Here is a 144,179-nt window from a genome sequence, read left to right on the forward strand (position 1 = left end):
AGTAAACACAACATAAATGCACGAGAACAAGCTAATTAAGTCGCATGAATATGCTCCTATCAAAAAACAGCTAGGAAAGTGGAGGGATGCACGGCATGGATGTTTTGGTGCATGTGTTGGCTGATTTGGTTGTTCGGAAAAACATGTGTTTGCATGTGAATGTTGTGAATGGCAGCTAGGGGGGGAACATATGCATGTTGGAGCATGAATTATATAATGAAAAGTGAATGATTAGTGCTCTAGTGTTAGGACAAAGGTGCAGCTGAAATGAAAAAGGAAATGCAAAGGGAGTTTGAAGGGAAGGCACGGCATGGATGTGTTTTGGGTGTGTGTGTGTGAATGTGTGGCTTAATGATTAAGTGAATGAGTATGTGGATGCATGTGGATTAAAGGGGTGTGAATGGTGGTGTAATGATGAAATGAAATGGCTAGAAAGTGGCAAGGGAAGGCACGACACAATGTTGTTTTGGTTCTTGAAATGCAAGTGAATGCATGTGAGTGCAATATGAAAAGAATGACTAATTAATGTATGTAGGGTGCAGCTAGGTTGGAAAGGTGTGGATTGTGGCTGCAATTTAGGGAAAGGAAATAGGTTTAATGCATAAATAAAAGGGCAAAGTGGCTGCAATGATGAAGACAAGCTGGAATTGATGTGGAAGGCACGGCAAAGGATGGTTTCTTGATGGTTTTGGGTTTGTGATGCATTGTTTGATTGGGCTAGAGGTTTTGCATGGCTCAAAGGTTTGTTTGATTGGGCTAGGCCCTTTGTTTTATGTCCCAAAGAGCATACAAGGCCTTCAAATTCGTCCATCATCTTAGCTCCATGGATAAGCTATCCAATCCATGCCCAAAAATGCTCCAAATAGCCTCAAAATGCACTTTCTTTCTCCCTAAGCCCTTAGAACCTGAAAACACACAAAAGAAGCATAAAGAACTAAAATAACTAGAGAAACATAACGTAAATGCATGAGAACAAGCCATTTAAGTCGCATGAATATGCTCCTATCAAACACCAAAACACACCAAAAGACTCAAAACAGCAAACAAACACTCAAAACTGCCTTAAAAACACTTTCTGGGCAGTTTTGAACACTATACTCAAATCTGGACGAAATTAAGTTATCACTTGACTCCAAACACTTAAAAACATCAACTAAATTGATTTCTAACTAATCTAACACTTTAAATTAATGGGGGAATTGGTTTTGACGAAAATGAAGTAAATTAAGACAAGGACAAAGAAAACAGATTCTTTAGACTAAATTAGGTGAATTGATGAATGATGGGCTAACTAGAGGGTTCTTCTCCACACATGACACACTTGCATTCAAATTGATTTCCAATTGCTTCTTTCAATTAATCATGAAACTCAATACTCCAAGTTAACCGTGAACAACACTTTTTTAACTTTCAAGTTTTCCTTAAGTTATTGAATTAGATGGGCATGCGCATACAACAACTCAAAACATTCTCTAAAAGTCCCTTACGTGAAAAGCACAATAAAGGTACAATCAAAGATCATTAAGTTTCATGAAAACTATAAGTATTGACGAGGCAATTGTTACTATGAAAAGCATGAAACTTTTGCCAAGAATTCACTTAACGCGATCGTCGATAAACGACCTCCACTACTAACTAATATAAGGTGATAACTATTAGGTGAAATTCCCTTATATTTTAGCTTCAAATCCCTGCATGAAAAACTAAGTGGCCACCTTAATCAACACACAAGAATGAGTTATCAATCAAACAGTTAAGCAAATTCAATTCACAACTTATGAAATAACAATTGGATGTAATCAATTCATCTTGCAAGCATAATCATGGTATTAAATAGCCCCCTAGCCAAAAGGTTTAGTTCCTCATGTTCACAAAACAAAGGAAAACAGATTTATACATTGTAAATATAAGAAAGAGAACACCTAAATACTCCAACGATCCAATGTTGAATAGCTAGAATCTTCAAGCAATCTTCTTCCTCTCCTTTGCAACGGCACAAGAGGTTTTGGTGAGTTTAGGGGGTTATGGATGATGTAGAATGATGGATTTAGGTTTGGGATGGATGTAGGGGACGACAAGGGTTGGTTTTGGGCAGAAAATACGGAGAATGGTGAAGTATGGATGTGTTAGAGGGATGGGATGATTTTCTGGCGTGAATGGTGAATGAATCCCACTTTGTGGCTGCAACAAGGATGTTTATTTATAGGATTTCAGGAATTAAAACCCTAGGTTATTTAGGTAAACAGAAATTAAGTCAAAAGCTTCTAGAAATAGGAAATCAAATCAGAAAATTAAAGGAAACTAATTAAAAGTTGCAGCAATGGTATAAAACACAAAAGGAATGTGTTTTAATGCAAGGAAATAGGAAAGAACCATCTCCCTTGCACGGCAAGGAAGAGGAAAGGTCAAGGGAGGTACGGATGTGATATAGGAAAGGTTTAAATGTCCTAAAACTAAAGGAAACAAGGTTCCCTTGCACGGCAAGGGTTTGTAAGAAAAGAAATGCTTTTCATTTCTGAAATTAGGCAAGAATTTTGGAATAGAAAAGGGTATGTGAGTTATGGCTTAGCTTGGTATGAAAAAGGAATGTGTTTAAATGGTTTAAAACAGGAAACAAGGCCCTTCCTTGCACGGCAAGGAAGGGAAACACAAAGGGGACACACGGCAATGACTTTAGGTTTGCAAGGGACATTGTTTTGTGACCTAGAATAGGTAGGAGCCTTCGATATTGCTGAAATATGGAGTCCTTAAAGATTAGGAAAGATTAAACCAAAATAGGAAACCTTGGCTTAACTTTCCTACTTCAAGTAGGAAACCTTCTTTGACTAGGATTCCTCATTTGATTAGGAATCCTCTTGTGATTAGGAATCCTAACTCAATTTGGTCTTCCATTTCGTCCATTTCTTTTGCTCCAAACATAAGCTATCCATTCCAAGTCCAATTTTGCTCCAAAATGCACCATTTTGCTTCCTTAGCCATATGAACCTAAAAACACACAAAAGAAGCATAAAGGACTAAAATAACTAAGGAAACACAACGTAAATGCACGAGAACAAGCCAATTAAGTCGCATAAATATGCTCCTATCAACTCAAAACACTTAAAAACACAACTTGGACAGATTCTAACTAATTTGACACAAAAAAGTAATGGGGGATTGGATTTTGGATGAGATTAAGGTAAAAACAAACAGATTATAAAGACTCGAAACAACTTGGACGAAATTAGGGGAAACTATGGGTGATAAGCTAGCTAGAGGGTCCTTCTCCACACATGACACATATGCATATAAATCAATTTCCTGTTATTATTCCTTTAGACTATGAATGACAACGCCCCAAGTTAATTGCATCGCACAACTAACCATCAGATTTTCCTTATCTCATTGAATTAGATGGAATACGCATCTAAACCAAATTATCTTTCTCAAGTTCCCTATATGAAACGCATGATAGAGATACATGTCGAAAGTCATTAAGTTTTATGAAAATCATAAGCATTGACAAGGCATTCATCACTATGAAACGCATGAGACTCTTACCAAAGATTTACTTAACACGATTGTGACTAGCAACCTCCACTACTTGTGAATATAAGTGAACAACTCTTACGTGAAACCCCCTTATACTCTATCATCAAATTCATGCATGCAAATTAAGTGTCGACCCCCAACCCACATACATAAACAAGTTTTAATAACTTAGATAAGCAAATCACATTCATGCCTTGAGAAACAATAATTGGACGTAATCAATTCATATAAAACATATAATCATGGCTTCGAATTCACCTCTAACTAAAAAGAAGTTAGTTCCACATGTTCGCAAAACAAAGATAATTAAACTTATACATTAAAAACAAAGATAGAATACACCTAGAAACACTCCAGGTGGCTCCTCATTCCTTCCTTGCTGCCAACAATGGGGATTTGTGTGAATTTAGGCTCTTGAGGTGTGGTGGATGGTGTGGTGTGAATTTGTGGTAGAAGGTGGTGGTTTTTTAGTGTTGTGGCATCATGTATTTACAGGGTGAAGGGGAGGAACGAAATTGGGCTGAAAAGGAGAGGAATTAGGACTCCAAATCACCAAAGAACAAGGATACTTTCAATCAGATTCCAAGGAGGACAAGGAATGGTCCTTGTGGCAGATTCTAGAACTTCTAGAAGGGTTACATGTGGCATAAACTTAATGCACGAAAATAAGGCTTCTAGAACTTGATATTTAGGTGATTTAATGTGAAAATGAGTCATCTTTGAAGTTGGAATTAAGGTAGGAAAAGATTAGGATAGGATAAGATAAGATAAGGTTGGATAAGGTTTGGATAAGATAAGGAAATTTGGATAAGGTTCCTTATTTCTTGCTCTTTCCTTATCTTCTTTGCATTTGGACTTCTTTCTCCAAATTTTTAGCCTTTCCTAGCTTCTCTTGACTTCAATTTCGTCCATCCACATTGCTCCATAGTTAAGCTATCCAATCCATTCCCAAAACTGCTCTGAATAGCCTCAAAATGCACTTTCTTGCTCCTTTTGCCATTAGGACCTAAAAACATACGAAAATAGCTTAAAAGACTAAAATAGATAGTAATTAAGTAACTAAATGCAAGGAAACAACATAACTAAGTAGCATAGATATGCTCCTATCAGCCAAAAGGGGATTAGTTCCTCATACTCGCAAAGCAAAGATTGTTGAAATTAAACATTGAAAAACACAAGAATGATTACACCTAGAAAGCTCCAGCAACTCCAAGTCGAATGGCATGCACGTCTAGGGCTCTCCTCCTTCTTCCTTGCTGCGGCACAAGGTGTGGGTGGTGGTTTTGGGGGTGATGAATGGTGTATTCTTGCTTAGGATGATGAATGATGGCTGATTAGGGTGGAAGGGTGAGGCAGATTGTGTATGGAGGTATGGGGGTTGAATGGATGATGGAGAATGGAGGCTAGGGCTTGCGGCAAGGATGCAAGTAGGGATCGTTCTGGACCGGGGATTAGGAGGGCTTGCTAAAACCTCTAAACTGACTCAAAAACATAAAAACAAAGTTGAAAACGTTCACAAAGACTCAAAGGACTTGAAACAAGTTCAAAAGACTCAAAACTGCCTAAAAACACTAACTAGGCAGTTTCTGACTCTAAGCACAATTTTGGACGAATTTAAGATTATGGTTTGATTCAAAACACTTTAAAACACAAACTAAACAGATTCTAAACACTATAAAACAAGAAAGTAAAGGAGGGGGTTTTGATTTGACGAAAATTGAAATAACAAAACAAGTTATAAAACTAGGCAGATTGTAAACGAATTTTTGGAAACAAGATGATGGATGGATTAGTTAGAGGTCCATTCTCCACACATGACACATTTGTATATGAATCGATTTTCCAATTGCTTTTCACTAACTATGATGCTCAACACCCCAAGTGAACCGTGATGCACTAATTAACCCTCAGATTTCCTTATGTCATTGAATTGGATGATGCATGCAAGAATTCAAATTATTCTCCAACGGTCCTCAACATGAATGCATAGAAGAGATACAGTGAGAGATCATTATGCTCTATGAAAATCATAAGTGTTGACGAGGCAATTGTAACTATGAATGCATGATACTCTTGCCAAGAATTCAATTAACGCGGTTGTGACTAGCAACCTTCACTACTCATGTTTATAAACTTGTGACGATTAGGTGAAACTCATTTATAAACTAGCATCAAGTTCATGCATGAAAACTAAGTATGCATCCTTAATCAACATACAAGAACAAGTTTTGAATAAAACAGATAATTGAATTGCAATCACAACTTAACAAATCACAATTGGAAGAAATCAATTCATATCTCAAACATGTTCATGGCTTCAAACTTTCCCCTAACTAATTAGGGGTTTAGCCACTCATGATTACAGCAAACTCAGAAAGTAATAACAAAGTAAACATTGAAAACAAGAACGAAGTGTACCTAAGAACGCCCCAATCTGCAAGCATGAAACGTTCAAGGCCTCCTTCCTCTCCTAATTGCTGCGACACAAGGGTCTAAGGATGTGTATAGATGAGTGGTGGTGCGGCAAGGGGTTGTGAAAGGTCAGAAATTGTCAAGGGTTTAGAAGGAAGCTGCGGCAAGGTATAGAATTGTGTCCAAGGGATGTCGAATGGTCAATCTCCCCTAATCTGACCCTCAAACCCTTTATTAAGGCACGGCAAGGCTTGCATAGGAAATAAGTAAGTGTTTAATTCCCCCAAATCAATTCTAAGAATCAGGAATTAAGTTAAATCCCTCTAGAATAGGTAATTGAAATCAGGAATTAAGGAAAAAGGCTAAGTCTTGCGGCCAAGGGAGGAAAAGAAGGGGAAAGTGCAATTAAACTTGCAGATTTTTTAGTGAAAGGGAATGTATAGGTGCGGCTAAGACTTTTAAGAAAGGGATCGTGACATAATCTTGCAGATTTTGGGAGAGAAAAGGAATTAAACTCACGGCAAGAAAGGGAAAAAGAAATCAGGAAAGTGCCTTTGACCAAGAATTAAAGGAAACAAGATTTGTGACTGATTTTGGGAAGAATGAGAAAGAATCTCACGACAAGGAAAAGGGAAAGGATTTTAAAGCCAGAAATTTGGAGAGAAAAGGAAGGTAAGGTGCGGCACAATTTAGGACATGTCTAGGGCTTCTACAACATGTGATTTAGGCAACCAACATTATTTGGAAACTTCAAAAATGGACACCTTCACAAATGGAAACTCCCAATAATGGAAACTGGTTTCCAATTCTTGATTCCTCCTTCCTTCGATTCTAGGCTCACTTGGTCTTCAATTTCGTCCAACACTTTGGCTCCAAGCAGAAGCTATCCATCTTTAGCCCAAAAGTGCTCCAAAAGACTCCAAAATGCACTTCTTTGCTCCTTTAGCCCTTAGAACTTGAAAACATACGAAAATGGCTTAAAAGACTTAAAGAACTAAGAAATAACAACGTAAATGCACAAGAACAAGCCAACTAAGTCGCCTAAATATGCTCCTATCATAGGTTTAAGCCTTTTGAGCCTTATTTAGCCTATTTTCTTGGTTAACCACATTATCCTCACCTAGCCTAGATTAGGACTATCCATGGATAATGATCAAAAATTTCAATTACTAACTTCTATGGCGCAGGGAATGCAAAATAGGGGCAAAAGGGATAATGAATTAGAGAAGCAAGTAGGGCAGATTGCAGAGTTCATGGCCAAATTCAGAGAACAAGGCAAGTTGCCTAGTTCAACCGTTGTCAACCCAAAAGGAAGATTCGAATCTGCCAAAGCAATCATGCTGTGAAGTGGAAAACAAGTTGGAACGGCCTCACTACCATTTAAAACAACCCCAATTGAGGACGAAAAGTTGCAATTCGAGGAGAAGGAATAAGAGCAAGCCACGGCAAGGGTAACACTACCCATGCCGCAGCTACCCAAACAACCCCATTCGGCTTCCAAAGGTAAGGAGGTTCCAAATTCGATTAGTTCTAATGTTATTCCTCCAAATGTACCATTTCCTCGTAGATTCATGCAATCGAAGAAGGAGGAGGCTGGAAAGGATATTTTGGAGACATTTAGAAAAGTACAAGTCAATATACCACTTTTGGATGCAACTAAGCAAGTTCCAAGGTATGCTAAGTTTTTAAAAGAACTTTGCACTACTAGGAAGAGAATTTCGAGCAAAGAGGTTGTAAAGGTAAGTGAAAATGTCTCAGCCATCTTACAACATAAAATGCTCCCTAAATGCAAAGATTCGGGTAGTTTTACAATTCCTTGTGTTATTGGCAATAATTGTTTTGAACATGCCATGCTAGACTTAGGTGCATCTATTAATGTCATGCCTTACTCAATTTATGCATCTATGAACCTAGGTGAGTTAAAAAATGATGGTGTGATTATTCAATTGGCCGATAGATCTAATGCCTATCCAAATGGTGTTTTGGAAGATGTTTTAGTGCAGGTCAATCATTTAATCTTTTCGGCTGATTTTTATGTGCTTGAAATGGAAGACTCGGTTCATTCTCCACCCTTGCCCATCCTACTTGGAAGACCATTCATGAAAACAGCTCAAACAAAGATTGATGTGGCCAAGGGCGTATTAACAATGGAGTTTGGTGGTGATATAATTAAATTCAATGTTTATGAATCTATTAAGAAGCTTAATGATGTTCGTTCTTGTTTTGCCATTGATGTGCATAAGGATATAGGGCAGGAACAATCCACACCTATCAAGAATGATGCATCAAGAACCACCATTGAAGAGGGAATTGGAGTGGTTGCCCTAAAACCACCCAATCTGGCCGAGAGTAGCCATAGTGACATTGTTGATAGGGCTGCCACTTTTGAGCTTCCATCACAATATGTTTGTAAGTCTCCAATCTCAATTCCAATTCCCATTTCAACTAATAGGTTGTTACCTTCTTTGGTGCAGGTACCCAATTGATTTCAAGGTGGTGGGAGCATTTACATGGACTTTAGGAACCAAAACACCACAATCAGGGAGGATCACTATCCCCTTCCATTCATAGAGCCATACTATGAGAATTTCAAGGAGCATGTTGTGGATGATGTACCCCTTCATGCCGTGGGCTCCAATGAAGCATAAAATGAGGTATCGTCTGGTTGGAAGACGTTAAAGCAAGCGGTTCTTGGGAGGCAACCCATGCATTCAACAAGGAGAAGATGGAACTTCCACTCCAAACCCAGATTTGCGTTTCTAAACCCTTCTCTTTGCTGCTTTATTTTATCATGCTTAGTTGTTTGTTATTTGTTTGCTTTTCTGTGAGTCGTTGTGTGAAGCATTGAGGACAATGTTTGATTTAAGTGTTGGGGGGTAAACAAGTGTTTTTATGCAAATTTGTGGGATTCTATCACCTCTCACTTCTAATGTTGTTTCTCACTGTTTTTAAGTGTTTTTAGTGCATTTTGAGCTGTTTTAGTGTGTTTTGAAGTAAAAATCCGAAAATTTGAAAAAAAAAATTTGAAAAAGTGTTTTGAAAAAGCCAAAAAGAGTTGTTTTTGGGTGTTTGTTTGTGTCTTAGGGTACCTTCCAACACAATGATGAGGATTTCATTTTTAATGCATGATTGTTAAAGAGAGTTACAAACAATGTTGGAAGTTTGATTTGCTCTTTGGTTTATGCTTGGTTCTAGTTATAGTTTACGAATTCACATGTAATCACAAAAGATAAAATCAGTTTTTGTAACATGCTTGAAGGAAGGAACTCAAACAAACGCTACATCCCTGAGAGACTTCAGCCTAAACATTTATTTGGAGAGTTAGTAATCTGTGCATTCTTATTTTCTAAAGTCGTTGCATGATCTCATTATTATTTGCTTGGTTGCTACTTAGAATGTGTTTCATCATTATAGATCCAAATACTAGAACTCATACCCGTTTCATTCAAAGCATGAAATTGATTAGCATAACAAATAACAAGATGAAGTTGTTTAGTTTAAGCTCAGAGCCAAAAAGCCTAACCCCTTTGCATATGTATTGTAGGATCAGCCCCTTTGAGCCTTATGTAGCCTATTTTCTTTGTTAACCACATCCCCCTTACCTAGCCTAGAATAGGACTTTCCATACCCTTGTTCTTGAAGTATAGTGGAGCATGACTTAGAAGGAATTCTTTTTTAGCGACATTATTGCAGAAAACAAGTGTGGGGGAAGGGATTTTTGTGTGTATGTGTGTGCCAAAGTCTTAAAGGAGGCATGGGAAAAAAAGGAAAAAAAATAAAAATAAAAAAAAATAAAAAAATGTGAAAAAGAAGAAAAAGAAGAAGAAAAGAAAGAAAAGGAGTTGAAAATAAGTGAGAATGAACTCACAAGTGTTGATTGTTGAAGAAAGGGTCCAAAAAGTTTGAATATTGCCCTAAGTTTTGTGCGAATTCCCCTTGGGTGTTCAAAGTTGATTTTTGCATTCTAAAGTGAATTCTAAGTGCCTACTTCATTACTTTGCTCACTATTGCTTTAAGAACGTTTGTTTATCCTTTACCTTTCGTTGATAGCCAACACCTTAGCCCCGTTACAACCCTTAGACTTCTATCTTGAATGTTATGTATTTCAATATGTGGAGTTTAAAATTGGTTTGGGCATATGGTATCCCTGGTTCTCGCGTCTAAGTAGTAGCATTCCATTCATGAGATCATATACATGTCATTGTCATAATTCTAGAAAATGCTTTCCTTGTTATAACATATGTGAGTGTTCGTCTACATGTTTACATCAATCTTCTCACATATACCTAGTGTAGGCAGTGTAGTCAAAAAATCTGTGTGAAAATTGAGAGTACATCTAGTAAGGAATTGAGGGAATTCTCTAAGGCGTGTTACTTGATAGGAGCATATTTACGTGACTTAGTTTGCTTGTTTTCGTACATTTATGTTATTAGTTCTTTAAGCTTCTTTTGTGTGTTTTCAGGTTCATAAGACGTATTTGGCGAAAGGATGCATTTTGGAACCTTTTGGAGCACTTTTTGGCACAAATTGGATAGCTTATGCTTGGAGCAAAAGGAATGGACAAAATTGAAGAGTTGATGTCGCAAGGATTCCTACTACGACGAGGATTCCAATTACGAGAAGGTTTCCTTATTGAAGGAGGTTTCCCACTCACATGAGGATTCCTAGTTGGATGAGGATTCCTAATCACACAAGGATTCCTACTTGAAGTAGGAAAGTTAAGTCAAAGTTTCCTATTTTGGTTGACCTTTCCTAAATCAAGAACGCTCTAAGTTTTAGCACTTAAGATGGCTCCCGAGCACCCTTGTTCAACAAACAAAGGTTTTTTGCAAATTTTCCCTTCCTTGCCGTGCAAAGAAGGTGGTTTCCCTTTCTTTGTGCAAACTTCCCTATTTTTCATATGTGTTAGGACCTTTCCCTTATTCTAACAAACTCTTATTTCCTAGTTTAATTCACTTTCCTAGTTCTAAAACCTTCCCTAAAGTCCTAATTTCTGATTTCTTGCAAGAAATTGACTTTTCCTTCCTTCTTTTGCACCAATTTCGTTTCTTACCTTAAATCCCCTTTCCTTGCTGTGCAAGGGGTTTAATTTCTGATTCCTTGCAAAGCAAGGACATTCCTTATTTGTTTAAATTCGTGCATCCCCTTTTTCTGATTTTATTTGGACTTTATTCACTTACCTTTTCTATTTAGACTAGGAAATCTGAATCAAAACTTAATTAGGTATGTTATTAACTTCCTAAAACACATATAATCAGCCTTTGGCCGAACCCTAGAGTAGGATTCACACAGAAATTCGTCCATGCACTCACACACACATTCATTCATCCCAAAACACCAATCTGCACTCCAGAAACACAACCAGCCGCACCACCTTCTTCCACCCTCTTTGCCGAGTTCTCCACCACCTTCCAACCATCAAACACTCATCCACACCCAACCTACACCCCTTGCCGTGCCTCTACACCCCCCAAAATCCATTCTACATCATCAAAACAGCCCAGAAACCATCACAACCCAATCTGCCGCAAGCAAGGGAAAGGAGACAGATTCACTCAATTGTTTAGCTCTTCATTCTGAGTTGTTGAACAATTTTAGGTGTATTCTATCTTATATTTCAATGTCTAATTCATGTAATCTTTGTTTTTCTTTGAGAATGATTGGCTAAATTCGTTTTGGCTAAGGGTGTATTCGAAACCATGATTATATATGTGAAATAAGTTGATTACTTCCAGTTATCGTTGCATAAGTCGTGAATACAATTTGCTTAACCGTTTGATTTAGAACTTATTCTTGTATGTTGATTGAGAGTGCACGCTTAATTTGCATGCTTGGATTTGGTGCTAGGATATAAGTTTGTTTCACCTAATCGTTATGAATTTATATTCACAAGTAGTGAAGGTCACTAGTCACGATTATGTTACGTAGATTCCTGGCAAGAGTATCATGCTTTTCATAGTTACAAATGCCTTGTCGATGCTTATGATTTCCAAAGAACGTAATGATTCTAACTTGTGTCTTTATCATGCTGTTCATATAGAGAACTTGTTAGGAATAATTTGTTTGCGATGCATATTCATCCAATTCAATGATTCTAGGGAAATCTGAAGGTTAATTTAAGCGGACCTATTTAACTTGGAGTGTCGAGGTTCATAACTTATTGAATTGATAACTGGAAATTGATTTACATTGCATATATTTCATGTGTGGAGAAGAACCCCTTAGCTATTCCATCATCCATTGATTCATCACAATTTGTTTTACAATCTGTTTTCTTTACAATCTGTCCATTTAATTTAATTTCGTCCAAACACAATCCCCCCATATTTTGTTAAGTCTTAGTCATTACAATCTGTCTTATTTTGTGTTTTTAAGTATTTGGAGTCACAAACACCTTCAAATTCGTCCAAATCTGCCTAGTTTACATTCTTGTTTTGTTTGTTTGATTTTCGTCCAAAACCAAATCCCCAATTGTCTTAGAGTGTCTAATTGGTTCAATTATGTTTTAGATTGTGTTTTTAAGAGTTTTGAGTCAAGTTAGAACCAATTTTCATCCAAGTTAGTGTTTAGGCTCAAAACTGCCCAGTTTGTGTTTTTAGGCAGTTTTGAGTGTTTTTAGCTTATTTTGAGTCTTGTGAACCTGTTTTGAGTTTTTTTTAAGTGAGTTAAGTGTTTTAAAGGTTAGTTTTATTTATTTGAGTCAGTTTAAAGTGTTTAGCACCCCTAGTTAATCCCCGATTAGAACGATCCCTACTTACATCATTACTACAATTGTCACAAATAGGGTTTAATTTGTGTGTCACATTCGTAACGCATCATTACTACATTCAAACTGTTGTTTTAATTGATTAAATGTGAGCTATTGAATGGTGACTATGATTAAGTATGCTCGAGGGTAAGGATTGCTTAAATTTATGTGAGTATCTTTGACATGTCATGTTTCATTGGAAATCCCTGAGGCAAACGTTGGAAGGTTTAGATTATATGTTTTGTTTCTTTTGTTTGTTTGTTTTGCTTGAGGACTAGCAAAAGCTAAGTGTGGGGGAATTTGATAGGAGCATATTTAGGCAACTTGGCTAGCTTATTCTTGTGCATTTGTTTTATTATTTCTTAGTTAATGTAGTATTTCAACTCATTTTCGTGTGTTTGTAGGTCCAAAGGGTTAAAGTACCAAGAATGAGTAGTTTTGGGCACTAAATGGATAGCTTGTGAATGGGCCAACATGGATGGACGAATTTGGAGTTCAAAAGGCTAGAAATCTGATAAGAAGATGAAGAAATTACACTCAAGACAAAGTGGATAAGGAATTAGCTCAAAAGAGGAAACATTATCCAAAACCTTATCTTATCTTATCCTATCCTAACCTAATCTTGTTCCACCTTAATCCTAGCTGCAAGTGGACCTACAAAACATGATTTCTAGAAGCCTTATCTAACCCTAAAAGGGTGCTGCACCCTTCCCCCTTTTATCTCTTCTAGAAAACCCAAAATCAGCCACAAAACACCTAGTTTCTAGAAGGCCCAATTTTGGACGAAGTTCCTAAACCTTTTTCCTTTTGGATTCTAATTAATAGGGCCTCATTCCTTGTGGATTTGGGTTACACAAATCCTTTTATGAAACTAATTGTGCCAAACCCTCTCCTAAGTGGATTTAACTCACTTGTGCCGAACCCTAGGGCCCTAATCCAATAAATTTGCTAAGTGTAACCCTAATCTAATTAACCCCAGGACTATATAAACATATTTTCAGCCACAAATTCGTTTGAACCCTTTATGCCATTCAGAAACTCCTTGCCGCAAGCCCTAGCCTCCATTCTCTATCATCCCAACAATCCCAACACCTCCATACACAATGTGCCGCACCCTACCACCATAATCAGCCATCATTCATCATCCCAAGCAAGAATACATCGTTCATAACCCCCAAAACCATCACCCACATCTTGTGCCGCAGCAAGGAAGAAGCAGGAGAACCCTAGACGTGCATGCCATTCGACTTGGAGTTGCTGGAACATTTTAGGTGTAATCTTTCTTGTGTTTCAATGTTTAAATTCAATAATCTTTGTTTTGCGAGTATGAGGAACTAATCCCCTTTTGGCTAGGGAGAATTTCGAAACCATGGCTATATTTGCATTATGATTTGATTACTTCCAGTTGTGATTTCACGAATTGTGAATTCAATTTACTTATCTATTTGAATTAAAGCTTGTTTGTGTATGTGGGTTAAGAGTGCACACATAATTTGCATGCATAAATCTGATGCTAGGATATAAGGAAACTTCACCTAATCGTTCGGAACTTATATTCATAAATAGTAAAGGTTGTTAGTCACAATCATGTTAAGTAAATTCTTGGCATAAGTATCATGCACTTTCATAGTTACGAATGCCTTGTCAACACTTATGATTTTCATAGAATTTAATGATCTTTGATTGTTTCTCGATTATGCGCTTTCATGTAGAGAACTTTTGAGGAATAATTTGATTGCAATGCGTTAATTCCATTCAATTCAATGACCTAAGGAAAATCTGAGAGTTAATTTAAGTGTACCTAATTAACGTGGGGTGTTGAGGTTCATGATTCATAGAATAAGCAACTGGAGATTGTTTTGTATGCAAGTATGTCATGTGTGGAGAAAGACCTCCTAGCTAGCCCATCATCCATTTATTTCCACCAAATTCGTGTAAATCTGCCTAGTTCTAATTTCTGTTTTGTTTACTTTATTTTCGTCCAAAACCAAATCCCCATTTATTTTAGAGCGTCTAATTAGTTAAAATTTGTTTTAAATTGTGCTTTCAAGTGTTTTGAGTCAAGTTAGAATCAAAATTCGTCCAAAATTGTGTTTAGAGTCAAATCTGCCCAATTTGTGTTTTTAGGCAGTTTTGAGTGTTTTTAGCTTATTTTGAGTCTTGTGAACTTGTTTTGAGTCCTTTAAGTTGAGTTAAGTGTTTTAAAGGTTAGTTTTATCTACTTGAGTCAATTTAAAGTGTTTAGCAATCCCTCCTAATCCCCGGTTTAAGAACGATCCTTACTTATATATATACTACAATTGTCGAAAGAGGGTTAATTTGTGTGTTAAGTTAATTTTCGCATCATGCATCAATCCTTCACCATAACACACCACAACCCAACTTCACACCCTTACACCCTTGTGCCGTAGCCTAGCAAGGAAGAAGGAAAGGAAAGGCAGCCTTGGACGTTTTTGGCTATTCAAGTTGGATTGTTGGAACGTTTTTAGGTGTAATCTATCTTTTGTTTTCAATGTTTAATTTAAATTCTCTTTGTTTTTCTGTGAACATGAGAGGCTAAACTTATTTGAGCTAGAGGACACTTTGAAACCATGATTATATTTGCGATATGAATTGATTAATTCCAGTTGTGATTTCATAAATTCTGAATGCAATTTACTTAACCGTTTGATTAAGGACCTATTCTTGTATGTTGATTAAGGAGGCCTACTTAGTTTGCATGCTTGAATTTGATGCTAAAATATAAGGGAGTTTCACATAATCGTTACAAACTTATATTCACAAGTAGTAAAGGTTGCTGGTCACAATCATAGTTACGAATGCCTTGTCAATGCTTATGATTTTGATCTGAAATATTCTAACACTAAAATTAAAACCCTATGATCGTAGTATGTGTAAGTAAGGATTGTTCTAGGCGGGGGATTAGAAAGGATGCTAATCTACTCTAAACTGACTTAAAAAGGCAAAACTAAACTTAAAAACACTTAACTAGACTTATATGACTCAAAACAAACTAAAAAGACTCAAAACAGCACAAAACAATCAAATAGACTCAAACTAGACTCTAAGGTAAAAAATAAGTAGATTGTAAACTTAAACTAAGTTGCACGAAATTGGGTGAAATGTGGGCGAATGGCTAGCTAGAGGTTTGTAGGGATCGTTCTAGACCGGGGATTAACTAGGTATGCTAATCAACACAAATAAGACTCAAAATCACTAAACTACACTCTATAAACTCAAAACTAACTTAAAACACTTAAAACAGCAACAAACAATCAAAAAGACTCAATTCTAGACCTAACAAGTGATTTTGACGAAAATAGAACTTAACTTGACTCAAAAGACTAAAAGAAAACAGATTTTGACTCAAATAACAAGACTAAATGAAAGGGGGATTTTTTTTTTTTTGACGAATTTAAGACTTAAAGCAGAAACTTTGTATAAAACACTTTGCAAAAACGAATTTGGGTGAATTAAATGGGTGAAAGGCTAGTTAGAGGGCCCTTCTCCACACATGATATATGCATATGAACCAATTTCCAGTTATTATTCCTTTAGACTATGAATGACAATGCCCCAAGTTAGTTGCATCGCACAACTAACCATCAAATTTTTCTTATTCCATTGAATTGAATGAATACGCATTACAATCAAATTATCTTTCTCAAGTCCTTTATATGAAATGCATAATAAAGATACATATCAAAAGTCATTAAGTTTTGTAAAAATCATAAGCATTGACAAGGCATTCATCACTATGAAACGCATGAGACTCATACCAAGGATTTACTTAACACGATTGTGACTAGCAACCTCCACTACTTGTGAATATAAGTGAATAACTATTACGTGAGACTCCCTTATACTCTAGCATCAAATTCATGCATTCAAATTAAGTGTCTACCCTCAACCAACACACATAACAAGTTTTAATAACTTAGATAAGCAAATCACATTCATGCCTTAAGAAATAATAACTGGACGTAATCAATTCATATAAAACAGATAATCATGGCTTCGAATTCACCTCTAACTAAAATTAAGTTAGTTCCACATGTTCATCATAATTGAAAACCAAATTAATATAAACATCAAACTAAAACTAAGGATAGAAAGAACCAAGAAACGCTCCACACTCCAATGGCATGCACGGTACTCCCATGGATGGCAGATTGCACAAGTCTTCTTCTCCTTCCTTCCTTGCTTGTGGCACTAGGGTGGTGTGATGTAAATTGTAGTGTTTGATGGCTGAATGTATGAATGAATGAATGAGTGAATGGATCCATTGAATGGTGCGGCAAAGGCTTCTATTTATAGGCTAAGTTATGCACAATTTTTGAAGGAAAAGGATTGCACAATCCAATGGAAAAAGGGTTAAGTCTTGGCAGAAACCAAAAGGGAATGGGATAGGGGATACATGGTGATCTGATAAATAATAGCACTCAAATTAAACCCTAATTTTGACAATTGTAGTAAAGATGTAAGTAGGGATCGTTCTAGGCCGGGGATTAGGAGGGATTGCTAATCTACTCTAAACTGACTCAAAAACATAAAACTAACTTAAAAACATTTAAATAGACTCAAAGACTCTTAATTAGACTTATAAAACTCAAAACAAACTAAAAAGACTCAAAACAACACAATACTAGCAAATAGACTCAAACTAGACTCTAAAGGTTTATTTGGATGAATTCTAACTCTAACTTGACTCAAAACACTTAAAAACACAACTTGGACAGATTCTAACTACTTTGACACAACAAAGTGAAGGGGGAATTGGTTTTGACAAATTTAAAGTGAAAACAAATAGATTTAAAGACTTAAACAAAGTTTGGACGAATTTGGGGAAACTATAGATGATAAGCTAGCTAGAGAGTGATGCGAAAATTAACTTAACGCACAAATTAACCCTCCTTTGACAATTGTAGCATATAAGTAAGTAGGGATCCTTCCTAAACCGCGGATTAGGAGGGATTGCTAAACACTTTAAACTGACTCAAATAAATAAAACAAAGCTTTTAAACACTTAACTCAACTCAAAAGACTCAAAACAAGTTCACAAGACTCACAATGAGCTGAAAACACTCAAAACTACCTAAAAAACACAAACTGGGCAGATTTGACTCTAAACACAAAATTGGACGAAATTTGGTTCTAACTTGACTCAAAACTCTTGAAAACACAATCTAACACATATTCTAACTAGTTAGACACTCTAGAATAAATGGGGATTTGGTTTTGGACGAAAATAAAATAAACAAAACAAGGCTTTAAACTAGGCAGATTTGGACAAATTTGATAGAATTAAGTGGATGGTAGGCTAGCTAGGAGGTCTTTCTCCACACATGGCATACTTGCATACAAAACAATCTCCAGTTGCTTATTCAATGAATCATGAACCTCAAAACCCCAAGTTAATTAGGTACGCTTAAATTAACTCTCAGATTTTCCTTAGGTCATTGAATTGAATGGAATTAGCGCATTGCAATCAAATTATTCCTCAAAAGTTCTCTACATGAAAGCGCATAATAGAGAAACAATCAAAGATCATTAAATTCTATGAAAATCATAAGTGTTGACGAGGCATTCGTAACTATGAAAGCGCATGATACTTATGGCAAGTATTTACTTAACATGATTGTGACTAACAACCTTAACTACTCATGAATATAAGTTCCCAACGATTAGGTGAAGTTTCCTTATACCTTAGCATCAGATTTATGCATACAAATTAAGTGTGCACTCTCAATTCATATACATAAACAAGTTTTAATTCAAATAGATAAGTAAATTGAATTCACCATTCATGAAATCACAAATGGAAGTAATCAAATCATAATGCAAATATAGCCATGGTTTCGAAATTCCCCCTAGCCACAAGGGGATTAGTTCCTCATACTCGAAAAGCAAAGATTCTTGAAATTAAACATTGAAAACACAAGAAAGATTACACCTAAACATTTCAGCAATTCCAGGTTGAATGGCATGCACGGCTAGGCTTCCCTTCTTCTTCCTTGCTGCGGCACAAGTTGTGGGTGGTGGTTTTGGGGGTTTTGAATGGTGTATTCTTGTTTAGGATGATGAATAAGGGCTGATTTTGGTGGTAGAGTGCGGCAGGTTGTGTATGGAGGTGTATGGAGTGGATGAAGGATGAAGAATGGGGAATAGGGGTTGCGGCAACAAGCTTTCTGAATAGCATAAGGGGTGGTGCAAAATTGTGGCTGAAATTATGTTTATATAGTCCTAGGGTTAATTAGATTAGGGTTACACTTAGCAGATTTAGTGGATTAGGGCCCCAGGGTTCGACAATAGGTGATTGAATCCACTTAGGAGTGGGTTTAGCCCACTTAGTTTCATAAAAGGATTTGTGTAACCCAAATCCATAAGGAATGAGGCAATAAAAATAAGATTCAATCAGGGATAGGGCCTAGAGGGTGCGGCACATATTGGAGGGAAGGAGGGAATGGCTTGCAAGGCAAGGCAAGGCCTTCTAGAAGGGAATATGCGCCACCTTTGTAGGGTTTCTAGAAAGAATGAGCTTTGTGGCTGATTTGGGGGCTTCTAGAAGAGAATGCTTCTAGAATTAGGTTCTAGAAATATCTATTTAGGTCCCCTTGCAACTAGAAGGGAATATGCGCCACCTTTCTAGCCTCTTGAACTCCAAATTCGTCCATCCATGTTGGTCCATATACAAGCTATCCACATAGTGCCCAAAACTACTCCAAAATGCACCAAAATGCACTTTCTTGGTACTTTAACCCTTTGGTCCTACAAACACACGAAAATGAGTTGAAATACGACATTAACTAAGAAATAATAGCACAAATGCACAAGAATAAGCTAGCTAAGTTGCCTAAATATGCTCCTATTAAAGAGTCCTTCTCCACACATGACACACTTGCATACAAATTGATTTCCATTTGCTTTTCCAATAAACCATGAACCTCAGCATCCCAGATTAACCGTGACATCACTAATGAACCCTCAGATTTTCCGTTTGTTATTGGATTGGATGACATCATTCGACAAACCAAAGCATTCTTCAAAAGTTCCCTACATGACATCATAATAGAGATACAAATAAAGATCATTACGTTCTGTGAAAATCATAAGCATTGACAAGACATTCGTAACTATGACATCATGATACTCATGCCAGGAATTCACTTAACATAATTGTGACCAGCAACCTTTACTACTTGTGAATATAAGTTTGTAACGATTATGTGAAACTCGCTTATATTCTAGCATCAAATTCATGCATGCAAACTAAGTATGCATCCTTAATCAACACACAAGAATAAGTTCTTAATCAAACAATTAAGTAAATTGCATTCACGATTTATGAAATCACAACTGAAAGTAATCAATTCATATTGTAAATATAATCATGGTTTCAAAGTCTCCTCTAGCCAAAACAAAATTAGTTCCTCATGTTCACAATTAAACAAAGAAAACTTAAATTAAACATTGAAAACAAAGATTGAATACACCTAGAAACGCTCCAACAATCCAAGCTTGAATGGCCAAAACGTCCAAGGCTTCTCCTTTCTTCTTTCTCCTTCTTTGCTGCAGCACAAGGGTGTTTGGGTATGAATTACGGTGATTGATGTGATATATAATAGAACTCAAATTAAACCCTCTTTTTGACAATTGTAGTATAGATATAAGTAGGGATCGTTCTAGGCGGGGATTAGGAGGGATTGCCAATCTAATGAAAACTGACTCAAAGATACAAAAATATGCTTAAAAACACTTAAATAAACTCAAAGACTCTTAACTAAACTTATATGACTCAAAACAAACTCAAAAGACTCAAAACAACACAAAACAACCAAATAGACTCAAACTAGACTCTAAGACTCAACTTGGACGAAAATAGGTTTGGTTTTGACTCAAAATACTCAAAAACACTAATTAGGACAGATTTGACACAACTAAATAAAGGGGATTGGGTTTTTGACGAATTTAAGATAAAAACAAGTAACTAAAAGACTTAAATAGGATTTGGACGAATTTGGGAAAAACAATAGATGGGTGATTAGCTAGCTAGAGGGTCCTTCTCCACACATGACACACATGCATACAAATTGATTTCCAGTTGCTTTTCGATAAACCATGAACCTCAACACCCCAGATTAACCGTGACATCACTAATTAACCCTCAGATTTTCCTTTAGTTATTGGATTGGATGACATCATACGACAACCCAAAGCATTCTTCAAAAGTTCCCTACATGACATCATAATAGAGATACAATCAAAGATCATTACGTTCTACGAAAATCATAAGTATTGACAAAGCACTTGTAACTATGACATCATGATACTCATGCTAGGAATTTACTTAACATGATTGTGAAAACAACCTTAACTACTTGTGAATATAAGTTTGTAACGATTATGTGAAACTCCCTTATATTCTAGCACTAAATTCAAGCATGCAAATTAAGTGTGCACCCTTAATCAACAAACAAGAATAAGTTTTCCATCAAACGGTTAAGTAAATTGCATTCACAATTTATGAAATCACAACTAAAATTAATCAATTCATATTGCAAATATAATCATGGTTTCAAAGTCTCCCCTAGCTAAAACAAGTTTAGCTCCTCATGTTTACAACAAAACAAAGAGAATATAAATTAAATATTGAAAACAAAGATTGAATACACCTAGAAACGCTCCAACAATCCAAGCTTGAATGGCCAAAACGTCCAAGGCTTCTCCTCTCTACTTTCTCCTTCTTTGTTGCGGCACAAGGGTGTTTGGGTATGAATTATGGTGATGGATGGATAGGTTGGATGGTGGTAGGGGATGGATGATGGCTGAATGAATGAAGAGAATGAGAGAAAATTCGTATGGATGTGTATGGATGTCTAGAATCTCCCATAAGTGCGGCAGATTATGTATATATAGAGGGAAAAGGTTAAGGCAATAAGTAATTAATTTGGGAAGGTTTTTAGCTCCAAATCCTCAAGGAAAAAGGGTAACAAATCAGAATTCTAAGAGGAAAAGGAAAGGAAAGTTGCGGCATTGACTAGAATAAAAGGGAAAAGAAGATATATGGTAGATTTTGGAAAAGAAGATATATGGCAGATTCCTTCTTTGATTAGGAATCCTTCTTTGATTAGGAATCCTAACACCTTTAGGTCTTCAATTTCGTCCATTCCTTTTGCTCCAAGCATAAGCTATCCATTCCAAGCCCAATTTTGCTCCAAAATGCTCCAAAATGCACCTTTTTGCTTCCTTAGCCATATGAACCTAAAAACACACGAAAATGGCTTAAACTACTAAAATAACTATGAACTAACAACATAAATGTACGAAAACAAGCTAACTAAGTCGCCTAAATATGCTCATATCAGTGATGGAAGTAAAGATGTAAGTAGGGATTGTTCTAGGCCGGGGATTAGGAGGGATTGCTAATCTAATAAAAACTGACTCAAGAATACAAAAACACTTAAATAAACTCAAAGACTCTTAACTAAACTTATATGACTCAAAACAAACAAAAGAGACTCAAAACAACACAAAACAATCAAATAGACTCAAACTAGACTCTAGGACTTAATTTGGATGAAAATAGAATTGGTTTTGACTCAAAACATTCAAAAACACAATTTGGACAGATTCTAGCTATTTAGACACAACAAATTAAAGGGGATTGGGTTTTTGGACGAATTTAAAGTAAAACAAGTAACTTAAAGACTTGAACAAAATTTGGATGAATTTGGGGAAAAACTATGGATAATTAACTAGCTAGAGGATTCTTTTCCACACATGATACATTTGAACACAAATTGATTTCCAGGTGTTTTCTCCATAAACATGAACCTCAAAACCCTAGATTAACCGTGACATCACTAATTAACCCGCAGATTCTTCTTTAGTTATTGGATTAGATGACATCATTTGACAACCCAAATCATTCTTCAAAAGTTCCCTACATGACATCATAATAGAGATACAATCAAAGATCATTACGTTCTATGAAAATCATAAGCATTGGCAAAGCATTCGTAACTATGACATTATGATACTCATGCTAGGAAGTTAACTTAACATGATTGTGATAACAATCTTAACTACTTGTGAATATAAGTTTGTAACGATTATGTGAAACTCCCTTATATTCTAGCATCAAATTCAAGCATGCAAACTAAGGCCTCCCTAATCAACATACAAGAATAAGTTCTCAATCAAACGGTTAAGTAAATTGCATTCACAATTTATGAAATCACAACTGGAATTAATCAATTCATATCACAAACATAATCATGGTTTCAAAGCCTCCCCTAGCTAAAATGGGTTTAGCCTCTCATGTTCACAACAAAACAAAGAAAACTTGAATTAAATGATGCAAATTTTTACTTAACACACAAATTAACCCTCTTTTGACAAATGTAGTATATAAGTAAGTAGGGATCGTTCTTCAACCGGGGATTAGGAGGGATTGCTAAACACTTTTAACTGACTCATATAACTAAAATTAAACTTTAAAACACTTAACTCAACTTAAAAGACTCAAAACAAGTTCACAAGACTCAATATAAGCTGAAAACACTCAAAATAGCCTAAAAACACAAACTTGGACGAAATTTGGTTCTAACTTGACTCAAAACTCTTAAAAACACAATCTAAAACATATTTGAACTAATTAGACACTCTAAAACAAATGGGGATTTGGTTTTGGACGAAAATCAAACAAACAAAACAAGAAATTAAACTATGCAAATTTGGACGAAATTGGTGGAATTAAGTGGATGGTGGGATAGCTAGGAGGTTTTTCTCCACACATGGCATACTTGCATAAAAATGATGCGAAATATATAAGCACACAAATTAAACCCTCTTTTCGACAATTGTAGTATAGATATAAGTAGGGATCGTTCTAGGCCGGGGATTAGGAGGGATTGCTAATCTAATGAAAATTGACTCAAAGATGTGAAAATATGTTTTAAAACACTTTAAATAGACTCACAAGACTCTTACTAACTTATATGACTCAAAACAAACTTTAAAGACTCAAAACAACCAAAAACAACCAAAAAGACTCAATTTAAACTCTATGACTTAATTTGGACGAAAATACACTTGGTTTTGACTCTAAAGACTCAAAAAGACTCTTTTGGACAGATTTGGAACAAATAAGAAAGGGGGTTTTGATTTTGGACGAATTTAAAAGAAAACAAGTGACTTAAAACTTTAAAACAGATTTTGGACGAAAATAAGAAAAACTAATGGATGATGGGATAGCCAAGGGATACTTCTCCACACATGATACTTTCTAACATAAATTGATTTCCAGTTGCTTTTCCAATAAACCATGAACCTCAACACCCCAGATTAACCGTGACATCACTAATTAACCCTCAAATTTCCCTTAAGTTAGTGGATTGGATGACATCATACGACAACCCAAAGCATTCTTCAAAAAGTCCCCTACATGACATCATAATAGAGATACGGTTAAAGATCATTACGTTCAATGGAAACCATAAGTATTGACAAAGCACTTGTAACTATGACATCATGATACGCATGCTAGGAATTTACTTAACATGATTGTGAAAACAACCTTAACTACTTATGAATATAAGTTTGTGACGATTATGTGAAACACCCTTATATTCTAGCCCCAAATTCAAGCATGCAAATTAAGTAGGCCTCCCTAATAAACATACAAGAATAAGTTATCCATCAAACGGTTAAGTAAATTGCATTCACAATTTATGAAATCACAACTGGAATTAATCAACTCATATTATAAATGTAATCATGGTTTCAAAGCATCCCTAGGCTAAAACGAGTTTAGCCTCTCATGTTCATGACAAAACAAAGCAATATAGATTTAAACATTGAAAATAAAAGATAGATTACACCTAGACACGTCCAACACTCCAACTTGAATGTACAAACGCCCAAGGCTTGGTCTTCCTTCTCCTTCTCCTTGCTAGGTCACGGCACAAAGGTCTATGGTGAGTTTGTGGACGATTTTCTGGATTTTGGATGGTTTTAGGTATATATGGAGGTGCGGCAAGGGGTTATGGTGGTGTATGGAGGTTGGGATGGATGTATGGAAGTAGGGGAATGATGGATGGGTGGTTGCAAGGTCACGGCAAGGGTTGATTTCTGAAGGGATGTATGAATGTTGTGTGAAGGGATGGTGATGATTAAATGGCACGGCAAGGCTGTTTATATAGGCTATTTTGGCACACTTAGTGAAGGAAAAGGATTGCCTAATCCCATTGTAAAAAGGTTAACTCAAGGCAGAAATTAAATGGGAATGGGAATAGGAATTTCGGCTAGGAATTAGGGAGTTCTAGAAGGCTAGGTGCGGCACACATGTAGGGATAGGATTAGGTGTTCTAGAAACTGTGTTTAAGGCAGATTTCCTAATCCTAAAGGGCCTAGGACATGTGATATAGGAGTAGGAAAAGGATTGTGATTCCTAAACCTACAAGGAATGGTGATTTGCGGCAATGGTATGGATGAGTCTTCTAGAAACTGAAATAGGTGTTTAAATGTGTAATTGATTCTCCCTAAATAGCTAGGTTTAGGTCCCAATCTGATTTGGATAGGATAGAATAGGATAATGTTAGAGATAGGATAGGATAGGGTTTCTAGGATAGGATAAGATAAGGTTGGATAAGGTTGGATAAGGTTCCTTGTTTCTTGCTTCTTCCTTATCTTCATTGGAGTAGAACTTCTTCCACCAGATTTGTAGCCTTTCCTAGCTCTTCTAGTCTTCAATTTCGTCCATCCTCATTGCTACATGATTAAGCTATCCAATCCATGCCCAAAAATGCTCCAAATAGCCTCAAAATGCACTTTCTTGCTCCTTTTGCCATTAGGACCTAAAAACACACGAAAATACTTTAAAAGACTGAAATACATAGTAATTAGCTCACTAAGTGTAAGGAAACAACACAACTAAGTAGCATAAATATGCTCCTATCAAATTCCCCCACACTTAGCTTTTGCTAGTCCTCAAGCAAAACGAAATAAATCAAAAACAAAACAAAACACATTCTAAACCTTCCAACATGTATCTCAGGGATTCCCAACGAACATGACACATTAGAGAACATCATCCCCACGGTTTTTAGCTTTCTTTATACTTCAATAAACACTTAATCATAGTTACTACCTATTAGTTCACATATAATCAATTAAAACAATGTTTCGAATGTAGTAACATGCCTTAGAGAATTCCCTCAATTCCTCACTAGAATGCACTCTATTTTCACACAGATTTTCTAACTTCACACCCTACACTAGTTATATGTGAGAAGATTGATGTAAATATGAAGACTAATACTCACATATGTTATATCAAAGAAAGCATTTTCTGGATTTACGACAATGAGATGAATATGATCTCATGAATGGAATGCTACTACTTAGAACGAGAACCAGTGATTCCATATGCTCATACCAAATTCAAACTCCACATATTGAACACATAACATCAAGATAGAAGTTGAGGGTTGTAACGAGGCTAAGGTATTGGCTAACAAAGAAAGGTAAGGATAAACAAACGTTCTTAAAGCAATAGTAAGCAAAGTAATGAAATTGACACTTAAACTCACTTCTAATGGCAAAAAAACTAACTTTTAAACACAAGGGAAGATTCATGCAACATTTAGGGTCAAATTCACTCTTTTGGACCCTTCCTTCAACAACCAACACTTGTGAGTTTATTCTCACTTATTTTTCAACTCCTTTTCTTTCTTTTGAACACTTTTCTATTTTCTTTTGATTTTTCTACGAATTTCTCTTCTTTCCTTCTCTTTTTCTCTTTTTTTTTTTTCTTTCTTTTTCTTTTTTTTTTTTTTTTTCTTTTTCGTGCCCTATCATCTTCCCCCACACTCGTTTTCCACCATATATTGACCAAAGGAGTTCACTCTAAGTCGTGCTTCACTATCCTTTAAGAACCAAGGTATGGAAAATCCTATTCTAGGCTAGGTGAGGATAATGTGGCTAACAACGAAAATAGGTTTTGAAAAGGCTCAAGAGGGTTAATCCTACAATACATATGAAAAGGGATAGGCTTTTTGGCTCTGGCTTGACTAACAACTTCATCTTATTGTATGTTATGCAATCAATATCATGCTTTGAATGAAATGGGCATGAGTTCTAGTATTTGGAACTATAATGAAATGCATTCTAAATAGCAACCAAGCAAAGAATGATGAGATCATGCAACGACTTTAGAAAACAAGAAATCATAGATTATACTCTCCAAAGAACGTTATAGGCTCAAGTCTCTCAAGGATGTAGCGTTAGTTTGAGTTTCTTCCTTCAAGCATGTTACAAAAACTGATTTTATCTTTGTAATTACATGTGAATTCATAAATTATAACCATAACCAAGCATAAACCAAAGCATAAATCAACTTCCAGCCATGTTTACAACATTCTTTAATAGTCATGCAATTAAAAACCAAATCCTCATCATTGTGTCGGAAGGTGACCTAAGACACAAACAAACACACAAAAACAACTTAAAAACAACTCCTTTTGGGTTTTTCAAAACTATTTTGTAATTTGTTTTGTAAATTTTCGGATTTTCTGACCAAAAGACATAAAAACACTTCAAAACACTCTAAAAACACTTAAAAACAGTGTGAAACAACATTAGAAATGATGGGTGATAAAATCCCACGAATTTGCATGAAAAACACTTTGTTTACCCCCCCACACTTAAATCAAACATTGTCCTCAATGTTTCACACAAAGACTCACATCCAAACAAACAATATAAACGAACTAACATGACAAAATAAAAATAATAAAGAGATAGAGATTGAGGAACGCAAATCTGATTTTGTAGCTTGAATTGGTGAATTGCCCACATCCTCTCTCGTTGAATGCATGGGTTGCCTCCCAAGAAGCGCTTGCTTTAACGTCGTGCAGCCGGACGAACCTTCTTCTTATCCTCATTTGGAGCCCACGGCATAGAATGGATCCTTGAATGGAAGGTGATACTTGAAGTGAACCGGCATTGGTTTGAATTCTAGTGTAGGTGCCTGATTCATCAAAATCAGCCAGTTAGTATAAAATGTAATGGAATTTGGAGAAGATGACTTACTTGTTTTGTCCGACAAGAACTCAATGACAAACACCACTCCTTTGAAAGTTTCAGGGATATTGGACTTGGCCAGATTGCATGTGATGGTTATGACTTTTCCAATGTCATCAAATTCAACTTCTTTGGGTTTTGTGGTTTCAAATATGTCCTCTTTGATGCCTTCTACATCTTCTCCAGCCACTACCTTCTCTTGAATCATTCTTCTTGGTGTACAAAGTCCTTTGAAGAATTCAACACCATCTAAAACTTGAGGTGTTGCACCAAGAATTGGAATAGCATTTTGCACCTTTGGGAAGGCTTCCACGATGTCCTTTTTACTCTCTTCTTGGTTGGGAATCAAAAACCTACTAGGAAAAGGGACATTGGGTGGAATAACATCAGAATAACATGGAATTGGGACGTCCTTACTTGTGGTGGGTGATTTAGAGGGCTTAGGGGGCTGCGGCATGGGTTGTTCTACCCTTGCCGTGTGCATGTCTTCTTCCTCCTCCTCAATTAGCAGCTCCTCATCCACTTCTAGGCTATGTTTGGACATTATTAGGTCAGCTCCAACCTCCATAGCACTTCCCAAAGTGATAGCATTATGGATTTCAAAATCTTCCTTCGAGTTTTCAATAGTTGAGTTGGAGAGTTCACTTTGCTCTTGAATTTGTTTCATGAACTCCATAATCTGCCCAATTTGCTCCTCCAATTTACCCAACTTCTTGTCTTGATTTTGTCCGTCCTGCGTCAAAGAGGTTAGTAATTGAAAATTTTTATCATTATCCATGGACATACTTGAACTTGATTGGAATTGTTGTGGGGGAGGTTGTGGTTGCTGCATAGGTGTTGTATAGAACTCCTCATATGGTTGCCAATATGCTTCTTGTTGAGCCTCCTTGGCTTGATTTTGTGACCCCTGCACCAAAGAATTTAATTCATTAAGAATTTGATTATAATCTATTGACGAACTTGAATTTGATTGAGCATATTGCATATGAAGTTGAGGTGGCTGCATAGGTCTTGAATAGAACTCCTCATATGGCTGCCAATATGCTTCACGTTGAACTTGTTGAGCTTCCCACCACATAGAGTTTGAATGATCCTTCCAATCTCTTTGTGGACATTGATTAACTTGAAATCCTTGCCAATTGAGCTTGAATGCTAGCAAAATCCATATCTTACTCCTCTAGTACCTAAAATCAAAGAAAGAGAACTAAATCAAATATCAAAAGTAACAACAAACAAAGAAAACAACACTAAGTTAGAAACTAAAACGGAAACAACTAAACCAAAAAGAAAAGAACCAAGGGATTAGCAAAGTTGCTAATCCCCGGCAACGGCGCCAAAAATTTGATGCGAAATATATAAGCACACAAATTAAACCCTCTTTTCGACAATTGTAGTATAGATATAAGTAGGGATCGTTCTAGGCCGGGGATTAGGAGGGATTGCTAATCTAATGAAAATTGACTCAAAGATGTGAAAATATGTTTTAAAACACTTTAAATAGACTCACAAGACTCTTACTAACTTATATGACTCAAAACAAACTTTAAAGACTCAAAACAACCAAAAACAACCAAAAAGACTCAATTTAAACTCTATGACTTAATTTGGACGAAAATACACTTGGTTTTGACTCTAAAGACTCAAAAAGACTCTTTTGGACAGATTTGGAACAAATAAGAAAGGGGGTTTTGATTTTGGACGAATTTAAAAGAAAACAGGTGACTTAAAACTTTAAAACAGATTTTGGACGAAAATAAGAAAAACTAATGGATGATGGGATAGCCAAGGGATACTTCTCCACACATGATACTTTCTAACATAAATTGATTTCCAGTTGCTTTTCCAATAAACCATGAACCTCAACACCCCAGATTAACCGTGACATCACTAATTAACCCTCAAATTTCCCTTAAGTTAGTGGATTGGATGACATCATACGACAACCCAAAGCATTCTTCAAAAAGTCCCCTACATGACATCATAATAGAGATACGGTTAAAGATCATTACGTTCAATGGAAACCATAAGTATTGACAAAGCACTTGTAACTATGACATCATGATACGCATGCTAGGAATTTACTTAACATGATTGTGAAAACAACCTTAACTACTTATGAATATAAGTTTGTGACGATTATGTGAAACACCCTTATATTCTAGCCCCAAATTCAAGCATGCAAATTAAGTAGGCCTCCCTAATAAACATACAAGAATAAGTTATCCATCAAACGGTTAAGTAAATTGCATTCACAATTTATGAAATCACAACTGGAATTAATCAACTCATATTATAAATGTAATCATGGTTTCAAAGCATCCCTAGGCTAAAACGAGTTTAGCCTCTCATGTTCATGACAAAACAAAGCAATATAGATTTAAACATTGAAAATAAAAGATAGATTACACCTAGACACGTCCAACACTCCAACTTGAATGTACAAACGCCCAAGGCTTGGTCTTCCTTCTCCTTCTCCTTGCTAGGTCACGGCACAAAGGTCTATGGTGAGTTTGTGGACGATTTTCTGGATTTTGGATGGTTTTAGGTATATATGGAGGTGCGGCAAGGGGTTATGGTGGTGTATGGAGGTTGGGATGGATGTATGGAAGTAGGGGAATGATGGATGGGTGGTTGCAAGGTCACGGCAAGGGTTGATTTCTGAAGGGATGTATGAATGTTGTGTGAAGGGATGGTGATGATTAAATGGCACGGCAAGGCTGTTTATATAGGCTATTTTGGCACACTTAGTGAAGGAAAAGGATTGCCTAATCCCATTGTAAAAAGGTTAACTCAAGGCAGAAATTAAATGGGAATGGGAATAGGAATTTCGGCTAGGAATTAGGGAGTTCTAGAAGGCTAGGTGCGGCACACATGTAGGGATAGGATTAGGTGTTCTAGAAACTGTGTTTAAGGCAGATTTCCTAATCCTAAAGGGCCTAGGACATGTGATATAGGAGTAGGAAAAGGATTGTGATTCCTAAACCTACAAGGAATGGTGATTTGCGGCAATGGTATGGATGAGTCTTCTAGAAACTGAAATAGGTGTTTAAATGTGTAATTGATTCTCCCTAAATAGCTAGGTTTAGGTCCCAATCTGATTTGGATAGGATAGAATAGGATAATGTTAGAGATAGGATAGGATAGGGTTTCTAGGATAGGATAAGATAAGGTTGGATAAGGTTGGATAAGGTTCCTTGTTTCTTGCTTCTTCCTTATCTTCATTGGAGTAGAACTTCTTCCACCAGATTTGTAGCCTTTCCTAGCTCTTCTAGTCTTCAATTTCGTCCATCCTCATTGCTACATGATTAAGCTATCCAATCCATGCCCAAAAATGCTCCAAATAGCCTCAAAATGCACTTTCTTGCTCCTTTTGCCATTAGGACCTAAAAACACACGAAAATAGTTTAAAAGACTGAAATACATAGTAATTAGCTCACTAAGTTTAAGGAAACAACACAACTAAGTAGCATAAATATGCTCCTATCAAAAAACAATCTCCAGTTGCTTATTCAATGAATCATGAACCTCAACACCCCAAGTTAATAAGGTACGCTTAAATTAACTCTCAAATTTCCCTTAGGTCATTGAATTGAATGGAATTAGCGCATTACAATCAAATTATTCCTCAAAAGTTCTCTATATGAAAGCGCATAATAGAAAAACAATCAAAGATCATTAGATTCTATGGAAATCATAAGTGTTGACGAGGCATTTGTAACTATGAAAGCGCATGATACTTATGCCAAGAATTTACTTAACATGATTGTGACCAACAATCTTAACTACTCATGAATATAAGTTCCCAACGATTAGGTGAAGTTTCCTTATACCCTAGCATCAGATTTATGCATGCAAATTAAGTGTGCACTCTCAATTCATATACATAAACAAGTTTTAATTCAAACAAATAAGTAAATTGAATTCACCATTCATGAAATCACAACTGAAAGTAATCAAATCATAATGCAAATATAGCCATGGTTTCGAAATTCCCCCTAGTCGAAAAGGGATTAGTTCCTCATACTCACAAAACAAGGATCATTGAATTTAAACATTGAAAGCACAAGAAAGATTACACCTAAACGTTTCAGCAATTCCAAGTCGAATGGCATGCACGTCTAAGGGCTTTCCTCCTACTTCCTTGCTGCGGCACGTGGTGTGGGTGGTGGTTCTGGGGGTTGTGAATGGTGTGTTCTTGTTTAAAGGGATGAAGGATGGCTGATTATGGTGGTAGGGTGCGGCAGGTGGTGTATGGAGGTGTATGGAGTGGATGGAGGATAAGAATGGAGGCTAGGGTGTTGCGGCAAGGTGTTTTCTCTATAGTATAAAGGGTGGTACGAATTTGTGCCTGAAAATATGTTTATATAGTCCTAGGGTTAATTAGATTAAGGTTACACTTAGCAGATTTATTGGATTAGGGCCCTAGGGTTCGGCACAAGTGAGTTAAATCCACTTAGGAGAGGGTTTGGCCCAATTAATTTCAGAAAAGGATTTATATAACCTAAATCCACAATGAATAAGGCCTAATAAATCAGAATCCAAAAGGAAAAAGGTTTAGGAAATTCGTCCAAAATTGGGCCTTCTAGAAACTAGGTGTTTTGTGGCTGATTTTGCGTTTTCTAGAAGAGATAAAAGGGGGAAGGGTGCAACACCCTTTTCCGGTTAGATAAGGCTTCTAGAAATCATGTTTTTAGGTCCACTTGCAGCTAGGATTAAGGTGGAACAAGATTAGGTTAGGATAGGATAAGATAAGGTTTTGGATAATGTTTCCTCTTTTGAGCTACTTCCTTATCCACTTTATCTTGAGATTAGTTCCTTCCTCTTCTCATCATATTTCTAGCCTCTTGAACTCCAAATTCGTCCATCCATGTTAGCCCATATACAAGCTATCCACATAGTGCCCAAAACTGCTCCAAAATGCACTTTCTTGGTACCTTAATCCTTTGGACCTACAAACACACGAAAATGAGTTGAAATACTACATTAACTAAGAAATAATAACACAAATGCACAAGAATAAACTAACTAGCTAAGTCGCCTAAATATTCTCCTATCATTAAACATTGAAAACTAAAGATAGATTACACCTAAAAATGTTCCAACAATCCAACCCAAAAACGTCCAAGGCTTCTTCTTCTCTTCTTCTTCCTTGCTATGCTACGGCACAAAGGTTTTAGGGATGATTTTGGATGTGTTTATGGGTTAGGAGTGGATTTGGGTTGGTAAGGGAGTGCGGCAAAGTAGAGGAATGGTGTATGAATGTGTGGTTGAAGGTATGAAAGTATGGGAGTGGTGGAGAATGAATGTAGGCTGTGGCTATGAGTGGTGTCATAGTGAAGGATGGCTCATTGTGTATATGAATGAATAGGGTTCTCTATGGGTGCGGCAAAGGGTTCTTTAATTGAGGGAAAGGATCTTAACTTTTATTAAATGGTTTTGGAAAGAATTAGACCCCAAATCTACAACGGAAATGAGACTTAAAGTCAGAATCCAAAGGGAAAAGGAAAGGAACTTGTGGCAAGGAAGAATAGGAAAGGGAATGTGTTTTAAGGCTGAAATTAAGCAAGGATTTAGAATAGAATAGGAATGTAGGGTGCGGCATTGACTAGGGTTAAAAAGGAATATGATCTTGGGACACAAAATAGGGAATAAGCAATTCCCTTGCACGACAAGGAAAGGAAAGGGTAAGGTGAGCCACGGCAAGGGTTAGAATGGTGCAAGGAAGGTTTAGTTTGTGTCCTAAAATGCATAAGAAACCTTCAATGTTGCTGGAACTTAGGGCTTTTGGGATTAGGAAAGGTCAAACCAAAATAAGAAACCTTGGCTTAACTTTCCTACTTCAAGTAGGAATCCTTCTTTGACCAGGAATCCTAACATCTTTAGGTCTTCAATTTCGTCCATTCCTTTTGCGCCAAGCATATGATATCCATTCCAAGTCCAATTTTACTCCAAAAGCCTCCAAAATGCACATTCTTGCTACTTTAGCCATATGGACCTACAAACACACGAAAATAGCTTAAAATACTAAAATAACTATGAACTAACAACATTGATGCGAAAATTAACTTAACACACAAATTAACCCTCTTTTGACAATTGTAATATATAAGTAAGTAGGGTTCGTTCTTAAACCGGGGATTAGGAGGGATTGCTCAACACTTTAAACTGACTCAAATAGATAAAACTAACCTTTAAAGCACTTAACTCAATTTAAAAGACTCAAAACAAGATCACAAGACTCATGATAAGCTAAAAACAATCAAAACTGCCTAAAAACTCAAACTGGGCAGATTTGACTCTAAACACAATTTTGGACGAATTTTGGTTCTAACTTGACTCAAAACGCTTGAAAACACAATCTAAAACAGATTTTGACTAGGTGGACACTCTAAAATAAAGGGGGATTTGGTTTTGGACGAAAATAAAGTAAACAAAACAAGACTTTAAACTAGGCATATTTGCCCGAATTTGGTGAAATTAGATGGATGATGGGCTAGCTAGGAGGTCTTTCTCCACACATGACATACTTGCATACAAAACAATCTCCGGTTGCTTATTCATTGAACCATGAACTTCAACACCCCAAGTTAATTAGGTACGCTTAAATTAACCCTCAAATTTTCCTTAAGTTATTGAATTGAATGGAATTAGCGCATTGCAATCAAATTATTCCTCAAAAGTTCTCTACATGAAGGCGCATAATAGAGAAACAATCAAAGATCATTAAATTCGATGAAAATCATAAGTGCTGACGAGGCACTCGTAACTATGAAAGCGCATGATACTTATGCCAAGAATTTACTTAACGTGATTGTGACTAACAACCTTTACTACTTATGAATATAATTTCACAAGGATTAGGTGAAGCTTCCTTATATCCTAGCATCAGATTTATGCATGCAAATTAAGTGTGCACTCTCGACCCACTTACATAAACAAGTTTTAATTCAAATAGATAAGTAAATTGGATTCACAATTCATGAAATCACAACTGGAAGTAATCAAATCATAATGCAAATATAGCCATGGTTTCGAAATTCCCCCTAGCCACAAGGGGATTAGTTCCTCATACTCGAAAAGCAAAGATTCTTGAAATTAAACATTGAAAACACAAGAAAGATTACACCTAAAACGTTCCAGCAATTCCAAGTCGAATGGCATGCACAGCTAGGGCTTTCCTTCTTCTTCCTTGCTGCGGCACAAGATGTGGGTGGTGGTTTTGGGGGTTATGAACGATGTATTCTTGGTTCGGATGATGAATGAGGGCTGGTTATGGTGGTAGTGTGCGGTAGATGGTGTATGGAGGTGTGGGGGTTGAATGGATGATGGAGAATCGAGGCTAGGGCTTGCGGCAAGGATTTTCTGAATGGCATAAGGGGTTGTTGATAGGAGCATATTTATGCTACTTAGTTATGTTGTTTCCTTGCATTTAGTTACTTAATTACTATCTATTTTAGTCTTTTAAGCTATTTTCGTATGTTTTTAGGTCCTAATGGCAAAAGGAGCAAGAAAGTGCATTTTGAGGCTATTCGGAGCAGTTTTGGGCATAGATTGGATAGCTTAACTATGGAGCAATGTGGATGGACGAAATTGAAGTCAAGAGATGCTAGGAAAGGCTAAAAATCTGGAGAAAGAAGTCCAAATGCAAAGAAGATAAGGAAAGAGCAAGAAATAAGGAATCTTATCCAAATTTCCTTATCTTATCCAAACCTTATCCAACCTTATCTTATCTTATCCTATCCTAATCTTTTCCTACCTTAATTCCAACTTCAAAGAGGACTCTTTTTCACATTAAATCACCTAAATATCAAGTTCTAGAAGCCCTATTTTCGTGCATTAAGTTTATGCCACATGTAACCCTTCTAGAAGTTCTAGAATCTGCTACAAGGACCATTCCTTGTCCTCCTTGGAATCTAATTGAAAGTATCCTTGTTCTTTGGTGATTTGGAGTCCTAATTCCTCTCCTTTTCAGCCCAAATTCGTGCCTCCCCTTCACCCTATAAATACTTGATGCCACAACACTCAAAAACCACCACCCTTTACCACAAATTCACACCACACCATCCACCACACCTCAACAGCCTAAATTCACACAAATCCCCATTGTTGGCAGCAAGGAAGGAAGGAGGAGGCACCTGGAGTGTTTCTAGGTGTATTCTATCTTTGTTTTCAATGTTTAATTTATATTCTCTTTGTTTTGTTGTAAACATGAGGAGCTAAACTTGTTTTAGCTAGGGGAGACTTTGAAACCATGATTATATTTGCAATATGAATTGATAAATTCCAGTTGTTATTTCATAAATTATGAATGCAATTTACTTAACCGTTTGATGGATAACTTATTCTTGTTTGTTGATTAAGGGTGCACACTTAGTTTGCATGCATGAATTTGGGGCTAGAATATAAGGGAGTTTCACATAATCGTTACAAACTTATATTCACAAGTAGTTAAGGTTGTTTTCACAATCATGTTAAGTAAATTCCTAGCATGAGTATCATGATGTCATAGTTACAAGTGCTTTGTCAATACTTATGATTTTCATAGAACGTAATGATCTTTGATTGTATCTCTATTATGATGTCATGTAGGGGACTTTTGAAGAATGGTTTGGGTTGTCGTATGATGTCATCCAATCCAATAACTTAAGGAAAATCTGAAGGTTAATTAGTGATGTCACGGTTAATCTGGGGTGTTGAGGTTCATGGTTTATCGGAAAAGCAACTGGAAATCAATTTGTATGCAAGTGTGTCATGTGTGGAGAAGAATCCTCTAGCTATCTAATCATCCATCGTTTTTCCCAAATTCGTCCAAATCCTATTCAAGTCTTTTAGTTACTTGTTTTTATCTTAAATTCGTCAAAAACCCAATCCCCTTTATTTAGTTGTGTCAAATCTGTCCTAATTAGTGTTTTTGAGTGTTTTGAGTCAAAACCAAACCTATTTTCGTCCAAGTTGAGTCTTAGAGTCTAGTTTGAGTCTTTTTTATTGTTTTGTGTTGTTTAGAGTCTTTTAAGTTTGTTTTGAGTCATATACATTTAGTTAAGAGTCTTTTGAGTTTGTTTAAGTGTTTTGAAGCATATTTTTGTATCTTTGAGTCAGTTTTCATTAGATTAGCAATCCCTCCTAATCCCCGGCCTAGAACGATCCCTACTTATATCTATACTACAATTGTCAAAAAGAGGGTTTAATTTGTGTGCTATTATATATCACATCAAATTTTTGGCGCCGTTGCCGGGGATTAGTAAAATTGCTAATCCCTCTATTTTTTTGTTTATTTTTCTTTTGATATTTGATTTAGTTTTATTTCTTTGATTTTAGGTACTAGAGAAGCAAGACATGGCAATTGCTAATCTTCAACCTCAAATAGCAAATCTTACGTGTCAGTTATCACAGTATGCTGAAGGGTCCACAATGCAAAGTGTCCCTACATTTGGTGCTCCTTATAGGCAAGAATATCAAGCAAATCTATGTCCACAAAAAAGTTGGGAGAATGTCAATACCTGGGGTTATCAAGATCATAATCAATCAAGGAACAATTTGTTTTCCAACATGTACAATTCAGATTGGAGTGATCATTCAAACTCTATGTGGTGGGAATTTCTACAAGTTGACCACAAAGGATATTGGCAGCCATAAGAGGAATTTTATTCAACGCCTATGCAGCCACCACAACCTCATATACAATATGCCCAACCAAACTCAGGTTCATCAATAGATTATAATCAAATTCTTAATGAATTAATTTCTTTGGTGCAGGGCTCACAAAATCAAGTCAAGGAGGCTTAACAAGGAGAATATTGGCAGCCATATGAGGAGTTCTATACAACACCTATGCAGCCACCACAACCTGCCCAAACAAATTCAGGTACGTCTTTGTATAATGATACGCTTATTAAGTTACTCACCAATTTGTCTCAGGGGCAAGAAAATCAAAACAAAGCAATGCAAAATCAAGACAAAAGGTTGGACCACTTGGAAAAGCAAATTGGGCAGATAGCGGAGTTCGTAGGACAATTTCGAGACCAAGGCAAACTCCCTATTTCAACCATTGCAAATCTAAAGGGAGGATTTGAAACTGCCAAGGAAATCATCTTGAGAAGTAGCAATGAGGTTGGAACAGACCCTAAACCATCAAAATCAAATTACAAGGAAGATGAAAGATTGCAATTTGAGGAAGAGGAACACACCCAACCCACGGCGAGGGTGGAAACACCTTTGCCGCAGGCACCTATTGCTCCTACACCATCCAATTCAGGTAAGGTTGTTCCAAGTTTAATTATTTTTAACCCCGTTCCACCAAATGTCCCTATTCCTTGCAGGTTCATGAATTCCAAGGAAGAAGAAAGTGAAAAAGACATCTTGGTAGCCCTTCCAAAGGTGCAAAGTATGGAATATCAAGAATTCGTCAAAGAGGATGTTCTTGAGGCAAACAACCCCAAATAAGTTGAATTTTATGACACAGGACAAGGACCAATCCTCACACCAAATCTGGCCGAGTGCAAAGTCCCTGAAACGTTCAAAGAAGAGGTGTTTATTCTTGAGTTCATGTTGGAGCACACAGGTAAGCCACCTCCCCGAATTTCAATTTTGTTTTATACTAACAGGTTGTTGATGATTCAGGCACCCAATCTTGAATTTAAACCATTACCGGATCATTTCAAGTATCACCTCCCATTCAAAGATCACCTCCATGCCGTGGGCACTAGGGGAGCATAAAAGGAGGTATCGTCCGGCTGGAAGACGTTAAAGCAAGCGCTTCTTGGGAGGCAACCCATGCATTCAAATAAAGAAGACCTAGGAATCTCTGGCTCCATAACCAGATTTGTGTTCCTAAACCCTACTCTATATTGCTTTTATTTGCCATGTTTGTCGTGTTTGTTAGTTGTGTTATTTGGTTGTTTGTTTGTGAGTCTATGCTTAAAACATTGAGGACAATGTTTGGGTTAAGTGTGGGGGGGGGGGGGGTAAACAAAGTGTTTTTCATGCAAATTCGTGGGATTTTATCACCCATCATTTCTAAAGTTGTTTTTCACTGTTTTTAAGTGTTTTTAGTGTATTTTGAAGTGTTTTTATGTGTCTTAAACAGAAAATCCGAAAATTTGAAAAAAAATCGAAAAAGAGTGTTTTAAAAACCCAAAAAGAGTTGTTTTTAGAGTCGTTATTGTTTTTATGTTTGTTTGTGTCTTAGGATACCTTCCAACACAATGATGAGGATTTAGTTTTTAATTGCATGATGATGCGAGATTTATACACACACAAACTAAACCCTATTTGTGACAATTGTAGTAATGATGTAAGTAGGGATCGTTCTAACCGGGGATTAACTAGGGGTGCTAAACACTTGATTCAAATAAATAAAACTAACTTTTAAAACACTTAACTTACTTAACAAGAACTCAAAACAAGTACACAAGACTTCAAATACTTGAAAACACAAAAATAAAACAAATACGAATGATTAAGACTTAACAAAAGATGGGGGGGGGGGTTGAGTTTTTGACGAAATTAACTAAAATGCACAAATTGTAATTAAAGGAAAAACGTAAATATGAATGTGATGAAAATATGGATGATGGAATAGCCAAGGGGTTCTTCTCCACACATGTTACACTTGCATACAAGATTGATTCTCAGTTGGTCTTTCGATAAATTATGAAACTTAACACCCCAGGTTAATTAGGTCCGCTTAAATTAACCGTCAAGTTCTCCTTTAAGTTAATGAATTGGATGGGTTTGCGCAACGCAATTCACAACATTCTCCAAAAGTCCTTTACGTGAAAAGCACAATAAAGATAATCAAAGATCATTAAGCATTATGAAAACTATAAGTGTTGATGAGGCATTTGTTACTATGATGAGCATGAAACTCGTGCCAAGAATTCATTTAACGCGATTGTTTATAAGCAACCTCCACTACTTGTGAATATAAGTTCATAACGATTAGGTGAAACTCACTTATATTCTAGCGTCATATTCATGCATGAAAATTAAGCGTGCATTCTTAATAAACATTCATAAATAAGTTATCAATCAAACGGTTAAACAAATTGAATCCACAACTTATGAAATTCCAACGAAAGTTAATCAATTCATATTGCAAATATAAACATAGTTTCGAATCACCCCCTAGCTAAAGGGGGTTTAGTTCCTCATAACTTTGAAATCAAAGAAACACCTAAACATTCCAACAACTCAAACTTGAATTGTATGAACGTTTAGGCACTCTTCTCTTCCATTCCTCATACGTACAAAACAAAGAGAATTGAATTTAAACATTGAAATCAAAGAAACACCTAAACATTCCAACAACTCAAACTTGAATTGTATGAACGTTTAGGCACTCTTCTCTTCCTCGTTGTTGTAGCACAAGGTCTAAGGAGATGTTTAGGGCTTTAGGTGTATGTGGAATGGAGTGGGGAATGGTTGGAGTGGCTGCAATGGAGGGGAAGAAATGGTGCAGAAATGGAAGGGGATTTGCACGGCACAAAGGTGTTTGTGTTGTGTGTTGTGTTGTGGTGAATGGAATGAATGAATTGTGGCTGCAATGCATGCTTATTTATAGGTAAATGAGAGGGAACATGACAGCTAGGAATAGGTGGAAATGTGGCTGCAAGTTTGGTGAATGATTATGAGTGAATGCATGTGAATGTGGCTAGGTTGGAAAGCTGGAATTGCATGTGGAGTGTGCTGAAATGGAGATGTTTTGCACGGCAAAGGGTGGAATATGTGGCTGCATGTTTGGGTTTGTTTAAAGGGTGCATGTGGGTGAATGTTAGGTTGAAATAATGATGGAAAAACAGCTAGGAAAAGAGGGAATGCATGTGGAAGTGTGGCTGCAAAGAGAAGGAGAAAAGCTGGAATGTGTTGATGTGCAATGCACGGCAAAGGGGGGAGAAATGATGGCAGGTTGTGTATGTGATTGATTTAGGGTGAATGTGCATGTGTTTTAGGTTGTGAAAGCATGTGGATTAGGTGGAAAGAGGTGGGTGTGCATGTGAGTTGAAATGCATGTGTTTAAATGGTTGAAATGTGTAGATGATTATGAGTATGATAAGTGATAAGTGTATGGTTATGATAAGTGATAAGTGAATGATATGTTAAGTGATAAGTGAATGATATGATATGTTAAGTGATAAATGAATGATTATGTGGTTATGATAGTTTGGTCTTTAATTTCGTCCATTCCTTTTGCTCCAAACATAAGCTATCCAATCCAAGTCCGATTTTGCTCCAAAATGCTCCAAAATGCATCTTTTTGCTTCCTTAGCCATATGAACCTAAAAACACACGAAAGAAGCATAAAGGACTAAAATAACTAATGAAACATAACGTAAATGTACGAGAACAAGCCATTTAAGTCGCATGAATATGCTCCTATCACATGACAATTAAAGAAAGTTACAAACATGGATGGAAGTTTGATATACTCTTTGGTTTATGCTTAGTTGTAGTTGACATTTTCGAATTCACATGTAATCACAAAGGAAAAAAATCAGCTTTTGTAACATGCTTGAAGGAAGGAACTCAAACTAACGCTACAACCCTGAGAGACTTGAGCCTAAACATTCTTTGGAGAGTTATTAATCTTGATGTTCTTGTTTTCTAAAGTCGTTGCATGATCTCATTATTCTTTGCTTGGTTGCTACTTAGAATGCGTTTTATCACTATAGTTCCAAATACTAGAACTCATGCCCATTTCATTCAAAGCATAAAATTGAGTACATAACATAAAACAAGATGAAGTTGTTTAGTTAAAACAAGAGCCAAAAAGCCTTACCCTTTGCAGATGTATTGTATGTTAACCCCTTTGAGCCTTAGTTAGCCTAATTTTCTTTGTTAACCATATTATCCTTACCTAGCCTAGAATAGGACTATCCATACCCTTGTTCTTAAAGTATAGTAAAGCATGACTTAGAGGGAATTCCTTTTATTCTACAATTTGCAGGAAAAACAAGTGTGGGGGAAGGATTTTCGTGGGAATCTAGGGGGATGGATGATTTATGTGCCAAAGAAAAGAATAAGGCACGGAAAAAAAAATGTGAAAAAGAAGGAAAAGAAAGAAAAAAGAGTTGGAAATAAGTGAGAAGGAACTCACAAGTGTTGATTGTTGAAGAAAGGGTCCAAAAGTTTGAATTTGACCCTAAGTTATGTGTGAATCTTCCCTTGGTGTTCAAAGTTGATTTCTGCGTTCAAAAGTGAATTCTAAGTGTTTATTTCATCACTTTGCTTACTATTGCTTTAAGAACTTTTGTTTATCCTTACCTTTCTTTGTTAGCCAATACCTTAGCCCCGTTACAACCCTTTGACTTCGATCTTGATTGTTATGTGTTTCAATATGTGGAGTTTAAAATTGGTTTGAGCATATGGTATCCCTGATTCTCGCGTCTAAGTAGTGGCATTCCATTCATGAGATCATACATATAATGTTAATAATTCCAGAAAATGCTTTCTTTGATTCTACATATGTGAGTATTAGTCTACATGTTTACATCAATCTTCTCACATACACCTAGTATAGGGAGTGTAGTCAGAAAATCTGTGTGAAAATAGAGAGTATATCCAGTGAGGAATTGAGGAATTCTCTAAGGCATGTTACTACATTCAAAATCATGTTTTAATTGATTAAATGCGAGGTAGTGAGTGGTAACTATGATTAAGTATATGCTCGAGGGTAGGGATAATTAAAATCTAAGTATGTGGTGTTCTTTAATATGTCATGTTGCATTGGAAATCCCCAAGGTACATGTTGGAAGGTCTAGATTGTGTTTTGTTCATTTCGTTTTGCTCGAGGACTAGCAAAAGCCAAGTGTGAGGGAATTCCAAAAATTTGATATGAAATAAGATAGCACTCAAATTAAACCCTCTTTTTGACAATTGTAGTATAGATATAAGTAGGGATCGTTCTAGGCCGGGGATTAGGAGGGATTGCTAATCTAATGAAAATTGACTCAAAGATGTGAAAATATGCTTTAAAACACTTTAGATAAACTCACAAGACTCTTACTAACTTGATTGACTCAAAACAAACTTTAAAGACTCAAAACAACTCAAAACAACCAAAAAGACTCAATTTAGACTTTAGGACTTAATTTGGACGAAAATACACTTAGTTCTGACTCTAAAGACTCAAGAAAACTCTTTTGGACAGATTTGGAACAAGTAAGAAAAGGGGTTTTGATTTTGGACGAATTTAAAAGAAAACAAGTAACTTAAAACTAATGGATGATGGGATAGCCAAGGGATACTTCTCCACACATGACACATTCAAACATAAATTGATTTCCAGTTGCTTTTCCGATAAACCATGAACCTCAACACCCCAGATTAACCGTGACATCACTAATTAACCCTTAGATTTCTGATAGGAGCATATTCATGCGACTTAATTAGCTTGTTCTCGTGCATTTATGTTGTGTTTACTTAGCTATTTTAGTGTTTAAGGCTACTTTTGTGTATTTTCAGATTATAAGGCCAAAGTGTGCAAGAAGATGCAAATTGGAGTCTTTTGGAGCGTAAGAGGAATGAATGAGTTGAAGATTTGAAGAAACGACGAATTCTTACTCCAACGATGAATTCTTACCAAAACGAGGAATCCTACTCAAACAAGGATTCCTACTTGAAGTAGGAAAGTTAACCCTAGGTTTCCCATTTTGGTAACCTTTCCTAAACTTAAACGTCCGTATTTTCTAGCCACTTTGAAGGCCTTGTAGGCACTTTAGGACACAAAACAAAGGCCCTAGGTCACTTTAAACCATTGCCGTGCCCTTGTATATTCCCCCCTTCCCTTGCCGTGCAAGGGAGGGCAATTTTGTCCCCTTTTATGCACAAAACCCTAACCCTAAACCCTAGCCGACCTAATTCATTGCATGCATTCATATTTTTAAGCCATTCAGCCACCATATTCCTATTATTCTAATCAGCTGCAACTTTTGATTCCATTCCTCATTCACCCTAAATTACAACATTCAGCCATTGCAGCCAATTCCCTTTCTAAGCCGTGGACCCCATTAATCCTTGCCGCACCACCACACCTGCCTAAACCCATCCAAAACCCAGAAAATCATCCACAAAACCACCCTAGACCTTGTGCCGTGACTTAGCAAGGAAGAGGAGAAGGAAGACCAAGCCTTGGGCGTTTGTGCATTCGAGTTAGAGTGTTGGACGTTTCTAGGTGTAATCTATCTTTGCACGAATTTGTGGCTGAAAATATGTTTATATAGTCCTAGAGTTAATTAGATTAGGGTTACAACTTAGCAGATTTATTGGATTAGGGCCCTAGGGTTCGGCACAAGTTAGTTAAATCCACTTAGGAGAGGGTTTGGCCCAATTAGTTTCATAAAAGGATTTGTGTAACCCAAATCCACAAGGAATGAGGCCCTATAAATCAGAATCCATAAGGGATAAGGCCTAGAGGGGTGCGGCATGATGCAAAAATTAACTTAACACACAAATTAACCCTCTTTTGACAATTGTAGTATATAAGTAAGTAGGGATCGTTCTTAAACCGGGGATTAGGAGGGATTGCTAAACATTTTAAACTGACTCGAATAGATAAAACAAAGCTTTTAAACACTTAACTCAACTTAAAAGACTCAAAACAGGTTCACCAAACTCAAAATAAGCTGAAAACACTCAAAACTGCCTAAAAAACACAAACTGGGCAGATTTGACTCTAAACACAAAATTGGACGAAATTTGGTTCAAACTTGACTCAAAACTCTAGAAAACACAATCTAAAACATATTCTAACCAGTTAGACACTCTAAGTTAAATGGGGATTTGGTTTTGGACGAAAATAAAGTAAACAAAACAAGACTTTAAACTAGGCAGATTTGGACGAATTTGATGGAATTAAGTGGATGATGGGCTAGCTAGGAGGTCTTTCTCCACACATGACATACTTGTATACAAAACAATCTCCAGTTGCTTATTCAATGAACCATGAACTTCAACACCCCAAGTTAATTAGGTACGCTTAAATTAACCCTCAGATTTTCCTTAAGTCATTGAATTGAATGGAATTAGCGCATTGCAATCAAATTATTCCTCAAAAGTTCTCTACATGAAAGCGCATAATAGAGAAACAATCAAAGATCATTAAATTCTATGAAAATGATAAGTGTTGACGAGGCACTCGTAAGTATGAAAGCGCATGATACTTATACCAAGAATTTACTTAATGTGATTGTGACTAACAACCTTTACTACTTATGAATATAATTTCAGAACGATTAGGTGAAGCTTCCTTATATCCTAGCATCATATTTATGCATGCAAATTAAGTGTGCACTCTCAACCCACATACATAAACAAGTTTTAATTCAAATAGATAAGTAAATTGGATTCACAATTCATGAAATCACAACTGGAAGTAATCAAATCATAATGCAAATATAACCATGGTTTCGAAATCCCCCTAGCCAAAAGGGGATTAGTTCCTCATACTCACAAAGCAAAGATTCTTGAAACTAAACATTGAAAAACACAAGAAAGATTACACCTAAAACGTTCCAGCAATTCCAAGTCGAATGGCATGCACGGCTAGGGCTTTCCTTCTTCTTCCTTGCTGCAGCACAAGATTTGGGTGGTTGTTTTGGGGGTTATGAACGATGTATTCTTGGTTCGGATGATGAATGATGGCTGGTTATGGTGGTAGAGTGCGGAAGATGATGTATGGAGGTGTGGGGGTTGAATGGATGATGGAGAATGGAGGCTAGGGCTTGCGGCAAGGATTTTTTGAATGGCATAAGGGGTTGGTACGAATTTGTGGCTGAAAATGTGTTTATATAGTCCTAGAGTTAATTAGATTAGGGTTACCACTTAGCAGATTTATTGGATTAGGGCCCTAGGGTTCGGCACAAGTGGGTTAAATCCACTAAGGAGAGGGTTTGGCCGAATTAGTTTCATAAAAGGTTTTGTTTAACCCAAATCGACAAGGAATGAGGCCCTATAAATCAGAATCCATAAGGGATAAGACCTAGAGGGGTGCGGCATGATGCGAAAATTCACTTAACACACAAATTAACCTTCTTTTGACAATTGTAGTATATACGTAAGTAGGGATCGTTCTTAAACCGGGGATTAGGAGGGATTGCTAAACACTTTAAACTGATTGAAATAGATAAAACAAAGCTTTTAAACACTTAACTCAACTTAAAAGACTCAAAACAAGTTCACCATACTCAAAATAAACTGAAAACACTCAAAACTGCCTAAAACACACAAACAAGGCAGATTTGACTCTAAACACAAAATTGGACGAAATTTGGTTCTAGCTTGACTCAAAACTCTTGAAAACACAATCTAAAACAAATTCTAACTTGTTAGACACTCTAAGATAAATGGGGATTTGGTTTTGGACGAAAATAAAGTAAACAAAACAAGACTTTAAACTAGGCAGATTTGGACGAATTTGATGGAATTAAGTGGATGATGGGCTAGCTAGGAGGTCTTTCTCCACACATGACATACTTGCATACAAAACAATCTCCAGTTGCTTATTCAATGAATCATGAACCTGAACACCCCAAGTGAATTAGGTACGCTTAAATTAACCTTCAGATTTTCCTTAAGTCATTGAATTAAATGGAATTAGCGCATTGCAATCAAATTATTCCTCAAAAGTTCTCTACATGAAAGTGCATAATAGAGAAACAATCAAAGATCATTAAATTCTATGAAAATCATAAGTATTGACGAGGCGTTCGTAACTATGAAAGCACATGATACTTATGCCAAGAATTTATTTAACTTGATTGTGACTAACAACCTTTACTACTTATGAATATAAGTTCCCAACGATTAGGTGAAGTCAAATGGCATGCACGTCTAGGGCTATCCTCCTTCTTCCTTGCTGCGGCACAAGATGAGGGTGGTGGTTTTGGGGGTTATGAATGATGTATTCTTGCTTGGGATGATGAATGATGGGTGATTAGGGTGGAAGGGTGCGGGAGGTTGTATATGGAGGTGTATGGAGTGGATGGAGGATGAAGAATGGAGGCTAGGGTGTTGCGGCACAAGTTTCTGAATAGCATAAGGGGTTCATACGAATTTATGGCAGAAAATATGTATATATAGTCCTAGGGTTAATTAGATTAGGGTTACAACTTAGCAGATTTTATGGATTAGGGCCCTAGGTTTCGCCACAATTGATTTAATCCACTTAGGAGAGGGTTTGGCCCAATTAATTTCAGAAAAGGATTTATATAACCCAAATGCACAATGAATAAGGCCTAATAAATCAGAATCCAAAAGGAAAAAGGTTTACGAAATTCGTCCAAAATTGGGCCTTCTAGAAACTAGATGTTTTGTGGCTGATTTTGGGTTTTCTAGAAGAGATAAAAGGGGGAAGGGTGCAGCACCCTTTTAGGGTTAGATAAGGCTGCTAGAAATCGTGTTTTTAGGTCCACTTACAGCTAGGATTAAGGTGGAACAAGATTAGGTTTGGATAGGATAAGATAAGATAAGGTTTTGGATAATGTTTCCTCTTTTGAGCTAATTCCTTATCCACTTTGTCTTGAGTTTAATTTCTTCATCTTCTTATCAGATTTCTAGCCTTTTGAACTCCAAATTCGTCCATCCATGTTGGCCCATATACAAGCTATCCATTTAGTGCCCAAAACTGCTCCAAAATGCACTTTCTTGGTACTTTAACCCTTTGGACCTACAAACACAGGAAAATGAGTTGAAATACTACATTAACTAAGAAATAATAACACAAATGCACAAGAATAAGCTAGCTAAGTCGCCTAAATATGCTCCTATCAAATTCCCCCACACTTAGCTTTTGCTAGTCCTTGAGCAAAACAAACAAACAAACAAAAGAAACAAAATATATAATCTAAACCTTCCAACGTTTGCCTCAGGGATTTCCAATGAAACATAACATGTCAAAGATCACCACTCACATAGATTTAAGCAATCCTTACCCTCGAGCATACTTAATCATAGTCACCATTCACTTGCTCACATTTAATCAATTAAAACAACATTTTGAATGTAGTAACATGGCTTAGAGAATTCCCTCAATTCCTTACTGGATGTACTCTCAATTTTCACACAGGTTTTCTGACTACACTCCCTACACTAGGTATATGTGAGAAGATGGATGTAAACATGTAGACGAACAATCACATATGTTATAACAAGGAAAGCATTTTCTGGAATTATGACAATGACATGTATATGATCTCATGAATGGAATGCTACTACTTAGACGCGAGAACCAGGGATACCATATGCTCAAACCAATTTTAAACTCCACATATTGAAATAACAATCAAGATAGAAGTCTAAGGGTTGTAACAGGGCTAAGGTGTTGGCTAACAAGGAAAGGTAGAGGAAACAAACGTTCTTAAAGCAATAGTGAGCAAGGTAATGAATTAGGCACTTAGAATTCCCTTTAGAATGCAAAAATCAACTTTGAACACCCAAGGGGAAGTCACACAAAACTTAGGGCCATATTCAACTTTTTGGACCCTTTCTTCAACAACCAACACTTGTGAGTTTGTTCTCACTTATTTTCAACTCCTTTTCTTTCTTTTCTTCTTCTTTTTCTTCTTTTTCACATTTTTTTTCTTTCTTTCTTTTTTTTCTTTTTCCCGTGCCTCCTTTAAGACTTTGGCACACACATGCACACAAAAATCCCTTCCCCCACACTTGTTTTCTACAAGAATGTCACTCAAAAAGAATTCATTTTAAGTCATGCTCCACTATACTTCAAGAACAAGGGTTTGGAAAGTCCTATACTGGGCTAGGTAAGGGTGATGTGTTTAACAAAGAAAATAGGCTAAAGAAGGTTCAACGGGGTTTAAACCTACAATACAAATGACAAGGGTGGATTCGGCTATTTGGCTATGGTGGTGACTACTAAACAACTTCATCTTATTATTTGTTATGCTATTTGGAACTATAATGATGAAATGCATTCTAAGTAGCAACCAAACGAAAAATAATAAGATCATGCAACAACTTTAGAAAACAAGAATGCACAGATTAACAACTCTCCAAATCAACGTTTAAGTTCAAGTCTCTCAGGGATGTAGCGTTTGTTTGAGTTCCTTCCTTCAAGCATGTTACAAAAACTGATTTTATCCTTTGTGATTACATGTGAATTCGTAAACTATAACTACAACCAAGCATAAACCAAAGAGCAAATCAAACTTCCATCCATGTTTGCAACTCTCTTTAATAGTCATGCATTAAAAACCAAATCCTCATCATTGTGTTGGAAGGTACCCTAAGACGCAAACAAACACACAAAAACAACTCTTTTTGGCTTTTTCAAAACACTTTTTCAATTTTTTTTTTAAAATTTTCGGATTTTTACTTCAAAGCACACCAAGACAGCTCAAAATGCCCTAAAAACACTTAAAAACTGTGAGAAACAACATTAGAAGTGATAGGCGATATAATCCCACAAATTTGCATAAAAACACTTGTTTACCCCCCCCAACACTTAAATCAAACGTTGTCCCCAATGTTTCACACAACGACTCACACAAAAGCGAACAAACACAAACAACTAAGCATAATAACATAAAGCAGCAAAGAGAAGGGTTTAGAAACGCGAATCTGGGTTTGGAGTGGAAGTTCCATCTTCTCCTTGTTGCATGCATGGGTTGCCTCCCACGAAGCGCTTGCTTTAACGTCTTCCAGCCGGACGAATATGCCATGTTAAGCTTCACTAGTCCCCACGGCATGGAGGGGTACATCATCCACAACATGCTCCTTGAAATTCTCATAGTATGGCTAATGGAAGGGGATGGTGATCCTCCCTGATTGTGGTGTCTTGGTTCCTAAAGTCCATGTAAATGCTCCCACCACTTGAAATCGATTGGGTAACTACACCAAAGAAGGTAACAACCTATTAGTTGAAATGGCAATTGGAATTGGGATTGGAGACTTACAAACATATTGTGATGGAAGCTCAAAAGTGGCAGCCCTATCAACAATGTCACTATGGCAACTCTCGGCCAGATTGGGTGGTTTTAGGGCACCCACTCCAATTCCCTCTTCAATGGTGGTTCTTGATGCATCCTTCTTGATAGGTGTGGAATGTTCCTGCCTTATATCCTTATGCACATCAATGGCAAAACAAGAACGAACATCATTAGGATTCTTAATAGAGTCATTAACATTGAATTTAATTATATCACCACCAAACTCCATTGTTAATACTCCTTTGGCCACATCAATCTTCGTCTGAGCTGTTTTCATGAATGGTCTTCCAAGTAGGAGGGGCAAGGGTGGAGAATGAACCGAGTCTTCCATTTCAAGCACATAAAAATCAACCGGAAAGATTAAATGATTAACCTGCACTAAAACATCTTCCAAAACACCCTTTGGATAGGCATTAGATCTATCGGCCAATTGAATAATCACACCATCATTTTTTAACTCACCTAGGTTCATAGATGCATAAATTGAGTTAGGCATGACATTAATAGATGCACCTAAGTCTAGCATGGCATGTTCAAAACAATTATTACCAATAACACAAGGAATTGTAAAACTACCCGGATCTTTTCATTTAGGGGGCATTTTACGTTGTAAGATGGCTGAGACATTTTCACTTACCTTTACAACCTCTTTGTTCGAAATTCTCTTCCTAGTAGTGCAAAGTTCTTTTAAAAACTTAGCATACCTTGGAACTTGCTTAATTGCATCCAAAAGTGGTATATTGACTTGTACTTTTCTAAATGTCTCCAAAATGTCCTTTTCAGCCTCCTCCTTCTTCGATTGCATGAATCTACGAGGAAAGGGTACATTTGGAGGAATAACATTAGAAATAGTCGAATTTGGAACCTCCTTACCTTTGGAAGACGAATGGGAGTGTTTGGGTGGCTGCGGCATGGGTTTAGCTACCCTTGCCGTGGCTTGCTCTTGTTCCTCCTCCTCGAATTGCAACTTTTCATCCTCAGTTGGGGTTGATTTAGATGGTTGTGAGGCCATTCCAACTTGTTTTCCACTTCGAAACTTGATTGCTTTGCCAGATTCGAATCCTCCTTTTGGGTTGACAACGGTTGAACTAGGCAACTTGCCTTGTTCTCTGAATTGGCCCATGAACTCCGCAATCTGCCCTACTTGTGATAGGAGCATATTTAGGCGACTTACTTAGCTTGTTTTCGTGCCTTTATATTGTTAATTCATAGTTGTTTTAGTAGTTTAAGCCATTTTCGTGTGTTTTTAGGTTCATATGGCTAAGGAAGCAAAAAGATGCATTTTGGAGCATTTTGGAGCAAATTAGAGATTGCAATGGATATCATATGCTTGGAGCCAAGAGGATGGACGAAACTGAAGGATTCCTAATCCATTGCAGCCACATGCACATTCAATCATTCACACCAAAACCTTGCAAATGCTTTCCCATTTCATTATTCATTTACTTTGCAGCCACCATTCACTCTTTAATCCACATGCATTCATCATCATTCAACACACCTTGCAGCCACATGCATTCCCCTTTTATATTTCCAACCCACATGCACTTCCCCCTTTAATCATTCAAACATGCACTCCCTTTAATCACATGCATAAATCAGCCACATGCATCTCCCATCACCATATCAGATTTCCATCATATTCACATACATTCCATCCTTTAAAACATTGCACATGCACTCCCTTTAATTAATTAAGCCACATGCACTCCCATCCATTTCATCATTGCAGCCAACACATGCTTTCACATGCATTTTCAGATTGTCCCCTTGCACATGCAGCCACATATTCATTGCACATGCAATTCTAACCCACATGCATCCTTTAATCATTCAAACATGCAGCCACATTCCCTCCTAGCTGTCATGTTCCCCCCATTTCACCTATAAATAAGCATCCATTGCATTCATTCTCATTCACTCTTCCATATTCCAGAAATTCGTCAAAACTTCTCCACACCCTTGCAGCAGCCACCAAAACACTTTTCTCCTCCATTGCAGCCACTCCAACCACTCCCCAAACCATTCACACCATCAAACTATCCTTAGACCTTGTGCTACAACGAAGAGGAAGATAAGAGGGCCTAAACGTTCATACAATTCAAGTTTGAGTTGTTGGAATGTTTAGGTGTTTCTTTGATTTCAATGTTTAAATTCAACTAAACCCCCCTTGGCTAGGGGGGGATTCGAAATATATGTTTATGCTTGCATTTTGATTTGATTACTTCTAATTGCGTTTCATAAGTTGTGGATTCAATTTGTTTAACCGTTTGATTGATAACTTATTTATGTATGTTTATTGAGAATGCGCGCTTAATTTTCATGCATGAATATGACGCTAGAATATAAGTGAGTTTCACCTAATAGTTACGAACTTATATTCACAAGTAGTGGAGGTTGCTTATAAACAATCGCGTTAAACAAATTCTTGGCATAAGTTTCATGCAATCCATAGTAACGAATGCCTCGTCAACACTTATAATTTTCATAGAGCGTAATGATTCTTGCTTGTATCTCTTCTATGCATTCATGGTGAGGACTTGTGGGGAATGTTTTGAATTGTTGTATGCGCTAACCCATCCAATTCAATAACGTTAGGAAGATTTGAAGGTTAATTAGTGCATCACGGTTAACCCGGGGTGTTGAGTTTCATGGTTTATTGAAATGCAATTGGAAATCATTTTATTATGCAAGTATAACATGTATGGAGATGAACCCCTTAGCCATTCTATCATCCATTCATTCCATTCCATCAAATTCGTTTTACAATCTGTTTCGTTTATTAACTTGTTTTGTTATTTCAATTTTCGTATAAATCTAAATCCCCCTTTACTTTAATGTCCAATTTAGTTAGAAATCAATTTAGTTTGTGCTTTTAAGTGTTTTGATTCATTTTATTTCCCAATTTCGTCCAGATTCACCAAAGTGCTCAAAACTGCCCAGAAAGTGATTTTAAGGCAGTTTTGAGTGTTTTGGGTGATGTTTGAGTCTTTTGGTTTGTTTTAATGTTTTAAGTGTTTAGTTTTACATTCTTTGAGTTAGTTTAGTGTTTTATATTGTGTTTTTACGTTCTTGAGTCAAGTTATTACTTAATTTCGTCCAAATTTGTGTTTGTGCTCAAATCTGCCCAGAAAGTGGTTTTTAGGCAGATTTGAGTGTGTTTGTGTTGTTTTGAGTCTTTTGGTTTGTCTTAGTGTTTTAAAGTTTAGTTTTGCATTCTTTGAGTCTAGTATAGTGTTTTATATTGTGTTTTTACGTTTGAATCAAACCATAATCTTAAATTCGTCCAACATTGGGTTTAAGGTCAGAAACTGCCTAGTTAGTGTTTTTAGGCAGTTTTGAGTCTTTTGAACTTGTTTTGAGTCCTTTGAGTCTTTGTGAACGTTTTTAACTTTATTTTACGTTTTTGAGTCAGTTTCCAAGTGATTTGCAATCCCTCCTAATCCCCGGTTAAGAACGATCCCTACTTATACTTATACTACAATTGACAAAAAGAGGGTTTAATTTGTGTGCGTATATATCACGCATCAAATTTTGGCGCACAAAGGTTGTTTACGTGAAGCCCCACTACGAGGCGTCGGAGCGGAAGGCATAGTAGCGGAAGGCATCGAAGCGGAAGGCTTTGAAGCGGAAGGCATCGGAGCGGAAGGCATCGAAGCGGAAGGCATCGGAGCGGGAGGCATCGGAGCTAGAGCATTCCAGGCCTCAATACTTGGCCAAGCGCTGGATGAGCCAGGAAAAAGGTGCCTCTGGAGGAAAGACGAAAACCTTTGGCGGTCACTGTGAATCCGACCTTCAGACTCTTGCAGCTCATCAAGCTTCCTCTTCATGCCCGTCGAATAGTTGTTGGCAAGCACGTGCAAACTTCTATTCTCGTACTTAAGCTGCTGGATCTCCTGCTTGAGACTTTCCACCTCTGCCATCAATGATTCCACCTGACGGGAGCGGGCAAGCAGGCGTTGGCCCATGTTGGAAACAGAACTCGCACACTGAACACTAAGTGCGAGGGACTCTTGAACGGCCAACTCATCGGACCGTCCTGACAGCAGCCTACTATCTTTTGGAGTGAGGAGGTTCCTAGCTACTATTGTAGCTGTTGTGGCGTCCTGCATCACGGAGTCTTCACCTGTGAGAGGACCGTTAGAAGATAAGAAAGAAGGGCGCCATACGTTACCTTGACGCGGCGCGCCCGTATCACTGCTAAGGCTCAATTCCAAGCTAAGGTTCGATGAGTTTGCCATTTTTCAAAAGTGTTCAAAGAAAAGGGATGGAGTTAAATTTCAAAGGGCCGGAGTCGATTTTCAAGAATGGAGCCAACTGCCTGGAATCTATTCCTGATTGCTTACCTAGCGTTGCTCTCAAGTAGTCATCTTCAACGGTTGATACACTTCCAGAGAAGGGACCACTTCTGCAAAGGGGAGCGAGTAAGGCAAGTGAAAATGATACATTGAAGCATGTGGAGACAAACATAGGCTGAGTTATCCTCCAACCCTTTTCAATACGAATTGGAAAGATTGAACAAAGAAACAGACCAAAGGGGTAAGCTCAGACCTTCGGGGAAGACCAAAAGAATCCTCCAGCCCAGTAGCACAAAGGAAAATCAATAAGTGGAGGAGACCAAAAGAATCATCCAGCCCAGTTCAAGAGTAGGCCTGTGGAATCACAAAGATCAAAGCCTCAATGCAATCACCAAGGAGAAGAGGGAATTTACACTCCATAACCAGATTTGCGTCCCTAAACTCTTCTCTTTGTTAATTACATTCTGCCATGTTTAGTATGTTTAAATGCTTTTTGTGTGTTTACTTATGTTTTGTGTGAATCTATGCTTAAAACATTGAGGACAATGTTTGATTTAAGTGTGGGGGGGGGTAACTAAGTATATTTGATGCAAATTCGTGGGATTTTATCACCCATAACTTCAAATGTTGTACCTTGCTGTTTTAAGGTGTTTTTAAGTTGTTTTAGAGTGATTTAGTATGTTTTGTTTTTATAACTCCGAAAATCAAATAAAAATTTGAAAAACATGTTTTAAAAAAGCCTAAAAAGAGTGTTTTGAGTCGTTTTTGTGTGTTTGTGTCTTAGGGTACCTTCCAACACAATGATAAGGATTTGGTTTGTAATTGCATGACGGTTAAAAAGAGTTATTAACATAGAGAAAAGTTTGATTCACTCTTGGTATATGCTTGGTTATGGTTATAATGTATGACTTCACATGCAATCATAAAAGAAAAATTCGTTTTTGTAACATGCTTGAAGGAAGGAACTCAAACAAACGCTACATCCCTGTGAGATTCGAGCCATTACTTTCTTTGGAGAGTTATTTTCTGTGATTCTTTGTTGTTGCATGATCTCATTATTCCTTGCTTGGTTGCTACTTAGAATGCAATTGTATCATGATAGAACTAAATGCTAGAACTTATATCCGTTTCATTCAAAGCATGATATTGATTGCATAACATACAATAAGATGAAGTTGTTAGTCAAGCCAAAGCCAAAAAGCCTATCCCTTTTCACATGTATTGTAGGATTACCCCTTTTGAGCCTTTTCAAGCTTATTTTCTTTGTTAACCCCTTGTTCTTAAAGGATAGTGAAACATGACTTAGAATGAACTCCTTTTGATAAATATACTGCAGAAAATAAGTGTGGGGGAAGATAATAGGGCACGGCCAAAGAATGAAATAAAGAAAAAAAAAATTGTTGAAAAGTAAAAAAAAAAAAAAAAAAAAAAAAAAGAGTTAAAAAATAAGTGAGAATGATCTCACAAGCATTGGTTATTGAAGGAAGGGTCCAAAAGAGTGAATTTGACCCTAGTTGTTGCATGAATCTTCCCTTGTGTTTAAAAGTTGATTTCTGCCATTAAAAGTGAGTTTAAGTGTCAATTTCATTACTTCGCTTCCTATTACTTTAAGAACCTTTGTTTTACTTTACCTTTCTTTGTTAAACCATTACCCTTAGCCCCGTTACAACCCTCAACTTCTATCTTGATGTTATGTATTCAATATGTGGAGTTTGGAATTGATATGAGCTTATGGAATCACTGGTTCTCATTCTAAGTAGTAGCATTCCATTCATGAGATCATATTCATGTCATTATCGTAAATCCAGAAAATGCTTTCTTTGTTATAACATATGTGAGATACTAGTCTTTCATGTTTACATCAATCTCTCACATATAACTAGTGTAGGGTGTGTAGTCAGAAAATCTGTGTGAAAATAGAGTGCATTCTAGTAAGGAATTGAGGAAATTCTCTAAGGCATGTTACTACATTCGAAATGTGTTTTAAATGCTTAAATGCGAACTAGTATGTGATGACTATGAGTAAGAATGTACTTAAGTGTAAAGATGGCTAAAATCTGTGGGAATAATGATTTTTAACATGTCATGTGCATTGGAAATCCCTGAGACGATTGTTGGAAGGTTTAGGTTGTGTTTTACTTGTTTAGTGTCGTTTTGTTTGTTTTGTTTTTTTGTTTTGCTCGAGGACAAGCAAAACATAAGTGTGGGGGAATTTGATAGGAGCATATTTAGGCGACTTACTTAGCTTGTTTTCGTGCCTTTATATTGTTAATTCATAGTTGTTTTAGTAGTTTAAGCCATTTTCGTGTGTTTTTAGGTTCATATGGCTAAGGAAGCAAAAAGATGCATTTTGGAGCATTTTGGAGCAAATTAGAGATTGCAATGGATATCATATGCTTGGAGCCAAGAGGATGGACGAAATTGAAGGATTCCTAATCCATTGCAGCCACATGCACATTCAATCATTCACACCAAAACCTTGCAAATGCTTTCCCATTTCATTATTCATTTACTTTGCAGCCACCATTCACTCTTTAATCCACATGCATTCATCATCATTCACCACACCTTGCAGCCACATGCATTCCCCTTTTATATTTCCAACCCACATGCACTTCCCCCTTTAATCATTCAAACATGCACTCCCTTTAATCACATGCATAAATCAGCCACATGCATCTCCCATCACCATATCAGATTTCCATCATATTCACATACATTCCATCCTTTAAAACATTGCACATGCACTCCCTTTAATTAATTAAGCCACATGCACTCCCATCCATTTCATCATTGCAGCCAACACATGCTTTCACATGCATTTTCAGATTGTCCCCTTGCACATGCAGCCACATATTCATTGCACATGCAATTCTAACCCACATGCATCCTTTAATCATTCAAACATGCAGCCACATTCCCTCCTAGCTGTCATGTTCCCCCCATTTCACCTATAAATAAGCATCCATTGCATTCATTCTCATTCACTCTTCCATATTCCAGAAATTCGTCAAAACTTCTCCACACCCTTGCAGCAGCCACCAAAACACTTTTCTCCTCCATTGCAGCCACTCCAACCACTCCCCAAACCATTCACACCATCAAACTATCCTTAGACCTTGTGCTACAACGAAGAGGAAGATAAGAGGGCCTAAACGTTCATACAATTCAAGTTTGAGTTGTTGGAATGTTTAGGTGTTTCTTTGATTTCAATGTTTAATTTCAATACTCTTTGTTTTGTACGAATGAGGAATGGAAGAGAAGAGGGCCTAAACGTTCATACAATTCAAGTTTGAGTTGTTGGAATGTTTAGGTGTTTCTTTGATTCCAATGTTTAAATTCAACTAAACCCCCCTTGGCTAGGGGGGGATTCGAAATATATGTTTATGCTTGCATTTTGATTTGATTACTTCTAATTGCGTTTCATAAGTTGTGGATTCAATTTGTTTAACCGTTTGATTGATAACTTATTTATGTATGTTTATTGAGAATGCGCGCTTAATTTTCATGCATGAATATGACGCTAGAATATAAGTGAGTTTCACCTAATAGTTACGAACTTATATTCACAAGTAGTGGAGGTTGCTTATAAACAATCGCGTTAAATAAATTCTTGGCATAAGTTTCATGCAATCCATAGTAACGAATGCCTCGTCAACACTTATAATTTTCATAGAGCGTAATGATTCTTGCTTGTATCTCTTCTATGCATTCATGGTGAGGACTTGTGGGGAATGTTTTGAATTGTTGTATGCGCTAACCCATCCAATTCAATAACGTTAGGAAGATTTGAAGGTTAATTAGTGCATCACGGTTAACCCGGGGTGTTGAGTTTTATGGTTTATTGAAATGCAATTGGAAATCATTTTATTATGCAAGTATAACATGTATGGAGATGAACCCCTTAGCCATTCTATCATCCATTCATTCCATTCCATCAAATTCGTTTTACAATCTGTTTCGTTTATTAACTTGTTTTGTTATTTCAATTTTCGTATAAATCTAAATCCCCCTTTACTTTAATGTCCAATTTAGTTAGAAATCAATTTAGTTTGTGCTTTTAAGTGTTTTGATTCATTTTATTTCCCAATTTCGTCCAGATTCACCAAAGTGCTCAAAACTGCCCAGAAAGTGATTTTAAGGCAGTTTTGAGTGTTTTGGGTGATGTTTGAGTCTTTTGGTTTGTTTTAATGTTTTAAGTGTTTAGTTTTACATTCTTTGAGTTAGTTTAGTGTTTTATATTGTGTTTTTACGTTCTTGAGTCAAGTTATTACTTAATTTCGTCCAAATTTGTGTTTGTGCTCAAATCTGCCCAGAAAGTGGTTTTTAGGCAGATTTGAGTGTGTTTGTGTTGTTTTGAGTCTTTTGGTTTGTCTTAGTGTTTTAAAGTTTAGTTTTGCATTCTTTGAGTCTAGTATAGTGTTTTATATTGTGTTTTTACGTTTGAATCAAACCATAATCTTAAATTCGTCCAACATTGGGTTTAAGGTCAGAAACTGCCTAGTTAGTGTTTTTAGGCAGTTTTGAGTCTTTTGAACTTGTTTTGAGTCCTTTGAGTCTTTGTGAACGTTTTTAACTTTATTTTACGTTTTTGAGTCAGTTTCCAAGTGATTTGCAATCCCTCCTAATCCCCGGTTAAGAACGATCCCTACTTATACTTATACTACAATTGACAAAAAGAGGGTTTAATTTGTGTGCGTATATATCACGCATCAACTTGCTTCTCTAACTCATCAACCTTTTTGTCCCTATTTTGCATTCCCTGCGCCATAGAAGTTAGTACTTGAAAATTTTGATCATTATCTATGGACGAACCTGATTTGGGTTGGGTAGGTTGTGCTTGGGGTTGTGTGGGTGCATACGGCCTTTGGTAGAATCCCAGAGGTTGCTGCCTAAATGCGCTTTGTTGTTGGGGTTGTTGTGGCTCCCTCCATTTGAAATTTGGATGATCTCTCCAACCGGGATTGTAGGTATTAGAGAAAGGATCACTCCTTGGTTGGTTTTGGCTGCCATAACCCACGGCATTGGCAGATTCCCACCCTCCGTTCTCGATCAATTGAGGGCACTTATCCATGAGATGTTCATTCATTGAGCACACGCCACAAACAACCACACTTTGTACCTTTGGTATTTCAACCACTTGCGAAAGAAGAGAAGTAAGATTAGCTATTTGATTTTGAAGTTCAGAAATAACACTTACCTCATTAACTTGTTGTTGCCGTGGTATGTCTCTTTGACCAACGCCTTCATATTGTTCAGCATTTAAAGCTCGGTTGGCAATGAGAGTCTTGGCAGCCATGGGCGTTTTGTCCACTAGAGCTCCTCCCTCTGAGGCGTCTAGCATTTGGCGTTCAATTGGTAGAAGCCCTTCGTAGAAATATTGAAGAAGAAGCTCCTCCTTCATTTGGTGCTGTGGACATGAAGCAACAAGTGTTTTAAAACATTCATAATAAGTTGGAAATGATTCACCTTGATTTTGCTGAATGCCACTAATCCTTTTACATAAAAAAATGACTCGAGAAGTTGGGAAAAACTTCTCCAAAAATGCCCTTTTCATACTCTCCCATGATGTGACAGTTCCGGGGGCTAGTTCATACAACCAATCTTTAGCCTTTTCCAAGAAAGAAAAGGGAAAAGCCTTCATCTTCAAAATGCTCCCATCAACATTCACCGGGGTCATACTTGAGCAAACAACCTCAAATTCCTTCAAGTGCTTATTAGGATCTTCCATGGACAACCCATGGAACTTAGGAATATGGTGCAATAAGCTAAACTTTAGTTCGAACTCGTCGGTCTTGTCTGGGGCTGCCCTTGGATATTGAATGCATAGAGGCATGGCATTATCCAATCTTGAAGCGAAAAGCTCCTTGATTGTTCAATTGTCGGCTGCCATAGCTTGTTCTTCCTCAAAAATCTGAGTCGTGGCCTCTTCTCCCACTTGTACTTCGTCTTCTTCCCTCTCAAAGTTCATTCGAAATCGTCGTCAAAGTCTAAGATATTCTTATGAACCGGTTGAGAATTCCGAGTCATAAACTAGTACCTAAAAAAAAAACAAAAACAAAACAAAGTCAGCAACTAAAACAAAAAAAACACGAAAATAAACAAAAAGAAATAACAAGGGATTAGCAAAGTTGCTAATCCCCGGCAACGGCGCCAAAATTTGATGCAAAAATTAACTTAACACACAAATTAACCCTCTTTTGACAGTTGTAGTATATAAGTAAGTAGGGATCGTTCTTAAACCGGGGATTAGGAGGGATTGCTAACAACTTTAAACTTACTGAAATAGATAAAACAAAGCTTTTAAACACTTAACTCAACTTAAAAGACTCAAAACAAGTTCACCAAACTCAAAATAAGTTGAAAACACTCAAAACTGCCTAAAAAACACAAATTGGGCAGATTTGACTCTAAACACAAAATTGGACGAAATTTGGCTCTAACTTGACTCAAAACTCTTGAAAACACAATCTAAAACATATTCTAACTAGTTAGACACTCTAGGATAAATGAGGATTTGGTTTTGGACGAAAATAAAGTAAACAAAAGAAGACTTTAAACTAGGCAGATTTGGACGAATTTGATGGAATTAATTGGATGATGGGCTAGCTAGGAGGTCTTTCTCCACACATGACATACTTGCATACAAAACAATCTCCAGTTGCTTATTCAATGAATCATGAACCTCAACACCCCAAGTGAATTAGGTACGCTTAAATTAATCTTCAGATTTTCCTCAAGTCGTTGAATTGAATGGAATTAGCGCATTGCAATCAAATTATTCCCCAAAAGTTCTCTACATGAAAGCGCATTATAGAGAAACAATCAAAGATCATTAAATTCTATGAAAATCATAAGTATTGACGAGGTGTTCGTAACTATGAAAGCACATGATACTTATGCCAAGAATTTACTTAACATGATTATGACTAACAACCTTTACTACTTATGAATATAAGTTCCCAACGATTAGGTGAAGTTTCCTTATATCCTAGCATCAGATTTATGCATGCAAATTAAGTTTGCACTCTCAACCCACATGCACAAACAAGTTTTAATTCAAACAGATAAGTAAATTGGATTCTCAATTCATCGAATCACAACTGGAAATAATCAAATCATATTGCAAATATATCCATGGTTTCGAAATTCCCCCTAGCCAAAAGGGGATTAGTTCCTCATACTCACAAAGCAAAGATTATTGAATTTAAATATTGAAAACACAAGAAAGATTACACCTAAAATGTTCCAGCAATTCCAAGTCGAATGGCATGCACGTCTAGGGCTCTCCTCCTTCTTCCTTGCTGCGGCACAAGATGTGGGTGGTGGTTTTGGGGGTTATGAATGATGTATTCTTGCTTGGGATGATGAATGATGGCTGATTAGGGTGGAAGGGTGCGGGAGGTTGTATATGGAGGTGTATGGAGTGGATGGAGGATGAAGAATGGAGGCTAGGGCGTTGCAGCATAAGTTTCTGAATAGCATAAGGGGTCATACGAATTTGTGGCTGAAAATATGTATATATTGATAGGAGTATATTTAGGCGACTTAGTTAGCTTGTTTTCGTGCATTAATGTTGTTAGTTCATAGTTTTGGACTTGGAATGGATAGCTTATGCTTGGAGCAAAAGGAATGGACGAATTTGAAGACCTAAAGATGTTAGGATTCCTAATCACAAGAGGATTCCTAGTCAAAGAAGGTTTCCTACTTGGAGTAGGAAAGTTAAGCCAAGGTTTCCTATTTTGGTTTAATGTCACATCCCAGCCCGGGGCGGATCACTTCCCGGGCCCTCTCCACCACCGTAGCATGATATTGTCCGCTTTGGGCTTTCCATTCCCTCACGGTTTTGTTTTTGGGAACTCACGAGCAATTTCCCAGTGGGTCACCCATCGTGGGATTGCTCTAGCCCATTTCTCGCTTAACTTCGGAGTTCCATACATTTAAGGATCACTTCCCTTGGCGATGTGCGATGTCACATTTAACCTTTCCTAATCCTAAAAGACCTTATGTTTCAGCAACATTAAAGACATGCATTCTAAGACACAAATCAAGCCTTCCTTGCAACCTAATTGTCCTTGCCGTGGCCTTCCTTAGTGTCTCATTTCCTTGCCGTGCAAAGAAGGGCCTTGTTTCCTATTCTAAGTCATTAAAACACATTCCTTTTTCACCTCAATCTCAGCTACACCTCACATACCTTTTCTATCCCAAAATCCTTGCCTAATTTCAGAATTAAATCACATTCCCTTTTCTTATCCTTTGCCGCAAGTTCCTTCCTTTTCCCTTTTAATTTTTGACTTTATGACTCTTTTTCCTGATGGATTTGGGGTCTAAATCCTTTCCTAAACTATGTAATAAACTCTAGGGATTCTTGCTCCCAAATAAATACCTAAGCCGCACCCTTCATTCAACCCTAATCACTCTTACACACAATCTGCCATCATTTACAGAAACAAAGTCTTTGCCGCAGCCTTCCAACCATTCATACACATTCATACCTTTATCCAAGCATCCATACACCATCCCCAACCTTTGCCGCACCACCCTACCATCCTAAATCCATTCACAAACCATAAATCCATCCACAAACCACCCTAGACCTCTTGTGCTGCAACTTTGCAAGGAAGAAGAGAAGAAGAAGAAGCCTTGGATGTTTCTGCATTCAAGTTGGAGTGTTGGAACGTTTTTAGGTGTAATCTATCTTTTGTTCTCAATGTTTAATTCTATTTTCCTTTGTTTTGTTTTGAACATGAGAGGCTAAACTCATTTTAGTTAAGGGACGCTTTGAAACCATGATTACCTTTATAATATAAGTTGATTAATTTCAGTTGTGATTTCATAAATTGTGAATGCAATTTACTAAACCGTTTGATGGATAACTTATTCTTGTATGTTGATTAGGGAGGCCTACTTAATTTGCATGCTTGAATTTAGAATATAAGGGAGTTTCACATAATTGTCGCAAACTTATATTCACAAGCAGTTAAGGTTGTTTTCACAATCACGTTAAGTAAATTCCTAGCATGAGTATCATGATGTCATAGTTACAAGTGCTTTGTCAATACTTATGATTTTCATTGAACGTAATGATCTTTGATTGTATCTCTATTATGATGTCATGTAGGGAACTTTTGAAGAATGCTTTGGGTTGTCGTATGATGTCATCCAATCCAATAACTTAAGGAAAATCTGAGGGTTAATTAGTGATGCCACGATTAATCTGGGGTGTTGAGGTTCACAGTTTATCGGAAAAGCAATTGGAAATCAATTTAAGTTTGAATGTATCATGTGTGGAAAAGTATCCCTTAGCTAACTAATCATCCATTGGTTTTCCCAAATTTGTCAAAATCTCTTTTAAGTCTTTTACTTGTTTTTCTCTTAAATTCGTCCAAAACCCAATCCCCTTTACTTACTTGTCTTAAATCTGTCCAAAAGTGTTTTTTGAGTCTTTTGAGTCAAAACTAATTCTATTTTCGTCCAAACTAAGTCCTAGAGTCTAAATTGAGTCTTTTTGATTGTCTTGAGTTGTTTTGAGTCTTTTAAGTTTGTTTTGAGTCATATAAGTTTAATTAAGAGTCTTTTGAGTTTAAGTGTTTTGAAGCATATTTTTGTATCTTTGAGTCAACCTTTATTAGAATAGTGATAGGAGCATATTTATGCGACTTGGTTAGCTTGTTCTTGTGCATTTGTGTTGTTATTTCTTAGTTAATATAGTATTTCAAGTCATTTTCGTGTGTTTGTAGGTCCAAAGGGTTAAAGTACCAAGAAAGTGCATTTTGGTGCACTTTGGAGCAGTTTTGGGCACCAAATGGATAGCACATGTAAGGGCCAACATGGATGGACGAATTTGGAGTTCAAAAGGCTAGGAATCTGATAACAAGATGAAGAAATTAAATTAAAGACAAAAAGGATAAGGAATCAGCTCAAAAGAGGAAACATTATCCAAAACCTTATCCAACCTTATCTTATCCAAACCTTATCCTATCTTATCCTAACCTAATCTTGTTCCACCTTAATCCTAACTGCAAGTGGACCTAAAAATATGATTTTTAGAAGCCTTATCTGACCCTAAAAGGGTGCCACACCCTTCCCCCTTTTATCTCTTCTAGAAAACCCAAAATCAGCCACAAAACACCTAGTTTCTAGAAGGCCCAATTTTGGACGAATTTCCTAAACCTTTTTCCTTTTGGATCCTGATTTGTTAGGCCTCATTCCTTGTGGATTTGGGTTACACAAATCCTTTTATGAAACTAATTGGGCCAAACCCTCTCCTAAGTGGATTTAACTTACTTGTGCCGAACCCTAAGGCCCTAATCCATAAAATCTGCTAAGTGTAACCCTAATCTAATTAACCCTACGACTATACAAACATATTTTCGTCCACAAATTCGTATCACCCCCTTATGCTATTCAGAAACCTATTGTCGCAAGCCCTAACCTCCATTCTCCATCATTCATTCACTCCATACACTTCCATATACAACCTGCCGCACTCTACCACCATAATCAGCCATCATTCATCATCCCAAGCAAGAATACATCATTCATAACCCCCAAAACCATCACCTATACCTTGTGCCGCAGGAAGGAAGAAGAAGGAAAGCCCTACCCGTGCATGCCATTCGACTTGGAATTGCTGGAACGTTTTAGGTGTAATCTTTCTTGTGTTTTTCAATGTTTAATTTCAAGAATCTTTGCTTTGTGAGTATGAGGAACTAATCCCCTCTTAGCTAAGGGGAATTTCGAAACCATGGCTATATTTGCATTATGATTTGATTATCTATTGTGAATTCAATTTACTTATCTATTTGAATTAAAACTTGTTTATGTATATGGATTGAGAGTGCACACTTAATTTGCATGCATAAATCTGATGCTAGGGTATAAGGAAACTTCACCTAATCATTGGGAACTTATATTCATAAGTAGTAAAGGTTGTTGGTCACAATCATGTTAAGTAAATTCTTGGCATAAGTATCATGCGCTTTCACAGTTACAAATGCCTCGTCAGCACTTATGATTTTCATAGAATTTAATAATCTTTGATTGTTTCTCTATTATGCGCTTTCATGTAGAGAACTTTTGAGGAAAAATTTGATTGCAATGCGCTAATTCCATTCAATTCAATGACCTAAGGAAAATCTGAGAGTTAATTTAAGCGTACCTAATTAACTTGGGGTGTTGAGGTTCATGATTCATTGAATAAGCAACTGGAGATTGTTTTGTATGCAAGTATGCCATGTGTGGAGAAAGAACTCCTAGCTAGCCTACCATCCACTTAATTCTACCAATTTCGTGCAAATCTGCCTAGTTAAATTTCTTGCTTTGTTTGTTTTATTTTCTTCCAAAACCAAATCCCCATTTATTCTAGAGTGTCTAACTAGTTAGAATACGTTTTAGATTGTGTTTCCAAGAGTTTTGAGTCAAGTTAGAACCAAATTTCGTCCAATTTTCTGTTTAGAGTCAAATCTGCCCAGTTTGTGTTTTTTAGGCAGTTTTGAGTGTTTTCAGCTGATTGTGAGTCTTGTGAACTTGTTTTGAGTTTTTGAGTTGAGTTAAGTGTTTAAAAGCTTTGTTTTATTTGTTTGAGTCAGTTTAAAGTGTTTAGCAATCCCTCCTAATCCCCGGTTTAAGAACGATCCCTACTTACTTATATGCTACAATTGTCAAAAGAGGGTTAATTTGTGCGTTAAGTTAATTTTCGCATCAATTAGCAATCCCTCCTAATCCCCGGCCTAGAACGATCCCTACTTATAACTATACTAAAATTTTCAAAAAGAGGGTTTAATTTGAGTGCTATCTTTTATCACATCAAATTTTTGGCGCCGTTGCCGGGGATTAGCAACTTTGCTAATCCCCCGTTGTTTCTTTTTGTTTCTTTTTCATATATCTTTGTTTTAGCTATTAACCTTGTTTCTTTTCTTGTTTGTAGGTACTAGTTTATGACTCGTAGTTCTCAACCTATTTGTGCAAACATCTTGGATTTTGACAACGATTTTGAGCGCATTTTGAGAAGGAAGAAGAAGGACCTAGAACTTCACCAATCAAGTTCTAGTTCGGCTTCTAATTTTGAGGAGGAAGAGGAGCCCACGGCAAGGGAGGAAGAAGAGGTCCAAGCCATAGCAACGGACAACCGTACAATCAAGGAGCTTTCCGCCTTGGGAATGGACAATGCCACACCATTATGCATCCAATACCCAAGGGCGGCTCAAGATAAAACCGATGAATTTGAATTGAAGTCAAGTTTATTGCACCACATTCTAAAGTTCCATGGACTGTCCGTGAAGGACCCCAACAAGCATTTAAAGGAGTTCGAGGTGGTGTGTTCAAGCATGAGTCCAATTAATGTTGATAGCAATATTTTGAAGATGAAGGCCTTTCCATTCTCATTATTGGAGAAGGCCAAGGATTGGTTATACGAACTAGCACCCGGAACGGTCACTTCTTGTGAGAGCATGAAGAGGGCATTTCTTGAGAAGTTCTTTCCTACTTCAAGTCATTCTCTTGAGGAAGAAGATTAGCGGAATCCAACAAAGTCAAGGGGAGTCTTTTCCGACGTACTATGAGCGTTTTAAAGCCCTTGTTGCATCATGTCCTCAACATCCAATGCAGGAGGAGCTTCTACTTCAATACTTCTATGAAGGCCTTCTTCCAATTGAATGGCAAATGCTCGATGCCTCGGCGGGAGGTGCGTTGGTAGACAAAACTCCCATGGCAGCCAAGAACCTAATTGCAAGCCATGCTCTCAATGCACAACAATATGAAGGAATTGGGCAAAGGGACCCCCCACGGCAACAAGTGCATGAGGTAAGTTCTCAATTCGACATTCAAACTCAATTAGCTAATCTTACTTCTATTGTGTCTTAGATGGCCGAAGGAATGAAGATACAAGGACCAATTATATGTGGCGTATGTTCTATCCAAGGACACCCTTCGGAAAAGTGCCCTCAATTGATTGAGAATGGGGGATGGGAGAGTGCAAATGCCATTGGATTTCTAAGCCAAAATCAGCCAAGGAATGATCCCTTTTCCAACACATACAATCCGGGTTGGAGAGACCAGCCAAACTTCAAGTGGAGGGAACCTCAACAACCTTAACAACAAGGGGGCTTTAGGTAACAACTCCCGGGGTTCTACACTAAACCCTACGGCACTAATCCAAACCAATCCCAATCTGCCCAAAATAATCAAGGTACGTCTTTGGAAAATGCTACACTTCTTAACTTACTTACCAATTTGTCTCAGGGGCAAGAGAATCAAAACAAAGCCATGCAAAACCAAGACAAAAAGGTGGACCACTTAGAGAAGCAAATTGGGCAGATTGCGGAGTTTGTAGGGCAATTCCAAGACCAAGGCAAGCTCCTGAGCTCAACCATTGTCAATCCAAAGGGAGGGTTCGAATCTGCCAAAGCAATCACCTTGAGAAGTGGAAAAAAAGTTGGCACTACATCCAAACCATCCAAAATAGGTCCTAATGAAGAGGGGAAGCTGCAAGTGGAAGATGAGGAGTCAAGCAAGCCCACGACAAGGGTAGAAACACCCTTGCCACAAGCACCTAAAGACCATAATGCATCCAATGCATCCAATTCGGCCACCAAAGGTAAGTTGGGTTCAAATTCGATTAATTCTAACCCCGTTCCACCCAATGTTCCTTTTCCTCATAGATTTTTGCAAACCAAGAAGGAAGAGCATGAGAAAGACATTCTTGAGACGTTTAGGAAAGTTCAAGTCAATATCCCGCTCCTAGATGCCATAAAGAAAGTGCCCAAATATGCCAAATTCTTGAAGGAACTTTGCACTACAAGGAAGAGGGCTTCACATAAGGAGGTGGTTAGGGTAAGTAAAAACGTTTCCGCTGTTTTACAAAGAAAGTTACCACCAAAGTGCAAAGATCCAGGTAGCTTTACAATTCCTTGTATTATTGGCCAAACTAAGTTCGAACATGCTATGTTAGACTTAGGAGCTTCAATTAACGTCACGCCATACTCTATTTATGCATTCATGAACCTTGGTGAATTGAAAAATGATGGTGTGATTATTCAATTGGCCGATAGATGTAATGCCCATCCAAAGGGAGTATTGGAAGATGTCTTAGTGTAGGTGCATAACTTGATCTTTGCGGCGGATTTCTACGTTCTTGAGATGGAAGAAACCACCCATGCTCCATCCTTGCTGCTCCTTCTTGGGAGGCCATTTATGAAGACGACCCGAACTAAGATCGACGTGTTTAAAGGCACTTTAACAATGGAATTTGATGGGGAAGTGATTGATTTTAATATTTCTGAAACCATGAGATTTCCTAATGATGATCACTCATGTTTCTCTATTGATATTCTTAATTCTTTGGCGCAGGCACACCTTGATCAATTCCATGAAGATGCACTTGAAACGGTCCTTACGAATGGCATAGAAGTGATGGATCAAGTGGCTGCCACCATAGCACCCCACGGCTGATGTGATATATAATAACACACAAATTAAACCCTCGTTTTGACAATTGTAGTATAGATATAAGTAGGGATCATTCTAGGCCGGGGATTAGGAGGGATTGCTAATCGAATGAAAACTGACTCAAAGATAGAAAAATATGCTTCAAAACACTTAAACAAACTCAAAAGACTCTTAACTAAACTTATATGACTCAAAACAAACTTAAAAGACTCAAAACAACACAAAACAATAAAAAAGACTCAAACTAGACTCTAGGACTCAATTTGGACGAAAATGGAATTAGTTTTGACTCAAAACACTCAAAAACACTAATTAGGACAGATTTGACACAACTAAATAAAGGGGATTGGGTTTTTGACGAATTTAAGATAAAAACAAGTAACTAAAAGATTTAAATAGGATTTGGACGAATTTGGGAAAAACGATGGATGATTAGATAGCTAGAGGATACTTTTCCACACATGATACATTCAAACACAAATTGATTTCCAGTTGCTTTTTCGATAAACCATGAACCTCAACACCCCAGATTAACCGTGACATCACTAATTAACCCTCAGATTTTCCTTTAGTTAATGGATTGGATGACATCATACGACAACCCAAAGCATTCTTCAAAAGTTCCCTACATGACATCATAATAGAGATACAATCAAAGATCATTACGTTCTATGAAAATCATAAGCATTGACAAAGCACTTGTAACTATGACATCATGATACTCATGCTAGGAATTTACTTAACATGATTGTGAAAACAACCTTAACTACTTGTGAATATAAGTTTGTAACGATTATGTGAAACTCCCCTATATTCTAGCACCAAATTCAAGCATGCAAATTAAGTGTGCACCCTTAATCAACAAACAAGAATAAGTTATCCATCAAACGGTTAAGTAAATTGCATTCACAATTTATGAAATCACAACTGAAATTAATCAATTCATATTGCAATATAATCATGGTTTCAAAGTCTCCCCTAGCTAAAACAAGTTTAGCTCCTCATGTTTACAATAAAACAAAGAGAATATAAATTAAACATTGAAAACAAAGATTGAATACACCTAGAAACGCTCCAACAATCCAAGCTTGAATGGCCAAAACGTCCAAGGCTTCTCCTCTCTTCTTTCTCCTTCTTTGTTGCGGCACAAGGGTGTTTGGGTATGAATTATGGTGATGGTGGTAGAGGGTGGATGATGGCTGAATGAATGGAGAGAATGAGGAATAATTCGAATGGATGTGTATGGCTGTCTAGAGTCTCTCATAAGTGCGGCAGATTATGTATATACAGAGGGAGAAAGGTTAAGGCAATAAGAAATTAATTTGGGAAGGTTTTTAGCTCCAAATCCTCAAGGAAAAAGGGTAACAAATCAGAATTCTAAGAGGAAAAGGGAAGGAAAGTTGCGGCCTTGACTAGAATAAAAAGGGAAAGAAGATATATGGCAGATTTTGGAAGAAAAGGGTAAGGATATATGCGGCAAGGATTAGGATAGTGCAAGGGATCTTTGGTTTGTGTCCTAAAATGCATAAGATACCTTCAAAGTTGCTGGAGCTTAGGGATATTTAGGATTAGGAAAGGTTAAACAAAAATAGGAAACCTTGGCTTAACTTTCCTACTTTAAGTAGGAATCCTTCCTTGACTAGGAATCCTTCTTTGACTAGGAATCCTTCTTTGATTAGGAATCCTTCTTTGATTAGGAATCCTTCTTAGATTAGGAATCCTAACACCTCTAGGCCTTCAATTTCGTCCATTCTTTTTGCTCCAAGCATAAGCTATCCGGCAGATTTTGGAAGAAAAGGGTAAGGATATATGCGGCAAGGATTAGGATAGTGCAAGGGATCTTTGGTTTGTGTCCTAAAATGCATAAGATACCTTCAAAGTTGCTGGAGCTTAGGGATATTTAGGATTAGGAAAGGCTAAACAAAAATAGGAAACCTTGGCTTAACTTTCCTACTTTAAGTAGGAATCCTTCCTTGACTAGGAATCCTTCTTTGACTAGGAATCCTTCTTTGATTAGGAATCCTTCTTAGATTAGGAATCCTAACACCTCTAGGTCTTCAATTTCATCCATTCTTTTTGCTCCAAGCATAAGCTATCCATTCCAAGCCCAATTTTGCTGCAAAATGCTCCAAAATGCACCTTTTTGCTTCCTTAGCCATATGAACCTAAAAACACACGAAAATGGCTTAAACTACTAAAATAAATAGAAACTAACTCACTAAATGGAAGAAAACAAGCTAACTAAGTCGCCTAAATATGCTCCTATCAAGGGCACCAACTTACACTATCATGGCGTGCCCTTAGATGATGAGGTGATTGAGATCGTGGCTGCCCTAGAGTCCTTGCCACGGCTCAATGGTAAATCCCCTAGTCCAATATCAATTCCAATTTCAACTAACAAGTTGCTTCCTTCTATAGAACAACCACCTACCCTTGAGCTTAAATCGTTACCAAACCACTTGAAGTATGTGTTTTTGGGTGAGCAAGACACATTGCCCGTCATTGTGGCATCATCACTCACAGCACAAGAAAAGGAGAAATTGGTGAGGGTTCTCAAATAGTACAAAACAACCATTGGGTAGACTTTGGCCGATATCAAGGGCATAAGCCCTACCACATGCATGCACCGAATTCTCATGGAAGAATGAGCCAAACCATCAAAGGAAGCACAACGCCGACTTAACCCACCAATGATGGAAGTCGTGAAGAAGGAAATCATCAAACTACTTGATTGTGGCGTCATCTATCCTATCTCGGATAGTTGTTGGGTTTCACTGGTCCAAATAGTTCCAAAGAAGTCCGGAGTCACGGTGGTGAAGAATGAAGAGGATGAACTTGTGCCCACACACATTCAAACCGGTTGGAGAGTTTGCATTGACTATAGGAAGCTAAATGCTGCATCAAGGAAAGATCACTTTCCTTTGCCATTCATTGATCAAATGCTTGAAAGGTTAGCCGGTCATTCTTTTTATTGCTGCCTTGATGGTTATTCGGGTTATAATCAAATTGTCATGGCTCCGGATGATCAAGAAAAGACCACCTTTACTTGTCCATTTGGTACTTTTGCATATCGTCGTATGCCATTTGGTTTATGCAATGCACTGGCCACTTTCCAACGATGCATGGTAAGTATATTCTCAGATTATGACGAGAAAATTATTGAGGTATTTATGGACGACTTTAGTGTGTTTGGGGACTCATTTGATGATTGTTTGCATAATCTCACTTTAATTTTGAAAAGATGCATGGAAACTAACCTTGTTTTGAATTGGGAAAAGTGTCATTTTATGGTCAAACAGGGCATAGTTTTGGGTAATATCATCTCTGAAAAAGGAATTGAAGTTGATAAGTCTAAAATAGATCTTGTACGCTACTTACCCTCTCCTACTTCGGTGAGAGAGGTTCGTTCTTTTCTTGGCCATGCAGGATTCTATCGGCGATTTATCAAAGATTTTTCCAAGATTGCACAACCCCTATGCAGTCTGCTCCAAAAAGAAGTGCTTTTGAGTTCAACGAGAAGTGTGAGAGGGCATTCAAGCATCTTAAGACCATGCTTACCACAGCACCAATTATCATCCTACCTGATTGGAGTTTGCCCTTTCAGCTAATGTGTGATACTTCCAATTATGCAATAGGGGCTATTTTGGGCCAAAGGAAGAACATGCAACCACATGTCATACATTATGCATCCTGCACATTAAATGATGCTCAATTAAACTACTCTACCACTGAAAAAGAACTTCTTGCCGTTGTGTTTGCTTTAGATAAGTTTCGTTCATATTTACTTGGCACTAAAGTGATTGTATATTCTGACCATGCAGCTTTGAAGTACTTATTCACCAAGAAAGATGCCAAACCAAGGCTCATTCGATGGATGCTTCTTCTCCAAGAGTTTGACATTGAAATTCGAGACAAGAAAGGGAGTGAGAACGTGGTTGCTGACCATATAAGTCGTTTGGTGTGCAATGAGGACTCCTTACCCATCCAAGAGACATTCCCTGATGAGCAATTGCTGTCCATTAAGGTAAGTGAACCTTGGTATACCGATTTGGTGAACTTTTTGGTGTCAAAACGTGTTCCAAGCACCATAACCAAGCACCAACGTGATAAACTCAAGAACGAGGCACGGTTTTATGTATGGGATGACCCATATTTATGGAAATTTTGTGCGGATCAGATTGTTCGTCGTTGTGTGCATGATTGTGAATTTAATTCAATTCTAACCTTTTGTCACACTTATGCATGTGGTGGACATTTTGGCACACAACGCACTGTCCTTAAGGTATTAGAATGTGGTTTTTATTGGCCTACAATCTTTAAAGATGCTAGAACTTTTTGTTTAACTTGTGATCGTTGTCAACGCATGGGAAATATAGGTGCAAGGGACCAAATGCCGCAAACACCCATCTTTAATGTTGAAATTTTTGATGTTTGGGGCATTGATTTCGTGGGTCCTTTCCCTTCTTCGTTTGGTTTCACTTATATTTTTCTTGCGGTTGATTATGTCTCCAAATGGGTGGAAGCCAAGGCCACCCGTACTAATGATTCTAGAGTTGTTGCAGATTTTATAAAAACTAACATCTTTGCTAGATTTGGGATGCCTAGAGTGCTTATTAGTGATGGAGGGTCTCACTTTTGCAATCGTACCATTGAGGCATTGCTCAAGAAGTATCAAGTCACACATAAGGTTTCAACACCTTATCATCCTCAAACCAATGGCCAAGCCTAGGTGTCTAATAGAGAAATCAAGCAAATCTTGGAAAAGACCGTTGGGCCAACAAGAAAAGATTGGAGCTTGCGTTTGGAGGATGCATTGTGGGCTTATCGAACGGCTTACAAAACACCCATAGGGATGTCACCTTTTCGGCTAGTCTATGGCAAACCATGCCATCTCCCTGTGGAGTTAGAACACAAGGCTCATTGGGCGATCAAGACATTCAACATGGACATAGATGCGGCTGGAATGCATAGGAAGTTGCAATTGAACGAACTTGAGGAGATTAGGCTTGAAGCATATGAGAATGCTTGCATTTACAAGGAAAAGACCAAGGCTTTCCATGACAAGATGATCCGAAGCAAAACATTCTCCATAGGGCAAAAAGTTTTACTTTTTAATTCTCGCCTTGGTTTATTTCCTGGTAAGTTACGTTCTAAGTGGATTGGGCCCTTTGTTGTTACTAATGTTTTTCCATATGGTGCAGTTCAAATCCAAAGCTTGAGGAATGGGCAAGAATTCAAGGTGAATGGGCATCGTTTGAAGCCCTATTATGCCAATGTTGAAGGGCAGGTTGTGGAGGACATCACTCTCCATGTCGTGGGGTCCAATTGAGGCTAAGAAGAATGTTCGTCCGGCTGCACGATGTTAAAGCAAGCGCTTCTTGGAAGGCAACCCATGCATTCAACTAGAGAGGACTTAGGCAATTCAACACTTCATTCCACAAAATCAGATTTGCGTTCCTAACTCTCTCTCTTTGTTGTTTTTATTTTGTCAAATTCCTTAGTTTTTGTTGTTTGTTTGAATGTGAGTATTTGTTTGAAACATTGAGGACAATGTTTGATTTAAGTGTGGGGGGGTAAACAAGTTGCTTTTGCATGATTTTACATGATTTTCGTGGGATTTTATCACCTATCACTTATAATGTTATTTCTCACTATTTTTAAGTGTTTTGAAGTGTTTTCATGTCTTTTGATCAGAAAATCCGAAAATTTACAAAAAAATTGCAAAACAGTTTTGAAAAACCCAAAAAGAGTTGTTTTAAAGTTGTTTTTGTGTGTGTTTGTTTGTGTCTTAGGGTACCTTCCAACACAATGATGAGGATTTGGTTTTTAATTGCATGACTATTGAAGAATGTTGTAAACATGGACCGAAGTTGATTTATGCTTTGGTTTATGCTTGGTTATGGTTATAGCTTATGAATTCACAAGTAATCACAAAGAGAAAATGAGTTTTTGTAACATGCTTGAAGGAAGGAACTCAAACTAACACTACATCCTTGAGAGACTTGAGCCTAAAACATTCTTTGGAGAGGATAATCTATGATTTCTTGTTTTCTAAAGTCGTTGCATTTCATTCAAAGCATGATATTGATTGCATAGCATACAATAAGATGAAGTTGTTTAGTTAAACCAAAGCCAAAAAGCCTAACCCGTTTGCATATGTATTGTAGGATTAACCCTTTTGAGCCTTTTCAAGCGTATTTTCTTTGTTAGCCCCATTATCCTTACCTAGCCTAGATTAGGACTTTCCATACCCTTTGTTCTTAAAGGATAGTGAAGCATGACTTAGAATGAATTCCTTTTGAGCAACTTATTGCAGAAAACAAGTACGGGCGAAGGTAATAAGGCACGGCAAAGAAAGAAAATAAAGAAAAAACAATTTCGTGGAAAAATAAAAAGAAAAGAGAAAAGTTGTAAAAAGAGTTGAAAAATAAGTGAGAATGATCTCACAAGTATTGGTTTTTGAAGAAAGGGTCCAAAAGTTTGAATTTGACCCTAAATGTTGCATGAATCTTCCCTTGTGTTTAAAAGTTAATTTCTGCCATCAAAAGTGAGTTCAAGTGTCAATTTCATTACTTTGCTTCCTATTGCTTTAAGAACCTTTGTTTATCCTTTACCTTTCTTTGTTAGCCAATACCCTTAGCCCTGTTACAACCCTCAACTGCTATCTTGATGTTATGTGTTCAATATGTGGAGTTTGAATTTGGTATGAGCATATGGAATCACTGGTTCTCGTTAAGTAGTAGCATTCAAGTCATGAGATCATATACATGTCATTGTCGTAAATCTAGAAAATGCTTTCTTTGTTATAGCATATGGGAGTATTAGTCTTCATGTTTGAATCAATCTTCTCACATATACCTAGTGTAGGGTGTGCAATTAGAAAATTTGTGTGAAAATAAAGAGCATTCTAGTGAGGAATTGAGGGAATTCTCTAAGGCATGTTACTTCATTCAAAACGTTGTTTTAATTGATTAAATATGATCTAGAAAGTGGTAACTATGGTTAAGTGTTTGCTAAAGTGTAAAGAAAGCCAAAAACCGTGGGAATGATGTTCATTAATGTGTCATGTTCGTTGGAAATCCCTGAGGTACATGTTGGAAGGTTTAGAATGTGTTTTGTTTTGTTCCTTTTGTTTTGTTTGTTTTGTTTTGCTCGAGGACTAGCAAAAGCTAAGTGTGGGGGGAATTTGATAGGAGCATATTTAGGTGACTTAGTTAGCTTGTTTTCGTGCATTAATGTTGTTAGTTCATAGTTATTTTAGTAGTTTAAGCTATTTTCGTGTGTTTATAGGTTCATATGGCTAAGGAAGCAAAAAGGTGCATTTTGGAGCATTTTGGAGCAAAATTGGACTTGGAATGGATAGCTTATGCTTGGAGCAAAAGGAATGGACGAATTTGAAGACCTAAAGATGTTAGGATTCCTAATCACAAGAGGATTCCTAGTCAAAGAAGGTTTCCTACTTGGAGTAGGAAAGTGAAGCCAAGGTTTCCTATTTTGGTTTAACCTTTCCTAATCCTAAAAGACCTTATGTTTCAGCAACATTGAAGACTTCTATGCATTCTAGGACACATATCAAGCCTTCCTTGTGCAACCTAATTTTCCTTGCCGTGGCCTTCCTTAGTGTCTCCTTTCCTTGCCGTGCAAGGGAGGGCCTTGTTTCCTATTCTAAGTCATTAAAACACATTCCTTTTTCACCTCAATCTCAGCCAAACCTCACATACCTTTTCTATCCCAAAATCCTTGCCTAATTTCATAATTAAATAACATTCCCTTTTCCTATCCTTTGCCGCAAGTTCCTTCCTTTTCCCTTTTAATTTCTGACTTTATGATTCCTTTTCCTGATGGATTTGGGGTCTAAATCCTTTCCTAAACTATGTAATAAACTCTAGGGATTCTTGCTCCCAAATAAATACCTAAGCCACACCCTTCATTCAACCCTAATCACTCTTACACACAATCTGCCATCATTCACAGAAACCAAGTCTTTGCCGCAGCCTTCCAACCATTCTTCCACCATTCACACACATTCATACCTTCATCCAAGCATCCATACACCATCCCCAACCTTTGCCGCACCACCCTGCCATCCTAAATCCATTCACAAACCAGAAATCCATCCACAAACTACCCTAGACCTCTTGTGCCACAACTTTGAAAGGAAGAAGAGAAGAAGAAGAAGCCTTGGATGTTTCTGCATTCAAGTCGGAGTGTTGGAATGTTTTTAGGTGTAATCTATCTTTTGTTCTCAATGTTTAATTCTATTTTCCTTTGTTTTGTTTTGAACATGAGAGGCTAAACTCGTTTTAGCTAGGGGACGCTTTGAAACCATGATTATGTTTGTAATATGAGTTGATTAATTCCAGTTGTGATTTCATAAATTGTGAATGCAATTTACTAAACCGTTTGATGGATAACTTATTCTTGTATGTTGATTAGGGAGGCCTACTTAATTTGCATGCTTGAATTTGGTGCTAGAATATAAGGGAGCTTCACATAATCGTCACAAACTTATATTCACAAGTAGTTAAGGTTGTTTTCACAATCATGTTAAGTAAATTCCTAGCATGAGCATCATGATGTCATAGTTACAAGTGCTTTGTCAATACTTATGATTTTCATTGAACGTAATGATCTTTGATTGTATCTCTATTATGATGTCATGTAGGGAACTTTTGAAGAATGCTTTGGGTTTTCGTATGATGTCATCAAATCCAATAACTTAAGCAAAATCTGAGGGTTAATTAGTGATGTCATAGTTAATCTGGGGTGTTGAGGTTCACGGTTTATCGGAAAAGCAACTGGAAATCAATTTATGTTTGAATGTATCATGTGTGGAAAAGTATCCCTTAGCTATCTAATCATCCATTGGTTTTCCGAAATTTGTCAAAATCTCTTTTATGTCTTTTACTTACTTGTTTTTCTCTTAAATTCGTCCAAAACCCAATCCCCTTTACTTACTTGTCTTAAATATGTCCAAAAGTGTGTTTTTGAGTCTTTTGAGTCAAAACTAATTCTATTTTCGTCCAAACTAAGTCCTAGAGTCTAGATTGAGTCTTTTTTATTGTCTTGAGTTGTTTTGAGTCTTTTAAGTTTGTTTTGAGTCATATGAGTTTAGTTAATAGTCTTTTGAGTTTGTTTAAGTGTTTTGAAGCATATTTTTGTATCTTTGAGTCAACTTTCATTAGATTAGCAATCCCTCCTAATCCCCGGCCTAGAACGATCCCTACTTATAACTATACTACAATTGTCAAAAAGAGGGTTTAATTTGAGTGCTATCTTTGATCACATTATATATAGTCCTAGGGTTAATTAGATTAGGGTTACAACTTAGCAGATTTTATGGATTAGGGCCCTAGGTTTCGGCACAATTGATTTAGTCCACTTAGGAGAGGGTTTGGCCCAATTAATTTCAGAAAAGGATTTATATAACCCAAATCCACAATGAATAAGGTCTAATAAATTAGAATCCAAAAGGAAAAAGGTTTAGGAAATTCGTCCAAAATTGGGCCTTCTAGAAACTAGGTGTTTTGTGGCTGATTTTGGGTTTTCTAGAAGAGATAAAAGGGGGAAGGGTGCAGCACCCTTTTAGGGTTAGATAAGGCTTCTATAAATCATGTTTTTAGGTCCACTTGCAGCTAGGATTAAGGTGGAACAAGATTAGGTTAGGATAGGATAAGATAAGATAAGGTTTTGGATAATGTTTCCTCTTTTGAGCTAATTCCTTATCCACTTTGTCTTGAGTTTAGTTCCATCATCTTCTTATCAAATTTCTAGCCTTTTGAACTCCAAATTCGTCCATCCTTGTTGGCCCATATACAAGCTATCCATTTAGTGCCCAAAACTGCTCCAAAATGCACCAAAATGCACTTTCTTGGTACTTTAACCCTTTGGACCTACAAACACACGAAAATGAGTTGAATACTACATTAAATAAGAAATAATAACACAAATGCACAAGAATAAGATAGCTAAGTCGCCTAAATATGCTCCTATCACGGCACATATTGGAGGGAAAGAGGAAATGGGTTGCAAGGCAAGGCAAGGCCTTCTAGAAGGGAATAGGCACCACCTTTGTAGGGTTTCTAGAAATAATGTGCTTTGTGGCTGATTTGGGACTTCTAGAAGAGAATGCTTCTAGAAATATCTATTTAGGTCCCCTTGCAGCTAGGATTAAGGCATGATAAGGTTAGGATAAGATAAGATACGGTTTTCGATAATGTTGGATAAGGTTTTGGATAATGTTTCCTCATTTGAGCTAATTCCTTATCCACTTTGTCTTGAGTTTAGTTCCTTCATCTTCTCATCAGATTTCTTACCTTTTGACTCCAAATTCGTCCATCCATGTTGGCCCATATACAAGCAATCCATTGAGTGCCCAAAATTGCTCCAAAATGCACTTTCTTGGTACTTTAACCCTTTGGACCTACAAACACACGAAAATGAGTTGAAGTACTACATTAACTAAGAAATAATAACACAAATGCACAAGAATAAGCTAGCTAAGTCGCCTAAGTATGCTCCTATCAAATTCCCCCACACTTAGCTTTTGCTAGTCCTCGAGCAAAACAAACAAACAAAAGAAACAAAACATATAATCTAAACCTTCCAACGTTTGCCTCAGGGATTTCCAATGAAACATAACATGTCAAAGATCAGCACTCACATAGATTTAAGCAATCCTTACCCTCGAGCATACTTAATCCTAGTCACCATTCACCAGCTCACATTTAATCAATTAAAACAACATTTTGAAAGTAGTAACATGCCTTAGAAAATTCCCTCAATTCCTTACTGGTTGTACTCTCAATTTTCACACAGATTTTCTGACTACACTCCCTACACTAGATATATGTGAGAAGATTGATGTAAACATGTAAATGAACACTCACATATGTTATAACAAGGAAAGCATTTTCTGGAATTATGACAATGACATATATATGATCTCATGAATGGAATGCTACTACTTAGACACGAGAACTAGGGATACCATATGCTCAAACCAATTTTAAACTCCACATATTGAAACACATAACAATCAAGATAGAAGTCTAGGGGTTGTAACAGGGCTAAGGTATTGGCTAACAAGGAAAGGTAGAGGAAACAAACGTTCTTAAAGCAATAGTGAGCAAAGTAATGAATTAAACACTTAGAATTCCCTTTAGAATGCAAAAATCAACTTTGAACACCCAAGGGGAAGTCACACAAAACTTAGGGCCATATTCAACTTTTTGGACCCTTTCTTCAACAACCAACACTTGTGAGTTCATTCTCACTTATTTTCAACTCCTTTTCTTTCTTTTCTGCTTCTTTCTCTTCTTTTTCACATTTTTTTTTCCGTGCCTCCTTTGAGACTTTGGCACACACATACACACAAAAATCCCTTCTCCCACACTTGTTTTCTGCAATAATGTCACTCAAAAAGAATTCCTTCTAAGTCATGCTCCACTATACTTCAAGAACAAGGGTATGGAAAGTCCTATTCTAGGCTATGTAAGGGGGATGTGGTTAACAAAGAAAATAGGCTAAATAAGGTTCAAAGGGCTATTCCTACAATACAAATGACAAGGGTGGATTCGGCTATTTGGCTATGGTGGTGACTACAAAACAACTTCATCTTGTTATTTGTTATGCTAATCAATTTCATGCTTTGAATGAAACGGGTATGAGTTCTAGTATTTGGAACTATAGTGATGAAATGCATTCTAAGTAGCAACCAAGCAAAGAATAATGAGATCATGCATCGACTTTAGAAAACAAGAATGCACAGATAAACGTTTAGGCTCAAGTCTCTCAGGGATGTAGTGTTTGTTTGAGTTCCTTCCTTCAAGCATGTTACAAAAACTGATTTTATCCTTTGTGATTACATGTGAATTCGTAAACTATAACTACAACCAAGCATAAACCAAAGAGCAAATCAAACTTCCATCCATGTTTGTGACTCTCATTAACAGTCATGCATTAAAAACCAAATCCTCATCATTGTGTTGGAAGGTACCCTAAGACATAAACAAACACGCAAAAACAACTCTTTTTGGCTTTTTCAAAACACTTTTTCAAATTTTTTTTAAATTTTCGGATTTTTACTTCAAAACACACCAAAACAGCTCAAAATGCACTAAAAACACTTAAAAACAGTGAGAAACAACATTAGAAGTGATAAGTGATAGAATCCCATGAATTTGCATAAAAACACTTGTTTACCCCCACCTCCCCCCCCCCCCACACACTTAAATCAATCATTGTCCTCAATGTTTCACACGAAGACTCACACAAAAGCGAACAAATAACAAACAACTAAGCATGATAAAATAAAGCAGCAAAGAGAAGGGTTTAGAAACGCAAATCTGGGTTTGGGGTGGAAGTTCCATCTTCTCCTTGTTGAATGCATGGGTTGCCTCCCAAGAAGCGCTTGCTTTAACGTCTTCCAGCCGGACGAATATGCCATGTTAAGCTTCACTAGTACCCACGGCAGGGAGGGGTACATCATCCACAACATGCTCCTTGAAATTCTCATAGTAAGGCTTTAACCGATGGCCATTCACTTTGAACTCTTGTCCTGTTTTCAAGCTTTGAACTTGGACTGCACCATAAGGAAAGATATTAGTAATAACAAACGGGCCAACCCACTTAGAATGCAACTTACCAGGAAACAAGCGAAGGCGGGAATTAAAGAGTAGCACTTTCTGCCCAATGGAGAATGATTTGCCTCGAATTATCTTATCATGGAAAGCCTTTGTCGTCTCCTTGTAAATTCGAGTGTTTTCATAAGCTTCATTCCTAATCTCTTCAAGTTCATTCAATTGGAGCTTCCTATGAATTCTAGCGGCATCAACGTCCATTTGAATGTTTTGATGGCCTAATGCACCTTGCGCTTCAATTCTACGGGAAGATGGCATGGTTTGCCATAAATGAGCCGAAATGGGGACATGCCTAGGGGTGTCTTATATGCCGTGCAATATGCCCACAATGCATCCTCCAAACGTACGCTCCAATCCTTCCTTGTTGGGCCAACGGTCTTCTCTTGAATTTGCTTAATCCCCCTATTTGAAACCTCGGCTTGCCTATTGGCTTGAGGATGATAAGGTGTTGAAACCTTATGCGTGACGTTGTACTTCTTGAGCGAAGCCTCAATGGTTCGATTGCAAAAGTGAAACCTTCCATGACTTATGATTACTCGTGGCATTCCAAACCTTGCAAATAGGTTAGTTCTAATGAAATCTGCAACCACTCAAGAATCATTAGCTCGGGTGGCTTTTGCTTCCACCCATTTCGACACATAATCCACAGCAAGTAAGATATAAAGGAAACCATGTGAGGAAGGAAAAAGACCCATAAAATCAATGGCCCACACATCAAAAATTTCAACAGGAAGTATAACATTTTGCGGCATTTAATCCCTTGCACTTATGTTACCTATTCTTTGGCAACGATCACAAGACATACAAAAGGTTCTAGTATCCTTAAATAAAGTTGGCCAATAAAATCCACATTCTAAAACCTTAAGGGTTGTGCGTTGTGTCCTAAAGTGTCCCCCACATGCACAAGTATGACAGAATGTTAAAATAGAATTGAATTCCATGTCATGCACACACTTACGTATAATCTGATCCGAGCAATATTTCCACAAGTATGGATCATCCCAAACATAAAACCTAGCATCGTTTTTCAATTTATCACGTTGGTTTCTGTTTAGAGTGTTTGGAACTTGTTTAGCCACCACATAATTCACCAAATCCGCATACCAAGGCTCACTTACCTTAATGGATAGCAATTGCTTATCAGGGAATGTTTCTGAAATAGGTAAGGGCTCCTCCTCATGTACCATACGGCTTAGGTGGTCAGCCACCATGTTTTCACTCCCCTTTTTATCTTTAATTTCGATGTTAAACTCTTGAAGAAGCAGCATCCATCGAATTAGCCTTGGTTTGGCTTCTTTCTTGGTGAACAAATACTTTAAAGCTGCATGATCAGTGAAAATAATAACCTTAGTACCAAGTAAATATGATCAAAATTTATCTAAAGCAAAGACAATGGCAAGAAGTTCTTTTTCAGTGGTCGAATAGTTTAATTGAGCATCATTCAATGTTTGGGATGCGTAGTAGATAACATGCGGCTTCTTGTCCTTTCTTTGGCCTAAAACAGCCCCTAACGCATAGTCGGATGCATCACACGTGAGCTCAAACGGAAGGCTCCAATTCGATGGAACAATGATGGGTGCCGTGGTTAACAAGTCCTTGAGGTGTTGGAAAGCTGCCGTGCACTTCTTGTTGAAATCAAAAGTTGCATTTTTTTGTAGGAGACGACATAGAGGTTAGGAGACCTTTGAGAAATCGTTAATGAACCTTCGATAAAAACCTACATGTCCAAGGAACAAATGAACCTCTCTAACCGAAGTAGGAGAGGGTAAGTGGCGCACAAGATCTATCTTTGATTTATCAACCTCAATACCTTTTTCAGAAATGATATGACCTAAAACTATGCCTTGTTTAACAATGAAATGACATTTTTCCCAATTTAGAACAAGGTTAGTTTCAATGCATCGTTTTAAAATCAAACTAAGATTATTCAAACACCCATCAAATGAATCACCAAAAACACTGAAATCATCCATAAAAACCTCAATAATTTTCTCAACATAATCTGAAAACATGCTCATCATGCATCTTTGAAATGTGGCAGGTGCATTGCATAAACCAAATGGCATGCGACGATAAGCAAATGTACCAAAGGGGCATGTGAAAGTGGTTTTCTCTTGATCTTCTGGAGCTATCATAATTTGATTATAACCTGAATATCCATCAAGAAAACAATTAAAAGCATAACCCGCTAACCTTTCAAGAATTTGATCAATGAATGGCTACGGAAAATGATCCTTCCTTGTAGTGGCATTGAGCTTCCTATAATCAATACAAACCCTCCAACCTATTTGGATTCGAGTAGGAACAAGCTCATTTTCGGCATTTGTCACCACAGTTACTCCGGATTTCTTTGGAACATATTGAACCGGAGACACCCAACGACTATCCGAAATTGGATAGATCACTCCACAATCCAAGAGCTTGATTATCTCCTTCTTCACAACTTCCATCATTGGAGGGTTGATTCGGCGTTGAGCCTCTCGAGATGCTTTAGACCCTTCCTCCAAAAGTATACGATGGATGCATGTGGTAGGGCTTATTCCCTTAATGTTGGCCAAGGTCCAACCAATTGTTGTTTTGTACTCCTTTAACACCCTCACTAACTTACGTTCTTCTTGTGCCCATGAGTGAGGAGGAGATAATGACGGGCAAGGTCTCTTGGTCTCCCAAGAAAACATACTTCAAATGGCTTGGCAATGGTTTAAGTTCAAGGAGGGGTGGCTGCACAACTAAAGGAATGGGCTTATTAGTCGAAATTGGAATTGAAATTGGGTCCAAAGACTTACCAGATTGTAGTGGCAATGACTGGAGGACAACCACTATCCCAATCATATCTTCCTTAGGGGGCACGGCATGGTGTTCTCCATGAATGTCGTAGGTGGCCAATGTGGCTGGTCCATTGTTTTTGAATTCCGTTCCTCTTGTAATGACCAATTCAAGTGCATCTTGATTCAATTGTTCAAAATGGTCCTGCGCCCAGGAATCAATTACATCAATAGAAAAACATGAATGATCATCACTAGGTGATGTGATAAATAATAACACTCAAATTAAACCCTCTTTTTGACAATTGTAGTACAGATATAAGTATGGATCGTTCTAGACCGGGGATTTGGAGGGATTGCTAATCTAATGAAAACTGACTCAAAGATACAAAAATATGATTAGGAGGGTTAATTAGTGATGAAACGGTTAATCTGGGGTGTTGAGATTCATAGTTTTTTGAAAAAGCAATTGGAAATCAATTTGTGTTTAAATGTGTCATGCGTGGAAAAGAATCCTTTAGCTAGCTTATCACCCATAGTTTTCCCCAAATTCGTCCAAACTTTGTTTAAGTCTTTAAGTTACTTGTTTTTACTTTAAATTCGTCAAAAATCGAATCCCTTTTACTTTGTTGTGTCAAATTAGCTAGAATCTGTCCTAGTGTGTGTTTTTAAGTGTTTTGAGTCAAAACTAATTCAATTTTCGTCCAGAGTAAGTCCTAGAGTCTAGTTTGAGTCTATTTGATTGTTTTGAGTCTTTTTGGTTTGTTTTGAGTCATATAAGTTTAGTTAAGAGTCTTTGAGTTTATTTAAGTGTTTTTAAGCCTAGTTTTGTATTCTTAAGTCAGTTTTTATTAGATTAGCAATCCCTCCTAATCCCGGCCCCTACTAACATCTTTACTACAATTGTCAATAAGTAGTGAAGAAGTAGGGATCGTTCTAGGAGATTATTAAACCAAACAACCCTCCAATGATGCAAGTCAATATTCCACTCCTTGATGAAATCAAACAAGTTCCAAAGTATGCCAAATTCTTGAAAGAGCTTTGCACAACAAGGAAGAGGATTTCGAACAAGGAAGTGGTAAGGGTAAATGAGAATGTTTCAGTGGTTTTACAAAGGAAATTACCTCCTAAATGCAAAGATCTAGGCAGTTTCACAATTCCTTGTGTTATTGGCAATGTTAAATTTGAACATGCCATGTTAGACCTAGGTGCATCCATTAATGTCATGCCTTATTCTATTTATGCATCTATAAACTTAGGAGAGCTGAAAAATGTGGTGTTATTATTCAATTAGCCGATCGTTCTAATGCATATCCATAAGGAGTTTTGGAAGATGTTTTGGTGCAGGTTAATAACTTAATCTTTCCGGCTGATTTCTATGTGCTTGATATGGAAGATTCGGCCCATTCCACTCCTTTGCCGATCCTACTTGGGAGACCTTTCATGAAAACAACCCGCACCAAGATAGATGTGTTCAAAGGGACATTGACAATGGAATTTGATGGTGAGATTATTGATTTTAACATTTCTGAAACTATGAGGTATCCTAGTGATGATCATTCATGTTTTTCTATTGATATTATTGATTCATTGGCGTAGGAACATCTTGAACAATTACATGAGGATGCACTTGAAATGGTCATTACAAATGGAATGGGAATCAAAAACCAAAGGGCACCAGTAAACCACACCCACGGCACCATTGAAGAATTCCATGTCGTGCCCCCTTGTGAAGAAGAAGTTGAGATGGTGGCTGCTCTAGAATTGTTGCCCCAACAATTTGGTAAGTCTCCAATTTTAATTCTAATTCTCGTTTCTACTAATAAGTTGTTACCCTCAGTGATACAGGCACCTTCCCTTGAGCTTAAACCATTACCAAATCACTTGAAGTATGTCTTCTTGGGAGAACAAGAGACTTTGCCCGTCATAGTCTCTTCCCCACTCACGGCATAAGAAGAAGAAAAGTTGATGAGGGTGTTAAAGGAATACAAAACAACCATTGGATGGACCTTGGCCAACATCAAGGGAATAAACCCTACCACATGCATGCATAGTATACTTTTGGAGGAGGGGGCTAAACCATCTCGAGAGGCTCAACGCCGACTCAACCCTCCAATGATGGAAGTCGTAAAAAAAGAGATTATCAAGCTACTTAATTGTGGAGTAATCTATCCAATCTTTGATAGTTGTTGGGTTTCCCTAGTCCAAGTTCTAAAGAAATTTGGAGTCACTGTGGTGAAGAATGAAGAGAATTCAAGGTGAATGGGCACCGTTTGAAGCCATATTATGAGAATGTCGAGGGGCAAGTTATGGAGGATGTACCCCTCCATGCCGTGGGCTCCAAAGAAGCTTAAAAGGAGGTATCATTTGGCTGGAAAAGGTTAAAGCAATGGCTTCTTGGGAGGTAACCCATGCATTCAAATAAAAAGGACCTAGGAACTTCCAGCTCCACAACTACATTTGCGTTCCTAAACCTTACTCTTTATTGCTTTTACTTTGCCATGATAGTTGTGTTTGTTAGTTTTATTTGATTGTTTGAGTGTGAGTTTTTGTTTGAAACACTGAGGACAATGTTTGGTTTAAGTGTGGGGGGGGGGGGTAAATAAGCTATTTTTGCATGATTTTCATCAGATTTTATCACCTATCACTTCTAATGTTGTTTCTCAATGTTTTTAAGTGTTTTTAGTGTGTTTTGAAGTGTTTTAATGTGTTTTAACAGAAAATACGAAAATTTGAAGAAAAAAATCGAAAAAGTTTTGAAAAACCCAAAAAGAGTTGTTTTTAGAGTCGTTTTTGTGTGTTTGTGTCTTAGGGTACCTTCCAACACAATGATGCGGATTTGGTTTTTAATTGCATGACTGTTAAAGAAAGTTACAAACATGGATGGAAGTTTGATTTGCACTTTAGTTTATGCTTAGTTGTAGTTGTCGTTACGAATTCACATGTAATCACAAAAGAAAAAAATCAGTTTTTGTAAACATGCTTGAAGAAAGAAACTCAAACTAACACTACAATCTTGAGAAACTTGAGCCTAAACTTTGTTTACAGAGTTATTAATCTGTGATTTCTTATTTTCTAAAGTTGTTGCATGATCTCATTATTTCTTTGCTTGGTTGCTATTTAGAATGTGTTTTCATCATTATAGTTCCAAATACTAGAACTCATGCCCATTTCATTCAAAGCATGATATTGATTGCATAACATACAATAAGATGAAGTTGTTTAGTTAAACCAGAGCCAAAAAGCCTTACCCTTTGCATATGTATTGTAGGTTTAACCCTTTTGAGCCTTATTTAGCCTATTTTCTTTGTTAGCCACATTATCTTTACCTAGCCTAGAATAAGACTATCCATACCCTTGTTCTTAAAGAATAATGGAACATGACTTAGAGGGAATTCCTTTTGACTTACATTATGCAGAAAAACAAGTGTGAGGGAAGGTAAAAGGGCACGGAAAAAAAAAAACAAAAAAAAAAGAGAAGAAAAAGTTCTAAAACAAAAAAACAAAAATAAAAGAAAAAAGGTGAGAAATAAGTGAGAATGAACTCACAAGTATTGGCTGTTGAAGAAAGGGTCCAAAAGTTTGAATCTGGCCCTAAATGTTGTGTGAATCTCCCATGGGTGTTTAAAGTTGATTTCTGCAATCAAAAGGGAATTCTAAGTGTTTATTTCATTACTTTGCTTCCTATTGCTTTACGAACCTTTGTTTATCTTTACCTTTCTTTGTTAGCCAATACCTTAGCCCCGTTGCAACCCTTAGACTTCTATCTTGATTGTTATGTGTTTCAATATGTGGAGTTTGAAATGGGTATGACCATATGGAATCCCTAGTTCTCGCGTCTAAGTAGTGGCATTCCGTTCATGAGATCATATGCATGTTCATATTAATAATTCCAGAAATTGCTTTCTTTGTTATAACATTTGTGAGTGTTAGTCTACATGTTTACATCAATCTTCTCACATATACTTAGTGTAGGGAGAGTAGTAAGAAAATCTATGTGAAAATAGAGAGTATATCCGGTGAGGAATTGAGGGAATTCTCGAAGGCATGTTACTACTCTCAAAATGTTGTTTTAATTGATGAAATGCGAGCTAGTGAGTGGTAACTGTGGTTAAGCGTTTACTCAAGAGTAAGGATGGCTAAAATCTATGTGAGTAGTGATTTTTAATATGTCATGTTGCATTGGAAATGCCTGAGGCAAATGTTGGAAGGTCTAGATTGTGTTTTGTTTATTTTATTTTGATCGAGGACTAGCAAAAGCTAAGTGTGGGAAATTTGATAGGAGCATATTTATGCAACTTAGTTAGCTTGTTTTCTTGCATTTATGTTGTTAGTTCCTAGTTATTTCAGTATTTTAAGCTATTTTCGTGTGTTTGTAGGTCCAAAGGGCTAAAGTAGCAAGAAAGTGCATTTTGGTGCATTTTGGAGCAGTTTTGGGCTTGGAATGGATATCACATGCATGGAGCAAGGTGGATGGATGAAATTGAAGTTCAAGAAGGGCTAAGAATATGCTAAAGAGATGGAAGAAATTAATTGAAAACTTGGAAAAAAAGGAATCAGCTACAAAGAAGGAAACATGAGTCAAACTTCCTTATTTTGACTTAGTCAATCCTAATCTTTTCCTATTTAATTTCCAGTTGCAAGGAGGATCCCTAATTAATTTAGGACACTTAAATATATGTTCTAGAAGACTTAGTCCTATTTCCTAGTCCTTGCCGCGCCTATCCCTTTAAATTTCCTCTCTTGCTGCATAAGGAAGCACATTCCCTTTCCCTTTAAAAGGTTCTCGCATATCCTTTCCCTTTGTCCCTAGGATTCTGACATTTATTTCTCCTTTTCCTTGGGGATTTGGGATCAAACTTGTTTACCAAATTAAGTTAGGCTTTGTTTTTCTTAAACCTATAAATAAAGGTCCTTGTCGCAGCCTTTGGGGGATCCATTCACAACTACTCATACTTTTCAGTCATTCTTTCATACAATTCATCACTCAAACCTTCACCCACAGCAAAGAAGAAGAAGGAGGACCTTGGGATGTGCCTGCCATTCAAGATTGGATTGTTGGAGCGTTCTTAGGTGTAATCTATCTTAGTTCTTAATGTTTAATTTATATTCTCTTTGTTATGCTATGAACATGAGAGGCTAAACTTGTTTTAGCTAGAGGAGACTTTGAAACCATGATTATATTTGCAATATGAATTGATTACTTCCAGTTGTGATTTCATAAATCGTGAATGCAATTTACTTAACTATTGGATTAAGAACTTATTCCTGTATGTTGATTAAGGAGACCTACTTAGTTTGCATGCATGAATTTGATGCTAGAATATAAGGGAGTTTCACATAATCATTATGAACCTATATTCACAAGTAATGAAGATCGCGGGTCACGATCGTGTTAAGTTAAATTCCTGGCATGAGTATCATGATGTCATAGTTACGAATGCCTTGTCAATGCTTATGATTTTCACAGAGCTTAATGATCTTTGCTTGTATCTCTATTATGCAGTTCATGTACGGAACTTAGGAAGAATACTTTGGTTGCCGATGCACTGTCCGTCCAATTCAATGACTTAAGGAAAATATGAGGGTTAATTAGTGATGACACGGTTAATCTGGGGCGTTGAGATTCATGGTTTATTGGAAAAGCAACTAGAAATCGATTTGTATGCATATGTGTCATGTGTGGAGAAGGACCCTCTAGCTAGCTTATCACCCATTAATTCACCAAATTCGTATTCTTTTATTTTGCTCTTTAAATCTGTTTGTTTAAGATTTAAATTCGTCAAAAACCCAATCCCCCTTACTTTGTTGCGTCAAATTAGTTAGAATCTGTCCAATTTGTGTTTTTAAGTGTTTTGAGTCAAAATTAATTTCGAATTCGTCCAAATCACCCTTTAATGTCTAGTTTGAGTATATTTGATTGTTTTGTGTTGTTTTGAGTCTTTTTAGTTTGTTTTGAGTTCTTTGAGTCTAGTTAAGTGTTTTGAAGCCTAGTTTTGTGTATTTGAATCAGTTTTAAGTAGATTAGTTACCCCTCCTAATCCCCGGCCTAGAACGATCCCTACTTACATCTTTACTACAATTGTCAATAAGAGGGTTTAATTTGAGTGCTATTTTATATCACATCATGAACTAACTTGTTTTTTTAATTTATTGTGTTTTTTAAATCTGAAATTTCCGTTCACTCATCGTTTTCGAACACTCAATCAACTCCTCACTCTTCCTCCAAGATTTAATATAAGAGCAAAAATTATTGTTTAAAGCTAGTTCATAAATATGTTATACTCATAAACAATAAGTCTAAGGAATATGTAATTAGGAGAATGTGCTCTAAAGAAGTTAGATTCATGAGATCATTTTCTTTTGTACACATTGTATAGCAAACATGAATAAACTGTTGGAACTAAATCTGTGCAACTCCGTAAACGGTGGTTGAGCACAAACTTGAGCATCCTACAAAATAGTATACAATCATAAGCAAGCCTAACACCGCAGAGAGAACTTTTTAGGATAGAATTCTCGTTCTAAATAGGGAGAATCCTAGAGGATATCTAGTAAGTAGATATTGCATCCTCTTAGTAGTTGTGATTACTTGTGGTGCACGCCTATCCTTAGATTGTAGGGACTCCAAGACTTATAAGATCTGACTGTCCATATCCGGATCAAATCGCGCGTCTTGCAGAACAAGCATGTTCATCCAGCAGAGTCACTTGGGCTCTACCTAATGCCTCGGAGTAGAGTGATGGTGGCACTCTGCTCCGTCTGATATAGCTCTACTTGGAGCTGGTGAATCCATGACCGGACTTCTGAGGTAACAGTATTCGGATTAGACTTACTCCAGCTCTGGAAAATCATGGTCTCATAATTTCCCCTTGATAAGAGCATATTTATGCGATTTTATTAGCTTGTTTCTTTGCATTTATTTAGTTAGTTTCTATTTATTATAGCAATTTAAGCTATTTTCGTGTGTTTGTAGGTCCAATTGGAAAGGTGACAAGAAATGGCATTTTGGAGCAATTTGGAGTAGTTTTGAACTGGAATGGATAACTTGCGTATGGAGCACAAGGAATGGACGCTTTTGGTGCTTACAAGGTGTTAGGAATGTGTAAGGAATCAGGAAGAATTTATTAAGGCTTGCAATCGGCTGAAAACAAGGAGACCTTATCCAGTCCTGTTTTATCTAAACCTTATCCAAACTAACCTTATCTTATCTTATCCTATCCTAATCTTATCCTACTTTAATTTGAGCTACAAGGGGGAATCAATTTCACATTAAATCACCTAAATATCTGGTTTTAGAAGCCTTATCCTCTACCCTAGATTTGTGTGTGACTTTTTCCCTAGGACTCTACCGCAGCACCCTAGTCCTTTTCCTTCTTGGTTTGTACCGTGTAATCCTTCTCCTTGACAGCCTTTGCCGTGCCCCCTAGCCTTATAAATACACCACACATTTGCCACATAAAGGGGGAGCTAAAGAGAGAAATTCAAAAACATAAACACATAATGCCGCAGCTTTGCAAGGAAGGAAGGAGAAGAAGAGCTCTGTGTCGTGACCTGCCATCCAAGGTCATTAGAGTGCTGGAGCATTTCTGGGTTCTTTCTACCCTTAGTTTTAGTTAAAATTTTAAATTAGATTGGTCTTGTTTAATTGCAAACATGTGGAACTAATTTCGTTTTAGCTAGAGGTGAATTCAAAGCCATGAACATATGTGTTATATGAATTGATTAAATCCAGTTATTGTTTCGTAAAACATGAATGTGATTTACTTATCTGTTTTATAGAGAACTTATTCTTGTATGTTTATTAAGGAGGCCTACTTAGTTTGCATGTATGAATTTGATGTTAAAATATAAGGGAATTTCACCTAATAGTTATGAGCTTATATTCACAAGTAGTAAAAGTCACTAGTCATGATTGCGTTAAGTAAATCCACGGCAGGAGTATCATGCTTTTCATAGTTGTGAATGCCTTGTCAATGCTTATGATTTTCATAGAACTTAATGATCTTTGATATGTATCTCTATCATGCTGTTCATATAGGGAACTTGATAAGAATAATTTGATTGCGTCGCTGAGTCCAATTCAATGAAATTAGGAAAATCTGAGAGTTAATTAGTGTTGTTCACAATTAATTTGGGGCATTGTCATTCATGGTTTATAGGAATAATAACTGGAAATCGATTTGTATGCATATGGTTCATGTGTGGAGAAGAATCCTCTAGCTAGCCTCTCACCCCTTAAGTCACCTTAATTTCGTGCTACCTTTACTTAGTTCTGCAACTTATTAGTTTTAAGTCAATTTTCGTCAAAACACATTCCCCTTTAATGTTTTGAGTCAAGTTAGTCAAATTTCATTCAAATCACCCTTTAGTTCCTGTTTTGAGTCAATTTAACTTAGTTTTGTGTTATTTGAGTCAGTTTAGCTTGTTTTGAGTTTTTTGAGTCTAGTTTTCTGCTTTTCAGTTAAATAAGTGTAGATTAGCATCCCTTCTAATCCCCGGCCTAGAACGATCCCTACTTACGCATACTACAATTGTCTAAAAAGGGTTTAATTTGTGTGTTAGTTTATATCACATCACCCCTAACTATTTGTCTGAGAGGGCAATTTGTTCCCATTGAGGATGGATATTGTTACTAAAAACCATGCATTTTGGAGTAAACTGGAACATGTACCGTTTAGTCTTCAAATTCCTTGCAAGCAAGTCCGAGTTAATCTCTCTTTCACTCTCCTATTTTTACTACTTTTAATTAGGGTGGGCATTCTAGTGGGTTTACTTGTCACATCCCGTTTCAATTTTAATCCTATTTTATTCCCTAATGCTAGAAAATTACGAAAACGTCCTTGACGTTCTACTAGCTTTACCGACCAACTCTACCGAAATGGATAGGTTTGTAAAATTTACAAATTACTTTTGGATAGAAACCCGACCACCGATCCAATAGGTGAGTTGGGTTAGATAAAGTAATATTAACTCGATTGAAATTGATCACCCGAATCTCAACAAATTCTTATTTAACTCAAAAAGAAAAAGAGTAACTTTGGAAGAAAAAAAAAATAAAAGAAAAGAAAACTTGTTAACAATATCAACCGTCTGAACAATTCAATCCTTCCCAAGCAAAAACATGTGCAAGAGAAGCAATTCTATGCCAGTGTAGGGCAACAATACAAGAAAACGTAGAAGGCAGACAAGTACGTACATAGAAAGGAAGGATGGCGTTTCCACCGATCTCAACTGCTCCTTATGGTAAATTGGTAAATCGGTAAAATGGTATGTATTTATTTACAATCTACTCTATCTAGCATCATTTCATTTGACAATAATGTACAGTCACTCCATAAGATTAATTCTCAGAAGTTGCAGGAAGTTCCCAACCTCAGTTTCGAGCTCAAGCACTTGTTGCCCTCCTCCAGTTTGTGCGCCAAAAACTTGTCAAAATGGTCCAAGAACAATTCCCATTCGTCTCCACTCATGTCTCCAAATGATATTGCTCCCCCAGTTTCACAACTGAGGGTCGCTGCTGAGAAACTCCCGCTCTTCATCAAAACCCCTACCTTACGACCGCCACCATCACTAGTAGTTCCATCATCACCAACATTGTTGCTGCCTGTTATAGTGTTTCTATCATAGTTGTCAACAGTTTGATCATTTTCCTCGAGTAGAGGAGACAGAGATGCATCGGTCAACCCAGTCATTGAACCCGCTGATGAAAACCTTGACATGATAATTTCGGGATGGCTCGGAAGATCCATATTCTCATTAAACCCTTCTTTACTTTCATTGTCTGATTCAAATATTTCAACTTCTCCAATTTCTCCTTTCTTCTCGTTGTCTCTAGTAGGCATGGCATTCTTAACTTGCATGCACAAATTCTCCAATATACTCAACGTTTCTTCATCGGCACAGAACTGCCGAGTCATCATTTCTCCTATATCAGCAAGACAGAGCCCTGAAGCAGCAGACCGCTTCAAGAAGATGGTGCATAGCACAAGAACACGGATAGCAGCCTCCCGTAAAGAAGGAATCTGAGTTCGTAGAAGCTCCGCATCTTTGTAGGGGTCAAGTTTGGAAATGTACTCGATTTCAGACTCGGAAAAAGGAACTGAAGCTTGAGGCCAGTGCAACCATTCGAAATATGGATCATCAAGCCACTCAGGAAGGCAAAGACCATGGTCAATTGGTACAAGCTCAAGCACCCCAGCTGCATAGTTGTGCTGCTCGTATGTCTTAACAAGCATGTTCCCTGCATGCCTGTCAAGATTCAGGAGTCTTACATCAAAAATTCCAATATGATGGACAGCAGCTACTGAAAAGCCTGAAGAACCTAACTCTCCAGCATCAAAGTCATGATCCACGAAGCGCTGCAGAGAAGCAATCTTATAGGGTGAAGCGGAAATTGCGGCTGCATTTTTGTTAATGTGGAATGCAACATGAGAAATTTTCACTAAAGCTGTTGGAGGAACACCAGCGAATCCACCGTGGTCAAGGAGATATGCTGCCAATTCTCGGATTCCAGATTCACCAATCCGAACTGAGCGTTTCAAACCCGGTTGGCCCAGCATCCTGCCTCCGAGACCTTTAGGATTATTGAAAGCTAAAGGTTCTTCATCTATGGGCTTTGCCACAGCAATATTGTCACCATTTTTGCTACATAAGTAGTAGGCACCGCCTAGTCCACTTGACACTGGCAGGAGGTCGGCACCAGACGCCATAGATATGGCAACCTCGACTACAAGAGCATGTACCCTAGGTATCCTACTGCCACCAACAATCTCAATTCTTGGATTAGTGTCAAAATCTTCCTCCGATGCAGTGGTTAGGGATAGACATGGGGTGGAGAAGCTTTTGTGAAAATTAGCATCACCGAATGCATGTTTTAAGGAGTGGGCAAGAATGTTATAATCAAGTTGAGTGTAGGACTGTAATCTGCATCTCTGGGATCGGCTAAATGTCTTGAATCCATGATGTTGATCAACTGCTACAGCCATTTTGACAATTCTCATGCAAATAAGAATGGAAGCAGTGCATGCCAGAGGCACTTGTTCCTCTCAAAAGATCCCCTGAGAATTAGTCTTCCTTGGCAAGTTAGGTTACATAAATCTGCATATTTGACATAAGCACAATTAAATTAAGATCAATTTCCAACAAGAACAATATGTATTCTATAAAATGTTAGCAACAATAACGATATTCATATCACGAAAGTCTTAGCAACCACAATTAATGTGGCATTCAATTCGTAAGATCAACATTCTAAAACGTATCTTCGTTTTTTTTTTTTTCTTTTCTGGATGGTAGTAAACTAATTCAGATGTCACTCGACAATATTCTCATTGTTGTCCGTTCATCAGAATGCATATCTTCAGAAAGTTATCTTTCTAATTAATAAACAAGTCAAGTGTTAATAATTGACACGATCATATGTCCAATGTTAAAAACTGAGTAACTTGATACGATTATTTTTTTCCTGAGCAAATCTATTGAACGAAAGAACGAAAGAAAGAAAAGAAATTGGTTTAGGAGAGCAAGAGAACATTAACATATAAATTGTCGAAATAAAAGAAAGAAAGACCCTGTACAGAAAGACGTGAATTAATGATCTGACCGGAGAGTGGCAAATATGCTGGAACGAATTCAATCCCATACTTTGTGAACGACCAAAGTTACACACCAACTTGTCTCCATTTCGCATCAATACGTTACGTCGCAACCTCCTGCATGTATATATATATTTGCTTTCATTATTTATTTATTGATAATAATTTCATTACATTCCAATTACCAACCCAAAAAATCACAACGTAACACCTAAATGAAACCAACAAACAAAATATACATGTACAGATAAAAATTTGAATTTTAAAAGCAACCTATTTTTCCCTCGCTCCTCCGCACATAAATCGCCACGATAGTCTGAAACATGCACAACAATTTATACGTAAGGAAATCGAGAGAAAGGAAGAAATCGACAGAGATGAACAAGTTGCTGTAATTGTAGTTGTTACCCTGAACACTGGTAAGGCATTCAGGGAGACGAACAGAAGGGGGGGTGGGGAGCGTGAGAAAGAGAAGAAGAACAAGTTTTTATCCCACTCTGGTAATAAAAAATGTGTAATGCTATTTACTACTTTCAACCACCCCCAATCCAATCTGCAGCGCCCTAACCTCTCGCTGGCTCCCCTTCTCTATTCGATTTCGATCCCCCAACCTCCTTCTTCTTCCTTTTTTTTCTTTTTCTCTTTCTTTTTCGTGGTTGATGATTGATTACTTGATTTGGCTTATTTTTTGCTCCTGCTCCACCGCCAACGCTTTTCTATTTCCGAACTTAAACCTTTTTCTGTTTTACGTTTCTAATCTTGTCCCTGGAAGTTAGAAATGGACGTTCCTTTTGAATCCCATCATTTTGATCATGTTGGTGCTTTAGATCCTAGCCCTTACAATTCATGATTTTTAGATAAAAACTCATCTACGTATAAATGTTCAATAAAAATCTAAATTTAAAATATGCAGTCACATCGGAACACTATTGACCTACTAATACATTTTATTTACACCCATGCCACTTTCCCAAATCCCTAAATTTATTCCAAAATAAAAGTTGTAGAAAAAATGAAATAAAATATATAAACTGTTGTATTGCATTAATTCTATCCATATCATACCAAAAATTTACCTTTATAGAGAGAGATATGTAACATCCCACATCGCCCAGGGGAATGATCCTTAAATGTATATTCTCATCCCTACTTAGCACGAGGCCTTTTGGGAGCTCACTGGCTTTGGGTTCCGTAGGAACTCCGAAGTTAAGCGAGAAGAGGGCTAGAGCAATCCCATGATGGGTGACCCACTGGGAAGTTGCTCGTGAGTTCCCAAAAACAAAACCGTGAGGGAATGGTAAACCCAAAGCGGACAATATCGTGCTATGATGGTGGAGTGGGCCCGGGAAGTGGTCCCCCCCGGGCCGGGATGTGACAAATTTGGTATCAGAGCCTAACCCTGGTCGCGTGTGTGCCGACGAGGACGTCGGGCCCCTAAGGGGGTGGATTGTGACATCCCACATCACCCAGGGGAGTGATCCTTAAATGTATATTTCCATCCCTACCTAGCATGAGGCCTTTTGGGAGCTCACTGGCTTCGGGTTCTGTAGGAACTCCGAAGTTAAGCGAGAAGGGGGCTAGAGTAATCCCATGATGGGTGACCCACTGGGAAGTTGCTCGTGAGTTCCCAAAAACAAAACCGTGAGGGAATGGTAAGCCCAAAGCGGACAATATCGTGCTACGGTGGTGGAGTCGGCTCGGGAAGTGATGCGTCCTGGGCCGGGATGCGACAATTTGGTATCAGAGTCAGTCCCTGGCCGAAAGTGTGCCGACGAGGACGTCAGGCCCCTAAAGGGGGTGGATTGTAACATCCCACATCGCCCAGGGGAATGATCCTTAAATGTATATTCTCATCCCTACTTAGCACGAGGCCTTTTGGGAGCTCACTGGCTTTGGGTTCCGTAGGAACTCCGAAGTTAAGCGAGAAGAGGGCTAGAGCAATCCCATGATGGGTGACCCATTGGGAAGTTGCTCGTGAGTTCCCAAAAACAAAACCGTGAGAGAATGGTAAACCCAAAGCGGACAATATCGTGTTACGGTAAAGTCGGGCCCTGGAAGTGGTCCCGCCCGGGCCGGGATGTGACAGATATATATATATATATATATTGCATTAATTGGGAAGTAAATTAATTTGTTCCAATTATTAAAAAAAATTATACTAAATCCATATTATATATTTTGAATCAAATAATACTTCTCTAACTTGTAGGTAAATTAATTTTCCTGTATTGTTACATATATTAGGCACGTTTTGGCACATTCCGACCCAGATTATCCACTAGGACTCCGAATTGAGATGTGTTGGCCAACACCTGGAAGGTGACGAAGCCATAAAGTGTGGTGATGTGGAATATGTGAATAAATTTAAACCTAAAAGTGCCTAAACACGAGAGTGCGTTGTGAGCGGGAACGACCCCATTTCACACGTGACATCAGAGCATAAATAAAGACAATAGAGTGGATTGAAAATCATACCGTCGAATGTAATCTTCAATTCCAAGACTTGCCACGAATCCTCGTCGATACGAAAACTCTGCTACTAGAACCTGGAGGGGTAAAAACAAGAGTGAGTGAGCTAGAATATAAAGCTTTAATACAGACCTTTTAAACGATATAACCCCTTACTGTAATACCTGTATAGGTTCCAGGAATTCATACTACATATAAGTATGAAATCAAATGTTAATCAATAGTAAATCCAAGAATATTCCAAATCACTACATATCGGCAACAACAATATAAATCAAGTGCTCATCAATCTATGGTAACCCACAAGTTGAAGTTGCCTAACACAACCTGTACTCATAAAGCAATCCATGATAACACCTGAGTCAGAGTTGCCTAATGCAACCTGTATGACAATGCAATCCAAAACTCAACCATATCATAGTATTTTAGAATATACAAATATATATATGACACAGCATAAAATGCATAAATCAATTTAAAAGCATTTTGTGGAAGGAAATGACCCACTCACCTGAGGTCCACACTATGACTCCCTAGCACGAATATCGAGACGTCACAAACAATCCTCACCTAGAACAATTATTCAGTCACGTCTTAGAACTCTTATCAATAGAACACATAACTTACATAAAACACATCCCAATGACGCTCTAGAATGATTTGAGACTCATTGACCAAAAGTCAATCGTCAGTCAAAGATCAACGGTAGGGTCTACAACCCTACGTAACTCAATCCGAAAGATCTGTATCTTGGATTTCCGATCCATAACTTCCAAAGATCCAAATTTTGCTTCTAAAATATCATACTAAAGTTTCATTACAATCCAACGGTTGGATCTCTGCCAATTTCCAATTCAAGTAGAGGTCAACATTTTATTTTACGCACTTACAAATTCAATTCGGGAAGATCCGTGTGTCATATTCCCAATCTGTAAGTTTCTAATATCCTCAAATATTACATACTATAATATATTAAAGTTTGGTGACGATCCAACGGTCAGATCGTCAATTCACATAATGTTCAAGTAGCAGTCTTTATCAAAACTATGCTCAAATGATGAGATTTCATCAATCGGACTTCATCTATGGAATTGGGGTGTCAAACTTAACTTAGAAAGGTCAGGGGGTGACTTCGCTCACGCGCCGCCGCACACGACGGTCGACCATCTTGATTCGCCGGAAAATTCAACTATCTCTAAAAATTCTCAAAATTTACAGAAATGAAGATCTCAAGGAGTAGAGAAAACTTTATACATGTGGCCAAGTCCAATTTGGCTGGGAAAGGCTCCAAATTCTTTCGAACCCGCAGGAAACCCTAAGGTGGGTGTTATTCGATTCGACTTACTCGGTGCATTCGACTTCCTCAGTGCTCCAACACTCTTATAACCAGTTGGGTTTTGTTCTTGGGTCCAAAGGGAGTTGATTAAGGGTGGTGGTGGGTGGTTAAACTCCCCGGATTAGAGGAATCACCGTTGAGCACCTCCTGTGCACCGATAGGGTTCTACACGAATTGGACCTTAAAAATCCTCAAATTTGGGTGGAGATAGAAGAGGGAAGGTTAAGGAAGAGGTTGTAGGCGATGAATGGTGATGAATCGGCAGAAAGAATGGCGAAAACCGTCGGAAATGGAGTCGGGCTGGTCCACGGGAAGCTAGGCTTTTCTGCCTGTTTTTTTTTTTTTTTTTTTTGTCGTTTCCTTTCCCCCCTTTTCTAATTGGTTGCTCCTTCCTTTCCTGTTTCTCTAATTGGTTACAATTCCCACATGGTGGGAGTTTATTTTCCTTTAAATCTATAATTTAGTGAAACAACTTCAACTGTCCGTAACTATACCATTATAATCCGAACTCACGAACGGCTTTTGCCTATGCGTTCGTACCAACGAGTATTACACAAATACACCAAAAGAATAAGTCATACATTCCTCTAGACGATGGTCAACAGAAGTCAAAATCCTTTCCTTTGGGGCATTTTTATCAATTCCCTCAATTAAAATAAATAAAAACGAAATTTTAGGGATGGGTTGTCACAATCTACCCACCTTAAAAAATTTCGTCCCTGAAATTTTGAAATCATTTGCTAAACATAATGTACTCCAGAAGATAGGAAAAGGTCTATATACGTATAAACATTAAGTTATTGTACTAAAATTAAAACTAAACATAGACTATTTTTCACCTAAGCACTCGTTGTGTTACATACCCCGAAAATGAGCATGTAGTATCTTTGGGTCGAGCCCAGACAATAAATAACTAACTAAATAAGTAAATACAAATGCTAACATAGAATGACTTACTTGTCTATTTGCTTAACAAACCCAATGAATAAGTCATTGATATTACAATCTTCAACCTGCAATACCAACAACTTACTATTGTCTCAATAAGCAAGTAAAAATTCCCGAGGGTGCAATATTACCATCTTGCCCCTCATTGGGAAATATACATACATCAATGATCCAAGTCTCAATCGTGCTCATGCACTACCCTCACGGGTAACATTAACAATAATCATAATTTTTCTATATCATAATCTCGATCGTCCAAATACATGTTCGCAATACTCATTTTTCAAACGTGTTCAGTGCGTAAAATCTCTATACTAAGGCTTAGACAATACCATAGCCAAACCAGAAATGTAACCGTAGCTACACATAACTCTATTGTCAAAGTCCTAGCAACTCCTCTAGACGATTTGCTTGTTTCAAAAATAATACTAAGTGTAGTAGGGTAGACACGGACCCAAAATTGACTAGAATACCTTCCAGCACAAAGAGGTGAGTATGCAATCCCCATCAGAATATACGCTGGTCTAAACGCCCAAGAAATCTGACAATTTCATGAATGAGGAATTTTACTAAGTGATAAAAAAAATGCAATCCCTTTAGAACAATAAAAATGGATTGACTTATCAAGTCTATCTATAAACATCGAAGCATCATCATCATTTACACATGTACAAGATACCTTGTAGTGAAAGTTTATGTTGATACTTCCCAACTCCCTTCATATACAAGAAGTAATTACAACTATTCAAACCATTTCTTGATATCTTGCAAGTAACGTCAAAACAATACCTATGAACTCCAACTGAGATAGGATAGGACAGGCCGAAAATATTCAAGTATACATAAGTCTTTTGCTGCATTAAATAATAATACATTTGCACAATTGGTTATCTCAACTGAAAATGTATTTGAGAAATCTAAGGTTGGTAAAGGTTCTAGACACATTCTCACCGAGAAGTGTCATCTGATGTTTCAAATGAAGATAATAACACTTGATCTAGTCAAGAATAGGATGGTTCATTTCGAGCGGTTTTAACCGTTGGAAAGTGTAAGCGATTCTTCATCATGCTGACTCAGCACAGTCGAAGCATCCAGGGAACACGTCATCATGGATTTTCAAATAATCAATGTCATTGATAGGAGCATATTTATGCGACTTTGTTAGCCTATTTCCTTGCATTTACTCAATTAGTTTATATTTATTAGAGTGTTTTAAGCTATTTTCGTGTGTTTGTAGGTTCAAATGGCAAAAGTGGCAAGAATTTGGAGAGTTTTAGAGCAGCTTTGGACTTGGAATGGATAGCACATACATGGAGCGGGGTGCATGGACGTTTTTGAAGATTAAAAATGGCTAGGAATGTGCTAAAGAGTTGAAGAAATTAATTCAAGACATAGAAGATAAGGAATCAGCTAAAGAGAAGGAACATTATCCAAAACCTTACCTCATCTTATCCTAACCTTATTGTAATCCTATTCTAACTATATTCCAGTTGCAAGGGGGAGTTATTTTCATATTAAGATATCTCAAAACCTGATTTCTAGAAGGCCTTACCTTTTCCTAAAAGGGTGCCACCTACTTTATCCCTTGTCCTTCTAGAAACCTGTCACAATGCTCATTTCTGCCTAAAAATCTGTCGCACCCTGGATCCTTGTCCCTATTGGTTTGTGTTGTGCAATCCCTTTCCAACACAACCTTTGGAGTGCCAAATCCTTCTCCAAAACTACCTTGTGCCGTGTGCCCTCAGCCTATAAATACACAACAATGCCGCACCATTCAGAGGACCACACACAAGAGCCTAAAATCAGAAAAAACACACTTGTGCCGCAGCTTAACAAGGAAGGAGACGAAGAAGCTTGGAGCCGTGCCTATCATTCAAGACTTTTGGATTGTTGGAGTGTTTCTAGGTGTATTCTATCTTTTGTTTTCAAAGTTTAATTTTAATTGTCTTTGTTTAATTGCAAACATGAGGAACAAATTTCATTTTAGCTAGAGGTGAATTCAAAGCCATAAACATATATGTGATATGAATTGATTACATCCAGTTATCGTTTCATAAATCGTGAATGCAATTTACTTAACTGTTTGATTGATAACTTATTCTTGTGTATTGATTAAGGGGACCCACTTAGTTTGCATGCATGAATTTGATGCTATAAGGGAGTTTTACCTAATAGTTATGAACTTATATTTACAAGTAGTGGAGGCTGCTAGTCACAATCATATTAAGTAAATTCCTGGTAGGAGTATCATGCAGTTCATAGTTACGAATGTCATGTCAATGCTTATGATTTTTACAGAACTTAATGATCTTTGATATGTATCTCTAATATGCAGTTCATGTAGGAAATAATTTGGTTGCGTCGTTGAGTCCAATTCAATGAATTTAGGAAAATCTGATGGTTAATTTGTGCAGTTCACAGTTAACTTGGGCCATTGTCATTTATGGTTTATAGAAAGAATAACTAGAAATCGATTTGTATGCATATGTGTCATGTGTGGAGCAATAGGTGCCTCCAGCAAAGGTGTTTCCACCCTTGTCGTGGGTTGGGTGTATTCCTCTTCCTTGTGATTTGATTTTGATGGTTGAGGGTCCGTTCCAACCTCCTTGTCACTTCTCAACATGATTTCCTTGGCAGTTTCAAATTCTCCCTTCGGATTTGCAATGGTTGAACTAGGGAGTTCGCCTTGGTCTCGAAACTGTCCTACGAACTCCGCGATCTGCCCAATTTGCTTTTCCAAGTGGTCCAACCTTTTGTCTTGATTTTGGCCCTCCTTGACTTGATTTTGTGAGCCCTGCACCAAACAAATTAATTCATTAAGCTTTTGATTATAATCTATTGACGAACTTGAGTTTGGTTGGGCATATTGAATATGAGGTGGCTGCCAATATCCTTCTTGTTGAACATTTTGAGGTTCCCACCACATAGAAGTTGAATGATCACTCCAATCCGAATTGTAAGTATTGGAAAACATATTATTCCTTGATTGAAGATCAAATGTACCAACGTTTTGCTTTTGGGACCTTTCCATGAGCTGTGACAAAAGAGAAGCATTATCAAGTGCCATATTGTGCTTCTCTACACTTGAATTCAACAAACAAAACACAAATCAAAAACTAAAAACTGAAATACATAACAGAAACTAAAACTAAAACTAAAAAGAAAACGAAAATAACAATCCAAAGGATTAGCAAAGTTGCTAATCCCCGGCAACGGCGCCAAAATTTGGTGCGAGAATTATACGCACACAAATTAGACCCTCTTTTTATCAATTGTAGTAAGTATGTAAGTAGGGATCGTTCTGGACCGGGGATTAGGAGGGACTGTTAATCACTTGGAAACTGACTCAAAAACGTAAAATAAAGTTTAAAACACTAAACTAGACTCAAAGAATGCAAAACTAAACATTTAAAACACTAAAACAAACCAAAAGACTCAAACAGCACCCAAAACACTCAAAACTGCCTTAAAAACACTTTCTGGGCAGTTTTGAGCACTTTGACTACTTTGGACGAATTTGGGAAATAAATTGATTCAAAACACTTAGAAACACAATCTAAGACACTTTCTAACTAATTTGACATTAAAGTAAAGGGGGATTTAGGTTTTACGAAAATTGAAATAACGAAACAAATTAATAAACTAGACAGAATGTAAATATGAATTTGTGATAGAATAGAATGGATGGATGCTAGCCAAGGGGTTCATCTCCACACATGTTAGACTTGCATAATAAAACGATTTCCAATTGCATTTCAATAAACCATGAATTCTCAACACCCCGGGTTAATTAGGTCCGCTTAAATTAACCGTCAAGTTTTCCTTAAGTTAATGAATTGGATGATTGCATACGACAACCCAAAGCATTCCCCACAAGTTCCCTACATGAATTGCATAATAGAGATACAAGCAAGAATCATTAAGTTCTTTGAAAACTATAAGTGTTGACGAGGCATTCGTTACTATGATTGCATGAAACTTATGCCAAGAATTTATTTAACGCGATTGTTTATAAGCAACCTCCACTACTTGTGAATATAAGTTCATAACTATTAGGTGAAACTCACTTATATTCTAGCGTCATATTCATGCATGAAAATTAAGCGTGCACTCTCAATAAACATACATAAATAGGTTATCAATAAAACAGTTAAACAAATTGAATTCACAACTTATGAAACGTAATTAGAAGTAATCAAATCAAAATGCAAGTATAAACATATATTTCGAATCACCCCCTAGCTAAGGGGGGTTTAGTTCTTCATAACATTGAAATCAAAGAAACACCTAAACATTCCAACAACTCAAACTTGAATTGTATGAACGTTTAAGCACTCTTTTCTTCCATTCCTCAAACATACGAAACAAAGAGAATTGAATTTAAACATTGAAATCAAAGAAACACCTAAACATTCCAACAACTCAAACTTGAATTGTATGAACGTTTAGGCCCTCTTCTCTTCCTCTTTATTGTAGCACAAGGTCTAAGGATATTCTTGGTGTGAATGGATGATTTTCTGAAATGTGGAAGAATGAATGAGAATGAATGAATGTTGTGTGAAGTGTGTATGGTATTTATAGGGAGAAAGAGAGGGAACATGACAGCTAGGAACTTGGTGGAAATCTGAAATGGTGATGGGAGATGCATGTGGCTGATTTATGCATGTGATTAAAGGGTGGGAATGCATGTGCTTTGACAGAAATGAAAGGGAATGCATGTGTAATGAGTGTGGAGTGAATGATTGAATGCATGTGGCTGATTTATGAAGAGTGAATGCATGTGGCTGATAGGTATGAATGATTATGGTTGCATGTGGGTGGAAATGCATGTGGGAATGCATGTGCAAAGCTGGAAATGCATGTGGAATTAAAACTAGAGTGAATGATGATGAATGCATGTGGATTAAAGAGAGAGAATGTGGTGTAATGATGAAGTAGAATAAGTGCATGTGGATGTGGTTGATTTGATTTATGGAAGATGCATGTGGATTAAAGATGAGTGAATGATTATGGGTGCATGTGGATGAATGTGCATGTGCAAGGTTGTTGTTGTGATAAGTGATAAGTGTATGGTTATGATAAGTGTATGATATGATAAGTGAATGATATGATAAGTGAATGATAAGATAAGTGAATGATATGATAAGTGGATGATATGATAAGTGGTGAATGATAAGTGGTGAATGATATGTGGGAGTGTGGCTGAAATGAAAAAGTGGAATGTTGGAATGTTATGCACGGCTAAGGATATAGGAAAGGTTTAAATGTCCTAAAACTAAAGGGAACAAGGTTCCAACACTTTGGTCTTCAATTAGGTCTTCAATTTCGTCCAACACTTTGGCTCCAAGCATAAGCTATCCATCCTAAGCCCAAAAATGCTCCAAAAGTCTCCAAAATGCATCTTTTTGCTCCTTTAGCCCTTTGGACCTACAAACACACGAAAATAGCTTAAGGTACTAAAATAACTAAAGAAACATAACGTAAATGCACGAGAACAAGCCATTTAAGTCGCATGAATATGCTCCTGTCACAGTTCATGTAGGAAATAATTTGGTTGCGTCGTTGAGTCCAATTCAATGAATTTAGGAAAATCTGATGGTTAATTTGTGCAGTTCACAATTAACTTGGGCCATTGTCATTTATGGTTTATAGAAAGAATAACTAGAAATCGATTTGTATGCATATGTGTCATGTGTGGAGAAGGACCGCCTAGCTAGCCTTTCACCCCCTTAATTCACCCAATTTCGTACCCCTTAGTTAGTTTGTTTAAATTTGAAATTTGTCAAAACAACCCCCCCCCCCCCATATTTAGTATTCTAAGTTTTTTTGGTTTAATATTCATCCAAACTTCCCTTTAGTTCCTGTTTCGAGTCAATTTAACTTAGTTTATGTGGTTTGAATCAATTTAGCTTATTTTGAGTAGTTTAAGTTTAGTTTTCTGTTTTCAATTCTAGTTTAGTGACTTAGAGTTCAATTTGAGTAGTTAACCATTGGAAAGTGTAAGCGATTCTTCAGCATGCTAACTCAGCACAGTCGAAACATCCAGAGAACACGTCATCATGGATTTTCAAATAATCAATGTCATCGAAAAATGTAAAGAAAAGGTAAGGTGAGACAACAGTTCATTGTCAGAAAGTTTATTCATAATTAACATCCCAAACCGAACTAATTTTCCTTGGTCGACAAGTGAAGAAAAACACTATAGTCGAAAAATCAATAACTATTTGTCAACAAGGTCGACAAGACCAAAGTTGTTTCGAGCACAACACTTTATGAGTATTCCAACTTTCTTCTGCTACTACCCTTTTTGGAGAAAAGAAAAGAATATCATGTACGTAAATCACATCTCCCAAGTAAAGTACCAATTTACACAAAGGCAATATTTGAGGAATTTGATGTGAAGTTGACTTCCGATGATTGGAGAATTTAATCTCATTACTAGAGTAGATGAGATAGTCGTCTATAATACTATTATGAATTCGTTAAACTACACAAGGAAACTCAATTTACAAAGGTTGGTCGATTAGACCATCAACTCAAAGTAGGGGATAATGGTTTCTAATCATCATCCGAGGGAGTTGCTAAAATATAGGCACAATCCTGAAGCTCAGTCTTTCACCTTTGCAGATAAGTTTGAGATTTCCAAGATAAAGTGTTTAATAACTAAGTTCTTTCAATGAAGTAGGACTTGTTCGAAAAGTCATAAGGAAAACTGATATAGGACTTGTTCGAAAAATGTTTAATAAGGTGGATCAACGGTGTATTCTACTTCCCACATTTGGGAATGGATGCCATAGGTAAACATCCTCAAAACGTAATATACTACTAACCAACTTTACGACACAAACTAAACAGTCTTCACAATTTTCTTGACACTTAAATCACTCCAACATAGATATTATCTCATCTTTCGATTCTACTGTCTACCTGTGAAAGTGATCAAGCATGGCCAAACGAAGAAGTTTTGATTACCTAAATAGGTAATATGGCTAACAAACCGTGAGTTTACTATCTAAATACAAAGTTTGCCCCTAACTTTCCTAAATTTAGTTTCTTAGGCTCCAGCAATAACTGTTAGTCAGTCTATTGGTAAAGAACTGGTTCCACAATTCTAAGGAAAATAATTACTACTTCGAAGATTTCTACTGATCGTAGATATAACAATTCTTACTCTCATGCCAATGCTCATCAAAATGACGGGTATAGCACCAAAAGTAACGTGGCAAAATTAGTATTGGTTGGAGTGTTCTAAAGTCGAAAAATAGAATTTTTGAGTAATCTACTTTAGAGCGAACCTAGACGGAAGTTGATCTTCCTCTGAAGATCCAGAATGATCACTAGCATTTTTGGAAAAATTTGTGCTATCAGGGACCAAAAGTGATTATCCCAAGATGCTCTTTTGTCGAGTGTTACCCCTATAGTACTACATAGTCACTCTGACTTTTCTGAAAATTTCGACGAAAACTAAAACTTTGTAAAGATTCTAGTAAGTGAAACATTAATGGTTACTGCCATGGAATCAAGACTATCAATGGTTTCCTAACTCAAAAAGATTGGAAAAATGACTACATAGTAGTGGAATTGATAGGAAATTCTCCCCCCGAGATACACAACTATCAATATAGTAGCCCTGCTTCAGGGCCATCAACTTATCCCAAATCTACCTCTTTCCTTGGCAGGGAAATTCTTCCCTTATAATTTAGAGGCATTCACCAAAATGATCTTCTAAAACGCCGACAAGTCCACAAAACTGCCCAAACTTAGGAAAACTAGCACATTTTTCGTATTCGACGAGGTGGCAAGATTCGAAAATCAGGTTCAAGAATCAAGAATGCTTACGTCACGTGTGTGATGAACCCAATACTTCCCAACTTATGCTCTGATACCAAACTAACACATCCTAACCCGGATTATCCACTAAGACTTCGAATTGAGATGTGTTGCCGAACACCTAAAAGGTGACGAAGCCATAAAGTGTGGTGATGTGGAATATGTGAATAATTTTAAACCTAAAAGTGCCTAAACACGAGAATGCGCTGTGAGCGGGAATGACCCCATTTCACACGTGACGTCAGAACATAAGTAAAGTACAGTAGAGTGGATTGAAAATCATACCATCGAAGGTAATCTTCAATACCAAGACTTGCCACGAATCCTCGTCGATACGAAAAATCTGCTACTAGACCCTTGAGGGGTAAAAACAAGAGTGAGTGGGCCAAAATATAAAGCTTTAATAAAGACCTTTTAAAATATAACCCCTCGCTGTAATACCTGTATAGGTTCCAGGAATTCATACTACATATAAGTATGAAATCAAATGTAAATCAATAGTAAATCCAAGAATATTCCAAATCATTACATATCGGCAACAACAATATAAATCAAGTGTTCATCACTCTGTGGTAACCCACGAGTCGGAGTTTCCTAATGCAACCTGTACAACTCATAAATCAATCCATGATAACATCTATGTCCGAGTTGCCTAATGCACATGTACACCTGGGTCGAAGTTGCCTAGTGCCTCTGTTTTAAATTTCTTAGATCAAACATCCATGCCTTTTAGTGATTTGATTAAACTTTTTTGTCCTAATTTTGGTGCTATATGTATCAGAATTAATCATTTTCTTTACCAAAATTACACGACATGCCACTACCCATCTTTACTAAAATCTGACAAAAAAAAAATATGCACATCATATTGAAACAAATTTTGTGTGATCTAGCATTTTGATTACACTCTCCTCTATTACAGATAATTGTAACAAAAAAAGTTGGTTAATAGCAACTAGTATTTTTTTATTTATTTGAACAAATGATATTTATCTGGACTAAAAGGGAGGGGTGGGCGTACCCTCACAATGGGCTATGGTTCAATTTCACTTTTGGCGAGAATCGAACCTAAGACCTCTCACTTACAAGTGAAGAAGAATACCATTAGACCGTAATACTAAGTGGCCAAAAAAAATGTTGGTTAGATTCAATTTATTTTCACAATAATGTCACAATTTAGCACTGATTATCTACGATTTAAGATATTTTCTTTCCAAAATAGTTTAAAATATTTTTAAATTTCCCAAAATCAAACGTACCAAAATAAGTTTTTCTTTTAGTACATTTAGAAAAAATAGGATTGAGAATAATATAAACGTACCAATACACAATATGTACGAAATAAAACATAACAAAATAAAAATAAGGCTTTTTAGCCAAAATGGTCCCTGAGATTTGCATAACTCATCATTTTGGTCCCTGAGATTTGAAATCAATAGAATTGGTCCTTGAGTTTGTCCACAATCAATCATTTTGGTCAATTTGTGAACTATCTCCATAGAATAAGGATAAAATAACAAAAATACCCTCAATTTTGGTCAAATCATTTTGCCTTACTATTTAGTAAATTGAGGGTAATTTTGTCATTTTGATCCTTATTTAACATAATATTTCACTCAAGGACCAAAATGATTGATGGTGGACAATTTCAGGGACCACTTTTATGGATTTTATGTGACATCCTATCCTGAGATTTATCATATTTTATTCTCAGTAGTAGTGAGATTATCAAAATACCCCTGAGATGCCACGTAGACCTTCCATGTGGACCTTAATTTTCCTTTCACTTTTCCAATCTTATTTTACTATTTTTGAATAGTACTCATTTTTACGAACCGGCCCAAAATCCATGATCCACTAACCCTAACCCGGATTAGCAAACCGGCCTAGATTCTTTTCAAAAAATAAAAAAAGGGCTTAAGCCCCAACCCGGCCCAAACCTTTGGGCCTTTGTTCCAGCCCAGGCCCATTTTTGAAAATGGAGGGAATATTCCTCTTGAAATATTCCGTTAACTCCCAGTTAACTTTAACAGAATATTCCTTCTCAGGAGGGAACATTTTGTTAAAGTTAAATGTTGACGGTTAGTAGACTTTTTCGAAATTTTCTCGGAAACCCTCATAGGCTAATGTCTGATAACAGTGCTCAGAAACTCAAAGAAAACCAGAAAATGCTTAGAAATATAGAGAGAGAGAATCATAAAGAGAAAAAGATGAAAAGATATGATTTTCAGTGTATTACATTCGATAGATTGTTTACAAGATTTATCACACTTATATACCCAAGTGTTATCTTATCTCCTAAGCTTCCAATGCTAACAACTCTAACTAACTAAATGTCTTTTATAACAGTTTTACACACCAGCACCATTTTACACATTTTGACCATACTACCCTTCTTATGCTAGTCAATAATGTCAACGTCCCGAGTCCATTTTGACATCCATTTAATAAAATTCCAAAGTTTTAACATAATTGACCGCCAGGGCGTCTCGATTGACTTTTACGGTTGACCATTGACTTTTTATAAAATTTATCCGAGACCCCTCTTAGCGTATTTCGACGCTCTGATTCCGAATCTGCACTCCGTTTTCCCAAATTTAGTCGTTTAAGTTGAGATTTACTAATACGTCCTAATATTATGCTTAGGTGCGATTACTATCAAAGACTCCAACTTTCCCAGCCTGAATGGATGTGGCATCGCAAGTATCTGTGAATGGGTCTTTTGTTTTTATGTATATATATGTATATGTGATTTTTTTTTCCAACAACTGCTTTTATATATATGATGTGACATGCCATGTTTAGCTTTACAAATAGATTTTTCTTACACTTTATGCTTTTAATATTATTTGTGAGCATAAACTTGTGGCATGACATTTTTGCGTTTTATTTGCTCATTATTACATGTTTGCATGGTGTCTTTTAGTTATTTGTACTGCCCTGGGCCAAGGACTATCTTCACGTGTAGTTCACATGCACCGTTTACATTCGCTTTGCATCCAGAGTTAAGTACTAGCCTGTCCTTTTGTGTGATGTTTTGGACTCGTATGTGATCGGACTAGTGCAGCTCACGTGATGTAGTACTAATATGTAAAACCTACACCTAGTCTGTTCCATTATCTGAACATCTCTGCAATGGACTTGTGTGCCTACAAAAATTAATGAGCATTGATTTCTTATGATATCGATTTGAGATGTATTGTTGAGATACCTTGTTGTTGTACCCTACATCTTGGACTCACTTCTACTGCAGGTACCTACTACATACTACTATTATAATATTTTTTAGGAAACCATATACTTGTTTTACAGCGAGGGGTTACACTTTTCGAAAAGGTTTTACAGAACTTTATTTTCAAGCCCACTCACCCTTGTTTTTTGTCGCTCCAGGATGTTAGTGGCAGAGGTTTCGAGATAACGAGGATTGTTGGCAAAAGCTGTTATGTAGGAGACTTTTTCTTTAGATATAAATGTCACTACTCTTCTTTTACATTAATTTATCTGTGCTCTGACATCACTTGTATGATATAGGTTCAATCCCCGCTCACACGCGCACTCTAAATTAGTCACTTTTAGGTTTTAATTTATTCACATTTTCCACATCACTACACTTTATGGCTTCGTCACCTTCCAGGTGTCGACCAACACATCGCGATTTAGGTGTCCAGGTGGACATTCCGAGTTGGTATGTGTCCGTTTGGTATCAGAGCATAGGTTAGGCAGTATCGTTATCATCACATACGTGATGTAAGCATTCTCAGTTCTTGAACTCTAACATCATAATTATACCACCTCATTGAACATGAAATATACCAGCTTTACATGATGTTTGAGCAATTTGGAATGACTATTGCTGACAATTTTCTAACGACTTACCGACCTTCTAGAAGAACACTTTGGCGACCACCACTAGACTTTACACGAAAAGCCTCATTGCTAAAGAAAGACCCGAAATGGAGAAGTTTTGTTGACCCTGAAGTAGGGTAGTCGTATTAATAATTGTGTACCACCAAAAATTTTACTGACCAATCCTAACTACAATCCAACCCTCGTTACCAACCTTTCTTTGTTGGGAAATTGCAAGCACTTTCATCCTTGGCAATCTTAATTTTTGTGCCACGTCCCATAATTTCGTCGAGGTTTTGCTTCACCTCGATGTTTCCGAAAATGTCTTGAGTGACTATGTTAGTGCTGATGTAGTTACGCGCAGTGAAAAACATCTGGGGATACTGACATTTGGTCCCCAACAACATCAATCTTTCCCACATAGCAGTTATGATTCTGGATCTTTAGGACGAAGATCGACTTTCGATAAATCTCATTCTGTGGTAAACTTAACCATAATTCCCATTCTTGAGCTTAGGGTAGTTTAACAAACACTAATTTCCGTAATTACATAACAAAAGCAGTAGTCAGTGTTCCCAAAAGCGACAAAATCACCTCATAGGAGTAGTCTTCCAAGAAAATCTTACTTACTTTGCTGACCATGCCTTAGGTAGTAGCCAACTTAGGTGACACTAATTGTCACCAGAACGAGATTGTCCTATGATGTGAAATATTCTAACACTTAAATTAAAACCCCATGATTGTAGTATGTGTAAGTGGGGATCATTCTAGGCCGGGGATTAGAAGGCATGCTAATCTACTCAAATTAAACTCTACAACACTAAACTAGACTCTAACAACTCAAAACAAACTAAAAAGACTCAAAACAGCACAAAATAATCAAATAGACTCAAACTAGACACCAAAGGATGATTTGGACGAAAATTACTTTTAACTTGACTTAAAACACTTAAAAACACAAGTTTGGACAAATTCTAACTAAAAGACACAACCAAGTAAAGGGGGATTGGATTTTGGATGAAATTAAGGTAAAAACAAACAGATTTAAAGACTTAAATAACTTTGGACGAAATTAGGGGAAAATATGGGTGATAAGCTAGCTAGAGGGTCCTTCTCCACACATGACACATTTGCATACAAATTGATTTCCAGTTACTTTTCCAATAAACTATGAACCTCAACGCCCCAAATTAACCGTGAAAGCACTAATTAACCCTCAGATTTTCCTTAAGTCATTGAATTGGATGGAATACGCATCGGCAACTAAATTATTCTTCAATAGTTCCCTACATGAGCAGCATAATAGAGATACAATCAACGATCATTAAGCCTTGTGAAAATCATAAGCATTGACAAGGCATTCGTAACTATGAAAAACATGACACTCTTGCTAGGAATTTACTTAACACGATCGTGACTAGCAACCTCCACTACTTATAAATATAAGTTCATAACAATTAGGTAAAACTCCCTTATATTTTAGCATCAAATTCTTGCATGCAAACTAAGCGGGCGCTCTTAATCAACACACAAGAATAAGTTCTTAATCAAACAGTAAAGTAAATTGTATTCACGATTTATGAAATCACAACTGAAAGTAATCAATTCATATTGCAAATATAATCATGGTTTCAAAGTCTCCTCTAGCTAAAACAAGTTTAGCTCCTCATGTTCGCAAAACAAAGATAATTAAACTTAAACATTAAAAACAAAGATAGAATGCACCTAGAAACACTCCAGGTGGCTCCTCATTCCTTCCTCACTGCGCACAATGGGGATTTGTGTGAATTTAGGCTCTTGAGGTGTGGTGGATGGTGTGGTGTGAAATTGTGGTAGAGGGTGGTGGTTTATGAGTGTTGCGGCATCATGTATTTATAGGGTTGGGAAGGCACGAAATTGGGCTAAAAAGGAGAGGAATTGGGACTCCAAATCACCAAAGAACAAGGACACTTTCAATCCGACTCCAAGGAGGACAAGGAATGGTCCTTGTGGCAGATTTTAGACTTCTAGAAAGGTTGCATGTGACATAAACTTAGGGCACGAAAATAGGGCTTCTAGAACCTGATATTTAGGTGATTTAATGTGAAAATGAGTCCTTTTTGCAGTTGGAATCAAGGTAGGAAAGATTAGGTTAGGATAAGATAAGATAAGTGATGTGATAAATAATAACACTCAAATTAAACCCTCTTATTGACATTTGTAGTAAAGATGTAAGTAGGGATCATTCTATGCCGGGGATTAGGAGGGATTGCTAATCTAATAAAAACTGACTCAAGAATGCAAAACTAGGCTTAAAAACACTTAAATAAACTCAAAGACTCTTAACTAAACTTATATGACTCAAAACAAACTAAAGAGACTCAAAACAACACAAAACAATCAAATAGACTCAAACTAGACTCTAGGACTTAATTTGGATGAAAATAGAATTGGTTTTGACTCAAAACACTCAAAAACACAATTTGGACAGATTCTAGCTATTTAGACACAACAAATTAAAGGGGATTGGGTTTTTGGATGAATTTAAAGTAAAACAAGTAACTTAAAGACTTAAACAAAGTTTGGACGAATTTGGGGAAAAACTATGGTTGATTAACTAGCTAGAGGATTCTTTTCCACACATGATACATTTGAACACAAATTGATTTCCAGTTGCTTTCTCAATAAACCATGAGCATCAACACCCCAGATTAACCGTGACATCACTAATTAACCCTCAGATTCTCCTTTAGTTATTGGATTGGATGACATCATTCGACAACCCAAAGCATCCTTCAAAAGTTCCCTACATGATATCATAATAGAGATACAATCAAAGATCATTACGTTCTATGAAAATCATAAGCATTGACAAAGCATTCGTAACTATGACATCATGATACTCATGCTAGGAAGTTAACTTAACATGATTGTGATAACAATCTTAACTACTTGTGAATATAAGTTTGTAACGATTATGTGAAACTCCCTTATATTCTAGCATCAAATTCAAGCATGCAAACTAAGTAGGCCTCCCTAATCAACATACAAGAATAAGTTCTCAATCAAACAGTTAAGTAAATTGCATTCACAATTTATGAAATCACAACTGGAATTAATCAATTCATATCACAAACATAATCATGGTTTCAAAGCCTCCCTTAGGTAAAACGGGTTTGGCCTCTCATGTTCACAGCAAAACAAAGAAAACTTGAATTAAACATTGAAAACAAAAGATAGATTACACCTAAAAATGTTCCAACAATCCAACTTGAATGCAAAAATGTCCAAGGCTTCTTCTTTTCTTCTTCTTCCTTGCTATGTTGCGGCACAAAGGTTTTAGGGATGATTTTGGATGTGTTTCTGGGTTAGGAGTGGATTTGGGTTGGTAAGGGAGTGCGGCAAAGTAGAGGAATGGTGTATGAATGTGTGGTTGAAGGTATGGAAGTATGGGAATGGTGGAGAATGAATGTAGCTTGCGGCTATGAGTGGTGTCAGAGTGAAGGATGGCTGATTGTGTATATGAATAAATAGGGTTCTCTATGGGTGCGGTAAAGGGTTCTTATTTAAAGGAAAAGATCTTAACTTTTATTAAATGGTTTTGGAAAGAATTAGACCCCAAATCCACGAGGAAAAAGAGACTTAATGTCAGAATCCAAAAGGAAAAGGAAAGGAACTTGCGGCAAGGAAAAATAAGAAAGGGAATGTCTTTTAAGGCTAAAATTGAGCAAGGATTTAGAATAGAATAGGAATGTAGGGTGTGGCATTGATTAGGGTTAAAAAAGAATGTGATCTTGGGACACAAAATAGGGAATAAGCAATCCCCTTGCACGGCAAAGAAAGGAAAGGGTAAGGTGAGCCACGGCAATGGTTAGAATGGTGCAAGGAAGGTTTAGTTTGTGTCCTAAAATGCATATGAGACCTTCAATGTTGCTAGAACTTAGGGCTTTTAGGATTAGGAAAGGTCAAACCAAAATAGGAAACCTTGGCTTAACTTTCCTACTTCAAGTAAGAATCCTTCTTTGACTAGGAATCCTTCTTTGATTAGGAATCCTTCTTTGATTAGGAATCCTAACATCTTTAGGTCTTCCATTTCATCCATTCCTTTTGCTCCAAGCATATGCTATCCATTCCAAGTCCAACTTTGCTCCAAAAGGCTCCAAAATGCACCTTCTTGCTACTTTAGCCATATGGACCTACAAACACATGAAAATAGCTTAAAATACTAAAATAACTATGAACTAACAACATAAATGTAAGAAAATAAGCTAACTAAGTTGCCTAAATATGCTCCTATCAATAAGGTTGGATAAGGTTTGGATAAGATAAGGTAATTTGGATAATGTTTCCTTCTTCATGGCTGATTCCTTATCCTCCAAGTCTTTGATTTAATTCTTCCAGATGTTAAGCACATTCCTAGCCTCTTTTGATCTTCAATTTCGTCCATCCACCTTGCTTCATGCATATGCAATCCATTCCAAGTCCAAAACTGCTCCAAATAGCACCAAATTGCACTTTCTTGCCAACTTTGTCGTTTAAACCTACAAACACACAAAAATAGCGTAAAACACTATAATAAATAGAAACTAACTTACTGAATTCAAAGAAACAAGCTAACAAAGTCGCATAAATATGCTCCTATCATCCTGTATTCGGGAGTTGTAAACCAATACATAGGTGGAACGGTTTCTTTATATTGAAAATACATTTTGATAAATGGTTATCAAACCCTATTGCTAGGACATTGGTTTATAGTTTTATGGAGGCAGACATTACTAGAATACCATAGAAACGTTAGGTAGCGGCACGCCGACTTATACACTTATCAAGACAATTAGGGCCAACGAAATCACAATCATAGAAACTTAGGAGCAAGCCATCTAGGAGAACAACAAACTCGTAGTCATGACAACGACATTAACCACCAGTCAGTTATATTATCCTTGTTTGTTCAAATACTTCAACCACATGGTACCTTCGTTGGGCTCATCTTGAGAATTCCAATGCCAGAAGGCAATTGTGTGTATGTCTAGTGCAAGTATAGTGGTTGCACCGTTTTCATTACGAATCTGGTAATGCCAGTTAATCTTACTTTGTTGGATTTCATGGATTTCCACGTAATCCAAGAGATGGATCGACTACATCATTATTATTCTTTTAGTCATTTTTTGACGACCTATCATCCTTATGGTCGGCCCCACTGGCAAAATCAGAAACTGAAGCATAAATTAGTCCCAGCTATAAAGGTGAAACATTTATTAAGAAAAGTTGTGAAGGCTTATTAGCACGTGTTGTAGAGGAAGATGACAATCTGGTACAACTGGAATTTGTGAACCCGGTTAAACTAAATTTGTGACATCATTCCTAAATATCTACCCGTGATACCACTAGATGGAGGTGTGAGAGGCAACATTGATCTACGTCCAGGTATAACACCAATTTTCCTTGAACCTTCATTATAGAAACCTCTACTTCCATTCTTGAAGAGCAAAGACCGAACCTTAAGATTGTACATTGTTTACTAGCAATTCAATTGGGTGACAATTAAAAACTGTTAAACCATGTCTTGAATTGAAGATCTCTTCGACCAACTCTATAGAACCCAAGCTTTCTTCGAGATTCATCTGAACTTTGCTTGTGACTAGCTGAAGATCAGAAATGATGATGTGATAGGAGCATTTTTATGCGACTTAATTGGCTTGTTCTCATGCATTTATGTTGTTTTTCCTTAGTTAGTTTAAGTGTTTAAAGTCATTTTCGTGCAATTTCAGGTTTTAGTGTCAAAGTATGCAAAAAGAAGCAATTTGGAGCATTCTAGAGCATTTTTGGGCCAAGATTGGATAGTGCAAGCATGGAGGCATGAGGATGGACGAATTTGAAGGCTTGAATTCAGTTAGGGAGCTGCAAGGGGGCCTAAAAAAAACCTTATTTCTAGAAGGCTTTATCTATTCACACATGGTGCCTAATTTCTAGCTTGTCACTAGCCGTCCTAGCTTGTCTCCTAGCCGTCCTAGCTTGTCACTAGCCGTCCTAGCTTGTCTCCTAGCCGTCCTAGCTTGTCTCCTAGCCGTCCTAGCTTGTCACTAGCCGTCCTACCTTGTCTACTAGCCGTCCTAGCTTGTCACTAGCCGTCCTACCTTGTCTCCTAGCCGTCCTACCTTGTCTCCTAGCCGTCACTAGCCGTCCTACCTTGTCTCCTAGCCGTCCTATCTTGTCTCCTACCTTGTCCAAGCTACACACATATATCCTTTAAGTGTTTCATGTATAGAATTTCTGGTACAAAAAAACCTTTTGGTTTCAACTAAGTTCAAAACCTTTCCTAGCCCTATAAATAAGGCTTTGCAGCAAGGCACTTGGGGGATCACTCATTCACCCAATTTTCGTCCATTCATCTAGCCACACCACTCTACACATCCTAAAATCCTAGAAACACAATTCCAGCCAAACACTACACCTTGCCGTGCCTATCCTCCATCCAATTCCATAATCCCTGATCCTAAAACACATCCCAACCATCCCATCCACCTTTGTGCCGTAGCAAGGAGAAAGAAGGAAAGACTCTTGGATGCTCAAGCTTCGTCGTTGGTGCATTCTAGGTGTAATTCGTTTTATGATTTCAATGTTTAATTTATTTTCCTTTCATTTTGCTATGAACATGAGTGGCTAAACCCCTATTGGTTAGGGGTGATTTCAAAAGCCATAACTATGTGTGCAAGTTGATTTGATAAATTCCAGTTATGAGTTCTTGAATCGTGAATGCAATTGGCTTAACTGTGCGAGTAATAACGTATTTGTGTTTGTTAATTAGGGTCGACACTTAATTGGCTTGCATGAATATGATGCTAGAATATAAGTTTGTTTCACATAATTGTCACACACTTATATTCACAAGTAGTGAAGGTTGCTAGTCACAATCGCGTTAAGTTCAATTCCTAGCATAAGTGTCATGATGTCATAGTCACAAGTGCTTTGTCAATGCTTATAGTTTTCATTGAACGTAATGATCTTTGATTGTATCTTTATTATGATGTCATGTAAGGAACTTTTGAAGAATACTTTGGGTTGTCGTATGATGTCATCCAATTCAATAACACAAGGAAAACTTGAGAATTAACTAGTGATGTCACGGTTAATTTGGGGCATTGTCATTCATAATTCTATGAAGGAATAACTGGAAATCGAGTCATTTGCATACTTGTCATGTGTGGAGAAAGAACCCCTAACTAGTCCATCATCCATTAAAAACCCCAAAAACGTTTCAAAATCAGTTTTACTTTGCAATCTGTTTTCTCAACTTTAATTTCGTCCAAATCAAATCCCCCTTTACTTTGAAGTCTCAATTTAGTTAGAAATTGTTTTGGTTCATGTTTTTAAGTGTTTTGAGTCAAGTTTTCAACCAATTTCGTCCAAATTAGTGTAGGTGCTCAAAACTGCCCAGAAAGTGGTTTTTAGGCAGTTTTGAGTCTTCTAGTTGCTGTTTTGAGTTTTTGTTTTGTTTTAGTGTTTTAACTTTGGTTTTTCATTCTTTGAGTCCAAATTAGTGTTTTTAACTTTGTTTTGGAGTTCTTAGGTCAGTTTTCAAGAGTTTAGCAATCCCTCCTAATCCCCGGTTTTGAACGATCCCTATTTACATACTTTGCTACAATTGTCAGAAGAGGGTTTAATTTGTGTGCTTAATATATTTCGCATCAAATTTTTGGCGCCGTTGCCGGGGATTAGCAACTTTGCTAATCCCTTGGATTGCTTTTGTTTCATTTATTTCACTTTGTTTCTGATTTTGTTTTAGTTTCTGACCTATTTTTGTTTCTTGTTTTTTAGGTACTAGTGCATGACGCGGAGTTCTCAAACTGTGCATGCACATATCTTAGACTTTAACGACGATTTTGAACGTGATTTGAGAAGAAAGAGGAGGCATCCCGAACGTAGTGAACCTAGTTCAAGTTCAGAGGCCGAATCTGAGTTTGAAGAAGTGGAAGAAGAAGTTATGGCAGCGGACAATCGGACCATTAAAGAGCTTTCGGCCTCAGGGTTGGCCAATGCCGCACCATTATGCATTCAATACCCCGCGGCTGCCCAAGGCAAGACCGATGAATTCGAGTTGAAGTCAAGCTTGTTGCACCACATTCCTAAATACCATGGGCTTTCCATGGAAGATCCAAACAAGCATCTTAAAGAGTTTGAAGTAGTTTGTTCAAGCATGACTCCCGTCAATGTTGACGGAAGTATTTTGAAGATGAAAGCTTTTCCGTTATCTTTAATGGATAAAGCTAAGGATTGGTTATACGAGTTGGCTCCTGGCACTGTCACTTCATGGGAGAGTATGAAAAGAGCGTTTTTGGAGAAGTTTTTCCCAACTTCTCGCATCATTCTTCTTCGTAAAAAAATAAGTGGAATTCAACAAGATGAAGGTGAGTCTTTTCCTGCATACTATGAACGTTTTAAATCACTTGTTGCTTCTTGTCCACAGCATCAGATGAAGGAGGAGCTACTTTTGCAATACTTCTACGAGGGCCTCCTACCATTAGAACGTCAAATGCTTGATGCCTCGGCAGGTGGAGCATTAGTGGACAAAACACCTATGGCTGCCAAGACCTTGATTTCTAATCGAGCGTTGAACGATCAACAATACGAAGGAGTAGGCCAAAGAGGACCCCCACAGCAACATGTTCATGAGGTAAGTTCTACTTCCGACATTAATTCACACTTGGCTAATCTTACTTCTATTGTGTCTCAGTTGGCCGAGGGCATGAAGATGCAAGGACCAATTGTATGTGGCGTATGTTCTATGCATGGACATGCCTCTGAAAAATGTCCACAGTTGATTGAAAATGGTGGATGGGAAAGCGCCAATGCAATTGGGTTTCAAGGAAAAAACCAACTAAGGAACGATCCTTATTCCAACACATATAATCCCGGTTGGAGAGACCACCCAAATTTCAAATGGAAGGAGCCCCAACAATCTCAAAACCAAGGAGGCTTTAGGCAACAAACCCCTGGGTTCTTTCCCAAAACCTACGCCCCACCCCAAAATCAAGCCCAATCCGGCCCAAGTGCCTCAGGTACGTCTCTTGACAATGATGCACTTCTTAAGATACTAACTAAGTTGTCTAATGGGCAGGACGATCAAGCTAAGGCTATGCAAAACCAAGACAAAAGGGTGGATCAATTGGAGAAACAAATGGGGCAAATTGCCGAGTTTATGGGGCAGTTTCGTGAACAAGGAAAGCTCCCTAGTTCCACCGTTCCAAATCCAAAGGGAAGCTTCGAAAGTGCAAAGGCCATAACCTTGAGAAGTGGAAAAGAGAATAGGGCAGATCCTACACCATCACAATCAGGTCCCAAAGGTGATGAAAACTTGCAAATTGAAGAGGAAGAATCAAGCAAACCCACGGCAAAGGTGGGAGAGTCTTTGCCGAAAGTTCCTAGTGCCCCAAAACTGTCTAATTCGGCCAAAAAGGGTAAGAATGTGTCAAATTCGGTTTCTACTAATGCTTTTCCTTCGAATGCTCCTTTTCCTAGTAGGTTTATGCAAACAAGGAAGGAAGAAGCTGAAAAGGACATCCTTGAGACATTTAGGAAAGTTCAAGTAAACATACCCTTGTTGGATGCAATCAAGCAAGTCCCTAGATACGCCAAGTTTTTGAAGGAGTTGTGCACCACTAGGAAGAGGATGTCGACCAAGGAAGTGGTAAAAGTAGGTGAGAATGTGTCCGCCATCTTGCAACGCAAACTACCTCCCAAATGCAAAGATCCGGGTAGTTTCACCATTCCTTGTGTCATAGGTAACACTAGATTTGAATCTGCCATGCTTGACTTAGGTGCCTCTATAAATGTTATGCCATATTCCATATATGCATCTATGAACCTAGGAGCATTGAAAAAGGATGGTGTTATCATACAATTGGCCGATAGATCTAATGCTTATCCAAAGGGAGTTTTGGAAGATGTTTTGGTGCAGGTTAATCATTTGATCTTTCCGGCGGATTTCTATGTCCTTGAGATGGATGAATCGGATCATGCACCCTCGCTGCCCATTCTACTTGGAAGGCCATTCATGAAAACGGCCCGGACTAAGATTGACGTGTTTAATGGAACTTTGTCCATGGAATTTGATGGGGAAGTTGTTAATTTCAATCTTTCCGATTCTATTAAGTATCCTAGTGAAGATCATTCATGTTTCTCTATTGATACTGTTGACTCTTTGGCGCAGGGATACCTTGAAGATTTGAATGATGATATGCTTGAAAAAGTCATTACAAGTGGTGTAGAAGTCAAAACCAAGGGAGCAACATCCATGCAACCCCACGGCACAAATACACTATCCTATGCCGTGCCTCTTAGTGAGGATTTTCTTGAAGTAGTTGCTGCCCTTGAGTCATCACCAATACATGATGGTAAGTTTCCTAACAAAGAGTCCATTCCCATTTCGACTAACAAGTTGCTTCCATCCATAATTCAGGCACCTATCCTTGAACTCAAACCTTTGCCAAGCCATTTGAAGTACATTTTCTTGGGAAAAAATGAGACACTGCCTGCCATCATATCATCATCCCTCACGGCACAAGAGGAGGAAAAACTCATGCATGTGTTGAAGGAGTACAAATCTGCCCTAGGATGGACATTGGCCGATATCAAAGGTATAAGCCCCACAACTTGTATGCATCACATATTTCTTGAAGAGGGGACCAAACCAACTAGAGAGGCTCAACGCCGTCTTAACCCTCCAATGATGGAAGTTGTGAAAAATGAGATAATCAAACTTCTTGATTGTGGAGTCATTTATCCTATCTCCGATAGTCGTTGGGTTTCACCTATCCAATGTGTGCCGAAGAAATCCGGAGTGACGGTTGTGGAGAATGCCGAGAATGAGCTTGTACCCATGAGAATCCAAACCGGTTGGCGTGTATGCATTGATTATAGGAAGATAAATGCCACCACAAGGAAGGACCACTTCCCATTGCCGTTCCTAGATCAAATGTTGGAAAGGTTAGCGGGTCATTCTTTTTATTACTTTCTTGATGGATATTCAGGTTATAATCAAATTGTCATTGCCCCGGATGATCAAGAAAAGACCACTTTTACTTGTCCCTTTGGAACATTTGCATATCGACGCATGCCATTTGGTTTGTGCAATGCCCCTGCCACGTTTCAAAGGTGTATGGTAAGCATATTTTCTGATTATGTTGAAAGGATTATTGAGATATTCATGGATGACTTTAGTGTTTTTGGTGATTCTTTTGATAAATGCTTGGATAATCTCACTTTAATCTTGAAACGTTGTGTTGAAACAAACCTTGTTTTAAATTGGGAAAAATGCCATTTTATGGTTAAACAAGGTATTGTTTTGGGTCATATAATCTCTGAAAAAGGAATTGAAGTTGATAAGTCTAAAGTAGATCTTGTACGCTACTTACCCTCTCCTACTTCGGTTAGAGAGGTTCGTTCTTTTCTTGGTCATGCAGGATTCTATAGACGATTTATCAAGGACTTTTCCAAGATTGCATAACCCCTATGCTGCCTCCTCCAAAAAGATGTGTCTTTTGAGTTCAACGAGGCATGCGAGAAGTCATTCAAGCATCTCAAAGAGCTCCTAACCACGGCACCCATCATAACTCCCCCGGATTGGTCCATTCCATTTGAATTGATGTGTGATGCCTCGGATTATACACTTGGGGCTGTTTTGGGTCAAAGGAAAAATAAACGGTCACATGTTATTTATTATGCTTCCCGCACTTTAAATGATGCTCAATTGAATTATTCTACAACCGAAAAAGAACTCTTGGCGGTTGTATTTGCTTTAGATAAGTTTAGATCATATCTTATTGGCACTAAAGTAATTGTTTTCACTGACCATGCAGCCTTGAAGTATCTTTTCACCAAAAAGGAGGCCAAACCAAGGCTCATTCGTTGGATGCTCCTACTTCAAGAGTTCGATATTGAAATTAGGGACAAGAAAGGTTGTGAAAACGTGGTGGCTGACCACTTGAGTAGATTGGTGCGTGAAGAAGAATCCCTCCCCATTTCTGAGACATTTCCGGATGAACAACTTCTGTCCATTGAGGTAAGTACCCCTTGGTATGCCGATTTGGTCAATTTCTTGGTGACTAAGCAAGTTCCTAACACCCTAAGCAAGGTCCAACGTGATAAATTGATACATGATGCAAGATTTTATGTGTGGGATGATCCATATCTATGGAAATATTGCCCAGATCAGATTATTAGAAGATGTGTGCCAACTTCTGATTTTAACTCAATTCTAGCATTTTGTCATTCTTATGCATGTGGAGGCCATTTTGGTACCCAAAGGTGTTAGAATCTGGTTTTTATTGGCCTACATTGTTCAAAGATGCTAGAATGTTTTGCTTAACATGTGATAGATGTCAAAGAACAGGTTCTATTGGTGCAAAAGACCAAATGCCGCAAACACCCATCTTCAATGTTGAAATCTTTGATGTTTGGGGTATTGATTTCATGGGTCCTTTTCCTTCTTCATTTGGTTTCACTTATATTTTGCTTGCGGTTGATTATGTTTCTAAATGGGTAGAAGCAAAAGCTACCCGTACTAACGATTCTAGAGTGGTTTCAGATTTCATCAAGACTAACATTTTCTCTAGATTTGGGATGCCGCGGGTATTTATAAGTGATGGAGGTTCACATTTCTGCAATAGGACCATTGAGGCACTCTTCAAGAAGTACAATGTCAAGCATAAGGTTTCAACACCTTATCACTCACAAACAAGTGGCCAAGCCGAAGTATCAAATAGAGAGGTCAAGCAAATCTTGGAGAAGACCGTGGGGCCTAACCGGAAGGATTGGAGCATGCGTTTAGACGATGCACTATGGGCATATCGCACTGCCTACAAAACACCCCTAGGGATGTCTCCATTTCGGCTAGTTTATGGAAAACCTTGTCACTTACCCGTGGAGCTAGAACATAAGGCACATTGGGCCATCAAAACGTTCAATTTGGACTTAGATGCTGCTGGAATACATCGGAAGCTCCAATTGAATGAGCTTGAGGAACTAAGGAATGAAGCCTACGAGAATGCCCGCATTTACAAGAAAAAGACGAAGGCGTTTCATGACAAGATGATTAGGGGCAAAACCTTCACAATTGGGCAAAAAGTTTTACTTTTTAATTCTTGTCTACGTTTATTTCCCGGAAAGTTACGTTCTAAATGGATTGGACCTTTTGTTGTTACTAATGTTTTTCCACATGGTGCAGTTCAAGTCCAAAGCTTAAGGAATGGGGTGGAATTCAAGGTCAACGGACATAGATTGAAGCCATATTATGAGAATGCCGTGGGGCAGGTTGTGGAGGAGATCTCACTCCATGCCGTGGGCACCAATGGTGCCTGAACGTGTTCTTCGTCCGGCTGCAAGACGTTAAAGAAAGCGCTACTTAGGAGGCAACCCATGCCATTCAACAAAGGAAGACCTAGAAAGCACTCCAATTCCAGATTTGCGTTCCTAAACCCTTCCCTTTGTTGATTCTTTCTAATCTGCCTATTTAGTTGTTTTACTTGCTGTTTGTGTGTTTCTTTGTGTGATTCTATGCTTAAAACATTAAGGACAATGTTTGATTTAAGTGTGGGGGGGTAACTAAGTGTTTTTCATGCAAATTCGTGGGATTTTATCACCCATTATTTCAAAACTTGTTCCTTGCTGTTTTTAAGTGTTTTTAAGCAGTTTTGGTGTGTTTTAGTATGTTTTGAAGTAAAAATCCGAAAATCAAAGAAAAATTTGAAAAATTTGTTTTAAAAAACCCAAAAAAGAGTTGTTTTTGTGTGTTTGTTTGTGTCTTAGGGTACCTTCCAACACAATGATGAGGATTTGGTTTTTAAATACATGGCTGTTAAAGAGAGTGATTAACATGGATGAAAGTTTGATTTACTCTATGTTTATGCTTGGTTGTGGTTATAACTTATGAATTCACATGCAATCATAAAAGAAAAAAATCAGTTTTTGTAACATGCTTGAAGGAAGGAACTCAAATTAACGCTACAACCTTGTGAGACTTGAACCTAAACGTTTATTTGGAGAGTTAAAATCTGTGCATTCTTTGTTTTCTAAAATCGTTGCATGATCTCATTATTCTTTGCTTGGTTGCTACTTAGAAGGCGTTTCATCATTTAGTTCCAAACACTAGAAGTCATGCCCATTTCATTCAAAGCATGGTATTGATTAGCATAACACATTTTCAAGATGAAGTTGTGTAGTGACCACCACTTTAGCCAAAAAGCCGTGTGCCCTACTCCATTATATGTTTAGGTGTTAACCCCATTGAGCCTTGTTTAGCCTTTTCTTTGTTAACCCACATTACCCTCACCTAGCCTAGATTAGGACTATCCATACCCTCGTTCTTAAAGTATAGTAAGCATGATTCAAATGGAATTCCTTTATGGCAGAAACCAAGTGTGGGGGAAGTAGAAAGAAAAGAAAAGAAAAATTAGTAAAAAAAAAAAAAAAAGTATGAAAAGAGTTGAACAACATGAGAAAAAGAGTTCCAAGGTGTTGTTTGTTGAAGAAAGGGTCCAAAAAGTTGAATTCGGCCCCAAGAAGTTGTTTAAAGTCTTCCCCTTGTGTTTTTAAGTTAATTTCTGCAAACTAAGTGAATTCTAAGTCTTAATTTCATTACTTTGCTTACTAATGCTTGAAGAAATGTTTGTTTTCCCTATCCTTTCTTTGTTAACCAATACCCCAAGCCCCGTTGCAACCCTTAAACTTCTATCTTGAGTGTTATGTGTTTCAATTTGTTGAGTTTGAATTTGGTATGAGCATATGGTGTCACTGGTTCTCGCATCTAAGTAGTAGCATTCCATTCATGAGATCATATCTAAACATGCCTATTAACTCCGGAAATTGCGTTCTTTGTGATACATATATGTGAGCATTCGTTTTTATATCTACATCAATTCTCTCACATATAACTAGTATAGGGTGTGTAGTTAGAAAATCTGAGTGAAAATAGAGTGCAAATCTATTAAGGATAGAAGGAATTCTCTAAGGCATGTTACTACATTCAAAACATTGTTTTAATTGGTTAATTGTGAACTAGTAAGTAGTGACTATGATTAAGCATGTGCTTAAGTGTTAAATTGACTCAAATATGTGGGAATGATAATCTTTAACATGTCATGTGCATTGGAAATCCCTGAGGCAAATGTTGGAAGGTTTAGATTATGTTTGTTTGTTTTGTCTTGTTTTATTTCTTTGTTTTGCTCGAGGACTAGCAAAAGCTAAGTGTGGGGGAATTTGATAGGAGCATTTTTATGCGACTTAATTGGCTTGTTCTCATGCATTTATGTTGTTTTTCCTTAGTTAGTTTAAGTGTTTAAAGTCATTTTCGTGCAATTTCAGGTTTTAGTGTCAAAGTATGCAAAAAGAAGCAATTTGGAGCATTCTAGAGCATTTTTGGGCCAAGATTGGATAGTGCAAGCATGGAGGCATGAGGATGGACGAATTTGAAGGCTTGAATTCAGTTAGGGAGCTGCAAGGGGGCCTAAAAAAAACCTTATTTCTAGAAGGCTTTATCTATTCACACATGGTGCCTAATTTCTAGCTTGTCACTAGCCGTCCTAGCTTGTCTCCTAGCCGTCCTAGCTTGTCACTAGCCGTCCTAGCTTGTCTCCTAGCCGTCCTAGCTTGTCTCCTAGCCGTCCTAGCTTGTCACTAGCCGTCCTACCTTGTCTACTAGCCGTCCTAGCTTGTCACTAGCCGTCCTACCTTGTCTCCTAGCCGTCACTAGCCGTCCTACCTTGTCTCCTAGCCGTCCTATCTTGTCTCCTACCTTGTCCAAGCTACACACATATATCCTTTAAGTGTTTCATGTATAGAATTTCTGGTACAAAAAAACCTTTTGGTTTCAACTAAGTTCAAAACCTTTCCTAGCCCTATAAATAAGGCTTTAAAGCAAGGCACTTGGGGGATCACTCATTCACCCAATTTTCGTCCATTCATCTAGCCACACCACTCTACACATCCTAAAATCCTAGAAACACAATTCCAGCCAAACACTACACCTTGCCGTGCCTATCCTCCATCCAATTCCATAATCCCTGATCCTAAAACACATCCCAACCATCCCATCCACCTTTGTGCCATAGCAAGGAGAAAGAAGGAAAGACTCTTGGATGCTCAAGCTTCGTCGTTGGTGCATTCTAGGTGTAATTCGTTTTATGATTTCAATGTTTAATTTATTTTCCTTTCATTTTGCTATGAACATGAGTGGCTAAACCCCTATTGGTTAGGGGTGATTTCAAAAGCCATAACTATGTGTGCAAGTTGATTTGATAAATTCCAGTTATGAGTTCTTGAATCGTGAATGCAATTGGCTTAACTGTGCGAGTAATAACGTATTTGTGTTTGTTAATTAGGGGTCGACACTTAATTGGCTTGCATGAATATGATGCTAGAATATAAGTTTGTTTCACATAATTGTCACACACTTATATTCACAAGTAGTGAAGGTTGCTAGTCACAATCGCGTGAAGTTCAATTCCTAGCATAAGTGTCATGATGTCATAGTCACAAGTGCTTTGTCAATGCTTATAGTTTTCATTGAACGTAATGATCTTTGATTGTATCTTTATTATGATGTCATGTAAGGAACTTTTGAAGAATACTTTGGGTTGTCGTATGATGTCATCCAATTCAATAACACAAGGAAAACTTGAGAATTAACTAGTGATGTCACGGTTAATTTGGGGCATTGTCATTCATAATTCTATGAAGGAATAACTGGAAATCGAGTCATTTGCATACTTGTCATGTGTGGAGAAAGAACCCCTAACTAGTCCATCATCCATTAAAAACCCCAAAAACATTTCAAAATCAGTTTTACTTTGCAATCTGTTTTCTCAACTTTAATTTCGTCCAAATCAAATCCCCCTTTACTTTGAAGTCTCAATTTAGTTAGAAATTGTTTTGGTTCATGTTTTTAAGTGTTTTGAGTCAAGTTTTCAACCAATTTCGTCCAAATTAGTGTAGGTGCTCAAAACTGCCCAGAAAGTGGTTTTTAGGCAGTTTTGAGTCTTCTAGTTGTTGTTTTGAGTTTTTGTTTTGTTTTAGTGTTTTAACTTTGGTTTTTCATTCTTTGAGTCCAAATTAGTGTTTTTAACTTTGTTTTGGAGTTCTTAGGTCAGTTTTCAAGAGTTTAGCAATCCCTCCTAATCCCCGGTTTTGAACGATCCCTATTTACATACTTTGCTACAATTGTCAGAAGAGGGTTTAATTTGTGTGCTTAATATATTTCGCATCAAATTTTTGGCGCCGTTGCCGGGGATTAGCAACTTTGCTAATCCCTTGGATTGCTTTTGTTTCATTTATTTCACTTTGTTTCTGATTTTGTTTTAGTTTCTGACCTATTTTTGTTTCTTGTTTTTTAGGTACTAGTGCATGACGCGGAGTTCTCAAACTGTGCATGCACATATCTTAGACTTTAACGACGATTTTGAACGTGATTTGAGAAGAAAGAGGAGGCATCCCGAACGTAGTGAACCTAGTTCAAATTCAGAGGCCGAATCTGAGTTTGAAGAAGTGGAAGAAGAAGTTATGGCAGCGAACAATCGGACCATTAAAGAGCTTTCGGCCTCAGGGTTGGCCAATGCCGCACCATTATGCATTCAATACCCCGCGGCCTCAGGGTTGTTCGTTAAACATTTCTTCCTTGATTAAATTATGTCATTTTGAATTACAAGGATGAAATTTTCTTAAGGGGGTAGATTGTGACATCCAATCCCGAGATTTATCGTATTTTATTCTTAGTAGCAGTGAAATTATCAAAATATAACTGAGATGCCACGTTGGTCTTCCACATGGACCTCAATTTTTCTTTCACTTTTCCAGTCTTATTTTACTATTTCTGAATAGTACTCATTCTTACAAACACGTGGCCCCAAACGGAACTTAATTCGGAGTTATAACGAACAAGTTATGTTTGAAATAGTATAAATTCACCTAAGAGGTTCAAACTTTAAAAACCAACCTCGTGCAGTGTGCACCACTACCTTGGTTTGGCGTGGGAAACATATATTAGCCTTCAAAAAGGCTTAATGATGAGGGTTGGTGTGCAAGTTGCTTTAAACAAATATTATTTTGGGTTTTAGAAACCCAAAACTTGCTTCATCACACATCACACATCACATCATTTTCCCCTGCTACTAAGAATATTATTTTGGGCGTAAAACAAATATTGTTTGAGCTGCGTTTTTAGGTCAAAATTTCAAGGGTTTAAACCCTGTTATGAATCTATGCATGCATGTCTTCCCCGACGACGAACTCCGACGAAATGCTATCGAGTTCAAAGTTGGTGGGTGTCCTTAGTACATCAAATTTTTCCCTCTTTTCCAATTTTCGATGAGTGTGAATGGACAAACTCCGGCGACCTTCGCATATTTGAGGCCATTTTTGGCCATCTCCGGCCACTTTTTGAACTCCAAACAGGTGCAATCTTGTTCTACATTTCCTAGCTTCATTTTGATATATTATGGGCAAATTTTTTTGACAGCTAAATCGCCGTGGTTTGGCCGAAAAACAGCTGGAAAGTGGCTAAATCGGGACCAAGATAGCCACTTTCAAGCCGTGTTTCGGCCAAACCAAGGCGATTTAGCTGTCAAAAAAAGTACCATTCTCTTCGCTTCATCGAGAAGTATGATTTTTGTTTTGAATCACTTGATTTTGTTGAGTATTGAAGAAGTTATGAACGTTTAAAGTTTATCCAGTTTCCAACGAGTTTTCCTGCTTTCTCTCAGACCAGTCAACTTTGAGGTTATTTTCCAGCCATATTTGGGAACCATTGGGCTTCCAAATAGGTATAATCTTATTCTACACTTTCCTATCTTCATTTTGATATATTATGGGTCAAATTTGGTTAAGAACGATTGAGTTACGAAGCTTTGAAAATTGCCCAAACTTCCGGCCAAGAGCTCCAGGACACTTAATGGAGTTTTTAACGGAAGAACCAAAATGATGGATGGTGGACAATCTCAAGGACCACTTCTATTGATTTGGAATCTCAAGGACCAAAGTGATGTGTTATGCAAATCTCAGGGACCATTTTGACGATTTAGCCTTTATCTTTTAATCTCTATTTCTTGAATATCAGTGTAATATCGCAGAGAAAATTCGTAAGAATTGCATCAGGAAGAATAGCAAAGGCTTGAAGCTATCTGTAAAGGATATTGGAAAGAATCCCCAAAGTTCACTGTAATTTCTTAATTCATTTGTCGAAAAGAAAGAATCAAGCCTATGTGCAAAGGATACTGTGAGTAGTATGAAAGAAGAAGAAGATTCCATTCAGGTCATGGAATGGCCCAATTTGGGGAACCAAAAACAAGTCATTGTTACATTGACATGCCTTAACCTGGAAAAAAAAAAAAAAAGTTATCATTGTACAAAAATAATCATCCCACAACCATCATTTCTGCACCCCTTTTAATATCAAAACTAAGACTTAGACAAAAAAAATTTGATTTATGGCAAAGTGATGTGATAAATAATAGCACTCAAATTAAACCCTCTTATTGACAATTTGATGCGAGAATTATACGCACACAAATTAAACCCTCTTTTCGTCAAATTGTAGTATATGTATAAGTAGGGATCGTTCTAGACTGGGGATTAGGAGGGATTGTTAACCACTTGGATTTGACTCAAAAACGTAAAATAACAATATGAAACACTATACTAGACTCAAGGAATGCAAAACTAAACTTTTAAAACACTAAAACAAACAAAAAAAACTCAAAACAGCACCAAAATACTCAAAACTGCCTTAAAATCACTTTCTGGGCAGTTTTGAGCACCTTGAGTACTTTGGACGAATTTGGGAAACAAAATGAATCAAAACACTTACAAACACAAACTAAATGTATTTCTAACTAATCTAACACTTTAAAAGAAATGGGGGATTGGTTTTGAATGAAACTTGAAATAAAAACAGAAACTTGGAAACAAGCAGATTGTAAATTAAAACATAAGGAAATGAAGTAAACACAAGATGAATGAATCAACAACTAATAAAATAAGATAGTACCAATGAAGATGAAGCTAGAGATTCGATTTCACAATCGCTAAGCCAAGTTCATGCTTGTTAAGTCAGATTATACTCATCCCTCTACTTATTTCTTGGGTTTGTTTCACTTAGATATGATCAGCCATATGATGTGTGGATTTGATCAAATGTCTCTAATTATGAGCCTAATTGTGATGTGCAACTTTGGTTCCTAATTAGAGACTATGTAGTGCACAAGAAACTTTCACAAAACCAAATGGAACACTCGGCAGGATGTTTGCAAAACATTCCCTTCATTCATTCACATATCTACCAAGATTATGCATGATGTGTGCTTTTAATCTTGGCTAAACAACCTGTGGTTAATTCAAATGATGATCAAGCATTAAAATCAACACACTAAGTCACAATTAAATCGGAGAATGAAGCAAGAAATAGATAGATTAAATGAGAATTCCGAATTAACTACATGGCAAACTTTGCAAGACTACATCGAATCCCTAGAGGAGGATTAGTTACAATTCATGTTTGCAAAGGATTTAACATAAAAATATAAAACATGAATGAACATAGAATTAATAAGAAGAAAGAACCCTTGAAGCAAAACTGATGTAGAATCAAAGAAACACCTAAACATTCCAACAACTCAAACTTGAATTGTATGAACGTTTAGGCCCTCTTATCTTCCTCTTCGTCGTAGCACAAGGTCTAAGGGATGTTGTTGGTGTGTTGAATGGATTGGGGAATTATGGAAATGGAAGGATGATGTTTGGATTGTAAGGGAGAGTCACGGCACAAAGGGGGGTTTATGGACTACATTTCTGCAATGGATGAGTTTATGAATGGAATAGATGGATTTGGTGAAGGGCACGGCCCCAAGGGACCAATTTCTGTTGTGAATGAATTGTGTCCTTGATGTGTGAAGTGTGCCTAGTTTTATAGGAAGGAATGTGGCTGCCAACATTCAGATTGGATCTTGGATCTGCACATGTGAGATGGAAGTGCATAAATGAGCTGGAATTGATGGGTTTCTGAGGTAGTGGACGCACGGCACTAGGGAAGTATGCATGCATTTGGCTATTTTGGTTGAATCATGCATGTGTATTGGCTGCAAAGGCTGAAATGACAACCTGGAAAGGGTATCAAAGTGCACGGCATAGACAAAGAAGAGCTGGAATCACATGGAATGATGGGATGAATGGTTTTCTGGAATAATGGGTGCATGGCAAAAGGGAAATGTGCAAGCATGGGGTTTATTTAATTGAGATGCATGTGGATTTCTGTAAAGATGAAGTGGAGAAAGGTAATGGAATGCACGGCAATGATGGTGATTGTTTGAATGATTTCAGATTGTGTGGGTGAGTGATTAGGTTGGAAATGCATGTGAATGCAAGGTGTGAATGATTATGAGTGCATGTGGGTGAATTAAAGGATGCAAAGTAAATAAATAATGAATGCATGCATTGAATTATGAAGATGCATGTGCAATGAAGTGGAATGACAATCTGAAATGGGATAGGTACCCACGGCAATGATGATTTCTGGTGGTGTTTGGGTGTATGTTTGAATGGTGCATGTGGGTGAAGGTGTGGCTGCATGTTTGAATGATTAAAGGGACATGTGGGGGTGGAAATGATGAATGAAATGCATGTGAATGACAGCTAGATATGTTGATGAATGCATGTGACTTGTTTGTGGTGAGTGAATGCATGTGTTGATGAATGGGATTGTGGAGATGCACGGTATTGGGAGAGAATGGTGTGAATGCATGGTATGATTGGGATTAGGAAAGGTTTAAATGTCCTAAAACTAAAGGGAACAAGGTTTCAACACTTTGGTCTTCAATTAGGTCTTCAATTTCGTCCAACACTTTGGCTTCAAGCATAAGCTATCCATCCTTAGCCCAAAAGTGCTCCAAAAGTCTCCAAAATGCATCTTTTTGCTCCTTTAGCCCTTTGGACCTACAAACACACGAAAATAGCTTAAAGGACTAAAATAACTAAAGAAACATAACGTAAATGCACGAGAACAAGCCATTTAAGTCGCATGAATATGCTCCTATCACAATTGTAGTAAAGATCTAGGCCGGGGATTAGGAGGGATTGATAATCTACTTAAAACTGACTTTAAAACATAAAACTAGCCTTGAAAACACTTAACTAGACTTATATGACTCAAAACAAACTAAAAGACTCAAAATAGCACAAAACAATAAAAAAGACTCAAACTAGACACTAAAGGGTGATTTGGATGAATTCTAACTTTAACTTGACTCAAAACACTTAAAACCCCAAATTGGACAGATTCTAGCTAATATGACACAACAAAGTAAAGGGGATTGGGCTTTTGACGAATTTGAAGTAACAAACAAGTAAATTACAGAAACTAAGTAAAGGAATACGAATTTGGGTGAATTGATGGGTGATTAGCTAGCTAGAGGGTCATTCTCCACACATGACTCACTTTCATACAAATTGATTTCCAGTTGCTTTTTCAATAAACCATGAACCTCAACACCCCAGATTAACTGTGACATCACTAATTAACCCTCAGAATTTCCTTAAGTCATTTAATTGGATGGAATAAGCATCAGCAACCAAATTATTCTTTAATAGTTCCCTACATGAATAGCATAATAGAAATACAATCAAAGATCATTAAGCTTTGTGAAAATCATAAGCATTGACAAGGCATTCGTAACTATGACATCATGATACTCATGCCAGGAATTCAACTTAACACGATCGTGACCAGCGACCTTCAGTACTTATGAATATAAGTTCATAACGATTATGTGAAACTCCTTTATATTCATGCATGCAAACTAAGTGTGCACCTTGAATCAACATACAAGAATAAGTTCTTAATCCAACAGTTAAGCAAATTGCTTTCACGATTTATGAAATCACAAATGGAGTTAATCAATTCATATTGCAAATATAATCGTGGTTTCAAAGTCTCCTCTAGCCAAAACAAGTTTAGCCTCTCATGTTCACAGCAAAACAAAGAAAATGTAAATTAAACAATGAAAACAAAGATTGAATACACCTAGAAATGCTCCAACAATCCAACAATCTTGAATGGCAAACACGGCTTCAAGGGGTCTTCTCTCCTTTTTCTTTGCTGTGGCACAAGGGTGAATGGGTGTGAAATTGGATTGTGGTGTATGAATGGTATGGTGCGGATGTGGGTGTATGGATGATGGCTGAATAGGTGAATAATGAATGCCTTCTTTTGTGCGGCAGATTGTATATATTTTAGGGAAAGGATCATGACTGTAATTAAATGTTTTGGGCAAGAATTGGACCCCAAATCCTCAAGGAAAAAGAGTAATTAAGTCAGAATCCTAAGAGAAAAAGGGAAAGGGACTTGCGGCAGTATCCAAAGGAAAGGAAAAGGAACTTCCTTGCACGACAAGGAAAGGGAAAGGGAAACTTGGTGCGGCAAGGACTCTTTGACTGGGATTAAAGCTTCTAGAACTTATATTTAAGTGTCCTAAATTGATTAGGAACCCCTTTGATAGCTGGAACATAAGTAGGAAAAGATTAAGATTGACTTAGTCAAAATAAGGAAGTTTGACTCATGTTTCCTTCTTTGTAGCTGATTCCTTTTCTTCCAAATCTTGAATTAATTTCTTCCATCTCTTTAGCAGATTCGTAGCCTCCTTTGGTCTTCAATTTCGTCCATCCTCCAAGCATGTGTTATCCATTCCAAGCCCAAAACTGCTCCAAAATGCTCCAAATTGCACTTTCTTGCCAATTTAACCATTTGGGCCTACAAACACACGAAAATAGCTTAAAATACTAAAATAACTAAGAACTAACAACATGAATGCAAGAAAACAAGCTAACTAAGTTGCATAGACCTTCCAACATTTGTCTCAGGGATTTCCAATGCACATGACATTTTAATTATCACTACTCACATAGATTTTAGCCCTCTTTACTATTGAGTAAACACTTAAACACAATCACCACTTACTAGCTAACATTTAATCAATTAAAACAACATTGTGAATGTAGTAACATGCCTTAGCACTCACATATGTTATAACAAAGAAAGTATTTTCTGGAATTATTAATATGACATGTATATGATCTCATGAATGGAATGCTACTACTTAGAACGAGAATCAGGGATTCCATATGCTCATACCAATTTCAAAGACCACATATTGAAACACATAACAATCAAGATAGAAGTCTAAGGGTTGTAACGAGGCTAGGGTATTGGCTAACAAAGAAAGGCAAGGATAAGCAAAGGTTCTTAAACCAATCGGAAGCAAAGTAATAAAATGACACTTAGAATTCACTTTTGATGGCAGAAACCAACTTAAACACAAGGGGAAAATGCATGTAACACTTAGGGTCAAATTCAAACGTTTGGACCCTTTCTTTAACAAACAATACTTGTGAGTTCATTCTCATTTATTTCTTAACTCTTTTTTCTTCTTTTTCTTTTCTTTTTCACAGTTTTCTTCTCTCTTTTTTTTTTCCTTTGCGATGCCCTTTTACCTTCCCCCACACTTGTTTTTCTACATAATGTAGATCAAAAGGAATTTCCTCTAAGTCATGCTTCACTATTCTTCAAGAACAAGGGTATGGATAGTCCTATTCTAGGCTAGCTAAATATAATGTGGCTAACAAAGAAAATAGGCTAAATATGGCTCAAAAGGGTTAAACCTACAATACATATGCAAAGGGTAAGGCTTTTTGGCTCTGGTTTACTAAACAACTTCATCTTATTGTATGTTATGCACTCAATATCATGCTTTGAATGAAACGGGCATGACTTCTAGTATTTGGAACTATAATGATGAAAACGCATTCTAAGTAGCAACCAACCAAAGAAACAATGAGATCATGCAACGACTTTAGAAAACAATAATCCACAGATTTATAACTCTCCAAATAAAGTTTAGGCTCAAGTCTCTCAGGGTTGTAGCGTTAGTTTGAGTTCCTTCCTTCAAGCATGTTACCATTTTTTCTTTGTGATTACATGTGAATTCGTAAACAACAACTACAACTAAGCATAAACTAAAGAGCAAATCAAACTTCCATCTATGTTTGTAACTTTCTTTAATAGTCATGCAATTAAAAATCAAATCCTCATCATTGTGTTGGAAGGTACCCTAATACACAAACAAACACACATAAACAACTCTTTTTGGGTTTTTCAAAACTGTTTTTCGAATTTTTTTTCAAATTTTCGTATTTTCTGGTCAAAACACATTAAAACACTTCAAAACACACTAAAAACACTTAAAAACAGTGAAAAAAAACATTAGAAGTGATAGGTGATAAAATCCCACGAAAATCATGCCAAATCAGCTTGTTTACCCCCCCCCCCCAACACTTAAATTAAACATTGTCCTCAATCTTTCAAACAAAGACTCACACTCAAACAATCAAACAACAATTAACAAATATGACTATCATGGCAAAGTAAAAGGAATAAAGAGTAGGGTTGAGGAACGCAAATTTGGTTGTGGATTGTTGGAGATTCCTAGGTGTTCTTTATTCAAATGCATGGGTTGCCTCCCAAGAAGCACTTGCTTTAACGTCTTCCACCTGGACGAGACCTCATTTCAAGCTCCATTAAAGTCCACGACATGGAGGGGTGCATCCTCCATGACATGTTCCTCAAAATACTTATAATAAGGCTCTATGAATGGGAGGGGATAATGATCCTCCCTGATTATGGTGTTGAGCTTCCTAAAATCCATGTAAACACTCCCACCACCTTGAAATCGATTGGAAATCTGCACCAAAGAAGGTAACAACCTATTATTTGAAATGGGAATTGGAATTAGGATTGGAGACTTACAAACATATTGTGATGAAGGCTCGAAAGGGGCAGCACTGTCAACAAAATCGATAGTGGTGCTCTTGGCCAGATTGGGTGCTTTTAAGGTAGCCACTCCAATTCCCTCTTTGATGGTGGCTCTAGATGCATCCTTCTTGATAGGTGCTGATTGTTCCTGCCCTATATCTTTATTCACATCAATGCCAAAATAAGGATGAACATCATTAGGATTCTTATTAGATTTAGAATCATTGAATTTAATTATATCACCACCAAACTCCATTGTTAATGCTCCCTTGGCCACATCAATTTTGGTTTGGGTTGTTTTCATGAATGGTCTTCCAAGTAAGAGTGGCAATGGTGGAGAATGGGCCGAATCTTCCATTTCAAGCACATAAAAATCAGCCGGAAAGATTAAATGATCAACCTGCACCACAACATCTTCCAAAACTCCTTTTGGATATGCATTAGAATGATCGGCTAATTGAATAATAACTCCATCATTTTTAAGCTCTCCTAAGTTCATAGATGCATAAATAGAGTAAGGCATGAAATTAATGGATGTACCTAGGTCAAGAATAGCATGTTCAAACCTTGTATTACCAATTACACAAGGGATTGTGAAACTACCTGGATCTTTTCATTTAGGATTCAATTTCCTTTGTAACATGGCAGAGACATTTTCACTTACATGCACCACTTCCTTGTTCGAAATCCTCTTCCTTGTTGTGCAAAGTTCTTTCAAGAATTTGGCATACTTTGGAACTTGTTTGATTGCATCAAGGAGTGGGATATTGACTTGCACCTTTCTAAATGTCTCAAGAATGTCCTTGTCACTCTTTTCTTTGTTTGATTGCAAAAATCTGCGAGGGAAAGGTACATTGGGTGGAATAACATTAGAAACAATTGAATTTGGACCTAACTTACCTTTGTTGGGTGGCTTAGGGGCATTGTGTGGTTGCGACAAGGGTTGTTCCACCCTTGCCGTGGCTTTGCCTTTGTCTTTCTCCTCTTGCAGCAGCTTTTCATCCTCATTTTGGCTTGATTTGGGTGGTTGTAGGGTGGTTCCAACTTCCTTGCCACTTTTTAACGTGATAACGTTGGCGGTTTCAAATCCTCCTCTTGGATTCACAATGGTTGAACTAGGCAGTTTGCCTTGCTCTCTAAATTAGCCCATGAATTCTGCCATTTTCCCCATTTGCTTCTTTAATTCATCCACCTCCTTAGCTTGATTTTGTACTCCCTGCATCAAAGTGGTTAATAATTGAATAACCTTATCATTATCCAAAGATGTACCTGAATTTGATTGAACCGGAGGTGGTTGAGGTTGCATTGGTGTGAATGGCCTTTGGAATATCCCAAGGGGTGGTGGACTAAATCCTCCTTCTTGTTGAGGTTGTTGAGGCTTCCTCCCCTTCATGTTTGAATGATCTCTCCATCCAGGATTGTAAGTGTTTGAGTATGGATCATATGTGGGCTGATTTTGGCCTTGAAACCCCACGACATGGGCACTTTCCCACCCTCCATTCTCTATCAATTGAGGGCATTGCTCATATGGGTGTCCTTGCATGGTGCACACGCCACATACACTAGCTTTTTGCACTTTGGATCCATCAACAACCTGTGACATAAGAACAGTGAGATTAGCCAATTGAGATTGAATTTCAGAAATTGCACTTACCTCATTCACTTGTGGTTGCTACCGTGGGATGTCCCTTTGTCCAACTCCTTCGTATTGTTGTGCATTTAAGGCTCGATTTGCAATTAAGGTATTGGCATCAATTGGTGTTTTGTCAACTAAAGCTCCTCCCGCTAATGCATCTAGCATTTGTCTCTTAATTGGAAGACGTCCTTAATAGAAATATTGAATTAGAAGCTCTTCTTTCATTTGATGTTGAGGCCATGAGGCAACTAGAGTCTTGAAATGCTCATAATAAGCTGGAAATGACTCCCCTTGGTTTTGTTGAATGCCACTAATCTTCTTCCTCAAAAGAATAACTTTTGAATTGAGGAAGAATTTCTCTAAGAATGCCATTTTCATGCTTTCCTAAGAAGTGACGGTTCCAGTGCTAATTCATAGAGCCAATCTTTAGCCTTTTTCCAAAAGAGAACATGGAAAAGCTTTCATCTTCAAAATGTTGCCATCCACGTTGATTGGAGTCATGCTTGAACAAACCATTTCAAATTCCTTCAAATGCTTGTTTGGATCCTCCATGGACAGCCCATGGTACTTTGGAATGTGATGTAGCAAGCTAGACTTCAATTCGAACTCATCGGTTTTGTCTTGAGTTGCCCTAGGATATTGAATGCATAGGGGTACGGCGTTGTCCAATCCCGAGGCTGAAAGTTCCTTGATTATTCGATTATCCGCTACCAAGACTTGTGCTTCTTCTTCCTCTCTTGTCGTGGCCTCTTCTTCCTCCTCAAACTCAAATTCTGGGCTAGAACAAGGTGGATTAAGTTATGGCTCCTTCTTCTTCCTTCTCAAAGTTCGTTCAAAATCGTCGTCAAAGTCCAAGATATTTGCACGAATGGGTTGAGAACTGGAGTCATAAACTAGTACCTAAAAACAAGAAAACAAAACAAAGTCAGAAACTAAGATTAAAAGACATGAAAAAGAAACAAAAAGAAACAACGAGGGATTAGCAAAGTTGCTAATCCCTGGCAACGGTGCCAAAAATTTGATGTGATAAATAATAGCACTCAAATTAAACCCTCTTATTGACAATTATAGTAAAGATGTATGTAGGGATCGTTCTAGGTCGGGGATTTGGAGGGACTGCTAATCTACTTAAAACTGACTTTAAAACATAAAACTAGGCTTGAAAAAACTTAACTAGACTTATATGACTCAAAACAAACTAAAAAGACTCAAAACAGCACAAAACAATAAAAAAATACTCAAACTAGACACTAAGGGTGATTTGGACGAATTCTAACTTTAACTTGACTCAAAACACTTAAAAACACAAATTGGACAAATTCTAGCTAATTTGACACAACAAAGTCAAGGGGATTGGGTTTTTGACGAATTTGAAGTAACAAACAAGTAAATTGCAGAAACTAAGTAAAGGAATACGAATTTGGGTGAATTGATGGGTGATTAGCTAGCTAGAGGGTCCTTCTCCACACATGACACACTTGCATACAAATTGATTTCCAGTTGCTTTTACAATAAACCATGAACCTCAACACCCCAGATTAACTGTGACATCCCTAATTAACCCTCAGATTTTCCTTAAGTCATTGAATTGGATGGAATACGCATCGGCAACCAAATTATTCTTCAATAGTTCCCTACATGAACAGCATAATAGAGATACAATCAAAAATCATTAAGCTTTGTGAAAATCATAAGCATTGACAAGTGATGCGAGAATTATACGCGCACAAATTAAACCCTTTTTTCGTCAATTGTAGTATAGGTGCAAGTAGGGATCGTTCTAGACCGGGGATTATGAGGGATTGTTAACCACTTGGATTTGACTCAAAAACGTAAAATAACAATATGAAACACTATACTAGACTCAAAGAATGCAAAACTAAACTTTAAAACACTAAGACAAACCAAAAGACTCAAAACAACACAAACACACTCAAATCTGCCTAAAAACCACTTTCTGGGCAGATTTGAGCACAAACACAAATTTGGACGAAATTAAGTAATAACTTGACTCAAGAACGTAAAAACACAATATAAAACACTAAACTAACTCAAAGAATGTAAAACTAAACACTTAAAACATTAAAACAAACCAAAAGACTCAAACATCACCCAAAACACTCAAAACTGCCTTAAAATCACTTTCTGGGCAGTTTTGAGCACTTTGGTGAATTTGGACGAAATTGGGAAATAAAATTGAATCAAAACACTTTAAAACATAAACTAAATAAATTCTAAACACTAAAGAACAAGAAAGTAAAGGGGGGTTTTAAATTGACGAGAATTGAAATAACAAAACAAGTTAATAAACTAAACAGATTGTAAAACGAATTTGATGGAATGGAATGAATGGATGATAGAATGGCTAAGGGGTTCATCTCCATACATGTTATACTTGCATAATAAAATGATTTCCAATTGCATTTCAATAAACCATGAAACTCAACACCCCGGGTTAACCGTGATGCACTAATTAACCTTCAAATCTTCCTAACGTTATTGAATTGGATGGGTTAGCGCATACAACAATTCAAAACATTCCCCACAAGTCCTCAACATGAATGCATAGAAGAGATACAAGCAAGAATCATTACGCTCTATGAAAATTATAAGTGTTGACGAGGCACTTGTTACTATGGATTGCATGAAACTTATGCCAAGAATTTGTTTAACGCGATTGTTTATAAGCAACCTCCATTACTTGTGAATATAAGTTCATAACGATTAGGTGAAACTTACTTATATTCTAGCGTCATATTCATGCATGAAAATTAAGCGCGCATTCTCAATAAACATACATAAATAAGTTATCAATCAAACGGTTAAACAAATTGAATCCACAACTTATGAAACGCAATTAGAAGTATTCAAATCAAAATGCAAGCATAAACATATATTCGAATCACCCCCTAACCAAGGGGGGGTTTAGTTCCTCATGGTACAAAACAAAGAGAATCAAAGAAACACCTAAACATTCCAACAACTCAAACTTGAATTGCATGAACGTTTAGGCCCTCTTATCTTCCATTCCTCATTCCTACAAAACAAAGAGCATTGAAATTAAACATTGAAATCAAAGAAACACCTAAACATTCCAACAACTCAAACTTGAATTGTATGAACGTTTAGGCACTCTTATCTTCCTCTTCGTTGTAGCACAAGGTCTAAGGATAGTTTGGTGGTGTGAATGGTTTGGGTAGTGGTGGAGGAATGGAAGGATGGTGTTTGGATTTGTAGGGGAGAGTCACGGCACAAAGTGGGGTTTATGGTCTACATTTCTGCAATGGATGAAGTGTATGAATGGAATGGATGGACTTTGTGAAGGGCACGGCCCCAAGGGACCAATTTCTGTTGTGAAATGAATTGTGTATGAATGAGTGTGAATGAATGAGTATTTATAGGTGAAATGGGGGGAACATGACAGCTAGGTTGCATGTGCACATGTTGGTTGAATGATTATGAGTGCATGTGGCTGAAATAGCATGTGGAATGGCTGGAAATGCAAGGAGAAGGCATGTGCACGGTTTTGGGAGAGAATGGGAGTGCAAGTGGCTGAAATGTTAGAGGAACAAGTGCATGTGGCTGCATTGTGGTGCAATGATGGAGGAACAATCTGAAAATGCAAGGTATGGCTGGAATGATTGTGTTTGTTTGAATGTGCATGTGATTAAATTAAAGGATGCAAAGTAAATAAATAATGAATGCATGTGTTGAATTATGAAGATGCATGTGCAATGAAGTGGAATGACAATCTGAAATGGGATAGGTACCCACGGCAATGATGATTTCTGGTGGTGTTTTGGGTGCATGTGGAATGAATGATTTCTTGGTGAGTGGATGCATGTGTTGATTAAAGGGGGAATGCAAAGGAAAAGCTAGAAATGCATGTGGAGTGGCTGCAAGGTGAATGAATAATGAAATGGGAAAGCATGTGCAAGGTTTTGGTGTGAATGATTGAATGTGCATGTGGCTGCAATAGAGGAGGAATCCTTCAATTTCGTCCATCCTCTTGGCTCCAAGCATATGATATCCATTCCAATCTCTAATTTGCTCCAAAAGGCTCCAAAAGGCATCCTTTTGCATACTTTGCCCTTAGAACCTGAAAACACACAAAAGAAGCATAAAGGACTAAAATAACTAAAGAAACATAACGTAAATGCACGAGAACAAGCCATTTAAGTCGCATGAATATGCTCCTATCAAATACCCCCACACTTATCTTTTGCTAGTCCTCGAGCAAAACAAAACAACAAAAGAACACGAAACTAGACAAAACGAACAAAACACAACCTACACCTTCCAACAATCGTCTCACGGATTTCCAATGCACATGACAAGTTAAAAATCATTAGTCCCATAGATTTTTGTCATCTTCACACTTAAGTACATTCTTACTCATAGTCACCACATATTATTTCACAATTAAGCATTTAAAACTATGTTTTGAATGTAGTAACATGCCTTAGAGAATTTGCTCAAATCCTTACAAGATATGCACTCGTTTTTCACACAGATTTTCTGACTACACACCCTACACTAGGTATATGTGAGAAGATTGATGTAAACATGTAGACTAACACTCACATATGTTATAACAAGGAAAGCATTTTCTGGAATTATTAACATGTATATATATGATCTCATGAATGGAATGCTACTACTTAGAACGAGAACCAGTGATTCCATAAGCTCATATCAATTCCAAACTCCACATTATTGAACACATAACGATCAAGATAGAAGCATAAGGGTTGAAACGGGGCTAAAGGTGTTTGGCTAACAAAGAAAGGATAGGGAAAACAAATGTTCTTTAAGCAATAGTGA

At 37.3% G+C, this 144,179-nt stretch overlaps 1 protein-coding gene and 1 pseudogene across 1 annotated transcript; one reads left to right on the forward strand and one right to left on the reverse strand.

The window, feature by feature from the left end:
* Positions 1–37,111: 37,111 nt before the first annotated feature.
* LOC148692382 (uncharacterized) lies at positions 37,112–89,392 on the forward strand (annotated as a pseudogene).
* A 3,533-nt stretch (positions 89,393–92,925) lies between these two features.
* LOC137746230 (phosphatidylinositol 4-kinase gamma 8-like) lies at positions 92,926–96,111 on the reverse strand. Its single transcript, XM_068486304.2, has 4 exons — positions 95,874–96,111; positions 95,739–95,781; positions 95,474–95,582; positions 92,926–94,968 (listed from the first exon to the last, which is right to left on the reverse strand). Exon 4 carries the CDS (start codon positions 94,869–94,871, stop codon positions 93,219–93,221), a length of 1,653 nt encoding a protein of 550 aa, XP_068342405.2. The 5' UTR covers positions 94,872–94,968; positions 95,474–95,582; positions 95,739–95,781; positions 95,874–96,111; the 3' UTR covers positions 92,926–93,218.
* Between the last annotated feature and the right edge of the window lie 48,068 nt (positions 96,112–144,179).

The sequence above is a fragment of the Pyrus communis genome, chromosome 12 (assembly GCF_041283825.1).
Source record: "Pyrus communis isolate YQ-2024b chromosome 12, ASM4128382v1, whole genome shotgun sequence".
NCBI lineage: Eukaryota > Viridiplantae > Streptophyta > Magnoliopsida > Rosales > Rosaceae > Pyrus > Pyrus communis.

Bases quoted from the DNA above. Each gene is read 5' to 3' on its own strand.
- LOC137746230 (XM_068486304.2), bottom strand. From the start codon at position 94,871: ATGAGAATTGTCAAAATGGCTGTAGCAGTTGATCAACATCATGGATTC.